At 47.5% G+C, this 119768-nt stretch overlaps 5 protein-coding genes across 8 annotated transcripts; 3 read left to right on the top strand and 2 right to left on the bottom strand.

Annotated features, from left to right (window-relative positions):
- The first annotated feature begins 53978 nt into the window (after positions 1-53978).
- Positions 53979-56604, top strand: SYF2 (SYF2 pre-mRNA splicing factor). The gene is made up of 7 exons (XM_050909854.1): positions 53979-54035; positions 54121-54228; positions 54625-54750; positions 55018-55135; positions 55248-55338; positions 55952-56050; positions 56161-56604. The coding sequence occupies exons 1-7, from the start codon at positions 53979-53981 to the stop codon at positions 56324-56326; spliced, it is 765 nt and encodes a 254-aa protein (XP_050765811.1). The 3' UTR covers positions 56327-56604.
- Positions 56605-57550: 946 nt separating this feature from the next.
- Positions 57551-63352, bottom strand: RSRP1 (arginine and serine rich protein 1). 2 transcript variants are annotated; one of them, XM_050909820.1, is made up of 6 exons: positions 63168-63349; positions 62876-62931; positions 60939-61562; positions 60426-60580; positions 59124-59207; positions 57551-58077 (listed from the first exon to the last, which is right to left on the bottom strand). In XM_050909820.1, the coding sequence occupies exons 1-6, from the start codon at positions 63254-63256 to the stop codon at positions 57892-57894; spliced, it is 1194 nt and encodes a 397-aa protein (XP_050765777.1). In that variant the 5' UTR covers positions 63257-63349; the 3' UTR covers positions 57551-57891. The 2 variants fall into 2 exon arrangements, 1 of the variants encoding a protein (XP_050765777.1); XR_007767617.1 differs by lacking the exon at positions 57551-58077 and having other exon boundaries at positions 59146-59207; positions 59862-60580; positions 63168-63352.
- Positions 63353-63621: 269 nt separating this feature from the next.
- Positions 63622-67631, top strand: TMEM50A (transmembrane protein 50A). 2 transcript variants are annotated; one of them, XM_050909831.1, is made up of 7 exons: positions 63622-63684; positions 64096-64207; positions 64616-64728; positions 65113-65180; positions 65388-65480; positions 66805-66865; positions 67159-67631. In XM_050909831.1, exons 2-7 carry the CDS (start codon positions 64115-64117, stop codon positions 67202-67204), a joined length of 474 nt encoding a protein of 157 aa, XP_050765788.1. In that variant the 5' UTR covers positions 63622-63684; positions 64096-64114; the 3' UTR covers positions 67205-67631. The 2 variants fall into 2 exon arrangements, with proteins under 2 accessions (XP_050765788.1, XP_050765789.1); XM_050909832.1 differs by lacking the exon at positions 63622-63684 and adding an exon at positions 63936-63985.
- Positions 67632-69527: 1896 nt separating this feature from the next.
- LOC127025168 (RH-like protein) lies at positions 69528-79172 on the bottom strand. Its single transcript, XM_050910017.1, has 11 exons — positions 79067-79172; positions 78747-78890; positions 77312-77498; positions 76941-77091; positions 76121-76262; positions 73252-73412; positions 72799-72936; positions 72440-72570; positions 71454-71533; positions 70252-70325; positions 69528-69615 (listed from the first exon to the last, which is right to left on the bottom strand). Exons 2-11 carry the CDS (start codon positions 78877-78879, stop codon positions 69589-69591), a joined length of 1224 nt encoding a protein of 407 aa, XP_050765974.1. The 5' UTR covers positions 78880-78890; positions 79067-79172; the 3' UTR covers positions 69528-69588.
- A 3249-nt stretch (positions 79173-82421) lies between these two features.
- MACO1 (macoilin 1) lies at positions 82422-112467 on the top strand. 2 transcript variants are annotated; one of them, XM_050909961.1, is made up of 11 exons: positions 82422-82635; positions 91763-91904; positions 92608-92734; positions 95400-95523; positions 97755-97933; positions 98424-98922; positions 106977-107135; positions 107323-107505; positions 108336-108456; positions 109961-110135; positions 111286-112467. In XM_050909961.1, the coding sequence occupies exons 1-11, from the start codon at positions 82556-82558 to the stop codon at positions 111486-111488; spliced, it is 1992 nt and encodes a 663-aa protein (XP_050765918.1). In that variant the 5' UTR covers positions 82422-82555; the 3' UTR covers positions 111489-112467. The 2 variants fall into 2 exon arrangements, with proteins under 2 accessions (XP_050765918.1, XP_050765919.1); XM_050909962.1 differs by lacking the exons at positions 97755-97933; positions 98424-98922.
- Positions 112468-119768: the final 7301 nt, after the last annotated feature.

Genomic DNA, 119768 nt, shown 5'->3' with positions numbered 1-119768 from the left:
TGCCAGGGTCTCTGGGATGAAGGGGCTGGGAGTACGGATCCAGTCCCAGCCTTTGTGCCGGCTCTGTCCCCGGCATGTCAGGGATGAAGCACTGGAGCCAAGGAAAAGGAAAGTGTGATGGCAAGCCCTGGGGGAGAGCTCAGCCCTCTGGATCCCGCATCACTTGCACAGCTAATGGACGTCACCCTCACAGCGACATTTTCTTCCCACCCTGGACATACCCAGGAGAAAAATTGGGTGCAAATGCACCCTGCAGCAGGAGGGAGAGGGGATGTGCATCCTTGGGGCTGAGCCCCGAGCCCCCCTCGCCAGCACCCCCATGCCACCGGAGACCTCCTGGCAGGTTTTTCAATGTTCTCCCCTCCGTTGCTTAGCTTCGTTCAGGGAGTATTTACGCCGTGGCCCGTGGCTCAGGCTCGTCGCTTCGGATGGGAAGTCACATTCTTGCTCCTAATGCCAACCATGTGTGGATCTGAGCCTGCAAACATACAGTTCATTCTTTGTTTCCCAAACCATACGCGGCCAAAACAGTGGACCGCAAACACTGACGACATATCGGAGGAGATCAAGTCTAAGAAATCATCATGAATTAAAGTGCTCAGCAAAGGGGAACGCCACTGTCTCTCTACCCCTATTAGATCATAACAAGGTGATGAGAGACAATGGATTTATACTCGTTCCCACACACACACGCACAAATATATTAAAAAAAAAAAAAAAAAGAAAAAAAAAGACATGCCACCAGTCAGCGGGGTGCCCTTGGAAAAGGCAAAGCCACTGACAGTCAATCAGGAGCCGGCGAGCTCCAAGCGCACAAGCCTTCCCCGAGAGGGAAGGATGAATGGAGGCAAACCAGATTTCGTGGCCACGTGGTGCCGCGCACCAGGCCCCCAGCACGTGGGCGAGCATGTGTGCGCAGGGCCCGGGCGGCATTGGGGGTCCCCGTGCCCTCCACCCCTGGGGAGTTGGGGGGGCAGAGGGAGAGTTTGTGCAGGGATAGGGGGGCTGAGGGACTTGGGGTGCTGGGTGAGAGCAGGCTCTGGCTGAGCCGTGACTGTAGGAGAGCTCCTGGGTGTGCAATGCTCACAGGCGTGCAAACATCCGTGAGTATTGCAATGCTCACGGGTGTGCAAACATCCGTGGGTATTGCAGTGCTCATGGGCGTGCAAATGCCTGCAGGGATTGCAGTGTTGATGGGCATGCAAACATCTGTGGGCATCGCAATGCTCATGGGTGTGCAAATGTTCACAGGTGTTGCAAAGCTCATAGGTGTGCAAACGTTCGCGGAGATTACAATGCTCGTGGGCGTGCAGACATCATCTCCAGTGGCGTCCCTCCTCTCCCCAGCACGCAGGCTCTGGGCCTTGCTTCTCCCACCTGCCGACACAGATAACGTATCCGGCTGCGGGCAGGGAGGGTCCACGTGCTCGTGTCTCCCACCCCAGCGCCCGATCACCGCAAACCCCCGGTGCGATGCACTGCCGTCATGCTGGCGGGGAGCTTAGTTGCCCGTATGTTAAAAAAAAGAAAAAAAAAATCACCTTGGGTGGTAGAGGAGGAGACAAAAGACCTGCCTTTAGGGAAACACAACAGCAAAGCTCAGTGGCACCATTACACGTGCAGGGTGTTACCCAGTGCCCGCTCACCCAGCCTCCGCCGGAGGCATTGCCCAGAGCACGGCGTGGCAGGAGGAGGAAAAAACGACTTGAAATACTGTCGGGGTTACAGTTTTCTGTGGTTAGGAAGAAACACAGAAATCCATTAAAAGGAAGTTTGCCGAGCGGGAATCCTGCGGTGGAAAGAGAAACCTCTGCTTGGGGTGAGCTGGGACCATCAACCTGTGCCTAGGCAGATGAGGAAAGCTGCTGGTGACCTGGGGGTGCAGCGAGGAGAGGCATCGTGCCGGGGCACGGCCGGAGCACTGGGGCGGCTTCCCCACGCCCCGGCACGGGCCAGCCCTGGCACACGGCGGCAGCCGGAGACCACAGCCCCCAACGCAGCAATTGCGAAGCTCTGACTAATCCGTGCTCGTGGCAAATGGGGGAAAGGTGTGGATGCAGCGACCTTCCAGAGAAGAAATGACGCCTGCCTGCCGCACCAGGGCAGTTGGCATCGCCCACTTTCAGAAGCCAAAGGCGACCGGCACTGGCTCCGCCGCCGCAGGGTTTCCTCCTGCTCTTCCTCCAGCATCTGCTGGGGCAGGTCCAGGCCCAGGGGAAGTCAGTTTGTCCATCCAAGCTGCCATGTTTTGGGGATGAGGTGGGTCCCCCCATGGGATCATGGCTCATTTCTTCCCTACGGGACAGACAATGTTCTCGGGGGGATTTCAGACCCCACCAGCAAGGCTGCCCTGCACGGGGCCACAGCCCTGCTGCCTTCCCTGGGGGCAGAGCAGCTCTGCAGGGACCCTCCGAGCCCCCACGCTCCCCGCTTTAGGCAGAACCCCGGCTGTTCGTTAGGCTAACGAGGCCGTGAAGGGCCAGCAGGGACCCTCAGGCTCCCCACGCCTGCATGGACCGCCCGCTCCCTTCAGCAAAGCAGAGAAGAAGGTGCAGAGACAGGAGGAAATTTGCCATGATCAGCTGGAGGCGAGGACCCGGAGAGCCAGGAGAAGCAGCAAAGCAGGGACTAAACCCCAAGATCAGTCCCAGTTCCTTCAGAGCAGCACTGAGCACTGCATCATGGCCAAACAGGGCTGAGAACATGCCTACATTCATGCATTTGCAAAATAAACAGTAAAATTCCCTCCTTGGATGGCAGGACCGAGGCTCGGTGCCCTTTGCCTCCCATGCAAGGGCATGAAGCCACCTGGGGAAGGCGGCGGGGCGAGGGCAGCTGCCCACGAGGACACCAACATGATGGAGAAAGAGGCAAAAAAAGTGACGCAAAACCGTTTCGTTTTCACTGGGGAGCATGCGCGGACGGTGACAGTTTACAAGCTGTTCCCATGTGCTTTTAGATTTATGAAAACCAAGGAAAAAATGTCAAACATCGTCGACCTGAGCTAGGAAGAGGTGAACAAGCCCAGCATGGACACCCTGAGCAGAAGAGCCAACCCGTGCCACCAGCAAGCCTTCTCAGGGCTCACCCCGAGGCAAAATAACTCCCAACCCTCAGCCGAAAGGTCTGAGGGCATCCGAGCCGCCGGCACCTTGCTCCTCCCTTGGTGGCCCCAGGGAGCATCACACCCCACGGAGCATCACACCCCACGGCTGTCCCCACAGAACATCGCACCCCGCGGCCGTCCCTGCAGGTTTCCACTGAAGACGCAGCGGTGGCTGTTGAGAAACCAGCCCCTGTGGCTGAGGCCTCCCCATCCCGGTAGCCATCGGTAACAAAGAACTGACTCATGGATGTGACATTTGTGGTTTGATGACTTAGAGGCAACCGGCTGCCACCGGGACGGCAGCTCCGGAGGTCCCAGGAAGGCACGGCCGGACCCAGGAGCCGAGCCACGGGGTGCTCGGATGGAGAAGAAAAAGACTCAGTTATTTTTTCCTTGCAAAAAGGGATAGAAAGTGTTTGCCAGCCCTGCAGAGGAGCGCCGGCCGTGGCTTGGTCCGGTCCCACGTGCTGTGCCGGGAACTCCGGCCGGCACCAACCACCGGGTTCGGCCGTTGGGAACGGCAAGGGAGAGTCTCCCCTAGTTCAGCCTAGTTTATCTTACAACTTCTGGTTAGTCTCCAAGAGAAGCGAGGAGATGCAAAGGCAGCTCCCAGGCCAAGCCGGTGCTGGCCACCAAAAATGGGGTTTATATTCCCAAACCTGTTGACTGGAGGCAAATTTATTTCAGTGCCCACCAGATATTTCACTCGGTTGTGAACCCGGCGTGTGCGAGCGGGGATTGGTGCCGCTCTCCCACGTGGGGCTCCTTCGCCCGCCCCATTGGAAAGCCGAAAAATCCCTTTTCTCTAAAAAAAAAAAAAAGCGTTTCCAGACTAACTAGTGAATACCTTCGGGATTTTTCGTTTCATTCCTTAAATATTTGCGCAAACAAACACTCATTTTCATGGATGTGCCCAGAAAAACAAACAAGAACTATGAATGCGGTTGAATCCCCCAAAGCCATGAGGAATTTAAATGAACATTCGCGAATGTTTTGCAGTACTCACCCAAATCTAGCCGGGCAGGAGAAGACACACTGAGCTCCTTAAAGAAAACAAGGATTTCTTGTCCTAATACTAAACAAATGTTTCACCATTTGGCCATATTCCATCCTTGGTGCAATCATTTAATTCTCCCCCATTTAATAAAAAATTATGTCTGAAACAAAGATGTTTATTGCTTTTATGAGTTCCTATTTGTATGGAAATTGCATACAAGACGTGATATTTCTGTTGCTTGCTCTCTTTTTATTTTTAAATGAGCAAGCCCAGTTAAACCCCGGCATTTCTTCATCTGGCTTGTGGAGGGAGAAGTATAGATTAAAAAGAACCGTGCAAATGTTTTTTATAAACTTCTCTTATTTCCTTGCCATGGAACTGCCTTTAATTAGCTGCACGGAGTACAAAGGACACATTTATAATGCCACCATCTCCAAGTGGAGGGTATTAAGATGAACTGGCTACTCTGTCTATTTGCCCTGTGCTCCGGCATGGTGTATCCATGCTGGGGAAGCCGGTCTGGATTTACCCTCCCTATCCCATCCCCATTCCCGGCTCTTTCTGCTGCCTCTCCAACGCCCTCTGCTTAGAAGAAAACTCAAAGCCACGGAGGTGTCGTGATGCAGACTGACACCACCGATCCACCTCAAAAGGACACGTAACCTTTTGGGTTCTCAAAAGCAGGCGAAAATCTGGTCTGCAGCGACGCGTTTCTGGATGACCTGCTGCATTTTGCTCGTTGGGTAGGGGTTTATGATTACCCTCCCCTGATCTGCTCGAGTTCAGTGTGACGTGCCGAGCCATCGCACAGGACCTGGGTCCTCACGGCCGTGACCAGCTCAAGCTTTTGCTCCTGAACTGCATCAGGAAGGGAAAAGGCAGGGCTCTGCAGAGCTCTTCCCGATGCCTTAGCAAGCGCCCGGCTCCTTCCCAAAAAGGTCTCGGCACACGCTTGGGAGCCACGGTCCCAGCAGCTCCAGCCCACGCCAGCCCACCCACTTCACCCCGAGCAGCCCGGCTGCAGAGGAGTTACGACAAGAGGACGGCAGTTGTGAAATGAAGGCGGGTTCAGTTCTGGGGACGTGAGATCTTGCTGGGAGCTGGGACCGAGCGGAGGAGAAATCTGGGGAGAAGCGACCCCCTCTGACGGGCAGTTTGCCCGTGCCGAGGCAGCCGGGAGGGACGAGAGCATCGTGTCCCGGGGCGTGCAGAGAGGCTGGGAAGAGCAGGTTGAACAAATTCATCGCCCAACGGAATTATATATTTAGCAAAGCACTATATACAGTTGCTGTGTGTTTTCATATTTAGAGCATTATATATAAGTAAACATATAAAGTTGTAAGCTTGAAAGCAGCCCAAATCTCCCCCAGCTCTTCTCCCCTTGCAAACCGGTTTCTCTTTAGAAGCAATTTACGTTTCTGCAGATTTTTGCTCCCCCCACGCAGCACCTTGGGCTGCACCCACCCAGCACCCAGCTAACGACTCGGACAAACACATCAAATCAATCCCCGCACCACTCAGCCCCGACCTTTCCCAGCACTGCAACCACGCGGGAAAAGGGAAAAAATAAACGGGAGCAAACCACCCACCAAACCCGGACATACACAGCGGCGGCCCGAGCATCGCAGAGCCGGCAGAAAACCCCGGCGGGCAGCGGCAAGGAGCGAGGTGCCAGCGAAGCCGCCTCAGAGCCCGCTGCCGGTTTGCTGCTTTGCAGAAAAATAAATAAAATAAATACAAAACTTGACAACGTTTCCTGCCGCCGAGGAACGAAAGAGCCCGGTCTGTACTCACCGCGCAGGAAAGCAGAGGAGTAGGTGGCAAAGGAGTCAAAGATGCTGTTGGATGCCATCCCTCTCGTCCTGTATCCCGTCTCCCCTGAAGGAGCCGCTGGCAGGCGGAGGAGGAAGAGGAGGGATGGGAGAGGCAGCAGCGAGGGGGAGGAAGAGGAAAACCCCGCCAGCGGCACAGGTAGCCTCCGGCTGGCTGGTGGTTCTGTGGTCGGCACGGCAGAGCCGCCGGCTCGGCATCCGCTGGGTGGGAGAGCGGCGTCACCTGATCCGTGGCGTCAACGGGCCGGCGATATCGCTGCGGCTTCGGGGTGCTGGGGTTGGGTTTTTTTTTTCTATATATTTTTTTTACTAATAATTTTATGGTTTGCAGTTGGTTGTTCATGGGAGGCTCGCTTGGACTCACGGCTGAGTGACAGACGGGAGCAGAGGAGACATTTCTCTTTAATTAATTATATTGTTGCCTTAGAAGAAACGAAGAAGAGAGCCCGTAGATTCCTAATTGGGTGATTGAAGTAATAACCCATTTACATGCCGTGGTTTTCTCCTTTTAACTGCCTTTTCTCCCACATTCACCACTTGTCTGTATCCTAATTTTGAGCTGTACACGGCTTTCCGACTCCCAGCCGGGTATGGGGACTGCGTGCCGAGACTGTTTCCATATGTGTAGATGGGTGGTTCTTCTTCACAAGGATTTTATGTGAATTAGTATTAAGCAAAAATATGAAGCACATGCGGCAGAATAAACAGTGCTGGCTGTGGAGGGGGGACTGGGAAAGGTGGAAAGGGCTGGGGAGGAGAAGGAGGAAGGCAGCGGGTACAGCCGACCTCCTGCTTTGCCCAAATGACAGGAGATAATTTTTATGCTTTTTTTTTTTAAGTAATAAAGCCAATCCAGTAATACAGGCACAGAAAATTGCCAGGAGCACCTAAAGGTGCCGTTTCTGCTGGACCGCAGAAACACCGCACCCAACGGGTGCTCACGCCTGGAATAGGAGCTGCCATCGGACGCTGCCTCGCCTGGGGCTGATGGGTTTTCACATAGAAAATTGCCATTATCACCCCAGAGACAAATTTTCCCTAAATGGGAAGAAATGTAGAATTGAAACATGAGATGATATTTGTCCTTTTCTTTTTTCTCCTCATAAGAAAAAGCAAAGGGAGCTCTCTGATGGAGTAAAACAAATGCAAACTAAGCCTAAGCGACCGAAATCCGCAGGCGAATAGGACCCAAGGCAGAAGACCCTGGCCATTGGGGCACACAAGTACGATTTCAAGGTATTTAGAGAGCTTGGTGTTCATCACGCCTTGCCGCTCACCGCTGTCATTATCGGTTGAGTTTTTCATCCTATGGATGTTGGCGGTCAGACCTATCAAGATGTTATCAACTGAGACACTACGGATTCCTGCAGCGTTACTAGAGGCTGGGGAAAAAAAAAAAAAAGAGCTGCTTGTATTTACTGCGGCTCAAAACTGCTTGTTTGCTGCTTTTAAGCAAAGAGGGGGGAAAAAGCAGTTTCAGAGCAGTGAAGGGGACAGAGGTTGTGCAAATGCTGGCACAAAAGGAAAGGGAAAAGCAACCCAGCCTGGAAAACACCCGCTGCTGCATGGAGCAGGGTCTGTGCCACTGAACAGCATTGCCTTGGCTCGCTTGTCAGACACCCACCGCAATCACAGCTCCAACCCCGGGATGTGAGGCTACGGGCAGCAAAGTCATTTCTACCGGAGCGGTGGCATCGCTCCCCTCCGGCTCCCCAGCAGCGGGGGAACACGGTCCCCTGGCCCCCACCGTGGTCCGGAGGGGAGCAGGGTGGCTCAGCCCAGCAGCATCCCGCTTGCCACCCCTGCCTGCTTCCACCTTACAAGCCTCTTGGACAATATTCAGGTTTTTCAGGCTATTTTTGAATTTCGTAGCTGCTTCCCTGCAGAAAAGGGATGGGAGTCTCAGCCCTCACCTGGTTTAGGTCCCACTGGGGGTGACGAGGAGAAAAGTCAGGATGAAGAGGAGGAGGAAGAGAAGGGGAAGGTGCTTTTAAGGTATCTTCCCACTCCCCACATCGTTAGGTGCCAGATGGGAGCTCTGATTCAGCTGTACTGATTTTTGCTAACCAAACATGCTAACCAAACATCCTTCAGCAGCACTAATTGGGGGAGGCCCTGGATGGGGCTTTTCTTCTCCATCACCCTCCCACCACTCCCTTTTCCCTAAATCATGGCTGTACCACCCCACCGACGTGGTTCTGAGCCCCTTCGGCACAGCCAGGGCTTCTGGTCCTGGTCATCATCCTCATGTGATCCACAAAATCCACCTTTATCATAAAATTTCTCCTCCTGGCCTTCAAATTGTGTTTTTTTCCTCATGTGGGGTTTTAATTCAAAATGCTCCCAATTGCTCCCGCAGTCAGATGTGAGGGCCCTTATGGGGCTACAACCTGCTGGGTATTCCATACGTTATCTAGGCACGGTACCTACGCGGCACTGGCAGCGCGCGTCAGGGAAATTAATGACTAGCCCAGGCAACGCACTTAATTACACACGTTTATTTGCATCTAGATAAGAGTCACGGACATCCCCAATGATTTAGTGTTCACCGGTACTTGTGGAGATCCAAAATTCTTCCCCAAAGCCCCAAGAGGCTCCAGAGTGATTTGAGGACCAAACCCACGTTAAATTCTTGCCCTTTTCCATCTGTTTACAAAAACACGTCCTTTTTCATTAGCAGTGCCACCACAGGAGCTGTGAAATGGAGTCAGGATGAGGTGAAACACCTACCCCATAGAAAGTACAAGGGAATAGAAACTGATCGAGGGAGCTTCTGGGATTAAAGACGCTGTTCTATTTGTACTTGCAAAACACGGCTCGGGAATGGGCATGTTTTAAAAATAACTGATTAACAGCTCTCGTGCAATTAATCCACCTCTGGGATGGTCCCCCCTGTTCAGAGCCTGGTGCACAGCTCTCCCACGCAGCCACACCGTGGGGTCGGCTTTCAGGTGGGTTTGTTCCCTGCGTGTCCGGGGAGAGCTCCGTGCCGGCTAGAGGCAAGCGGGCACGTTGCAGAGGGTGAATATTTCCTGCCAATAATAATATTGATAGAAAAAAAAAAATGTCAGAGACTGCAGCCCCAAACCTTTCCCTTTGCTTTCACCACCCCGAAGCTCTGGATTCACTTTGTGGGCATTGCTGCGAGCGAAGGGCAAACCCAAAAAGGCGCCGAGCCTTAATGCTCCCTTGCAAACACAGCCCCAGCCTCGCGCCAGCCCGCCTGCAGCTGCACGCTCCCAACCAAAGCGCAGGTACAGCAACCACCACTTGCACCCTCGCTGCCTGCACCCCGCTGCCTGCACCCCGCTGCCTGCAAGCCGCAGAACCACCCAGGCATTTCTGGTTTAGCAAACCCACCGGTTTTACCCCGCAGCAAAGAGCCGCTTCTAAGAAAGACGTGACGGTCCCTGCAGCAAGCGGGTGGCTGTATGTGCAGCCGGCGCCGCGCGCTGGCGTGGCAGAGGGGCTTCGCACCTCAGCCACTTCCTCCACGGTTCAGCCAAAACCACGGCGGGGTGCAGCCTCCCGGCTCGCCCCGCGCTGCCAGCTCTCTTCTCTGGGAACGGGGCGGCCAAACTCAGCTCCCAAAGGTGCAGGCAGCGGGTCCGGCAGTGCCGTACACACACACACACGCACACACACACACACACACACACCCTGCGCAGCCCAAGCGCCGGCACCCAGACACCAGGGAAATGCAAGGATTAAGGGCTTTAGCACCCACGGGTCTGCTCCGTAGGGAAAGCCACCGCAGTGCTTCCCAAACAGCATCACTATGTGCGAGGCAGGGAGGCGGAACAGGGCTTTCACTTTATAGATGGGAAACTCAGGCACGGGGCGATGGGGACTAAAACCTCCATTCATTTGGGGAGATGATTAAAAGCAGATAAGTCGTGCCCTTAACAGCGCCCAGCCCGGCATGTCTGCGATGCGCTGTGTCATTTTGGCACGCAGCATTTTAGCCAACCCAGCCGCCAGCGTCTCACCCAGCCGTCCCAAAACAGAGGGGCCGCTCATGACCCTCTCCAACACCCCGGGCTGATGGCGGTGCGCCGCCGAGTCTGGCCAGGGCAGGACTCCCTCGCTTGAGCCGTGAGGCCATGACAGCACATCCCTGCTCCATCGCCAATCCCGGCACCCAGCCCCACGCTGGCTCTGCCCGAAGTCATGGGAAAGGAGGCATGTGATCGGCTCCATAAAAACTGTCACAACCCAGGAACAACTCATGGTTGTGTCCAGGCTTCACCCCGGCCCTTCCTCGCCGGCGCCAGGGCACTCTGGGAATGCCCATGGCTGGTGCACAGCGCCCGGCTGCGCGGAGCCGCATGGGCACGTGTGTGCGGCAAGCGGCACAATGCCGGTGTTGTAACCCCGATGCTGGTGGAGCGATGCCTTCTGATCCCGGAGCAGGGACCGGCCACGGGATCTCTCCCATCACGGCTGCCTTGTTTTCCCCGTGCATCCTAGGGGGTGCAAAGGAAAGCACGTGAGCCTGGGAGCCGCGGGTGCTGCTGCCATGGTCCAGGACCCTGGTGCTGAGCTGCTGGTGGTGCTGGAGCCGGGGAGCAGTCAAAGCCAGTGCGGTGGAGCCGATGGTCTGGCGGAGCTGCTGTCCAGTGCCTGCAGGAGCAGCCAGGGAGGTACAGGCGGAGGGACTCAGCAGCGCGTCCGGGGGATTGTCCACAGAGGTGACCACAGCCCTGGGATGAGGGGGAAAAAAAAAGAGAGAAACTAAAAAAGCAAATTTAGGAGGGGACCAAGCATCTGAGGCAGCTCGATGGTGCCTTTGGGCACAGACCCGGCGCCTGCTGGGACATCTCCAGAGCCTGGAGGGGCTTTGGGGACAGAGGTGTTGGCAGGGCAAGAGGGACAGGACAGGCTGGCTGTGCTCCTTCCCGCTCCCGCGGGACCCCGAGGCTGCCAGGGAGGGGGTGCAATGCCAGCAGACCCGTGGGACGATGAGCAGCTCCTTGGAGCGGTTTGCAACCCCCATTCACGCCGTGCACTGGCTGCGCCGTTGGCAGCCCTCTGCCATCACACCGTGGGCACCCCGGGGGGTCTCAGGGCGTTCGACGGGGCGAGGGGAACACAGCACCCCGGAGGTAACAGCCAAGCAGAGACGTTTCAGCCAAGAGCACAGGCGAATCCGAAGGGAAAACCCCGCACAGGCCGGGGTTGCGCCATCGCCGGGTCACGCTGCAGTCACACGCCGGCAGAGCCCGGTCACGCCAGCACCCTTCACTTGACCTTGGGGATCACAGGCAGGCACCGGGGAGGGCTGGCGGTGTCCAGGGGGGTGACAGCCCCGTCCCACCATACGCCCCGTCCTGGCGAGCGCCGGCGCCCGTCCGTCACCGGCATTAAGGGGGTTTGTTGCATTTCCAAGCGGGATGAGCAAAAAAGGAGTGGGGCCAGCAGGTCCCCGCAGGTGCAGCGTGGGGCCGAAGCCACTTCACATCCAGCCCCACAGAGGGAGAGAAAGTCTAAAAATCCCCCAAACTCCAATTCATCCACGGAGCATGAGGAAATTCTCTTTCCTTTTTGGGTTTAAATACATCTGCCTGTTCTGACATACCCAGGGGATCATACAGCAATCGCCCACCCATTTTAACTGCCGCTCTCGCAAACGGCAACGCAAAAACAAACAACAATTTATGGCAAAGAACGTGAATTTTTGTGTCTGGTCTGTGGTCTCGGAGCGTACGTTCTCCAAGAAGAGTTTCCTGCAGAAGCCAAGGAAGCTGAGGCGGTCGCTGGTGGGTTCTCACTTGACATGTCTCCCGTCAGGGATAACCATGCCAGAAGTTAATCCAAGTTTACCAGCACGGAGGAGACCAGGAGCAACCTGAGGTCCATTCCCCACCATGCTCAGTGCTATGGTCCCACCATGACTTGCACCAAGAGCAGGGGGGTCCTGCAGCAGAGGCCATGGAGGGAGGCTCCAGGCATTTGGTTTTAGGAGTGTATTTTGCAAGACTGGGCATTAATAAGGAAAAACTATCATCTGGAGAGCTTGGGGGAAACTGCTGTCACCCTCCAGCTTCCTTGTTTCCCTCCCCAGGAGACAGGGTTGGATTGACTTCATTAAACAGAAGCAATAATTCACATTTCAAGGGGCACCTGCGGAGCAGGAGCGATCGGGCTGTGAGCAGGCAGGGAGGCTGGGGCTCAGCCAGGGCACGTTTTGGGGCAGCGATGAAGATGAAGGGTCAGGATCCTGGCTTTGCCCCCCGTGAAGGACCCGCTGCCCTTGGTAGGACACGCCGGGTTTGCGTTTCGCAGCCGGCTGCTGCTTCTCTCTACGAGAGCACGCGTGGGCTGCAGCTCGTTATCGGGGAGCTTTTGAAGTGGTTAGAAAAATGAGTATTATCCCCACAGCCTGCGGGCAGAGGTGGATTCGGAGACATTTTCCACCTTGAAGAAACAAAAAAGGAAAGAAAAAGCAAACCGAGACGTGGAGGTGTCGCCACCCGTGGAGGAGCCCAGCAGAGCTGTTGGTCTGGTGCGGCCTCGGTGGGTACCGAGCATCCATCCACGGGTGATGGAAACCCTCCCGCACACCCCGCGCTGCTTGGAGAGAGGAGGATTCATGTAAAATATGAAAATAATTAGTCTGGAGTTCAGAGGAAAGGTGGAAATTGCAACCCCTGAACACTCAGTAAATCATATATATATATTATATATATATATATATATGTAAGTTTGTCCCGGTGCCCCCCACGCTCCTGCTTTAAGGATCCGATCTATCGGGCTCATCGTTCTTTCCAATGTTAAAATCCACGACCAAATCAAAAGGCAAAGATGTGCTGGGAAATTTTTTGATATATGTTCACAAAATAGTAGAAAATACCGATATATTAATATAGTAATGGAATTGTGGAAGAGAGACCTTGAGGAGTCACCCAGCCCCTTCTTATAGTGCAAATATATACACACACATGCATGCATATATATATATGTATTTGAATTTCCACAGACTCTGTAAGTGATCCAGTTGGAATTATTGCCTGGCATTTACCGAGTGTTTCACAATCAAGGTGTCTCCATAAATAAGATTCACATCTTTTTTCATGAAAAACTTTTAGCTGAAAAAGGCTCATGTGAAAAAAAAAAGAAGCACAGGCTGTAGTTTGGCTGAGATTTGGTTTTTTCCACAAAAACCTCATTTTTCTCCCCCATTTCTTTCACTTTTAAGTAGAAAGTTTCACCTTTGTTTTTAAACTGAAAACTGAAGTTATTTTGGTCGGTCTGTTCAAGAAAGCCAATTAGCTATTGCTCAAGTCATTAAAAAAAATGAAGTGTCCCCCCCCTTGAAGGAGGAGCCCCCTCGCCGGCTGCGGATGCCATCCCTCGGCCCGGGGGCCGCTGCCTTCTCCATTTGCAACCTCAGTTCAAGACGTTGCAGATCCCACGGCTCTCCACGCTGGGAGGGGGGGGGGGTGTGGTGTGTGCAGATACAAATCTGGTTATTGGAGTAAACCCAACAAATAAACCTGCCCGCGAACAAGGTGCTTTGGAGGGGAGGGCAGAGCTCTCTCCCTGCGACTGCCCGGGGAAATCTCTCCTTCCTACAGGCGCCTGCGTGACCCCCCCCCCCCCAGTTTTCAGACAAAAAACTGCTCCTGAGCGTTTTTTGTGATGGGAACGACCTGGGAGCAGAAGCATCCGAGCGCATGAAAGAGGCACAGCCGGGAGAAGATGTTGTCCAGTGGAAGATGCCTCCCTGGGTGAGAAGGTGCAGAAGGCATCGGAAAAGCCGGACTTCGGCTCCTCACTTCAACAAGCATCGTATTCAGACTGGTTTTCCACCCCAAATCCAGGCACGCCACAAGTACCGGTACACCACAGCGGTGAGAATATCCACCTGAAAGGGGGCTTGTAGCCCTCCGAGATACCCAACACGATGGATTTGGCATTGCCTTAGTTTAACTTGTCTCAGGGTTTCTCTTCTAAGGCCAGTAAAACCAGTACAGGACGCAGGCGTGCTGGGAGAGCTGCCTGGGCTAAGCCACCGTGACTGTTTTGGCACCTACTTGCACATCACACTTTTGGCTCACCAAAGGTGCTGTTAGCCAGATATTGCCAGTATTTTGCCTTCCAAAATAATGCTCAACCCAGTGATGCCAAGGGAGGAAAGCACAGCCATGGCTGGCGCAAAGAGCCGTGGGCAAGGAAAGTCCTTGCAGCTGCCCTGCACCAGTGGGGTGAGGTGGTCTCTGCTTTAAGGTTAAATCTGGGGGTTTTGGAGGTTTTCCCCTGTCCTGCTTCAAAAAGTCCAGCAGTGCAGCAAACTAGGGTGAACTTTTATTAGGGTGGTGGGTTGGGATTCAAGAAACTGGGGTCTGACACCCAGCCCAGCCATGACCTTGGGCATCTGCTCTCAGAAACAAGATCCTCTTCAAATCCACCCTGCAGAAAGCATCCCTGAAAGCAACGTTGGAGGGGGACCGGGATGGGGTCAGAGCCCTGTGTCCCGGGAGGGTTTGACCATGACCAGCTCCGAAATCCCAACGTGAGCCTCCAACACAGCAACTGGCTCTGCCGGGTGTAGGAAAGGACCCTGATCCCTCCTGGGTGGGGTAAAAGCAACTGTAATGCCAATAACACACATAATTTATTACCAGCCGGTCACCGATTCTCTCCTGCCATCCATATTGCAAGTACTATGTTTTATTTCAGAGACAAAAATCTTTATTAGGTTTACTACTGAGTTACTTGCTTTCCTCCAGAGAGAAGAGATTCAAACCAGAAGAGCTAATGGCTTAAAGACCGGGGAAGAATTTAAAAGGATTCAACCCGTGGTGTTCTGTTCCCATTCACACAACACCCCTTTTGCTAAACAAAATAACATTGCCTCTGTTTCTTACTTTTTTTCCTTTTCTTGTCCTTTTTTTTTCCCCTCCTGGGCAGCTGTTTCTCTTGATCACATCTGTAGCGAATCTACACTTAATCCCCCACTGACAGTGCAGAAGAGGATGGAAAAATGGAAGGGCTGATCCCTGTGCCCAGGATGTGGCAGGGAGGGAGGGAAGGGCTGTAATGGGAGCGGGAGGCTCCGGCTGGGGCGAGTTCTTGGGAGCGATCCCCGCTCCAGATCCCCATCTCCTCCTACCCCATCTCGCCGTGACTCCGAATCTGCAGAGCCGCAGGATCCAGCTCCACTTGTCTTGGGGAGCCCCGGGGCCTCGGTCGCAAGCACAGAGAGATGTAGCTCGAGGTTTTGACTCATTGCTTTCATTTTATTTTCCTTTATCCCGCCTATGGTGGTCTGAGCCCTTGGGCACTTTGCTGCAGAGCAGGGCTGTGCCGAAAGCAGGTCGGCAAGAAGTTCCCCTGCATCGCTTCACCCCATGCGAGGTGGGAGCTTGACGTTTCGGAGAGGATGGAGAGCTACCGCTGCGTGGGAAAGGCATCCCTGGGGTGACCCACATTGCACCCCAGCCCGCAGCCCTTCTGGGAGGGAAGCACGGGGTGGCCTCGCATCCCACCGCTTCGAGGTTATCGCTGTGTCACCTCGGGCAGGTTTTGGTTTGAATGCGGCGCTTCGGGCGCTTCAGGCGCTTCCCCGCCTGGCAGCGGTCAGGGGCGAGCAGGCAGCGGCAGGCAGGGGTTCCTGGGGGCTTTTTGATGGGTGGCTTCTGCAGAGACTCGTTTGCTTGGCACCAGGAAAGCAACGGTCAAACCCGCCTTTCCCTTGTCCTGGTGCAAACCAGCAATAATCCTGCTGAAGGCGACGGAGACCCACCGACACAGGCAACGGCGGCTCAAACCCAAAACCCACCTTTTGACCGCAGAAAAAACAATTGAGGACCAAATCTGGCTGCTTGGGGGATGCCAAAGCCGTGCGCGGCCGGGGTGAGGAGCTGCAGCGGGAGCAGCTCCCGGTGGGTGCTGGGGCAGTGGGATTTCAGCCAGCTCCTGCCAGCCCCCAGGGATCTGCCCGGAGCAAGGAGCATCCCTGCCAGGGAGCAGCCAGGACGCGGCGATGCCCGGACCGGACGGGGGCACTTTGCCACTGGCTGCCAAATTCCGCAAAATTTCACCCTCTGTAAACATACATAAAGTAATTTGTGGCCTAAATTGTGATGATTATTATTATTATTGTTGGCATCTCACTGCAGCCAGCGTGGGGAAGGTTTAGCACTTAAGCTGCAGCATCCCAAAACGCGAGCTCAGGTGATAATGCCCGAGACCCCCAGCCCTTCCCTGCACCCACCCGGCCCCGTGAGACGTGGGGTTTCGCATCCGTGCCACAGCGCGTGGGGCAAAGGGCCCTGCAAGGGGCCGGGGTACCCGGGGAGGGCCGGGGGTCCCTGGGAAGGGCTGGGGATCCCTGCAAAGGGCTGGACGTCCCAGGAAGGGCTGGGGATCCCTGCAAAAGGCTGGGGGTCCCCAGCATCCACTGGAGGATGGCGCTGGGGGCACGTCCAAATTTTACCTTTCATGCCCAAAGCGCTTCCACAAGAAGAAACGGCGATGCAGGGGAGGCTCATGTGCAGGAGGGGGCACGTCCACCCCCACCTCCCGTCACTTCGTTTCTCCACCGCCAGCTGCTTTCACAGAAACCCTCCAGCCCCCGGGTGCCCCCTCCGCCTCCCCCAGCACCACGGGCTTCTCAGAAGGGCCCGTCGCCCCCCCCCCCCCCCCCCCCACGCTCGCCGCTCTCGCTTACTGGAAAGAGGTGCGGAGAGGGCCCCTGGCACGCTTTTTCCTTTCTCACCGCTTTTTTTTTTTCTTGCTTGCCTTTTTTTTTCTTGCTTGCCTTTTTTTTTTTCTTCTTTTTTTTTTTTTTTTTTGAAACTTTTCGAGCAAGAGCTCAGCGGCGTCACAAGTGAGCCCCGGGCGGAAGCAGCACCGCGGGGCGCTTGTCACGAAGGTGGTGGCAGGTGATGGGGACGGAGGCAGAGCTGCAGGCAGGATTTGGCAGGGGATGGCTGCGAAGCGCCGGGGCTTGGCTGCTAGCCTGGGCAGGAAACCACTGGGCAGCACCGCACGGTCCCCGGGGGGCTTCAGGGTACCCCTGAGGGTTTTGGGGTGAAGCGGTGGTGGGTTCACGCTGGGAAAAATTCCCCCCGTGGAGTGTTTTGGGGGTGATGGGGGGAAAGGGGAAGGTGTGCGGGAGAGGAAGAGGATGGAGGAAGCGATGCTCGAGCACCGGCGTGGTCCAGCCACGGCTCGCGGCAGCTATTTAAAGAGCAGACCGTGGGAAACTTCTTCAGACGTGCGGTTTCTCTAAACGGAGGGACTTGTGTCTTCGCTGCCGCCGGGTGAGTCACAGTCAGAGCAAGAGAGAAGGGGGGGGGGGGCAGAAACCAAAAAAAAAAAGAAAAAAAAAAAGACCAACCCCAGCCCCCAGCAGCAGCAATTAGTGCCTCTGCCTCAGAGGACCCGCAGCACAATTATCTCCCGCGCAGCAGATCAAGGTCAGATCTTTTAAGAGGAGGAAGCTCCAAAGAGGGTTTTTTTTTCCCTCTTCAAACAGGAAAACTGTCCCCTGCCTCAAAAAACCAAAGAAAGAAACTCCAAACCTCTTATCTGAAATTGTATCGCAAGGTGGGGGGGGGGGGGACAGGAGAGATGCTAAGGGCTCCTCTGACCTGGAGGGGACCCTCGAGGAGACCCTGGGCGGCTCTGGGACCTCAGGCAGCTGCAGAGGTCGAGCATCCCCAGCCCCGTCCCCAAGGAGGGACCCTGGAGGTCCCGGCCCCCCGCGCGGGGCTGGCTCACCTCCCCGAGCCAGGAGGGCCCTAGGCGTCCCTGGAGAAGCCCAGCTCTGCCCCTGACCCCGCGGGGAGCCAAGCAGGGTCCGGGTCGGGGGGGGGAGATGCGCATCCAGGATTTCTAAAGGCCTTTTTCTCTTTCCTTCGGAAGTCTTACGCTTCCCTGCAGAGGGTTTCAGCTGCTGTCTTAGCAACAAGGGAAACTGAGGCACAACCCAACGTGCGTTCCCAGTTCATCGTGGGTTAGCAGCATCTTTATAAACCTGGGGTGGCTCTAAGCTGGAGTGACTCAGGCTGTTGAAGTGGCATTTTTCTGGGTGAAAACTACACATTTCTGGCTCTCTCATTGCCATCGTGTGCGACGTGAGATCCTTCGAGCTCTGGAGCAGGATCAAGCAGGTGGCTTCGACCAGCGAGAAGCCGCAGCGGGAGCCAGGAGGTGGCTTTCCCTGGGGACAACGTCAGCAAAGAGACACCCGTGGGGTCACAGGGGCTTCAGCGGATGCTGCTGACGCACATGGGGGGCACAGGCAGTGCTGGGGGGGCTCACACCTCCCTGCAGGCATCGCCGAGTCTCCTCCTGAAACGAAACCGCTCTGAGATTGAAGTTTTGAATTCTTGTAATTTGCTCTGAATCATTTTGGAACGGCCTCTGCAGGTGACTCAACCTGGGGGAAAAAACTAAAAATAAATCGCAAAGCCACATTTCATTCACGTTTGGGAGGTACCGGAGGGGAAGGTCAGGGCACGCGTGGCATCGTGCTGCGGATGGCAGCGATGGGTGACAGGCAGCTCCAGCACCGAGCCGGGGCAGCAAACAGGCGCTGGCTTTTCCCCAGCTGCTCTGGGTGCAAGAATCCACCCAAAATACAGTTTTTCCCAGTTCCTGAGCAATTTTGAGAAGTGCAGGAGAAAATATCGAGGGTCCAAACCCAACAAAGCAGAGCAGAAACGGAGAAAAAACATACAGCAAGGCTTGCATTTGGCTTGGGAGGAAATGCTTCATTTCAGGCACTAATTTTTCTAAGGTTTTAATTTAGAAAGTAACAACTTTTAGTGTTGAAGCTACTTCCCCCAGGCCGTTCCACAAGGCTAAAGAGAAATCCAAACTCCTCGCTGTAAGCCCGCAGGGCTTGACCTGCACATCCTCCCCGGCGCGGGCAGCCGAGCCACCCGGGGTGCCGTGGAGTGCTCTGTGGGGACACTGGGGACAGTGGCAGAGCGAGGAGTGGACGCCATGTGGGGACAGGGATGGCGGCTCCGGCTCTGTGCCGCTCAGAAGGATTCGAAACCTGGTGGCCGCAGACGCTGCTGAACTTCGCAGGAACCCTGCGGTGACACAAAGACACGGGCCAAGAGTCACCTTATCTGTGACCCAGATAACTGATGTGAAACCAGCCCGGCGCAGGGGCCGGCTGGGACCCGGCTCACGCCGAACGCCGACCCAGCCCCTCCGGCTACAGACATGGTCCCTGCAATAGAAAAGGGCTGCGGGAAGCTTCAGCCCTCGGTTGGGGTGTCCTTCCGGGGTGACATCGGTGTCAGAGAACCAGACCAGTGTGGAGATGGCTTTGCACCATTTCTACCCCAAAACCGCTGGGGGTTTTGCTCTGGAGACCACAGAGAGGGGGTGAAGGGGATGGGGGAGCACCCCTAGAACAGGGCCAGGCTGCATGCAGGACCCCAGGGCTGAGCACCCCACCACCACCACCAAGTGCCCCCCGCTTTGTCACCCGCCGTCCCTGCGGCCGGGAGGAAGCGGAGGAGGGCGTTTCCCCGCCACCCACCTCCAGCAGACAGAGCCGCTGCATGAAATCATGAAATCGCCTTTTTTCTCAGCGATGCAGCAGACACAACACGCAGCGGCTTCCGGCGCCGGGGCCGGGGGGGGGGGGGGGGGCCACAGCGCAGCGCCTCACGCACCCCCGGCTGCCGGCCGCGCTCCCCAAGCAGAAGTCTGGGCTGCGCTGGGGAAGTCGCCGGTGGCCGATGGCCCCGGGGTGGTTTGCAGCCCCCAACGCGCGCCGGGGGCGGCTGCGTGGGAGAGGATGCTGCTGGGGGCCGGGGGGGGGCTGGCGAGAGGGAAGGAGACGTGGCTTCCAGTGACACCCCCACCTGCAGCTCTCTGGGGCTTGAAGAAAAAGCCAGTGTTGCAAACCCCAGTGGGGATTTTTCTTTCTAGCGAGGATTTATGCTGAATTACTGTCTCTCAGCGCTTTGCTTCTTTCTTCCCCAGCGCACGGTGGGGGCCAGTGGTCGGAAGGAGGGGGATGCCAGGCCACTGCTTTGCCCTTGCCGGCCAGGTGGATGCGGTGCCGGACCCCCGTGGCACTTGGGGTGGCTCTTCCCGACCATCGCAGAGCCCCACGACCGCAGGTCCAGGGTGTTGGACTGGCCTAGATGCAGAGAGGGAGGAACAAACCCCAAACCAGCACTGGCTTTGCAGGGAAAAGCAAAAAGGAAAAAAAATCACAAAATAAAAAAAAGCACCCAAAACAACAACAACAAAAAACCCCAAACAAAGCAAAATAATAGTTTTTGATGGTTTTTAAAACCAAGAGGCATGCCAAGCCTGGGCTCTCCGCTCCTCCCGTGCTACCCACGAGCATCCCGGTGCTGCATCCCCATCCCTGGAGATCGCGGGGGACGGGGCCCTCGGGGTGGGTGCTGGGGCTGCCTCTGCTGCCAGCCCCCCCAGCCTCACTGGGGCTGGCCACGCTGCGGCAGCGCGGACAAAACCACGGCTTTCTTAGCCCAAAGCACGACAGATCCTGGCCGGCCCCGGTCCCCGTCTCCTCTCTTGGGATGGATCCCCAGTTGGGTGATGCGGATCGCGAGGCGAGGACGTTTTTCCCCTCGGCACAAGCGGGCAGCCAGCCCGACCCGACCCCGAGCGACGGCTGCAGCCGCAGCAGCACACAAACACCGTAGGAATAATTCACCAAGAATCTCATAAACACTTGCAACCGCGGCCAGTGCATTTCCTTGATTACCAGCCCAAAACTTTTCATTAGAAATTACTTATTAAACAGGGATCTAACCTTTCTCCCGGCTGGCAGTGGATAACGAGTGTTTTATTAAGTTGTCAGGAGCGAGTGGCAGCTAATGCAAGCTGCATCCGCTGCATCCGCAGGGCTCTGTACTTCATTAGCCATGGATTATTATGCCATTTATAATTAAACGTTCAATGCTTTAAAATACGGCGCAGCAAACAGTAGCGGTAGTCACCGATCAGGCAGAATGGATCAGGGAAGGCTCCTGTAAACGGTGTGTGCCGTGCTGCCAAAAACACCTTCCCATGGTTTTGGCTACCGGGCAATTTGACCAATTCTCCAGTTTTTCCAGCTCTTCCTCAGTGGCCAGGGGGTCTCCAGGCAGGGAAGCTCCAATGCAACGCCCACGGGATTCTCCAAAGTCCACGGCCATGAACTCAGCGGCAAAATCCCTGCTGGGCGCTGAGGCAGCAAGCGGTGAGACAGCACGGAGCAAAACCCGCCTTCCTCGCCCGCCGTGCCCGGGGTCTTCATGGACAAACCCCACAGAGCAGCCGCTCTCCGGCAGCAGCCGTCTCCATAACGCGGCCGTTTCACAGCAGCACCACAGTCCGGAGCAGCCTGATGGTTTTGCTTGATCCTAATCCAAAAGAAATGTCTCATTTCTGATCGAATTGGAAGCATTTTTTCCAGGGAAAGACCAGCCTTCTCTGCCCCACCACAAAAAGACAAACTTTATGGATGAGCCGATGGCTCATCCCCTCCGCTCCAGATTTTGCCAAGCCCTACACTGTTATTTTGACCTAGAAGTAACTCGGTGCTTGTGCCTGTCCCGGGATGCTGCCAAGGGTGAAGACAGCCCTACACGAAACACAACATTTCCCTTGAGGTGGGTCCGTACTGTCCTGGAAAGGACCGAGGCCGGCTCAGATTTTGGGCTGAAAGTTGCATCTGGACCAGCATTTGCAAACCCAAGACCCTTCCCGAGCAGCAGGCAGAGCAGCAACGGCCACACGGACAGTCCCAGCATGTTCGAGAGCAGCAGCAGCTTAAGAAGAAACAATTCGGAAAGGGAATTTGGATAGGCAACAGGCTGAGCTTTTCTCTTGCCCGGGAATAATCCCATAAATTTCAACTGAGTGAATTAAGTGCAAATTGATGCTCAACTTGTTACGCGGCTCCGATATTTCGGTCTTGTCAAGAAAGAGGATATAGGAGAACAGAGGGGGTTTCGTGTCGCGTTTTAAGGCGGGGAAGGGAACGAATGCTTCCCTGATGGAAACCGAGCCGCAGCACGTGAGCACTCGCCGTGGCGTGGAAACAAACTGAGATCAAACCCAAACTTGTCCCAGTGCATCCCGCACTGGGGCAAAACCTCCCAAAGCAGCCGCTCACGCCGAAGGAAGAAACCTCTAACGAAAAGACTAATTAACAGAAGACTTTATCCCTACACCAGTAATTTAAACCTGACGAGCAAGGAAAGAAAAACCACACTCCCATTATTTCAGCCTCGCTAAGTTTGGTCAGTTGGGTTGTGCTTTTTCATTAGGCGCTCTCTTGCAATAAGTAATTTTCCTTAATGCCTCGAATCACTCTTGATACCGCTGTGGTGTGCCTGTGGCCAACGTGAAGTATGAGGAGGTCACAGCTGATGTGTCTTCGTTGGGATGGGGTTTCATTAAATGTGAGTGACCACAGAATTTAACGGTGGAGCCCGGCAACACTGCCCACTAATTGCTTTAGTGTGCTTCTGGTACCACCACAATTTCCCCTCCTCGGTATTGGGATTTGTCTACTTAATCCAATGCCCTTCGTCAGGATTGTACGGAGATGTGGCCTCATTATGTAAATACGGCTTTTCCTGAGTCTTTGGTATTTCTTCAGCGTTGAGAAGAGGGAGACAGCCCTGCGCAGGAAACATCTCGGTGCCAGAGGAGCATCAGTGCCTGGAGGACCTCCAGCTCCGTTCACCAGTGCTGTGAAGCGACCTCCTGGTGACACCGCTCAACAGCATAACCCATCGCAAAGCATCACTGAGCCCATTTCACAGATGGGGAAACTGAGGCGCTGGCAGGGAATTGCCCAAGGTCACCCCACAGCCCGATGCGCAGCTGGGAAAAGGCAAAAGCCGTGAAAGCACGCCAAAAATTGGGGCATCTCCTGGGTGCTCACAGCACTTGCAGAAAAGCAAATGCCTTTAAGGCAAGCAGAGCTGAACACCCCGCGACGTCACTCCGAAGCAGCAGGTAAACCAAGCAAAGCCCCATCGCAGCCAGGAAAGGGACGACCAAATTGGGGACCGAACCCGAACCCCTGCCCTGCATCCTCAGTGGCTTCGGCCCCGCTAGAGGCTGCTTGGAGTCGTCTCTATCGAGCGGCATTATGGCTTGTTTTGCTTTAACCAAGTAAAATCCATCTGCTCTATTGTGCTATTTCTATTCCTAAATCTTGCATTACATTGAAAGTCTTTTAAACCGTCTGCACAAGAGGACTCGATGCGGTTTCTAGGGCATTTTCTGTTTAACTTGCATTAAAGTGTACCAAAGAGTTACAAGTGCATTAGCGGTCCTGCTCCCAAATTGCTGTTATAACCTTTGCCCCCGGCCAATCAATCTTGCTGACACCCATTAAAATGAGCTCATGGTGCCGTTTTTATGGCCGGATTAAGTGGTATATCTGTAGCTCAGGCGGTTCGGTAAGGGCGTCACACTGCTAATGATTTCTTTATTGATCTTTAATGATTTCCTACATTAGTACAAGCAACATTAGCCTCAACAACATGCTCCAGGACAGATTGACTAAATAATTCACTGCAGCAAACTGTGATCACATAACTGCACATTCCTCCTTTGTGTTAAGAAACAGGGGTGGAAAGTGCATAATTATATTCTCTGATATAAGACAGAAAGCCGTTGCCTCCCCCCAGATTTCTCCTGGCCGTCCCCCCCCAGCGCCAACCCACCGTGAGAAGAAACTTTCCCATCAGGGGCCGGTGATCTGCCCCAAATCACTCACTGGGAGAAGAAATGCATCGGCGTGGTCGAGGCTTCGCTCCGCTTCTGCCCGAGGAAATGCAGTGCCTGGAGGGCCAAGGGGGTCGGGAGGAGTCGGGCTCTGGCGGGTCTCGGCATCGGGGTGCTGCCCAGGGACTGTTGGCTCAGAGGGGACATCACTCACGGAGGATTTAAGGAGCTGCCACTTCCCTGCCGTACCCCCCCCCCACGCATCTCCCCACAGGACACCCCACGGCTGGTGTTTAGTGGGCAACTGGTGTTTAATCTTAAATGTTAAGATCCCGAACCCCAGGGCTCGGTTTGCATCCTATGTGGGTACCCAGAGGTTTGGGGGAATGTCACGCCACGGCTGCCTGCGAGGGCAGGACCTGCCGGACCCCGCGGAGGCAGACCTGTCCCAGCTTGCTCCGCTTCACCTCCAAGCATGCCCAAAACAGCAACTGAGATGAGAGGTGCAGAGGTCCTCAGCGGACTGAAATGAAGCTTTAACATTTCTGGGACGAGTCTGACATCCATCACTACCTAGAGGATGGATGGATGGATGGATGGATGGATGGATGGATGGAGGTCTCCCCGTGCCACCAGCGCACACAGGGTGGATGGGATGGTTTAAAGGAAACTTCTTGCTGAGCCCAGCTCTAGGGAAACACCCGGGCCATGGCCAGCACGGGCATCCCTGCAGGCAGAGTGCTCTGCCGCACGGGCGGTAGCAAGAGCAGTGCCAGGGCCGCGGCAGAGCCCTGGCACCGGGGGATGAGCGGAGCTGCTGCGGGGCCGGGAGCTGCGCAGCACCAGCCGCGCTCCTCTCCATCCACCTCCCAGCCGCCAAACCCCGGGGAAGCCCTTCAAAAGCTGATTTTGCAGCATCACTTCACTATTTCCTTGGTTCAACCTACCCGGGAGCTCCTTCCATTGACGGCACGCCAAGGACCGAGGCCAGGATGGGGACGGCTGCTCCCTGCCAGCCACCGGCCACGAAACCATCCCACCCAGCCACGTGGCTCAGGATGCATCAGGGGTCTCAGGCGCCGCGAGAAACCTGGCTGCGACCTACAGCCTTCCTGCTGGGAGGTAACGGGGAAGCGCCGGTCCCGCCGCCGCGCCGTTTAATTGGGGAAAGCACTCAGTGGCGTGGGTCAAATTCTCCACGGGTGCTGGCGCGGAGCCAGATGAGGCTGGGCATGCCACAGGCTTCATTAGCATAACTGGTTGCAAACCACAGCTCTTGACCTGCAAATAGAAATGATTTCTTCATTAATGGAGATGTCAACAGCGGGGAACCTGTGGTTTCTAATGACACAGCCATTTTGATCAAGTGTACAAACAAACTATTAAGAAAACAGCAAACCGGAGCCTTCTCCCCTCTCCCCCAACTCAGCGTGGGGATTTTTTCCTTGAAATGCAAGGTGATGCTTCCGAGGTCCTGCAGCGAAGGTCCCTCTCCTGCAGAGAGGCCGAGTTAAGCGTCACCATGACTTACTCGAGTTGGCTGGAAAACCCCTCCCTGATGTTACCAGCAGCACATCAGCGATGGGAAAGGCTTCAGGATGGCACCTGTGGATGTCACGGCTTGGCGGTCCCGTAGAACAAGGCTAGAGGGGCACAAGGATGCGGGGTGGTCGATAGGGGCTGCTTCGGGGACCTTGGCTGTGACTAACGAGGTGTCTTAATGATGCTCTTATCCCCACTGCCGCAGGTAGGTGCTGGGGGGGAACTGCCTGCGTGTGCCACAGCCTGTGCCCTCCCTGGCCGGCACTCGCCTGGCATCGAGCCCGCAGGAGCTGACGGCTTCACTACGTCATCTCAGTGCCTAGGAAAAAAGTCCCAGAAAAAGATTTTTTTCAAGCTTTGGTACAGATGGGCCGTCTAAACAAATGAGGCTGCTCAGATGAGTCCAAATTAGAAGCCAGAAAAAGACAGACCATGGCTCTAAACAAATAAACAAACTAAAGCAAGAGCTCGTTTGCATCCCTCAGCCCTCAAACAAACCGCAGAGGATATTCTTGGCTGAAACGCAGAAACAGTGTCTAACACCTGGACCAAACCCTGCTGTCAGGGTGCCCCACGCTCCAAGCACCAGCCCGGCTGCCGCTTCAGAACCCTCCCCAAAAGACTTGCCGAGGGCCATTTCCACCTCTCCCGCCTGGATGCCACAGCACGGAGGACGTGCTCGTTGCTCTAATTATTATTTGCAGGAGCGAAGCACTGCCAGCAGCGTTCGGTTTGCATCGTGCCAAGCAGAGCCGCTGCAACCCGGTGCTGCAGTCGGTGGAGCGGGATTTTGCCGTGGCCCCGTAGCAGAGCATCACCTGAGCATCTTAACAGTGGTTCAGAAATGAGAGCCGGTTTCTGGCCTTGCGGTCATTGGCAAAGAGTGGAAAAAGGAAGGGAAAAGCCTCAGCCGTGTGAAGGAGAACAGTCTCTGCTTATTTTATTTATTTTATTTTTCTGGGTGATTTTTTTTCTTTAAGGCCACCCTAGGTGGCTGAGTGTGCAGGGTGGCAACGCTGTGGCCTCAGGAAGAGAAAGCGGGTTTTCTACGGAGCAGAAATAGAGCAAAAGGCAAGAAAACAAACAAACAAACCCCACTGAAACGGAGTACTCAGGCATGGGACAGGCTCCGATCGAATCCAGCACTGCCAGCGGGAAGACAGCCCTCAACCCCAAAGAGATTCACATGGAGAGCTCGGAGCAGAGATGTGATCCCTGTTTCATGGGGTGCAGCTCCAGCCCTCCCCGTGCAGACGTCCCTTGTCCCTCTGGGAGCCTTTTCCCGATGGTGAAAACCCCCAAGGATCAGAGAAAGCGGCTCCTCGGAGCTGGCTCTGCTGCTTTCCAGCCCGAAACACGTGCACAGCCGAGCCCCTGCCCATGGTTTCTCGCAGTGGACGTGCCCACAGACACGATTCACACCTTGGAGATGCCATAAAACGGGCTGCTGACGAACACCGCCCCGGTGAACTCATCAGCAGGAAGATGTAAAGGATCTCGTTAAAGGATCTTGTTAAAGGATCCAGCCCTCAGCCAAGGCCTCCGCTGGGAGGAATCAGCCTCACACCCCTTCAAGTCAAAGAAAGCAACGTCCAATGTTACTCGCTGAAGCTCTTGAATTTACACGCGTGTTTGGGGGGGGCCAGGAGTGCTGCAGTGGGAAACGCCACCTCCTTGAGTAACTTCTAGATTAGGGGTTTTTTTTGGGGGGGGGAGGCATAAAGAATAAATAAATAAATAAATAAACAAACTTGCATTTAATTGCGGGATATACACGCAAGCAAACCAAGCACTGGGTAGGTGGGCAGCCTCGCTGTGCCGGAGGGAGGTGTCGGGTAGAGATGGATTAAAGTGAAAAATCAAATACTTTTGTTCCCACCCATACCCATTACATTTATTCGGAATAAAACACTTATACTACAGACAAAGAGTGTCCCCTTGGCAGAGCAGTCATTAACCGTCACTTGGGGATGACCTCCTGCCAAGGGACTGCCTCTCTCGTGGGCCGAGCAGAAACCCAATCCCACGGGTTTTCAGCCCTTTAGACCCCAGGAAAACCTCACTGGTGTGCAGGCAGGGCAGGCAGGATGGGCAGGCAGGATGGGCAGGCAGGGATCCGTGCCGTGGCGGGGAGAGGACGGTGCTGGCGGCTGCGGGAGCCCCAACCGCTCTTCCCATGTGGCTTCAGAGCCTCGAGCCACTGCCGGCCGTGGCCAGCGGCTCCGACGGTGAAGCCACAAACGGCCCCGTCTCCTGGCCCCTAATGCCTATCGACCGGGGGCCCCGCGGGGTGCCGCCGCGGTTGGGGACATCGATTGCCGTTGCAGCGGAGCGGCAGCCAAGGCCGCGTGGGGTGGCACAGGGAGGCAGCCTGGGCACCAGTGCTGCCCAGGAAAGTCGTGTGCCATGGCATGTCCTGCCCAGGGACCGCGGCGGTGGGTGCCATGCCATCCACAGTCCCCGAGGGTGTGAAGGGACCGGGCTCAGTCCACCTGCAAATCCAGACCTGAGCCCTCGAAGAGCTCCCGGCCCCACGCAGGAGCATCCTCGGTGCATCCGGCAGGATCCTGTTCTGGGAAAAGCCCCAGCAGCGCTCGCCATGTGTCTGCGGCAGCAGGATTGGAGTCTCCATCCCATGGGGCACCCAGTCCCACCGTGCACCCAGTCCCACCGTGTACCCTGCACCCACCAGCGGAGCGTGGGGCTTTGTCTCCCTCTAGTGCACATCACTCCAGAGCAGCTCGGCGATGGGACGCACTGGCCGCAGCACCCCTGGATGCGGCCGGAGCCCCAAGGCCGGGGGCTTGCCCGCCGGCTGGCCACTGCACCCCGCGCTGGCTGCACCCCATGGTGCCGGCCAGCAACGCCGCTTCCCCGGAGCAAAGCTTGCAGCAGCGTAACGGCAGCACTCACGGGCCATCCAGCGTATCCGGCTGGTCCTGACGCAGGGGAACGCATCCGAGCAGAGGCTGCCATCCTCTTTGGGCACAGTTTGGACACAGGACCCCAAGAAACCGCCCACCTGAAGCGGCACCCGGAGTTTGTCTCCTACAGTGACGCGACCGGGAGAGTTTTATCATGTCCCCACGCACCTTTTGTATTGACTTTCCCAGTTTGTCCTGTTAAACAAATATTCTGGCAGGGATACAGGGTGACTTATTATCCTTGCATTGCAATATCTAATCCACCAATATATCTATTATTCATTTATTTTTCTATTATTCATTTATTCACTGGGAATTTAGAGGCAATCAAAAAGGCACTCTTGGTCATTTTGCTATAAAAGCATTTTTGATCCTCCTCTCTGCCAACGCAAACTTGTCTCTCTCGCTTAAAATACATTAATGACCCATTACAGGGACGGGATCTGGTGCCCTGCTTATATATAGGAGCGTCTTTGGAGATTTTGAAATTGATATAAATAAACGGGGGCTTGTTGTTAATGCGCTCATTAAGCAAGGGGTGGGCTGGGATGAAGAACACAATATTTTCCACTCCGAGCTCCCCGGGGGCTCTGCGATAGTAGACGTTAATGCCTAAAAACAAGCGACAAGCCAGGCTCTGCTGCCCTGCACCAGCAGCCAGGAGGACCCGAACAGTGCCAGGGAATGCCACGGTCCCTTCAAACCACCCCAAATCACCAGGAATCACTCACCAGGTGGTGGGGGCCATATCCAGCGCGTTCGGAGGATGAGGTGATCACCCAAGGGAGTGGGAAGGTCCAATCCTGCCGCTGTCCTGTCCTTCCAGGACCGGGAGGCCGTGGTGGTGCTGCGGCTCAACTTTCAGGTGCATAATTGCAATTTTAACACAGGCACACGGATAACCTTGCAAGGGATTCTCGCCAGAGAGGCAAAACTTTACTTACCAAAAAAAAAAAAAGCCAAAATTCACTAGGTAAAATTAACGACCACGGATGATTTAGCCACTGCGGCGGTGCATTGGGTGCTGAGCTCTGCTCCATGCTGGAACCCGCCTTGGTTTTACTGGGGCCAGTACCTTATGCTGGGTTCTCTGACAGGGGAGATGTCACGGCTTCGCCGGGTGCAGATGGGCACCGGTGCCTCTGTCCCGCTGCCTCGAAGCCGTTAGCGAGCGGGGTTGAAGTCACACTCGCGACGGGGGAACCTGTCTTCAGCACCCGGGGAAGCAGGCTGCGGCCACGTGGGAAGGTAGAGGAGCACCTAATGAAGAACCAGCTGCAATATCATTCTAATAACAGGGTGATATCGTATGGAACACGATGGGGTACGTGTGTCAGCCTGTTGGTACTGGCTGAGGCTTGCCTTTATTCACCAGCAAGGAGAGCGGGCAGAGCCCATCCTGTTCTGCAAGACATGGCGCAGCCTGGGCCACCACCTTCTGCCTCATCTTCAAGGATCACGCGTCCCTCCAGGGTCCACGTCGTACCCTTTTCCTGGGAGCTAGAGACCCTTTCTGTTAATTAGGGGTTGGATGTGAAATGGCATCGCCTGCCACCGTGCCGATGCCCGTCCGCAGAGGACAGGGCTGGGTGCACATCGTCACCTCCGCTTGGCACCAGGTTTGGAGTCACAGGGACTTGCAGGGGAAAAGTCACCCAAGAAAAGCCAGTGGGAATGGGAGAGCGAAGAGGAAGAACAGAATTAGACAACGACTGTCTCTGCCTCTGTGCCACTGCTCCCATTGCCTGTCCCCAACGGTGCGGGGACAGGAAGGTCCCTTCCCCAGGGCCAGGAGAGGTCACCGGGATCACCGAGCTGGACCAAAGGCTGCCCTCAGCCCTGGAAAACCCCGGGAAAGCAAGTCAGTGCCCACCGAGCACTGGCCCAGCCCTCGCCACCACGCTGCTCCCAGGATGGGCTGGCCACAGCCACGGCCACCGGGCCGTCCCAAACCCTGCACCCCGTTTGCTGGAGCAGGGAAAGCGCCGGCGCAGGGACCGGGTCCCGGCAGCCCTCACATCTGTGCGATGGCCCCTCGCTTCTGTTTTCCTGTTCCCAGCAGCGGTCACCCCGCGGGGTGGCCTTTCCCCGCTTCCCCCTTTGCTCCTGGCCCGAGATGACGCCGGACCCCGGCTCCGCAGGCACCACAACCCGATGGCTTCCCAGCTCCCAGCAGCTTCTTTTGCACGGGCGAAGGGTGAGCGCAGATGGCAGGGCACCCTCTGCAAAGGGCTTCTCTTCTCCCTTGCCCAGGGGAACCGGCCCCAAGCATCACCCAAGGCCACTCAACAGGACAATGGCACAACAGGGCCACCGTGAACCCAAAACCTGTCCTCGACCACCAACATGACTCCCCTCGGCTCCGCCGGCTGAGCACGCAGTGTACGGGGTCACCATCGCCCACCGCACAGCCGCCTCTTGGGGTTGCGCTTTGACACAAAGCCAGACGAGGTGGTTTGCCGACGTCCTACTTCTTCTTTAGCGTCTCGGCTCTTCTCCCACTTCCATAAGCAGCATCCTCTCTGCTCACGGCGGGGACCGGGCTCAGCCAGCACCTCAACCCACCATCTGATCCATCTTCCAGGAGAGCAGGTCACCTCTGAGCATCCCCCTTGTCTGGAAGGAGTCCCCCACTCAGGAGGAAAAATGAAAGCAGGGAACGGGCTGGAAATGAGGGCAGTGGCTGAGAGCGCTGTGCCGGGGGACAGCCCAAGTTGCACGCCCTCCCCTGAACCCACGGGCTTTTGAGATGAAAAGAAGCAAGAAAATCCCAACGAGAGAAGCAGCGGCCAGGTGAGAGCCAGGACGTGCGCTCCCTCTCATCCCGGCTGTTAAATGGTTGTGGAGCCCTTGCAAAGGGCAAGTCCTTCGCAGCAGAAAGGGCCCAATATGGATCAGGGATGGGTCTCGGAGCAGCCGCTTGACCCAAAAGGCTTCCCAGGGACACCGAGCTCTCCCCAGGCGCTGCATGCCGACCCCAGCCCAGCCCAAACCTGCTCTGCCCTGGCTGCATGCAGAGCCGTGCCGCGGCACAGGCGATGCTGCTGCAGAGCATCCCCGTGGGGTTATCCATGGCGTAGCCGGTGGCACAACTGGCCCCCCCCGGCACTTCGATGGCAGCTCCCAGCAGTTGCAAACCCCAAAACACCCAATGTCTTTTCTTTACCCTATCCTCCAAATACCCATTTATCATCCTCCTCCGAGGCCGCTGAAGGGCACAAAGGCTACCGCAGCGAACCCCCACAGTGGGCACAAAGCCTCTGGGCCACAGTCAGGGCCAGGCAGAAGATGTTAATTATTACATTAGTGAAACACATTTAAAACAAAACCAACAACAAAAAAAAACCCACCCAAAAAAACCCTCAACCAAAAATGAAAACAACCCCAAACCCCCGCCAAACAAATGGCACCAGCATTATGGAAAAAATAAAGTTATTACTGGCTGCAAACGTTCAGGCTCCTGAGCAAGGTCTTTCATAGGTAATTTCTGTTGTAATTAACATCTCTGGGGTTAATGGATCCGAGTTTCAGGGGATAAAGAGTCGCATTGTTAACGGCCCGTGCTCCTGGCTGCGTCCATCCAGGCTGGGGCTGGACCGACCGGGAAATCTTCGCTTTCATCTGCCATTAGTGTCAACCCAGCTGTTATACCCAGGAAATTAAAACTATTCACTGCAGTAAAGTTTTAACGTCCGCAGTTTTATTTGACGTCCCGTGACTTATGGGCTGGACTGGATCCCCCTGCTCTGATCTCTTGGATTTATGAGTTCGAAAAAAGGCACCGAGCGACGGCCCCCGGCACCTAGCCGCTGGGCAGGGAGGGACACACGGCCCCGAGGTGCCCGTTTCCCTCCGCTGGCTCCCGGCTCTGCAAACACAGGGCCGGAGGCAGCTCGGTTTGCAGCTCGGCAGCTCTGTGCTGCCTCTGTCCTCAGGAAACCTCCCCGCTGCCGGCTGCGTGCTGGCCTGAGCGATGCTCGGGCTGTGATCGTTTTTCACATCCATCAGTGCTTCTGTGCAGGGCAGCCGGCGTGGAGCAGAGCATCACAGGGATGCCCCGGAGAAGGGATGGGGATGCCTGGGGAGAAGGGATGGGGACGCCTGGGGAGAAGGGATGGGTCCTCCAGCACCGGCTGGCACCGGAGGTGGGGACAGCCCGCTGCAGGAGAGAGGAAAACCTGTTGTGTAGCTCATCCCTGTCTCAAAGCGTCCCATGTGTTTTATAGCCTCCCGGCCACAGGTACCTCCCTGCAAATTTCCGTGCTGGTCCGTCCATCAGCAATTTGTGCATTTGGGAATAGAGGAGGCAGGACCCTGCACCAGCCTCCACCGACCAGAGTTTTCACTGTGGGCAAAGCAAGTAAAGCAATACTGCATTCGAAACCTTAGGGAGAATTACACTCGGTACCCGATCTCCCCCCACAGGGACAGGGAGCTTCGAGCTGTCGGAGGGGAACACGCGGTTCGGGAGAGCCGAAGCGGCTGCTCGGTGCCCCCGGCCGTGCTGGGAGAGCGGCTGTGGTGGGAGGCTGGAGCTACTGCAGTAGCATCCTGGATTTCAGCAGGCAAAGAAATGCTTAACGGATGGATTTTTGCATCCATCCTTGTGGCTCCTAGAATATCTTCATAAGCCACAATGTGCCCTTAATCCCACAACAAAATCAAGTCAAAGAGCAATTAATATTCTGATACCTGTGGCTAGCTGAAGTGATATAGAGCTGAAGATTTCTTTTTCCATTTCACTCCAACTGTGGTTTTGTTTTTTTCCAGCCATTCTCTGGTCAGTGGTTTTAGGGGCACCAAGGTTCACTTTTGTGGGTAACCTCCACTGTTAGCTGTTGATTTAATTAACTCAGGCTCCTCTGCCTTCTTGACCATACCAACCCCAGCAGGGCTGGATTTCGAACACAAGCCCTGAGTATTTCTCAGGGCTTAAAAAAAAGCCCTGAGAAATTAAAAAAGACAACTCTGAACGACTGGGCTCTGCAATTCCAGGGTAGCAACATTGGTTGCTTAGTCCTAAACTCGATTAGCAACAAGCATTTGTGTCTTGTTCAGCCTAAACTTGAACCGAGTGTTAATGAGCGTGTTCAACGGCTCAAAGTCAAGGCACGACCATGGGGATGCTCGCGGCATCTCCCGGAGGCAGCACTGAACAGCAGCTCCCGCTGCTTTGCAGAGACCTCTGATTGCACCCCCCAAAAAGAAGGGAAGGTAAGAGTTTCTGGGCAGGTCAGGCAGAGAGACAACCCCGGAGCCCGGGGAAGGGACCCGTGTTGCCCCAGCACAGCCCCACAACTGCACCCTCCACGGGCAGCATCTGCAGGTCCCAGTCCAGGTGGGATTTGGAGGAAGAGAAGCTTCCGAGTCCTCTGGGTTAGGAGCAATGGGAAAACAACTGTTACCTACAACAGCGTTTATCAACAAAGTCACCAATCTGCACCCCAGTGAGAAACATGGTCCCCAGCCTCCAGGGAGGGGTTGGCACCAAGAAACCCCCAGCAAGACCCGAGGACATCCTCCATCCCCTGCTGAGCCTCCTTGACCTTCGCCGGCAGCCGAAACCCCGGCCGAGCGATTGGCCCAGGCAGGTGCTGCCTTGTTTTTAGCAACCTCGTTGAAATTTAAATTGATTTGTTATTTATCCAACTGACAACAAAGAGAGAAAAAAAAGTCCTAACTCTGTGCACTGGGGAGATTGGATTCCTGTATCACTGTCAGCTGCATTAACTTACTTCCTGGACCTAAATTCAATTAGGGCAGCATTCCCTAGCATTAATAAATCAATACCAATGCCATTTTGATATATTTTGAATGTCTTTCATTATATATTTCAGGGCAGGGATTAGTGCTGAATTCGAAGTTAATGGGACGTGACAAGGCAAATCAAGTTGGGGAGGTAAAGCCTTAGAGCCGTTAGCTGTAATTGCTTTCTGTTGCAAAAGATTGTGGCGGCGAAACAAAGAGCTGCTGAACTTTTCTTGTTGGGGAGTAATCCCAGCCAGGGACTGTCTCTCTTTGCAAAGGAGAAGAAGAGTTAAACACCAACAGAAAGTCTCCGGCGGGGTTTGTGCCTGCATTGCGATAGGGGTACGGCATCGAGTCCCTCCTGCAGCAGCTTTCGGGATGGATTCGCACCTCGTGTCTCTCCCCGGGGCTGCCAAGAGCTCTGGCTACACCAGCTGCAGTGTCCCCGGCTACCCGCACCCTAGGCTGGTTTTTAAATTAAAGGGTTGTGGGCAAATTGAACTGGTTGTGAGGCTCAGTTAAAAAGGGCGAGACAAAGCATTGGTGCTGCGTTAGGGAATTTGTCCCCCAGCCCCTCTGAAGCCATCTTCTGAAAATCAGCGTGAAAATCCAGCAGCTCAGGCATGAGCCCAGCCGTCGGGTCTGTACGTGCGCCCCGGCCCGCTCGTCTCAGCCCAGGCATTTTTCACAGCAACAGGGCAGTCAAAATGCACATAATTTCTACCACAAAGACTCGTTGCAAAGCAAGGGGGAGTTTGCAGAGGTAATGGAAAAGCCTTTACCTGGGGCGAGGAGAGTTTATGGGCGTCAGGAAGAGCACAAGCAACAGGTAAGAAGAGCGGTGCTGCTGGCACATCTAAAGACCTAGTAGAGCATCCTTGATATTGCCATCCTTAAGTCTAAATATAAAAGACAAAAATCCAGACCCTCAGCTGGGATTAACCCCACCAACTCCTGCAGACAACCCAGCCCCGGTTTTGCCTGCTCTGGGCAATAATCCCTCGATAGCCGCCGCAGCAAAAGTAAATCTCTGCATCTCCTCCTCGCTGCGCACGAACCCGCTGCCTCTCAAATTGATCAGGACAGTCCTGATTGCAGATTAAGTGACCGGCTATCAGTGACTTGAATCCTGTCCATCAATCACTCAGTTTGGTCCCTTGCAAAACATTAGTGAAGTAATTTCTCAGAGCGACTCTTTCAGACAATAAACCAGGCACCTTGCAAAATGGAGCATGCGACTGTTAAAGGTCTTAAAAGCATTTGCCAATTATGAATGGCCTGAAGGGAGCCATTCTTGCTGCATCTGGGGATGAATAAAGATGGAAAATAATAGTATATCAATGGTATTGCAACTTTGCTGTATTAATCTTTTAAGAATTAAAGTTGCTCGGCCCTTCAAAACAGGAATGGCACGAGATACCTCTGGATTTTGGTGCATTAAAAGTGGAAAAATGTATAGTCTGAGACTTGTTCTGACCTGTCCCCACTGAGTTTGTTGCGGCCGTGTCCCTGAAAAGCTGATGCAGCCTGTACAGGGGACAGAGACACATGCGAAAGGGCCCTGACTGCTGACAAGCTGCCAACATTTTGGGGCCAAGAGCCAAACTTTGGGGGATCCTCCATCTCCCTCCCGGGCGGCAGCTGAGGGGATGCCCGCAGAAGGCAGCGGCGGACTCTGAATCCTGCGCTTGGCCAAGCTCACCGGCACTTCTGTGGAGAGGAAGATGTTTCACTGAATCTGGGATCAGCCAGGACCCCTCTCAAAAACAGCACAATCAGCTCAAAAATTAGAGGTTAAAAAAAAAAACCCTACACACCCTCCAAGTTACTCCCCTGCCCTCCTCCAGCTCACTTGGGAAAGCCAGGCAGACATGGACACACTGGCCCGATCCTCCACCAAAAACCCTCCTCCTCCACCAAAAACCCTCCTCCTCCACCAAAAACCTTCCTCCTCTACCAAAAACCCTCCTGAACTCAAACTTCAAAGCGTCAGAAAAGCCCAGTGTTTCCTTTGCCAAGCAAGCAAGCCCCCAAGTTGCATTATCCTGTCCATAAAATCAAAATATGCTATTAAGAGCAATTAAGAGTCAGGATTGCCCTTTGAAACCAGGTGTTTTCACTTTCAGGGGCACCATAAGCTGCAAGAATAGGGGATTTATATAGATTTTCCATAGCTGACTTGGAAAAAAAAAAAAATAAATGGAAGGAGGCCACTAAAGCGTAGCCCCGAGAAGGCAGGTACGGTCGCATCCTTTTGCAATTCATTAGATCCTTCCTGCTCCGGAGGCAGGTGCTGAGCTCACCCGCGGGTCGGGCAAGGGAAGGAGTGATAAAAAAAATGCCGCGTTGCTGATCAAAACCATTTAGCCCCGACAAAAACCAAATAGCTCTTTTTCCAAGTGAACTCCAAAGCCTCGTAAAAAGGCACCAAAAGCGGAACGACCTTATAAATCTCTGCCCCGAGTGCCTTTGGGGGCAGTTCAGCTCGGACCGCGCCATCCCATGAGGTACCTGAAACAGCTTTGCCCCTAAAAGACAGCGATTGCCACCCTCCAGGTGATGCAAAAAGCCAAAGCAGGCTTAAACCCAGCAGGGGATCCGGGTCCGGAGGCAGGATCCGGCCCTCCCAGCCAGCATGGTTTCCCAAATGCCTCCCTTGGGGCTGGGGTTCCCTGAGGTCCTTTTGGTCGGTGGGGGTCTGGCTCGGCGAAAAGTCGAACGGAGACGTTTTGGCCACATCCGCGGCTTGCCAAATTAAACAGGGCATTTTCTGCCCACTTCTGAGCGACTATAATGCGGGTTTATAACTCCTGGAGGGTGTGGAAAGTCGGCTATCGCGGGTTTTTATTTAACTTGGCCGTGGAGACTAGAAAAACTAAAATAGATGTTCAATTAACACAAGGATCAGTGAGGTTTTTTTCCGCCTCGGTCACAGGCAGCACACCCTCCTGGACAGGCTCCGCTCATCGATTTGATGGTAGTAACTAAATATGGACAAAACATATCCAAAATAAGATCCAGGCATTTCTAGCATCGCATCCCAGGCTCCCCAACGAGGAGAGTGGAGCGGGCGGTGGGTGACGTGCCACCCTCAGCCACCCTCGCCCGTCCTGCAAGGGCCACCCAACGGTGCCCGTGCGTCGATGGGTTTTCCTCGCCTGTCCACGATCTCCCTAAAGCGCTTCCCTCGCAGCCTGCCCACACGCTTTCGGCCGTGCCCTCCTTTTAACAGGCAGCTGAACTCCATCCCGCACAGGGCGACAGCCAAATCCCAGCCAGCAGCTCCAGGCAGCCGCCCCCCAACGCAAAAAAGGGATTTATTGCCCCCCAACCCCCAGCCTTCAACTTTTATTTTTCAGGCTCAAAACCTTTCACATCCCCCAAACAAGCAGCCCCCGGCACTCGGCAGCCGGCGCTGCCTCTCTCTGTGCAGCCCCGTCCCGGCTTGACCTGCCTCCCCCACATTCGTGCCAGGTGAGACCCCAAAAGCAACCACCATCTGGGCTGGTTTCCCCCGACTTCCTCGTCTCACCCGAGCGCTTAACCCGCTCCAGGGAGAAGAAGAAGAAGAATCAAGAATGGCTTTGCCCAGATGCATTGCACAACCTTTAAAAAAGCAGAAGCCTCACTTGCGAAGAAACCTGCTTCAGGCAGCCCAGGCGAGCCCCAAACCTCTCTGCCCACAATCTTGAGCAATAATTTATCCCAGCCACGATGGGGATCTTCTCCCCCCACGCCGCAGCGAGCCCGGCGCAGTCCGGCCCCCGGGAAGGCTCGAGGTTTGCTCGTGCATCCAGCTGCTATGGTCTTATTAAGGGGGGGTCTTCATCCCGCAACCAGGCGCGGCTCGCTCCTAACCCAGGGGAACGAGGGAGGAGATGAAGAACAGGGGTTGGAAAGATGGAAGACCCCACATCTGCCTAAGGGATGTTTGATTTTTTCCTATTTTTAATTAATTACAGATGTAAAGCGAATGGCAAAGAAAGCCGGAGCTGCCGAGACCCAGCGCGGGTGCAAAAACCCACGTACGAATGTGAAAATGAGACAAGGTGTTCGATGACCCGGGGAGGGGGGGGGGGGGGCAGGGAATAAAAAAAATGAAAATATTTCAAACATTCCAGAAATAACAGGCAGTTCCTGAATTACCGCCGCGTTAATGGAGACTGCTCCGCTGGCAAGCCACCGAAATCTGCCGTAATCCCACAAAAATCAATGCGGTGATAGTGCTGCCAGCCTGCCATAAACGTCGGCATCTTCTCGGACTCCTGAGCAGCGTTTCTTCGAGGATGCACCGATGCAGCAGCGATGGGGGCTGCATTGCCAGCAAGCACACGCTCACCTCTCAGCCCAGCCCTACGGCCATCGCCGCCAGCAGATGCTTAAAATCAAGATAAGAGCGTTACTGCATCAGGAACCATCAGATCCAGGACCAAATACAGCAGGAAAAATCCTGCAACCTGCAGTTTGACCACTAACTCTCCTTTTCTACCCCAAACAAAGCTCTTATTTCCCTCCCTGGAGAAATTTTTGAGCCTCCCTTTCAGCAGGGTTAGAGCCGGTCAGAACGACGGCAGGACTCATTTCACGGATAAGCCCATCTCCCCCTACTTCTTGCCTTTACTTCAGACATGACCTTTTGATTTCTCGGGTAGAGTGTAAATTACATGTCGCCAGCATAAAATATTAAATCCAATTTATATTTAATTATTGATGTTATTATGTATTCCATAGTAATGGCAGCAGGAAAAAAAAAAAAATCCACCCCACCATTAAATAGCTCGGTTGCATTAGCAGCTTCTTGAGGTTAGATATCTTCCTCCGTTCCTTCTTAACGGTAAGATTGATGGGTAGGGGGAAGTTTGTAAATAGTCTTCCAGAAATATTTTATCTGATTATTGTACCTATAAAAGGGAGCAGGGAGAGGGAGAAAGGGCCTTTTTAAACCGCTACTAATTATTTGTTCAGCTAAAGGGCAAACAGCTCGGCGAGCTGCGTGCGTCTAATGCTCTCCAGCAACCCCACTGGAGGTCGGCAGCTCCAATAGCCCCCGTAGGCAGAGACGGGGCCATGGAAACCAGCCTGGGTTTAAGAAAAAAAAAGACGGTGGAGAACCACAGTAGTTTTTTCCAGCTGAGAATTAACCAGTGTGTTAAACACGAGCTTGACATTTTTACTAAAATATTAATCAATTCTGTTTCGACTTGATTAAGTTAATTTTCTCCCCATATATATTTAATGCCAAAGCCACCCAAGGTGCGCAGGGCTTCGTTGCGTTGGTTTTGCTCCCGTGGTCTTCACGTGGGATGAAAGGGATTTACGGATATCCAGCGTGGACCAGGCTCCCGGCGGGGAAAAGCTCATCCCACCACCCCGAAGCGCTGCATGGCTGAACCACCCAAATCGCCTTCACCCCCCACCACGGCAGCTTCACGTTCACCATAACGCACTAATAATTCGATTTATTTCTGCAGTGCCCGCGCCCCCCGCCAGCGTCCTCAGCTCCCCGCTCAGCACAATAAAAACAACATTATCCCCCTCACTTTAAAATTCAAATCAATAGACCAAATGGAGAGAATCCGACTCAAGAAAAGTAAAGAGAAATAATTCATCTGGGGACTGACAGCAGGCCACTAAGTGCTCGCGTGTCACCGCGCTGGGTGACAACCTTTGGGACCGGCCAAGCTTCGGAGGCGAGGGGGAAAGTTTCTCCAGCCCCAGTACGTCACAGAGCTGCTCCCGTAAAAGAACCTTGTTCAAACAAATAAGCGGGCTCCTTGATATTCCCCCCTCCTCCTCGTTCGGAGGTTTGGCAGAGCCACGGAGCGGCCCGGCGTGGCCCCACGTGCCGGCTGCAGATGATGCTCCAGTGGGAGCTGCTGGGCTGAACCTGCACGTTTAGTGACCTCCAAATAACTCCGCAAGTTTCCCTCCGTTTCCTGAGCTATCGTCTTAAAAGTCAAAACCGTCAAGCACGTTATGTCAGCGTTTCAAAATAAAGCGCTCCCACTTTTTGATGGGAACGGCTTTTTTTTTTTCTTTGCTTAGAAACACTCCTTAGCAGCCTTGTAAAGCGGCCCAGAAGCCTTCTCCTCCCAAACACTTTGATTTTTTTTCTTTTGGTTAGCTGAAAAGCTTTGCAGGTATTTCCCGGGAGCCAAATACAAGGTTAGCTGCTGGCCACCCCATCCCAGCACTGTGCAGAGACCCCCTCAAGCTGCTGGGGGGATGACCCGATTCCTCCTCTGCTCCCCAGCACCAGCCCCAGGCCAGGGCAGCCCAAATTTGACCCTTTTGCTGCCTGCCAGCCCTTGCTTTTCCCAGAGCTCCGACACACGGAGACCTTGAGTGTATCGTGAGATATTTCAGCATCGCGACAGCTCCGAGGAGCAGCAACAGCTTTTTAAGACTCACGTTTGCCAAAGCAGCCCCCGTGGTTTGCAGCATGGGAGCAGCCAAAAAAGCCCCTCCACCAGCTCTCCGGAGAGCTGCTGGCGTGCGGCACAGCCGGGATCCCGAGCAGCCATCGCCTCCCCTCCCTCCCACCCACGGCAGCTGATGAATCCCTAATTGCCTCCATGCCATCCCGCCGGAGCTGCCTTGCGGGGCAGCTCAGGTGCCAGGCCTTTGACCCTGCCTCTTGTCACCCCCCGCCCCGAATCGTGCCAGCTCCAAACTGCGGGATCTGGGCTTCATTTCTGAATCCGCAGGACCCCAAAGGAGTTTAAGAAGAGGCCAGACTGCAGCACACCGCTGGCTTTGCACCTTTCCTACCCTGCCATGATGCATGAGAAAGGAAAATTTGTCCCAAAGGGACCAAGGGGCTGAAGCCGCCTTGTGCAAGCCCCGGGGATGTGCTGGCTCCCAGAGCACAGGAGCGTGCCAGGTGGCTCTGCAAGGGCTGCAGGGTCCCAGCGCCGTGGTGGGACTGGAACCAAGGGGGAAAACAAGAATATTGGGTCTTTACATTTATTTAAATGCTCAGGTCTGGGCTTTTCCCAGGTTTTCATCAGGACGGAGCAGCTGGGAATTTCAACGCTGTGTGTCCCAGCACCCAGACACTCGTGGCAACAGCCCCTTCCCTTTCGGCAGCTCCTTGTTTCGAACACAAATTATCCTCCTCTCCCGGGGAGCTCAGCCGAGCCACCCCGTGTGGGGAGGCAGCTCTGCCTGCCCTGGGCCAGGCTGCGAGCGTCGGCGATCGATAAGCGTGGCCGGCCACGGGAAGGCGAGCGATCAAGCATCGTCCTCCTGCCGCACACCGTCGGCAGTGTCTGCCCAGCTCCTTGCACAGCGCAGCCTGGATCCGACCCCTTCACGCTTCTCATCACAAGTGTCCACTCGTTGCTCTTTTACTTCTTTCCTTTTTTTTTTTTTTTTTGCTTTAGCTATTTTTTTCCTGCCTTGGGGCTCAGCAGCAGGGCTGGCAAACCCTCTGCTACCCCATCGCCCAGCCCCACTTTGGTACCTCCAGTGCCGAAACCCTCCCATCCCGCTCGGCCAAGCGGTTGGTTGTTATTAATTAAAGCAAGCTGTCACACCCGGGAGATTTATTTTCTTTGCCGTATCTTTAGCAGTAAACGTCACTTGGAGAGCTCAGAAGACCATGTCAGATCGAATCAGCTTCTGAACAGGCTTATTTTGTTCTTTGTCCCCCTTGATTTCAACCGATCCCTCTTTTCCATTCCCAGGAAGGCAGCAAGTGCTGTGCTATGCCCGCGCCGCTCCCACCGCCACCCCTGCACCCTCAGCACCATGGTGTCACCTGCGCACCAGCCCGGGCACCCATGTGTCTTAATTACCATCCCCCTGCTAACAAGCATGGGCTTTTCATCCTATTCAATTACCCTCTGTGATGCCTAAATCGGTTCCAGTCGAGTCCTCTGCCCGGACCTCTGATCTGGCAGCATCGATTCCCTAATCGCGTTTGTCCACCTCCTAATCTCTACATTTACTTTAATGGACATTTATATATGTGAATAATAGCGCAGGCCATGATGTTTCTCAGAAATACTCCGAGAGCCCCCAGCAAGCACCGCACACAGGCGTCAGGGCCCGGCACAGCCCCACGTTGGGGACCCGGAGGGATTTCTACACCTAAAAATATACAGCCCGGATTAGTTTTTCATTTCATTTTTGTCCCGAAGACCCAAATCCAAGCTGCATCCGTACATTTTACAGGCACGCACAGACAAACCCCCTGCTCGCTTGTTGCCCGAGGACGGCGAGCCGCCTGCGGGGACACAGAGGGACGGCCACCGCCGACGGCACCGCGGAGCAGTGGGCGCGAGCGCGGCGACAAACGCTGGCAGAGCCGCCGCGCCGAGCTGACGCCTCCTGCCAAGACGCTGCTTGTAAACAACAAGTGAAATAACTGCCCCGGGGAAGGCGGGGAAGACTCGGCGTCCCTGCTCCCCTACACGGGCTCCCCTCGGCCCCGGGCGGACAGGGATCTGGGAGAAGCGGCCCCGGTTCCTTCCAGGAGCTCTGCTTTGTGCAACCATCAAGGAAGGTCTCGAGCCGCCCAGGTTGGGGGAGCAGGCAGGGAAACGCCGCCGCTCAGAGGGAAGCAAAAGACAACGGGCCCCGGCTTGGGTTTCGAAGGGAGGAGAGCTGGCAAAGGGAGATGGATGGGGAGGCTTTAACGAGCAGAGCTAAACGCTCAGAGGGGACGGTCAGGCTCGGCTCGGCCCCGCTGCAAGGGGCGAGCGCAGTCCGCATCCCGCTCGCTCCGTACAAACCCATCTGGGCTCCGGAGGCTTCCCGGGATGAAGACGTTTCCCCCTCTCCCGCCTCCTCGGCTAATTTTACTCCGTCTGGCCGGAGCTCGCAGCCCCTGGTTCTCGTTACGCCCCCCGCCGCGCACCAGCACAGGCACGCAGCATTTTTGCAAAGTTACAGGGTAGCAGAAATATCCTTGTTTTGTTTTTCCTTTGGCCACTCTGTCGCGCTTCCAAAGTTGGGAAAAAATTACGAAGTAGCAAGAGGGGGGGGGAAAAAAAAAACCCAACAAACCCAACCAACACAGATTAGACGAATGCATAAATAACCTCTGTTCTTTGGGGGTTGATCGTGCTCCAGAGCGGAAGAAGGGGGAGGACAGAAGGAGGGAAGAAATTCAAAATCTAAAAAATTGGAGTTTGTTTATTAACAAAAAAAACCCAAAATCCGCACACGCAGTGACGCCAGCCCCAGCCAGCCTGTCGTGCTCCATCCCTGCGGAGACGACCCATCAGCTGCGGCTCCCCATCACCAGCCCCAACCCGGGGTCCCTGCCCCGCAGTGGGAGCCTGCTTGGGGGGAAAAAAAAATCCATATTTCCTTCTTCTTGCCATTCCTGGCAGATCCGTCCCGGCACTCGCTTGGACGGGGCACGAAAGCACGTCCCCACCTCATGCCACCGCGCTGAGCCCTGGATGGGGCAGCACAAGGGAGGGAGACGAGGACAAGCTGAGGGTGATTAAGGGCATCTGAGAGAGACGTAAAACACCAGCAAGAGGGAGAGCAGTGAGGTGAAAGAAAAGGGAAGGCGCTGGCATGGGAAGGAGGGGGCCTGGCCCCGAAAGGAGGGCAAATCGCGCTGGTCAGAATGGCTAAATACGTGCTTGGAGCTCTACACAGTGCAGGGGGTGAGCTGGCGGCGGCAGGGAGCAGGACCAGGAGCCGTTGCCGGCCCCCCCCTAAGAAGGTGGGCTCTGCGGAGCCGCTGGGGCCGTGGCAGCCCAAATTTCTGCACAGAGCACGTTTGAAAAGCCATGGCCCCAAGGGCCGAGCGGGAACCTGAAACTGAGCTGCAGCGGAGGGAACCGGGGCAACGCTCGAACCCTCGAGGTTTTCATCGCAGCCCTTCCTCGAAGGGAAAAACACGTGGAAGGGAGGGTATAGAGCACAAAAGACCATGTTTTCCCCCAAAACCTACGAGTTGAAGCCGTCACCCCCCTGGCCGCCGGGTGGACGGGCGCAAGGTGGGCGCCGGGAGGAAACCGTCCCAGCGGCGGGTGAGGAAGCTGCGGGGCCGGGTCTGGATCCGGCACACAGTCCTGGTTAACACATGTCGCAAAACTGAAAGCCAAATGGAGAAGGAAACAGAAGGTGACAGTAAAGATACCGTGACTAACGGGATCTTCCAGGGCCGGTTAGAGGAACTGGCTTTGCCTTGAGGTGGTTGGGGATGTGCTCGAGAGCTACGCGCGGCCCCGCAGATACCATCGAAATGCCACCCAGGTGGTTAGGAGAATGACAGATAAAGGCGGCCGAGCAGGAACAGATTTGCAGAAGTGACACCCGCCGGGGCTCGGCACCAGTTCTCGGCCAGGCCTGGTGATTTCTCTGTTTAGCCTTGCAGCGAACAGCTACACCCCAGCTCCCACACAGCCAGAGAAGCCTTCCCAAATCCAGCCCTGGACTAGCACCCTCTGAGGGTTTCCTAACCCCGGCCGAGGTTTCGAGGCAGGCAGAGCGTTGGTGCAGAGGTGCATGGCATACGCACGCCTCTAAAGTCTCCCGTTGCCAAAAAAATCACCTTTCGGTCCTGCGGTTAGATGCCTTTTTACCACGCTTGAACACCCAAACACTGTTGTATCGGCGCATTTTTTGCTTTGGGGCACAAAGGAGGAGGCGACTGCTCAAGTTGCCTCCCAAAACAAGGGGAAGGCAGTCACAGCCCCCCAGCAAAGACCAGCATCACCGAGCCCTCCCAGCACCCATGGGCGTCCCTGGGCAAAGGATGCTCTGGGCAGCTCTTGCAGGAGCATCTCCCGTGGGACGTCTGCAGAGGACGGAGACGGGCCATGGCTCAGGGGAACTCACAGCGCCGGAGGGGATCGGACCTCAGCTTGCATTTCCCTATGGGACTGAACATCCCCATGCAGGAGCATCAGCTCCCGGGTTTGATCCTCTCCAAGAGCTGAGCAAACCCAGCTTGCTCGCAGCCCCTCTCTGCTCCTTTCACCAAAGTTTCACCATATTAAGCAGCTGAACTGCATCATCCAAAGAGTGTCAAATTGGTTTTAAATGGTTCTAATTATAACCAGGAAGTTTTAAAGTGTGTGGGTGGAAAGGAATGCAGCAGATTAATTTAATAGCAGTTACCACGGCACAATAGTCCTTCAATTAAGAGTTCTTTCTGGCTGGGTGTTTTTTTTTTTTTCTTTTCCCTCTTAATAATAAATGTCACAAATGAGAATAGACATATTACTTCATCAGATGCTTTGGCATATCTTGTCGCCGAAAGCCTTTTGTGCAGAAATAGTAGCTGAAAGGGTAATTTTATAGGGCTTAGCACTCACTTAACACTTTAGGGGCCAAAATCGGGCCTCAGAAGAAACCCAGTAAGCTGCACCTGTTTACATCCCGGCAGAATCCGACTCCGCAACCACAAAAAAAACCCCACCCTTGTGTAGTAGCAGGGCTTTGCTATGGTGTGTCAGACACAAGCCTGGCTGGGGAGCATCCTGCTGCCGGTGGCTGGAGAGAGCGTGGGACCGGGGAGCGCGGGGAGCTCAGCTTTGCACCCCCAAAATGCTCCCACTCGGCTCCTTTTGGTTTTCCAGCCCTGCGAACCCGAATCCTGCGCCAGCTGTGGGGCGGCTTCGCGGGGCACGGAGGGAGCAGGACCCTGCTCCGGCTCCCCGTGGTCAGGGAAGGGGCCGGCTTCCTCCCCTCTCCAGCTTTGAACAGCGTGGGGGTTCCTGAAATCCAGGTGTCGAGACGGGAAACGACACGTTTCCCAGCACTGCTCTGCAAAAAGAGAGGCCGTGTGCGGGGCTCAGGGGCTGCGGGGCTCGGGTGTCCCGTGGGGAGCAGCCTGCACCCCGGCTCCTTCCCGGTGCTCGTTAGCAGACACGACGTGCAGCGATGCCGGTGCAGTGATGTGCCCCAATGCACCGCATCGCTGACCGCTCCCTGCTCCGTGGTGAGCAGCGAAACGCATCTCACATCTCCCTGGCAAAGAGACATCGTGGCCCCGTCTCTCTTCTTTGAACTCCTCTTGTTAAAGCCATCAAACCCCAACCCTAATTGCTTCACACCTGAAACGCAGGCTGGGTTTCCAGCACCCCTCCCCAGAGCCGTGCAGCGTGCCAGGGCGAGCTCCCACGTCCCTGGCCATCCTCCCCTGCCTTTGCCATCCGCTTTTTCCTCCCACGTCTCGGCTGCGGCCAGGCACAGGGTTTCTCTTTGCAGCTGGAAGTTTTCCCCAGATCCGGCTCCCAGCACCGCGGAAGGGAACCTGCCGGCCCTGGCCTTGCCTGAAATAGCCTTTACCGTTCTTTTTTTCTTCTTTGAAAGGTTTATTCTGGTGGGTAATGAGGGGGGAGACCGCTGGGATAGGGGAAAACCACGGAGCAACCCAACCTAGGCAGTTAATGATGAGAGAGGATGCAGCGGCCGTGGCCAGGAGACAAAAATACTGGGAAGAGCGACCAGAAGCATCTTTAAAAAGAAAACCTGTGGCTGGCGGGAGGGGCAGGGAGGCTGGGGGGGTCAGGAGACACCCCGACACCTCCGGGCTCCCTGGGGCACTGGGCAGAGGATGAGGGTGAGGGAGGCACAGCCCCTCTGCTGGCATGGATGCCCCACGGACCCCCAGCACCTCTGGGTTTGCACCCAGGTGCGATGTACTGGGAGCACTGGGAGCCCTGGCGGGAGCTGGCCCCTGTCCCCCCGGCATTGCCGATGAATCGCAGTTTGGGGGTGAGGTGCCTGCTGCTTACCAGCACCGGCTGTCCTTTAATATTTAATGACAGCTAAAGTGTGCTTCCCACGCAGGGGGGCTCGCCGTGGGGTTACAAGAAAGCGAGGATCAGACTGGGAGAGCTCGATCTCTGCAGCGGCAAAAATGCATGGGCGGGGGGTGGAAACGGCAAGGCAGGGGCGAGAGGCATCCAAAATGTTCGATGGGGCCCTCATGGGACAGGGACACGTCCCCCGGAGCTGCAGCAGCATCGCCCTCGCCCAGCGCTTCCCCGGCCCCGCTCAGCCCCAGCCCTCCTGCGCTCACCACGAGGTCGGCACTTGCTCGCGGTGCCCAGCAAGCCCACGGGAGCTTCCCTGCACACCGCCAAGTGCTGGAAAACAGCAAAGACTGACTAATATTCCCCAAAATCCGGCTTCGTCTTTGTGATTTGTGTTCGCGTTTGGCCGATGCAATATTGAACAGATGCCTGGAGGGACTTTGGTACTTAAAAACAACGCACAGGAGGTAAACAGGGAGATTTATTATTTTACTTTTGTGGTTTTGAGATAGTTTATGACACCAGGCTAATAACTCACAAACCAAAATCTTCATTGATCGGGGGAAACGTTACGTTATCCTCCCTCCGCGCCCGGAGAGGCTGCTCCTCTGCAGCCACCCCCTGCCCCGCTGCCCGCCGGGGACGGCTCCATCCTGGCACATCCCTGGGGTGCACCCAGTGGGATGGCGATGCCGGAGCCCTGTGTCCCACAGCAGGGAGGGAAGCAAATCCCCAGTGTCCAGGGCAGCCTCTCGGATGCCTGTGGTGCTGTGGACTCAATATTACTCATGCCGGGACCGACAGCAGGAGTGTCCCCCGCCACGCTGCCCAGCTTGCAGCATCCCTCCCTCCGGCCTCCTTCTCCTCCTAATTGCAACAGCGGGACCACAGGTCCCATCCTTCCCCATTATTGACAGCTAATTAATTGCCACTTGTCACATTCCCCTGGGGAAGTGTCCACCCCCAGCGATCGATCCCTGCTGCTGCTGGGTTTTGGGAGCCTCGAAGGCATCCCCATCCCACAGGGGCCGGTGAAGAACCAGCCTGGCACCTCCCGAAATGGCTGGGCACAGAGTGCAGCCCTGCGCCGTGGCACCGGGGCGGCTGTGCCGGCGGGTGATGCTCGAGGGTGGCACATCAGCTGGGTCGTTTCCCAGCCAGAGCCTGGCAAGGGGAGAAACGCAGAGGCGAGTGCCCTGGGCCGCTCTCCCGCTATCTCACACCGGCGTATTTCTGTGATATATACTGTAAATCTGCTTCATTTGAAATTCACGGTTAATGACTGAGGTGCTCTCATCCAGGAAACTCCGCGAGGTTCCGGCTTTTAAGGGAAAAGATGTAACCGGGCAGGAGTTGACAAGCGCTGCGGAGAGCTGCCCCGCTCTCCAGGCACTTAAGAAGTCTCCAAAAGAAACATCACCCCCCCCGGGGAAGGCTGTGATTTATCGGCCCTTAGGGCTGCGAGTCCCAAACCATCCCACCCCACGTCCCCCAGCCCATCGTCCCAATTCAAGCGACGATCCCGGACTGATGGGCTGTAACATGGACAGCGAAGGCTTGGGCAAAGCTTGCCCGCAGCCCCTCGTTCGGCCGGCACCGGGGACACCCAGTGGGACCCTCCGTGTGATCCCAAGGGGAAAATGGGGTGGATTTTCCATTTTGCCCACCCGCTCGCTGCTAGCATTAAAGGCAAATCGTTGCCATCATTTGAACTATATGATCAGGAGCCTAATTCAATACAGTCAGGCTCATTGTTTGAGGGTTGAGCATTTAGCTGAAACCCTAAGCCAGCCCTGCAGTAATTTGGCTGGGGAGGAATTGATTTTGACCATCAGCACTTTCTCATTTTCAATAGAGTACGAACGTAACCAGGTTAATTTCTGTTAAGCACATTACCCAGGTACTTTTTGCTCTCCAGCCCAATGATTATGTGTCTGATCTGAAAGATTATAATTGCAACCCAACAGGACACAAACAGTAGTCTGTGATTGAAAGGAACCGGACTGAAAGAAAAGCAGCTTCTCTTCTACCTAAAAACCAAACAATCTTCACATTTCCCCTCTCTCCAAATTTCTTCATGGTTAATGACTACACGCAATAAAGCAGTATATTAGATCTGTTCCAATATATGCTCTGATTAATCTTATCTTCCAATACACTCGTATGTCGCCCATCTCGCTGGATTAATGCAGTTATTCCAAGTTTGATTTGGCCCTACGCAAGTTTTAGGTCTGGTTTTCTTCTTCTTTACCCAAACCAGCGCTTCTGCTCGCGAAGGGCTTCCCAGCATGGTCGATCCCAGCACCCTGCCGGTCCCGGCCCCGGGGTTCCCGGCCATGCGGGCATCCCGGGCGCTGCCTTTTTTCCTGCCCCCAGTTTTCATCCCGGTGACAAAGGAGATTTGGCCACGGGTCTGAGATTCCCAGATGTCGGCACGGCACCGGGATGGCACTGCTGCAAGCCGACCCAGCGGGAGCACGGCAAACCAACCCCGTATGTGCCACCCACGCTCACCCCTGTGGTTTCCCCCAAAACCAGAGGTGGGGAAGGGTCCCTGCGCTGCTGCCTGGCTGAGGATGTCCATCCCCCTGCCACCACCACCCATCCCAAGGGCTGGGACCGGGATGAGCGCAGGCTTGCCTTGTCTCCAGCCCTGCCTGTACATTATTTCTCCTGATCATCATAACTTTCTTCCGCTTCTAAAGCACCTTTCATCACGAAACAGGATGGAGCGCGGCAGCTGTTGAACAGCATGGAGCTGCGCTGCACAGGCAGGGACGGGCAGGAAGTGGAAGCGGCTCCTGCAGCTGCTGGGACCATGCAGGAGAGCTGTACTCACGCCACCGCATGCCGGGGCCTTATCACATCCCCCAGCACACTCACGGCTCCCTTCTGACACGCAAGAAGCCCATGTGGCAGGTTGCACGTGACAGCACCGATGTGACACGCGGCGGCTGGGGAGGGGCGAGCTCCCCTGCGGGACCAAGGGGAGAAGAGCTGTCCTTGGCCGCAGCGGAGCATCGCGCCTTCCTGCCCTCTCCTGCAGCGCCTGCGCCCAGCGCAAGGACCCGCCGCGCTGCAGGTCCGACCCGCGGCAGCGCAGGTCCAAGTTGTGGCACTGCGGGTCTGGATTGTGGCATTGCACGCTCAAGCCATGGCATTGCACGTCCAGACCACAGCACTGCACACCCAAACCACAGCATTGCCACACCCAAGCCATGGCACTGCATGTTCAAACCACGGCACTGCACACTCAAACCACGGCATTGCACATCCAAGCCATGGCACTGCATGTTCAAACCACGGCATTGCACACTCAAACCACGGCATTGCACACCCAAGCCATGGCACTGCAGGTTCAAACCACAGCATTGCACACTCAAACCACGGCATTGCACACCCAAGCCATGGCATTGCACACCCAAGCCATGGCACTGCAGGTTCAAACCACAGCATTGCACACTCAAACCATGGCATTGCACACTCAAACCACGGCATTGCACACCCAAGCCATGGCACGGCATTGCACACCCAAGCCATGGCACTGCATGTTCAAACCATGGCATCGCACACTCAAACCATGGCATCGCACACTCAAACCATGGCATTGCACACCCAAGCCATGGCACGGCATTGCACACCCAAGCCATGGCACTGCAGGTTCAAACCATGGCATTGCACACTCAAACCACGGCATTGCACACTCAAACCACGGCATTGCACACCCACACTTTGGTATCTCGGGTCCGGCCACAGCCCCGCACGCCCAGCTCAAGCCGCTGCTGTCCCCGAGCCAGGCGCTGCAGCAGATCAGCCCCGGCGGGTGGAAGATGGAGGCTGCACCATGGGGAGAGGCAGCAAGGGCGGACATTTAGGGAACAGACGCTGATGGATGCCCCGGCTCCGGGCAAGGGACCGGCCATCCCGGTATCCCAGCTGCTGTGTTTAAGCGCTACCCGTGCAGAGAGAGCTGGGCACGCCGCAGCACCTCGCTTCGGCTCCAGCTTGGGGTTGTCCTCCCTATCCACCCTCCCTCACGGCTGGGAAATGTCCCCAGGGCTGGGGTTCGCTACCTGCGGGGGCTTGGCTCGCGTCCTGGGGAGCGCGTTGTGGCCTCTGTCACGCTGGAGCCACAATTATTTTTCTGAGAAACGACACAAACCCCTCCCTTCCCCGCTGCCCCGACTGTCTGAGCAGCCCGAGGAGCTTCACGCTGCGAGGACGCCCGCCTGCCTTCACAGGGGCACTCGGCCATGCACCCTGCAGACCCCTGATAAAAGCGTCACGTTTGCTGCGGTGGATGGGAGATAACCGACGCTGCTCCCCCACCACCCCTCGACCAGGATCTTCCCCTTTGAAAAGGACAAATATAACCGAGATGAGTCAGTTCCTCCGAGCTCCCATCCCCTGTACAATATGTAACTGGAATTTTTCATTTCGGCACTGCAGGGGAGGCGTAACTGGAGAAGACAATGGAGTCAGCTACGACCCAAAAAAGCAGTGCCAATTCTGTGTGCATGAGAAATAAAAACATTTTTTAATCTAAAAATAAATTAACTGTAGTGACAGCAAGAGCAGATCTGCATGTACTCACTGTCAGCCCGCGCAGGACCAGTCCCTGTTCCCTGGCACAAGGCGGGTTTGGGTGAATTCCCCGCTCTTTCAGGCCAGGTTGGGATTCGCAGCCGTACCACCGAGCCGGGGAGGCACTCAGCACCTGCACCAGGAACTGGGCTCCCTGAGTTGGCATCGGACCCAGAAGCAAATCCACAGAAGCCAGGGAAACCTCTTGGGTTTATTTTCTAACTGCATTACGGCAGCGAGAAGGGAAAAGAGGCTCCACCGAGCTCAGGGCTTGGCTGGGCCAAGGCACTGCACAAACCCATAAAAACCATCCGGCTTCCCGTGATTAAATAAAGGGTAGCGAGTACGCAAGCGGCTGATGGCCCCACTCTGCAGCTGAGCTGTGGCCACCCCCATGTCACGGAGCAGAGCAGCTATCTGGGGCAGCCTTTGCCCAGAGCCCACCTTCCTCCCGCTGCCGCTCGCCCCTCTGCTCGCTCCTCGCTTGTCTTCGGAGGAGACACGGAGCGACCCAGTGCTCAGGTGTCACAGGAGATTGTCTGGAGGCTCCAGAAAATAAAAGGCCGGTCAAGGGACCGCAGGTGGGAGCTGCAGAGGGGCGCAGCTGATGCAGCGTTTCATGCAGCCGAGAGCCAGGCCAGCATCCCTCCCTGCTCCCAAAACTTCTCTGATCCCAAGCGTGGCGACCAGTTCCCACACGAGGGACGTGGAGACAGCCCCTGAAGCAAAGCACCATCTTAGGGCACACGAGCAGGGCCGGATCCTGCTACTTTTCTTTACAAGCACCAAGACTTGCCAGGACATGGCCAGGGTTGCTGCTGCAGCGGCAGCAAGATGTTTCTCAGCTTTCCTTTGCTCCTGTCATGCACTGATCACCTTCGCTAAAAACCCTTTCCATGGGGCCACCTACACAGGCGGTGGGACACCCCTCACTGCAAAGGGCTCAGAGCCGGCGAGGACAGGACCTAAGGGACAACCTCATGGCAGAGGGGCCAGGAGTTCCAGATGAAGCAGAGAGATATTGGTAAAGCCGTGGCCCAAGCACGTAACTCAGATTTTGACAGCGCACTGCCCAGTTTACTGCGCAACAACATCACCACTTTGCTGGCTGCTTCTTTCAGAAATCCCCTCTCTTCCAGCACCAGCGGTCCCTGTCCCCAGGGTGGTGGCAGCTCGCTCCGTGTGCATGGAAATCCGACAACTCCCAGCCAAGCAGCGAGGATGTGGAGAAGGCAGGTGAGGGGAGATACCCAAAAACCAAACCACGTCGGGACAATCCTCTCCTTTAAGATGTTGTCAGCAGGGCTACATAAAAGCTTTCTGCCTCCCATTCTTTGCCCCAGTCTGCTCTGTTTTACAGCACTGGCTTCACTAGGTTGGGTTTCTTTTTTTTCCTCTGACTTGATTCCTTGCCGGGTAACACTGTATTTGATATTTTTAATCACTCAGCATGCATCAGAGTTTGGCAGCGGAAGAAAGTGAAGTTAAAAGAGAACAGAGATAGTTTGCATTTGCCAGGGCTGCCTGCCATTGCCACAACCCCTCATCGCTTGTGCTGCGTTTCCCTCTGCTGGAAAGTCACGAGCCGCAGCTGACAAGGTCAATTTAAAAACATATCGTCGGCCAGCAGTTATTAACCTTACAGGGTTTGGATCGTTTCTTCAAAGAAAAACGAAAAGTCCTGAACCCTTCTACCTTTACTGTACAAATATAAAGACATTACACAGGCATACACATAGATGCATTTGTATGTGCATATCAATATCACTGATAAACCCTTATAATAAAACTCCATTTGGCTTTGTAAGGCTGGAAGATCCTGGCCACTGCAGCAATATTATGGAAATTTTGACTTTCTTTGCTCAGAAGTTGCAGCAAAACTTTACGTTTTCTGTGAGAGCTGCAACCTTCTCCCTGAGCCAACCCATTGTGGGTAACCTGAGTGATTCCCGGAGGGGCCGGGCGGACGGACAGCGCAGACAGAGGGATGCTGTTGCTCGGTTTCTCATCCTACGCCAGGCTCTACCCTGGATCTCGCCGGTGCTTCCAGGTGAGCTGAGGCACAGCAGAGTTCATCTGGTTCACGTGCTGCTTCCTTACTTTGACTATAAAGTTTGCATCACCCCATTGATTCCTTGGAAGAAGAAAAAAAGGTTGATTAACAGTGTTTACTAAACCATGGAGTCACTTCAAGCCCGCAGTAGGTTGCCTGCCCGGACATTAGTGTCTGGAATACAGGGGTAATTTAAAGATTGCTTTCCAGACGGCTCCGAGATGCAGCGACAAGGCTTTAAATCTGCCTCCAAAGACAAAAAAGGAGAGTCGCCGCTTCTCATCTGCTTCTCCTCGGCACACAGAAATTAAGCCCGTAAAAGCCCAAACCACACGTGCAGAACGCTGACTCCAGGGCGCCGGAGAGCAACGGCAACCGGGGCTCCCGGCGAGGCCGGGGCCGCCTCACGCCAGCCCCTTGCGACCCCGGGCTCGTTTTAAATCAGGCGGGGGAAAGGAGAGACGACGACCGGAGGCCGTCGCGGCAAACCCAGCTACCAGATGCTGGCGGGGAGCAGAGCCTGAACCCTCTCCAGCTTCGAGGGGGGGGAAAAGCCCCGCAGGCATCGAGGCGAGGAGCACCGAGGGCCGCTTTAATGGCGGCGAGGCCTCGGCTGCGGGGAGCCCCGGGCCCCGCTCCGGCCGCCGCCGCCTCCCGAGGTGAAGAGATGGCAACGGAAAGGGGCAGCCGCACCTCCCGCCCGCTGGGGGGCGCCCGAGCGCCGCGGCACCTCTCCGGCAGGAAGTGCGCGAAGCCGGAAGCGGACGTGTTTATCGTGCGCGATGGCGGCGGCGGTGTCGGCGCTAGGCGGTTTGGGGGCTCCCGATCCCGATGGCGGGGTGAGGCGCGGCGGCGGGGTGGGGAGGGAGGAGGAGGTTTCTCGACTCCTTCCCAGTGCCGGTGGCTGAGTGTGGGTTGTTTCAGGGCTCCTCGGGCTCGGAGGACGAGGCGAGGCCTGGCACGGCGGCGGCGGCGGCAGCGCAGAAGCGGGAGGAGCGGCTGCGCAAGTTCCGCGAGCTGCACATGAAGCGGGTACGGCGGCGGCGGCGGCCGGAGCGGGAGCGGGAGCGGGACCGGTACCTGCCAGCGGTGCCGCTGATTCGTGGGGAAGCAAAGCAAAAGGGGCGGCGGGGGTTGCCCGGCCAGCTCGGGCGCAGGCCGGTCGCGGCCCGGTGGTCCCGGGGAGGTTGTGCCACCGGTTCGCTGCTCCCATCGCAGCGGCGATTCCCCGTCCTATCTAACCGCCATCCGGCACACGCGGGCGATGGTTTTGTTAGCCCTTCGCCAAATGCGGCGTTTTACGTGGCACGATGAGTGGCCAGCAGCCTGGCCCCCTCCCGGGACGGGCTCCTGCCGTCCTCGGGGGTTCCATTTTTCTCGTTTCCGTGACCGAGCGTTGCCATGTTTAACAAACTGTTTGGTTCCTAGAACGAGGCTCGCAAGCTGAATCACCAAGAAGTGGTGGAAGAAGATAAAAGACTTAAATTGCCAGCAAACTGGGAAGCCAAAAAAGCTCGGCTGGAGTGGGAGCTGAAGGTGGAGGAAAAGAAGAAGGTAAACAGGCGATTACAGCTTCCCCTAACCCTGCTGAGCCTCAGTGCGAGTGCCCGCAGCAACGCTGAACCCCCTTCGTGGTGCCTAGACAGTCTTGGGAGCTTAGACAGATGTTACCCCCCCAAAATCCATCTCCTAATTAGACTCCTGATTATCTAAATTATTGTCCTGCACTAGAGGTTGACTGGACTGATCTAGGTAGTTCTAAGTTTGATGCTTGGCCACCATCTTATTGTTAAGACTGAAGTGTTCTTTGTGCTGCCGCAGGAATGTGCAGCGAGAGGAGAAGACTACGAGCGCGTTAAACTGCTAGAGATCAGTGCCGAGGATGCCGAGAGATGGGAAAGGAAAAAGAAGAGGAAAAACCCAGATCTAGGATTTTCAGGTAACAGCTTCACTACATAATTGTGTTCATAATGAACCCCTTTGTTAGTATTTCAGCTGCAAACTGAACCATGAAATAAAAACCTTCACCTTGACACCATTTTCTTCCCAAGATTACGCGGCTGCTCAGCTGCGCCAGTACCAGAGGTTAACCCGGCAGATTAAACCTGACCTGGAGCAGTACGAGCAGCTGAAAGAGCAGTAGTAAGTTTGACTCGTCATCTGACCTTGTCTGTGGTATTTCTAAATTATTAGCAAACACTGAAGACTTTAACTAGTCCTTTCAGTGCACGCATGTTCTCATATGCTGTAATATCAATTAGCCTTTTAACAGGATCTTAAAACGCATGGCCTGATAACCTGCTCTGCAGTCCCTGCCTCAGTAGGTACGAGGGGCCGTGGTGTAACTGATGAGGTTCACTTCTTCAAACTTGGCGTTACTGAGTTTGAGGAATATTTTGTCAGTGAAATTATATTTAAATGCGCGAGTAGATTACTCGTGTTTCTCAGAGTAGGTTTTGGGTTTTTTAAGCAGCAACAGACTGACTGACAGAGGAGAGCTTGCCAAGTTTGCATTCAGACAGGTTTAGAATTTCAGTGGGTTTCTGCATCTTTCGTAGGCATGTGCTAGCGTCTCAAAATAATTGAGAGCTTGTTTTTAGTATCAACAAGTTCTCACCTGAATCTTGGACTCCCACAGTTCAATACGAGTTAAGTGCCTTGCAGTGTTAACGTTAAGAATCAAACAGCAGCAGTGAAATCTCAAAGCGATCAATACAGCTCTGTAAACTGCTGCCCGTCTGTTACTCTTGTCCAGTGGTGAAGCGCTTTATCCCACATCTGACAGTCTTCTCCATGGAACTCACGTGCCATCCAAGGAAGGGGTTGATAGAATGGTTGCAGACCTTGAAAAACAGTAAGTAAATACTACGGTAAAATGAAGAAGTGTGTGACGTAGAGCAGCTTTGTGTAATCCCATCCACAGGATTCACCCACAGGTCTTGAAACACTGCGTCTGTCTTACAGAATTGAAAAGCGTGAGAAATACAGTCGAAGACGTCCTTACAATGACGACGCAGACATCGACTACATTAACGAGAGAAACGCCAAGTTCAATAAGAAGGCAGAGAGGTTCTACGGGAAGTACACAGCCGAGATTAAACAGAACTTGGAGAGAGGAACAGCCGTCTGAACTCTCAGCTCAGGCAAGGCACATACGACAGCCCTACTACGTCTATAAGTTTGGTGTAGAGATTTTGCAGGCAATTTTAAGTTGTATCAAAAAAATGCTTTGTAGACCTCATTAACCAATTTGTAAAATCAATAGTGTATTTAATGTAATAGAAGTAATTTCCGTAACAACTTCAGCTGTATATAGCTTTTACTTGCAGAAGTAACCAGCTTGTGCAATTTCATGTTCTAAATAAACACCAACTCTTATCAACTTAGAAGACAGCTTGTCTTCATTCTTCAGTGGCTGAAGACTGCTGAAGTCCCTGAAAACACTTGCTTAGCAAGATGAAAGAACACTTGAGGAACACGTGTGACCTCTCTGTGAAAGAGAAGCCACCCCCAGCTGTCACGTGCCAGAGTTCGGAGTTCTTCTACGGCAGCGCTCTGCAGCACGGCTGTCCCACTGCCCAGGCAGCAACCCGCCTGTCCTCCTCTGCAGGAGGGCAGGGAACAGGGGCCAGCTTAAGCACTCACTTTCATTGCCACAAAACACATAACCCTTAGTACGTTTGCCAGCCTTGTCTTGGCAATTTAATAGTTTCTTACAGAAGCTTCCAGACTGGAGGAGTCAGTTTATTTTACCAGCCATTTAATTTTTACCAAAAAAAAAAGTTTAACAGATTGCTCTAAAACCTGCAGAGCCTGTTGACTTGCTTCCATACTTTTCTTCAGAGGTAGGTCTGTGTGAGCCACGCAGCTAAGTGCACTGTGCTGCTGAACTCTGGAGCCCCAACAGTTACAGCCCCCTCCACTAACTTCACGATTTGCTTACTGCCTTACACAGCGAGCCTTTAAAGGCTCTTTTTAAAGCAACCTAAATCAAAACACAAGCCAGCACCAAGCCAAGTTCAGAAGTCAGCAGAAGTGACAGTTGCTCAGGTGCAACGCTTTCAACAGGGGAATGGGAGCGGCTTCGCATACAGCAGTCAGGTATACATCCAACACGAGCTTTCCACTTGCAGAGGTGTATCTGGGGAAGTTACTCTGGAGGCCCTGAACGAGGCACAGCCTGGACAGGAACGATTCCAGTGTAAAGGTGCACTTTCAAAATGATGCAGAAGTTACCTCCTGCTGCACTTTGTGGTAACACTAGGGTAAGAGAAAGCTAAACCTGGAAATAACCACTTACGGGACACAGTCAACTTAGTACCGAACACAGGTCTAGTATTTGACACATTGAGAAGCCAGTGCAAAACTAAAGTTTATTTACTTGAAGTAAACAGTTACACCATGTAAATCAAGTGTTCAAAATAACAGCTACTGAACTATTGTTTAGAAAAAGTTACCCACCTGTAAGTTCTAGTCCATTAAAGCAATACAAAATATTTACAAATATACACAAGATTCCCATCTGTGGCTTCTGGATCCCTGTGCTCTAGATCTGAAAGAGAAACCTAAGATTCCAAAATTAAGATCTCAAAATAAATACTCAGTATTAACAAGTCTTCAACCCGATCAGAAAATTTCAGATCTCACTACTGAAGTATGCATAATGCCGCAGTCAGAGACAGCGAGAAAAATACGCTAGCGTGCCCGGAACGGTGCGCTTTTAGGTGAGAAGTTTAAAAATGTTTTCTTCTCCTCCTTCTTGACAGGAACCCACTGCCCATAGGGACTTCCCTTTCTGTCATCTTCTCTTCCCGGAGAAACTGCCAGTTCTTTAACAACCTGGCTTGCTGGCTTCTGTAGTACTGGTTTTGCCATTGTATTCTGGAAAAAGAAATTACCTTTAAAAATGCTAGAGCAAGAAGGAATGTACTAAGACCTGTCAACTTCAAGGCATTTATCTGTACTGGTAACACAAACATTTTCATACACTTAACTGACACAGGATTCAGGGAAGTTGCTTGTTCCTTAGTTGTGCATTATTAAAATATATCCAAACATGTAACTTGAACAAGTTCTGGCATAAACCAGTTCTGGCATACACTTCTGAGTCTATACTACAGTATAGGTATTCAACATTATTAAGCATTGAAAGGTAAACATCTATTTTAAACACACTGCTGTAGTGTGTTTACAGTGCTCTACTGCTGAAGTACTGATCTAACTCCTCCAGGAAAGTAATTATCAAACCATTAAATTCAACTTGTTACTAAGATCTTTAATCTGGCAACCAATGCCAGGGAAAGCCTGACAGTGTCCTGGTTTCGGCTGGGATAAGAGTTAATTTTCTTCCTAGTAGCTGGTACGGTGCTGTGTTTTGGATTTAGGGTGAGAATAACGTTGGTAACACACTGATGTTTTTAGCTGTTGCTAAGTAGTGCTTATACTATTAATTCTTCTCAGGCCCAGCCAGCGAGAAGGCTGGAGGGGCACAAGAAGTTGGGAGGGGACACAGCCAGGACAGCTGACCCCAACTGGCCAAAGGGGTATTCCAGACCATATGACATCATGCCCAGTGTATAAACTGGGGGGAGTTGTCCGGGAGAGGCAGATCACTGCTTGGGAACTCGCTTGGCACTGGTCAGCGAGTGGTGAGCAACTGCATTGGGCATCACTTGTTTTGTATATTCTAATTCCTTTATTGTCATTTCATTATTATGATCATTATTTTCTTCTTTTCTGTCCTATTAAACTGTCTTTATCTCAACCCATGAGTTTTGGGGTTTTTTTCCCCTCGATTCTCTCCCCCCTCCCACTGGGTGGGGGCAGTGAGCAAGCGGCTGCGTGGTGCTGAGTTGCTGGCTGGGGTTAAACCACAACACACAGAAGGGACGAAGTACTGGAATTCCATCTTGGGAAATCACACTTACATTAGGACTGAAAGAAATGCTTCTCTGTATGGTCGCTCTCTCCATTCCACTCTTGGTCATGTCTTCTGCTAGTCTTCTGGGTTGCTAGAGAAGAGCACACACAGCTTAAGTGGGAGGATACATTATTCCGTGCAAGTCAAGGCAGTTACTACAGAGTATGAACTTTCTGGTAGAGTTGTTTCAGATATTTACATCAAAAGTAGCTGTAAGCTACTAAATACGCAAACAGATCAATGCTGAACTCAATTCGAAAAGCATTCAATATTTTTACCAATATCATTGTGCCAATTCACATGTGACCTGATATCCATGCCCCAGTTAAAGTTTTAAAAAGGATTCAAACGATTCAAAGCATGGACTGCCATACAACGAAGTGTAGTGGTAGAGCGAGTTGCATTAAGTTCTGCATATCCATCCTGCAGAGCTTTGGATAATGACAATAAACTTATCTGCAAGTGATGCAGGCCTCTTCTTCTGTACTCTCTCAACATCTGGAATATATTGCATATATTATGAAAGGGATGCCTGTACCATTTGTCTAAAACCCTTAGTAAATTTACTTCCATTTGAAACAGCAGTATCTGATCAATGTAACAGTTATTGCAGTTTTGTATTTACCATGAATCAGGTTAACACACCATAACAGAGCCAAACTGAAATTCAAGTTCAGTTTAAGCTGCTCAAGTTTCTCCCTCCCTTAAATGCACAGCAGCTAGAGCCCACAAGTCCCTTAATTACCAACAGATTTTCTTCATCATGTCTGGAACCATAGTCATGATTTCTATAAGACAGAAATAAAGTATGTAAAATGCATTGTGTGCTTGGGTATGTAATTTCTGGGAAACAGTTTGTTGCACATGAAAAGCTTTTAACAGTTAAAAAGGGTAGAAAGATTTAACCTTAAAAAAACCCACACTATTCACTAGATTTGGTAAGGAGACTCCTTGTTTTAGGTCAGTAACACAAACTAGTCTAATTAATGGGCAATATTCTATTAGAAGAACAACTCCAAAGAACAAACTACATTCACCTCTCCTTCCCAGCCTATCACTACTGGAAAGCCTGCATGTACTCAGCAGATCAACCACCTCTTTAAGATTCCACAGTACTTTCAGCTTAACACAAAGTCTACAGTGGTTTCTGTAGTAGTTTTTAGCGTTCTGGTAAATCTGAAGTTTATGTTCAAGGGTTTGAATTCATAATCACAAAGTCCACAGTTAAAAAACTATAACACATCTATGCAGATGGCAAGTTTTAAGAAGTGTTTACCTTTTCACTGAGAATACTCCAGTTCATACTTACCTCAGCTGACTCTCCAGGATCTTCATGCTCTTGTTTTTCATTTTTTATCTCTTTGGTAGGAGTAAGGATCTTCAAGCTTGCTGGCAAGACTATGTTATCTGTTCCCAGAGCTTTTGCAGCATTAGCTTTCGCAATTTCCAGGAGTTCCCTCTTGTCTACAAGGGGAAAAAAAAGTGTCACTCTCTTATGTTTAAATCAATGTGTACCTACCCATGCAAGCTTAAAAACTGCAGGTTTACTATCACTACACCTATGTAAGCATCAACTGTGATGAATTTTCATCAGAACGTGGGAGATTTAGCTTCAGTTGAAGTGCAAAGAATACGCCCTGAACTACTTTAATGCATTTTTATAACCATGCAGAGATTTTCTTCCACATTACCATTATCAGTTATGCTCTACAAAGCAAGCATACAGATGAGAATTTCACTGGTTAAAATAAATTGTATGTTTTGAAACATACATTTCAAATATATTTCTCACACAATGAACGTCTCAAAAAAAAAAAAGTACCTTTTTCACTCAAATGGAGAGGTGACCTACTCCGAGATCTTGTTCGTGACCTGCTTCTCCAGCTCCTGTAAGCCTCAGGATATATTGTTCGCCCAAATCCATAGTATCTTCGGCCTCTTGATCGTGATCTGCTTCTCGAATAGGACCTCCTATAGTATGATCTTCCACGAGACCATGACCTACTGCGTGATCTGTATCTTGGAGGAGAGCGGTGGTACCTCCTGTAGTGTCTGGCATGGTACCTTCCTCGGTACCTCATGTAGCCACGTGATCTCGACCGGCTTCTGGAATACGAACGAGAGTATCTTCTGTACCTTCGGGAACCATTTCTTCTAGCCCATGACCTTGATCTGGACCGGCTCCAACTCCTGGAGGAAGCTGAAGAGGAACTACTTGAACTGGACTGTGAACTGCAAGAGGATCTGCTAGATGACCTTGTCGATGACCTATCACAACTCCTCTTGGATCTCAAAGACGACTCTCTTTTCTTTGGTGAGCTGAGGGTTAAGTCATCCATGAAGTCTGTCATATCTTCAGTTTTCCTAACCACCATTTTCTCCATGCAGCTACTTTCAGAAGCTGGTTCCGTTTTTATTGTTGTTCTGTAATACCCAGTCTCTGTTCCTGTTGTGGATGGGGAAGGGGAAGCTAATTGTTTATGTGCATCAAGTCATTTATACAGCAACAACAAACATTATGACACACAGGCAAAAAGTTCAAGGATAATTAAACACACCAACAATGCTCATCCAGTTTATCAGCATGTTTTGCACATGACAATTTTAAGTTTCATCATTTCCTCTCCTGTAGTCAGTTTTCTATATGAAACAAAAAAGGCTTCAGTTTAAACCATGAGTAGTTCTGCATGGAATTTTGAAGAAAGGTTTGTTTGTGTGGGTTTTAAGTTTAATACCCTTTGTTTGCTAGGTAAGCACGCTTCTTTTGTCAAAAGGATACGAGTTAATACATTTTTTCCCCTCCAAACAGAATTTTCAAGGTATTTTATCTTCAATCTATTCTAAATGCAGCCTATTGCATCTACAACGCAAAATAACCACCTGCCTTCCAGATCAGTACAAATTGAACAGTTTTCTTCTGCAGTTCCATGGAGGCTCAGTTTTACTGTTTTCCTCCAACTGGGGGGAAGTACCTTCAAGGTACAAAGCAGCCACTTCAAGATCTTGACCAGATCACATTACAAAACTATGTGCACAAAGCTCCACACATCCCAGCAGCTATGTAACAAGCTGCTATTGAAAACATTCTACATAACTAGTGAAAAATACAGCTAATGATTCACTGGATATGACTTGTAAAGGATGTAACACTTGTTAAGGTTATATATTAATAATTAAAATGGCTGTCCCTCTCGTGGCAGCCATTTTATATCTACAAAGGTTACTGTGTTCTAGGCTGTAACTATCTTATCACCAGTACTTAAACCCTGAGTTACGTCACCAATTTACTGTTTAAGGAAGCTTGCTTTATCACAAAATTTCTATGCAGTGCTCATTGTAAACCAAAGTTACCAAATAAATCTTCAAACCTTACTGAAATCGATCAACGGTACTAAGTTCTACACGAGTTTGTAAGAAGCATTCTCCTTGCTGCTACTAAAGCTGAAGTTTCACTACGGCACCTCTAAACAAGGGTCAAGGTCACAAGCACTATACAGGGCACAGCTAAGACGAAACAACCGATTAATTCTCGTCTCAAACACCGCCCCCGCCTCCCACCGCTCAGCTACCTAGACATCACTGTTTCCAACAAGGTACATATTGGGTACATCTCACATATCCTCACACAACCGGCCTTCACCTGGCAGACGGCGCAGGGGCACTGACCGCGCAGAAAGCACGGTGTGTCCCCCCCACGCGTTAGCGGGCTGAATTCACAGGGACGGGATTTCGCCTCAGAAACTGTTTACGGGCACTTACCGCTGGGAGCCGCCGGACACCCCCGGTGCTGGTTCCCGTGAGACACCAGGGCGCTTCTGTAATTGACAAAAACGTGAATAATGGGTGTCCCCCACCCCGCGAACAGCCCGCAACGGCGACCCCCCCCAAACACGTTCAACGAAAGACGAGTAACGGCCTCTCCCCTCCCACTGCCCCGAGGTGGGCCACTGCTCCCCACCTTTTGCGAGCACACCCCAGCCCCCTCCCCGCTCCGCCAGCGCCTCCGAGGAGCTGCCCCCGCGGTGCCCGGCCAACCGCCCCGCCGACTCACCGGCTCCAGCCAGCCGGGCTTCCCCCGCATGGATCCTGCTCCACTGGCGACGCCTGAGGAGACAGCCCCGCTTCGTGAGTCACCCCCATAGCCACCAGCCAGGCTCCTCCACCCAGGAAACAAGCCGCAATACAGTCCCAGCAGGACACAGCCCTCAGAGCAGCCGCCCGCTCCCGCCACCCAACAGCGACTAAGGGAACCCCAGAACCTTCCAGAACCTCCGCCCCTCCCCTTACGCAACGGGGAACCAGGGCGCATGCGCAGAGGGGGGCGAGCACGTCCCCGCGCATGCCCATTGGCTGCCACTCACCCACCCACCCCCTCACTACAGCCCATGCGCAGAAGGGTCTGTTTGGGACCGCGCGCGCGCGCCGGCCCGTCTCAGGCCGCTGCCGGAGCGCATCAGCTGAGCGCCGCGCATGCGCAGTGCGCGCGCCTCGGCGGCTGGCTGGCGGCGGTTGGGGCTGCTGCGCGCGCGCCGGTGAGCCGCCGGCCAACGGTCGTTCCCCGCCCTCAGGTAAGCGGAGAGGCGGCGTGAGGCGCCGGTTCGGGGCGTGAGCGCTCCCCGGGCAGGGCGGGACGCTTGGCTGGCGCCTTCTCCTTCTCCCGGATGGCCGGAGCCCCGCCGGATGTCCCCGGCCTCGGGCGCAGGAGGGCGGCGGGCCCCCCCTCCGAGGGCTGGGTGCGGTGACCGGCGGTGTCTTCGCCTCCGCTCTGAGGCCATCGGCTCTCCAGCGGTGTCCCGGGTGGGTGTTGGCTCTGTCAGCTGCTCTGCGCGGTCGTCCCTCGGGAAGGGGCCTTGGCTGTGGGATTTTCAGGTAGCGTGTAGCAGTTTTAACCTGCCTTGCACGGTGCGCATTGCTGCATGCCAGCTCTTGATGTGTGACGGGTTTCCTCTTGGAAAGAAATGTCCCTTTTACTTCTCCAGTTCTTCAGAGCGCTGAAAAATGTCAGGGTTTCTTGAGAGCTTGAGGTGCTCAGAGTGTGTTGACTGGGGAGAGAAACGAAACACGATCGCTTCTGTTGCTGCAGGAGTGCTGGTACGTACAACTTCTCTTATGCTGCTTCCGGGCTTTTTAGATGTAGTCAGCTGTCGATGAGCTAAAAATTATTAGCCGTTTGGAAGTAAAAGGAAGAACAGGGATATATTGTTCTTGTATGTAGCAGCAAAGTTAACGACAAAATCTGTTCTGGGTGCTTGCAATCCTCGTGGTACTTAAGTTTCACAGCTTCTACCCATGTAATAACTATTGGGAGTAGATAAATCTCTGGCTTTGCATTTAACCTTGTTGATAGCAAAACTAGTTATGCTCTCAGTTGACTTTGGGTTGGAGACTGTAAGAATGATTTTATATATTAATGTTACTTTTTCTAGAGTAATCTTATGTATTGTTAAAAGGCTTGTGTCTGTATTTTAAGCTATTGTGCTTTTTCTTCTTTTTTAATAGTTTTTTACGGGTTGGTGGATAATCATAGATGCAGCTGTAAAATACCCTAAAGTGGAAGACTTCAACCATTCATACCATGCTTGTGGGGTTATAGCCACTATTGCATTCCTCATGTAAGTGTAATTTCTTGATCAGAGCTACACACTCCTAGAACTTGTTTTATGCAATTAATAAAAGAATGCAGTCTTTAAATGGAGAGGTAACTAATAATAAATCAAGCTACTATCTGAGCAGCTTTAATATCTTTCTTATATTTGTTGATGTTTATAGTAAGGAACCATTTAAAAAAAACTATGTAGTACAGGTCCAAGTCTTAGTAGGTCTTTGGAGAAATGCTTTTTAAGTTTTAGCCTTGTCCTTCTTTTAAAAAAAAAAACCAAACCCCACACATCATCTGTTTTATATAGGTTTCAGAGAAGTTTCTCCTATTGTTTTGTGAACACTTACTTCTTGCTTTACCTATGTTTACCCAGTTTTATCCTGTTTTGCTCATACAGGATCAATGCGGTGTCTAATGGACAAGTGCGGGGAGACAGTTACAGTGAAGGCTGTCTAGGACAAACAGGTACAGTGGCGTAGGCTATTGTATAGCGATAGATCCGTGAAGACTTTAAGTCTTGGAAGAGTTGTAAGAGCTGTACCAGTGTGCACGTTGTGTAGCTGTGCATAGCTCTGGTGTGTGACAGAAGGTGCTCTGAAACAAAAGCATGCTGAAAGTCACAAGTGTCTGTACTCGGACACAGGCACAAAACATCCCTACCTCTTTTTCAAGGTGCTCGGATCTGGCTGTTCATTGGTTTTATGATGGCTTTTGGATCTCTGATTGCTTCCATGTGGATCCTTTTTGGAGGCTACGTTGTTAAAGGTAAAATATAGCATGGAATGCGACCTGATCCGTTTTTGAAAGTTTAAAGTATTTTAAATGACTATTGAATTTTAGAACTTATTTTTAGATAGTTTCTAGGCAGGCCCAGTTTTAATATTTTGGTTCCCTACGCACCACTATTCCATACTATCTACTACTATTGGGATGGATTTTATCTACTTCTAAGTCACAAACTTCCAACTAGCCTCACTAGAAACACAGCTCTTGGTCAACTGGGAACTGTACTGATATAATTAAGCTGCTGCAGTTATATGGGAACAATTCCCTGGGTGAACACTTATTCCCAGAATAAAAATTACTGATTTCATGCAAATTGCTCCCAAAGCCTATATGCTAAATTAGCAACAGGGAAAAAATGAATTCAAATTCCCTGTTTAAATTCATACCTTAACATGTACCACAGTAACTTTTTGTGAAGGCAAGTCTTGAGAAAGACATGAAAACTGCAGTGTATTAGTCTTTGTTTTTCAAAAGGAAGTTAGGTCACTTAAGTAAATGTAAAGATACGACTTGTACCTGGAGCTGAAGTGAATTTCAGACTAGTCAGGGCACATCAGTGGTTTTGTTTAATTTACATTCTCGTCAGCTTTGGCCTTACTGAATTCACAGGGGATTTTCAAGGAAACCTAGGTGCGTTAGTTGCATAGTAGTGCTAACGTGCACTCCCATTTTGTATGTTGTCATTATATATGAATATTATCGTATATATTCTTACACACATTCCAAACGGGATGTGCAATCCCATGTGATAATTACAGTCTTCATGAGCATTGCATTTGAGACACACATTTTTGGTTAGAGAACAGGAGAGGCTTCTTTTACTTGGAAAGCTAAATGATTTTGGGGGGGCACAAAAGCCATTGAATTAACTTCCAGTGGGTAATGCTTATGCTTGTCTTCTGTGTCACACAACTGAGCAACAGAGGTTGGAGGGGACTGTCTTGTTAGAGAAAGAAAGGGGTCTATGAGCTGCACAGTGCTGTCTTAATTCCATGGGAGAACAATCTGGCTTCGGCAGATTTGTTATGTAGTTGCAAGAGCACTAAGAGTTTGTTGTCACTTCACCCCTGTATCTCGTCGGGAATCCTATATTGTAATGGAATTCTATCTTGTAATGGACCCCTCTGTCAAACTCAGCTCTTTACCACTGCTTCACAGGGTATAGACTCCAAATGTTCATATTTAAATGAAACTGGTTATCTTTGCTAACATGGTGCAATTTAGTGTTCCTGAAATGTCAGAGATGGGATATGCTTGAAAATGACTTCCAAAAAATTTATGGAAATTTTTTTTCTTTTGTTAGAAAAACCAGTAGTATACCCAGGAATAGCTGTGTTTTTCCAGAATGCGTTCATCTTTTTTGGGTAAGACTATCTTCCTTTGTTCGTTTCTTATTTAATTTGCTTTTAAGGATAAAAACTGAAACTTGCTGTAATCTGGTTTTTTTTCTTAAGCCCTGTTTTGTCGCTAGACATGTGTGAATAAACTGCTGGTACAGCCAGTAGATCTCTGGGATCTGTCTGCAAAGGTGTCGTTGCAGGACCAGGAATTGGATTTACAAATACTACAACTTGCTCCCTGAAATCATGTATTTAAAATACTAGGTATTTGATTTGCTCCATTGTGTACTCATGTCCCTTTGTTCTGTTTTAAACAGAGGACTGGTCTTCAAATTTGGTCGCACGGAAGATTTGTGGCAATGAACACGCCTGTGGAAGTGCATTGGCCATGCTGGTTTTTTAACTGCACAATCCTAAAATTTTGTAAAATCATTTTGTAAACAGTGATCTTCAATTGTGTCTAAAGATAAAACAAGGAAAACTTAAATCATAGCACTAAAAATGCTGGTTCTGTTCTGTTTAATTTTTTTACTCTTGTATGTTGATTTAAATGTTGTCATGGTTTTGACAAATGTAAAATTGCTACAAGTAACAACAGCAGTCACTTTTATGATACCATGTTTGCTGCAAGTAAATAGTATAGTGGAAAATGGATGTATTTAACCAGCTGTTTCTATGACGTTATTTACAATCCAAGACTTACTAAAAATGCTTTAAAACAACTTTTTAACATGTATTTATTAAATATTTCCTATATCTGGACAATATAACCATTTCTTCAATTTCAAAACTTACTGGTGTGTGTCTTTTTTTGCGTAATATAGAACTATGCTGCTTTGGGATTTTTTTTTTTCCCCTTCTCTGAATATTTAATTTATCCTGTGGCGATAATGAGGAAGTCTCTGGTGAGTAACAACTTACTGTTGCTGTGGATGACACTGTAGAGGCACAAGTACAGATTACGTAGTGGCTCTAGATGGAAGTAGCTCATCCACAAAGCTTGCTGTCAACTATTTTCTAACCACTGTTTAAAAAAAAAAAAAAAGGAAGAGTACTCTTCAGATCAGAGTTCTCTCTTTGGCAAAGAGTACGCCTCAGACCAGGGACAGTCACTACCAGGGAGAATTCTGATCCTGTATCTGCATTCACCTAGGCTAGTTGCTCAAGAAATCAGTGATAAAAGAGATGTGGGGAAAAGGGAGGGAATAAAATACTATTCCTTAAAATCACTCCTGCTAGAAAACAGCCGTTTGTGTTGCAGAAGTTATGTTTGGTTGGTTGCTGGAAAGTTGAGAAAGTGAAGAACTCGAGTTGAGCCTGGATTACGCCATGACACAGGTAGTAAGCAGCGTGTTAACTGTGAGATAATGCGACTATAGAAGTGTGCGTCCAGGCTGAATGTCCCCGTCAGCTGGCGGAAGCTGTGGGCAGCTGATGATAAACTCAGCAGATCACTGGCTATTTTGTGACCTGGAAATAAGAAAAACTGGCCCTTCCTCCGCAAGTAATTTTTCATTACTTGAAACCTGTCTCACGCTTCTTTAACTGTAGTGATCTACTTTGCGTAATCCCTAATGAATGAATGGAGGTCAGCATGTGTTACTGCAGTCAGCATCAAAGAACTTGCGCCTTGTCTTTAATGCTACATTTTTCCTCACTGCTTCATTTTTAAGCAAGTGTGCTGAGTAAATAAAAACAATCAAATTTTGACTTTTTTATTAGGTAAGCATTTTTGAAAGAGTTTTTCTAGGTCGACTAGTTTGAAACAAAGAAGAAACACTGAGGATCACAATCCATTGAAAAACAAGGGTTCACTTGCACAGAATCCTCTGCCCGATCCGGCCCTAGCTCGCGCACCAAAGTCCCCTGCTTGTCTCCGAGTAACACAGCTCAACGTAAGACACCTCAGAAATGAGGTCTCAGCCTTGGTACCAAGCGGAACCAAGGACTGCTCCCCCAGTCTCCCCAGTTGCCCACACTTTTAGGGCAGCCAGAGCCTTTCGGGCAGTTGACCCCGTGGTGGTGCAAGACTGTCACCATGCAGACAGGCTGTTCTGAGGTTTGCTGCCAAATCTTAAATACGAGTAAATACCATTGATTTCAGGGACGCCGTCCACAAGCAGAACAATTCTTGCCATTTGAACTTCCAAATAGCTAGCCTGAGCCAAGTAATTACAGAATTTTCTTTAAGCAGTCAGATAACTCAAAGAGTTCAGTCTGGCAAGATGCAGAGTTCTGGCCCTGATCCAGCTCACTCATCAAATCCTTGCTTAACAAGGCCTTCAACAGAATTAATTTAGCTTAAAAACAAGTACTTGAATGCTTTGCTAGATAAGAATGAGTATGTGCTCCTTGAAAAATTATACTTTAAAATGCATATTTTGGCTTTTAAACTTGGGAGCTAAAAATAGTTTAAAGTTTCCAAGCATTTTGATTGATAAGCCATTACAGCAATGAATGCAGCCAACTTTTTTGTATATATCCTACAAAAAAATACTTAAGGTAAGACCAAAAAAGCAGAAAAGCTAAATGTGTTTTAAGTTTGCATCTGTAAATTTACACTCTGTATCTTTCAAGAATAACTTGAACAGTTTATTACTAATTTTTTGTGTGTCCATTGGGATGGCTTTTTTGAGCCTGAGAATTGATACTTATGTGCTCTTTCAACCCATCACAGCTATTCATTTTCTCTAGTGACAAATAGGAAAAGCTTATCTTGGTCAAATCTGTCATCTGCGTTCCTCCATTCAAAATCCAACAGCCAAATGGGGAAACTGTGAAGACAAACATTCTTGCATCAGAACATTTTATGCATCAAGTCATCATACAAAAAAAGGCAATGGAAAACCTTATTAGAAGCTTATTTTCATCCGTTTCTTTTTTCGGTAATTCAGATACAGCATCACATTCAGCACCTAAAGGTGCCCAAGGCCTGTGTTTGTGCATCAGACTGAATAGCCACTCTGCACCCATGAAGGCCAGGAGGCTTGGTCTGTTTTCATAAAAAGCACCTTTCATTCCATTCACTGGCTTCTAAAAATCCCTCTCTTAGATGCTGCTCAAGTCTCCTCAGGGACTGTGTATGAAGCACGGCGGCCAGGGCCGTCAATCCCAGAGGATGTCTGAGCCCCTAAGATTACGTGTTACAACAAAGAAGGTTATTTCAGATTTAGCCCTGTGCCCACCAACGGCTCGGACAATCCTAGCTGAAGACTACATGCATTTATAACGTTCAGGCCCTGAATCAACTGTGGGAACAGCTCATCCATTTCAAACAGGGCATCCAAAAGGTACTGTGAAATGGAATTATCCCTTTTTTTTGTTTTTAATTCAAATACCTAGAGTTCTTCATCAAGGTCAACAAGGTGCTATATATACTCCCACACAGTTAATTTTACATTGAAACTTACCTCCCAATAAAACTGGTCTTCAAAGTACTTTGATACAGGGATGGTCTTAAACAGTTTGAGGTTTAAGATTAAACCTATTTGTAAAAACACATATATCCAATATAAATACATACAACAGGGAAAGGGGAAGATCGTGTGTGACTGGAGGTTTCTTAGTAACACGCATGCAAATGTAACATAGATCAAAATACAAATTCAGAACTAAATGCTTCAGCAGAGCCCCTTGACTCAAGTTGACCTTAAATACAAAGAGAGAAGCTTGCCAGGATCAAGGCTTGTGTGATTAAAAATTAATTACTCTAGGTAAAACCCCATTAAACATCCTGCCAGATTCTAAAAATGCATCAAAAATTAACTTCTTGCATGAAAAAAGCCTGTGTATTTAAAGCAATTGGGCTTATCAGCACTGTTAGCTTGGGATTTCAGATGGAAACATCTGGATTTTTAAACAATTGGTTAAACACTGAATGTTTGATTATTTTAGTTGAATGTTTTTTAAAAATCTGCTTGATTAGCTCAACTTCTTAATTACACTTAAGGTAATGCAAAGGTTTGAGATCAATTAAAGCACAAAAAAATCATTTTGGAGTGTATGTCACAGCAATTTTCATCTGCCATTTCTCTTTTATTCAAGACAGAATTAACAGCTATAGAAAAACAGCAGCTGCCGTAAAACAGAATGTCACATGGGAAACACATGAGCCCTGATGATCCCAAACCACTAGTGATCAAAGGCCTAGTGCTTGGCTCATGCAAGCGAGCTGACATTCGTGAAACTTTGCAGATTTATACCAACTGGCCTAAAAAGTGACAAGCTCTAGATAGCGTTTTTCTGTCACTAAGACAATACTCAAATGTAAAAATATTTTCATCCTCACACATCTCCTGTCTGAAATGTGAAGGCAGCTGTTAAGCACCTCTTAAAATAAACTTCACCAATGAAAGAATGATGCTACTGGGTTATTTATGTTGAACAGATCTCTTCTTCAAAAGACTGGCTTTGAAGAGTCCCTGGCATTCATGTTTCCCATGGCTTCTACAAATAATTTACCCATAGAAACACACTTCAGAGCCCCAGTTAAACTGGCCTCTTTCTGCAAAGGGTTGCACTGACATGACAGCAGGTGCAGTAAGATGACATACCCCTTGCCCTGAGGAAACGAGGAAGATGATAGTACTGAAACACGTTTTTCAATACTGACCTGTAATAAAACCTACTAGCAAGGCGATACTGATGGTCAGGGAGAAGGCACCAACGGAAATCATGACCAAATAACCCAGTCTGAAAAGCAAAACAAGTGTTTCACTTTTTACAGTTGTGAATTTAGCATTAAGACTGAATGAATCTGTATCTACACAGCATTTTACATCAAAACCTCTCATCAAAATTCTGTTATTCTCAAATCTCTCTGCAGCTGCAGTTAGATGTTTTAAGAGATCCTATCAGAAGCCTAATACAGACTTCAGAGGACATATTTTGCCCTTAGAAACCATCATTGTGGCACTAACACTTCATGAAATTTGTTTGTTTCAGTAAGAACATGACAAGAAGTGTAAGGCCCTTATGCTGCACTGTGATTCATTCCTGCATAAACGGAGAAAATCAGAGAACTTCTTGTATGACACGACATGAGCTTGATTTGCAAAAATGAGATGCCAGTGCCAGATCAAAACAACCTATGGAGAATATTCTTAACTGAGCCCTTCAGCTTTTGCAGGGTATCTCCCCAAGTATATTTTCCAGTTCAGTGTCCAGACTGGCTTTAGTCCAAACTGGCATTCTTGCCCCTGACTCAGAGTTAAAGCCTCATTCGAAGAGAAATGCTGATTTCTGCCCCCCTTGTATTAGCATACAAAGCTCCCCAAAACACATCACGAAAGCCAAAATGAGTCTTGGAAGGATGGACATCCCCAGCCTTCATCTCCTACGCCTGCTGTATTTAATATCAAATAAAAAGGGAGACAGAAAACAGGACCAAAAGCTAATACTGAAGTTTTGATCCAAAGTCTGCTCAACTCTGAAAGTCTTATTCACTGACTTTTTTGGACTTCAGAGATTATCTTATCTGGTATAAAATGATTTATCTGTGATGACGTTCAGGCTTTCTGTATGTATGAAAACTCTTCTCAAGGCATACTACAATAATGATTAGCTAAGCTTACTACTTAAGAGCAAGAATTTATGTACCTTGGTAAATCAGTCCATCTTTTTATTACTAAGAGAACAACATGGGCAAGAGCCCCGAGCACACCAGGCAAGCCAAAAGTGAAATGAACTCCAGAGGTATCATGAATCTTGAGAGCAGGATTGAAGCATCTCTGGGAAGAAGAAAAGGTTTAAGTGATACACCGAAACACAAGTTGATAATAGCATGTTGTCTACCGCAGACCTAGAAAATGAACTTTGGTCTTGCAAGTTGCAATCCTGCACTCTGCTCAAAAGACTTCAGGCTTCCTAGCTTTAATCTCTTTTCCTTGAGGTATCCTACATTGGAAAAGAAGTTTATACAGCTTATACAAAAACCAATTTCAGGTTTCGAGTATTACCTGTAAACAGTAAGATCCCAATATGGTTATCACACTGGCAAGCAGACCCAAAATCATTGCAATCCAAGGATACTCAATACTGTGTGCTGCATAACCAACAGTGACCCCACCAGCTAGCACTGCACTGTGGATATGAGTCTGTAAAATAAAACAACAAAAACATGGAGTGAGAATTTCAAGTCATCACTTATAGCAGCCCAATATCATAGATTGCTATTCTCATGCAAGTGCAATCTCTTTAGGGTGAATTTGGGCCTCTGTATACTGTAAATTACAATCTGAGAACATAATTTCTAAGTTACAGCTTCAGTGTTCTGCTTGGGAGGCTAATGATGACTGTCAGGCTGAAAACCTGGACTTGTTTTTACTTAATAGCTGTTATACTTTCAGTGTATTACTGAGAGTAACAGAAAAATATCTTCTTCCATGCAGTGATTTTCTCTCATGTCTTACCATTCTTAATTTTCCATCCTTTGTGGTCAGAACAGACAACACGAAGGCAGTTACAGCACTCACTGCAAGGGCAAAGTAGGTGTTGTAGATTGCTTTGCTCTTGTTGTTCCCAGCTAGTACAGAATTGAAGCTTGGCCAGAATACCCAGAGAAAGAGAGTACCTTGGAGACAAAGACAAGCAACTATCATTACCTGCTCTAAAACACAGTGAATCCATCACCGGCTGTCTCTGGAGGGCTCCAGCCCACATTTTACATTCACTATAATTCCCACATTGTAAACAAAGGATAACAATTCACAATGCAGACAGCCCGGAGAGTTCCCTGCTATCCCAACACCTTCCCAGAAACATACCACTGTAATGTCAAGCATACAGCCAAAGCACAGCTCTACTGGCATCTGGCTGGTCCTTCGCAGAGTTGAAGGTAGGATTCTCTCTTCAAGAAAACCTTTAACATTAGCTTTGTCCTATCTATCGTCCCCTTAAATGCAGGTTCAGATACAAGTGGGAACACTTGCACTGTTGATTTCCAAACAATCAGCATCCTGCCTGTTCTGCACAGGCACCAGGGGCTTGCTCCAATGTCCTTGGCCAAAATTTCTGCTCTTTTTCATGGAACTGTGGAATAACTGTTCAAAACCAGCTGCAAGAGAGAATGGAAGAAAGCCAAGGAGGAAGAGAAAACAGCTTACATGGTACAAATCACTATAAAGAAACCCAAAGTGCCTTTGGAATGTCTTTTACCTTGGCTGCCAGTACAACTGGTACTGGTTGTCTTGCCCTCTGGCAGGGTTTGAAGAGAAAAAAAGAGGATGAAATAGATCATAAGAACAGAATCCTCTCTACCTCTACTAGATTACTCCAGGGGAGGGCTAAAGACCAATAGCTTGAGCTAAGGTGATCATGCTTCACCAACTCAGCTATACACAGCTTAACTTTCTTGTTATTTGTCAAAGAGTTATCTACCGAATAGCTACTCCCTAGTATATAAGTCCAAAAGAACAATTCATTTTCCTCCTGTAAGATCACTGCACAGTGTCACACTTTCATGACCACATAGGCTTCGCTAACAACAGGAATGAAAAACAGGTTCTTCTGCTTCTATGACCTGGGCCCTAACTGTCAGCATTGAGGAATCTCAGCCTCTACAGAACAAGTTCACTGCTTGGCAGGATACATGTTTTTGTATGTGCATATGGATACACACGGACAGATCAAATTCCAACCAGCAGAGGGAAGTAGGTGGCCTCACACTAAGGCAAGTTGGACCACACATGGCAATCTGTGCCTCTGCTCCCCGTGTTGCACGTAGCTCTAAGTGCACAGAGGACAATACAAACAAGCAACATTCTTTTGCCTTGTCCAGTCATTATTTTCTGCTGCCCAGTCAACTTCCATAGCTAATGTTCTGTTCTCCACACCACAGAGGTACCAGACCCCTGTGCAATTCACCTGACAGTAAAATTTGAAGTGTTCTTGTTCAAGTCAGTTAAGATGTGACACAGACATTGTCACCATAAAGCACAATGGTTAATTCCAGCTTCTAGCAACCCTGGCAGCTACTGCTTTTGTACCAGCTTATCTTGGCTTCTTGAAATCCAATTTCCATTGCTAATTTTCACCCTTTCAGTGCACCAAGGTGGCGATAACCACGCCTCTCCGACAGGAGAGGCCATTTTGACAATTCAAAACCTATGGTAGCCGTGAGGATTGGTGGAATGATCTGTACTAGGACAATCTTATTCCCATTGATTAGGTAGTTAGTCAGTCACAAAAAAAAAAAAGAATCTACTAATGCCACTGAAGCATTCTTATGAGTATCTGCTGACCTATGGAAATAAAAGTCACAATTTGAGCCCAAATATGGGTGAAGACCTCAGCACCCTTCACACAGCCCTCAGAAGCAGGATGCAAAAAGGAGCTACAAGGAACTTGCCTGTTCAGTTGCTCCTTTCTACCCACGTTACCTCAGAAATTATTCAAGACATGGCAATATAATTACTCCAAATAGCAAGCACTTGGCTGTAGCAAGCTGCGTTAAAATTATAATGAAGGCGTAACAGTGTCTTGATGAGTTAGATTAAAATACTGATCTCCGCAAGTTCTCCAGCAAAGCAAGAACTCCAGGGACTCAAAAGAGCAGCATTTAAATTTCTCCTTCCCTCAGCTGGGCGAAGACTGACCGAGGATTAGACTCTGTGGGCCTTTGCAGAAAGATCTCATTTCAGCTGGTGGCAGTTACATAACAGAAGTCACAAGAATAAAGAAACCAAATTGCTTCTTGAAGAAAAAGAATGGAACTCTCATACATTCATCCTATCATCACTCAGATCCTTTCTTGTGTGCCTGGCTGTATCATATTCCCCACCCTTCATCAGGCTTTTATCTTTTCATTTACATGACTAGGCAGGGACTGCCTTTTTATATCTCTGTGCAGCACCTTGCAAAACAAAACTGAGCCTTGGCCCCAGCTGGGAACTGTAAGCACTACTGAAATACAAGTAATGACCTCAACTTTGGCACATAGGTCCCTTACCAATGTGCCTATACAAGCCCAAAGGGGACAACTTAGCTGGGAGAGGGAATGGTTAACCTGGTATAGCCTTTATGCTGAGACTGACAAAAGCAAACTAAGCCACAGCCGTTGCAGGAGTGGCTTATATGCCTGGTAGGAAACATGCTGAGACTCACCAACTCATTGTCAGAAACCACGAACCACAGCAGCAGCAGTTTTCTATGCTTGGCTGCATTCAGACCTGCACTTTGGATGCAAAAGCTTCAGTGTGCTGTGGCCAGCCCCCAGAAACATTCCTTATGTTCTCACTGCAATCTCTTCTTCCAACTGAGACGTTAAAGCAAATGCCTTACCCAACATGGACAATAAATCTGACTTCGGGGTACTCGCATTCTTCTCAGACTTTGGTGGTGGTTCAGAGAAGCGTGAGGAGACCGCCAGACCAAAGTAGGCTCCAAACAGGTGAACATACATCATGCTGATATTGTCTGGAACCTGTATCAATAGAACAACCAAATTTGTGGTTTATTTCATCCCACAGGAAGCCTTTGGTGCAGTTCCTGATATAGTTGCTCATGTAACCTCCCTATAAGCAATTTCTTTTCACAGTCTCTCAGTTTATGTATGAGTTATTTATGCGAGATTAACTTAGCTGAATTCAATGCGGCTCATAAACACACAATTTATATATTGGGGTATGTTTACATTGTATGTTAAATGCAGGTCCAATTCTGCTGTCCAGACTGGGCTGGTATACCATTCACACTGGAAATCTTCCAGAAAGAACTGACATAGGGAGGGAGTAAAGTTTAAAGGCAGTTAGTGCCTTAGCATAGGTCAAGGCTTTCATTCATGTGTTGGGGATGCTCAGGGCATGGGCAAGGCCAAACGCACTACAACCCAATCCATCAGATCAGCTCACCCTTTAAGGCCAAGAATACAGATATAGCCAATTATATAGATATAGAGTATGCAGGGTTTGGAGTTCAATGTCCTTAAGTATAGTCCCAAAGTCAGACTTCATCTCTTAATGAAAACATAGTCACAATCTAACTGAGAAGAGATAAAACACACTGATATTGCTGTCAGCAGAGCACTAAAACCACCAAAAGGCAACATCCCAAAGTCCCAGTGAAATTTTCCCTCATGTGCCTGGAAATCATACTACAGTACCTGCAGGACTGTGTTGTTGATCCATCTGCTCATACGGAAAACTATTATCTCCACAACTGTCATCAGAATTAATTGCACAGGATTAGCCTTCCCAAGAACAGCTCCAGTGGAGATGACCACAGCAGTCATACTCATAGCAGCCTTTGTTATTCTGCAGTAAAAGAAAGGAAAGAAAAAAATATTCTGTATCAGGACCACACCAGGGCCAATAAGGAAAGAATGACAGTAAAACATACTTAAAAACCTAAAGCCTTCTAAAATGTCTGCAAATATGACTATGCTAATTTGCAAATAGGTCCATATAACAAGGCATTATCCTCCACAAAGAGCAATCAGCAGTTCTAGATTATTCCAATTCTAACACGAATTACCTTTTCAGACCATCTTCGTTTTCCCTTTGAAGAAGGAAAACTAATAAACCTTCTGTCAGCACAGAGCACTGGACACCAAGTACAATGATCAGGAGGTTGAATCCAGTGCTGCTAAACCCATATCTTTTCAGAAACGTCAGGAAAAAGCCAAATCCAAAAATCACCATGTGGTTGACATCTTGAAAAGCTGCATGACAGAAAAGGCCAAGACAGCAGCAAAGTTATTAATGCGGACTGGATTTCTGCTTAAATAAATGAATAAATAAATAATCACAATTAACTAAGAAGCCTTCAGATAAAAATTCAGGTGCCATTATTATTTAGTACTTGTAAAGAATTCCAGACCTTTCTTTCCAATCCATAGGTAATCAGAAAAACAATACCCTTGACCCTGAATTTATTTTTACAAAGTGATCAGAATGGATGCCATAGGATGGCGGTTGAGGGGTCAAAAAGCACGACAGAAACGAAGCATGTTTAGCAATGAAATCTGGACATTCATTTTTCTTGAGACGAATTTAAAGAGCTTAAGTTGGACTTTTCAGGGAGAGTTACTGTGAATTAGTGCTGATTCATTCCTTGAGGGCATTAGGGAAGAAACGAGTTACAAAGAGAAACCTGTATGATGTCCTCATCTGGGCAGAAGGAACAGAAACAGCAGTAGAAAGAGTTTAATATGGAAACCAGCACCATTGCATAAAAGGTAGAGGCTGTCCAAGATATAAGCTCTTGGATCTGTAGGCCTGGAAGTGTCCCCTGGGACATGCTAACAGTCATATTCTCATATGGTTGTGCCGGCCAGTACCTACAGCAAAATATCAAACTGCTAGTACGTAGATCTCATTTTTCGAGCTATAAAACAGGCAGGGTAACGCAAGAATGTCATGAGGATTAACCAGCTCATATTTGCACAACACTGTAAATACGTTACACACTATGGCCATAGCACAATCTGCTAATACATTCCTTTGATCAATGCAGAAAATACATCTCCAGAATATATTTAAACCCTTAATTCCACTGTATTAACTTCATTTATTTACATCAAGCATTCAAATGGAAAACACTGCCATCCTGAATTCTTACTTTGTAGCACAACAAAGCCTTCACATGCCAAGACCTCACAGAGGTAGCCACTTAACAAAGAGCAGTGCCTGCCCTCAGAAGTTTGTTACGTTCATAGGAGTCAAGATTACCACAAACAGGCAGCAGAAAACAGACCAACAATGCAATTTAGTATCATTTATGTCTTTGTTCACTGTCATTGCTTTGATATAAATAAATACACACCATACATGGCAAGGTAGGGTACCTAAAGGGCAGCAGAAACATTCTACTTCTCACTAACACAAACCTGCTGAATCCCATCTCTATTGCACTGCAAAATAAAAGCAATCATTAACCTTTCCTTTCACAGCAAGACTGCCAATCTTACCTGGGTAGGAGGTGCTTGATCTGGATGTACCATCATCTGAGACCAAAAAGTAAAAGAGGACAATGAAAACAGCTTCGAGAAAAAGGATTAGCCACGGCACGCTGTTTCGGAAGTTGCGGTAATCAGAAGACATCGTGCACTAGACTACAAGAAGCACAAACACATTAATATTTTTTTCTATAAAAATGTTCCAGTAACCTCAAACCAATAGAAAAGGAGGTGTGGGGGGGCAGGAATAAAAACTCAGAGAGATAAAAAGCCCAAGAGGCGTCAGCAAGGAACAGTTCCTTATCTGTGGCATGTCAGGAGCCCAAACTTACCACAACTGACATGGACTGAACTCAGAAAGTACTCATGAACACAGACATATCAAGCCGTCAATATTGTAATGCTCCAGGATACCATCCATACAGCACTTCGGCTGCTGTTGAGCCTTATGTATCAGCTAAATGGCAAGTAAAGAAGAACATGGACTCATGAGAGCAGGATGTTGAAGTTCATGCAAAAATATTATTTATTGACATTGCTCATATCCATCCTAGACCCAAGTCCCTTCATATAAAGGTTGGGGAAGGTCCTGTTGAGATTCTCCATGTGATTTTGGGTTGGTTAGGATATAGCTCTACACCCATGTTCCACAACAAACCTTCTCATACATGATTAATCCAACCCAACGCCAGAGAATCAAGAATCTCTGGACACATAGAGGTGATGTAGCATTTCCTATGCTGCTTGTAAGATTGGTCTATTGTTTATAGTATGGCTATGGAAACAGCTACAGCAAACACTCTGGAAGACCTTGGTAATCCGCAGGCCGGGAAGTCGCACGCAGGCAAAACCATTCAGAGTGCTGCAGGCTTTTAATTGAGAACCAAACCACAGACGCACACCTTTCTGATTCTTTAATTCAGACCTCGCCTTCATCCAGAAGTGTATCAACTTCTATTACGACACTGTGGCTACAAGGTACCCGTTGCCTTCTGGGTTCTGAGCCTTTTGGTAGGGCAAAGGGTTTTTTTAGTTGTTGTTGCTGTTGTTTTTTTAAACCAGGAGCCACCAGAGTGAGCACTGTGGGCACATGAGCAGGGCTATATGGTGGAAGCTAACTATGTTCAGTATACCCCTATGCGCAGACGGCATAATCTGTTAAATAAGATTATTTGGTTGTTGAAGACAATTTATGAACCCATAATATGAACATTACTATCTTCTCAGTATTGACTGTGCTTTTGGTAGACTGAACACTTCTTTGTTCAGGTAGTCCAGCAGAATAAAGTACTGTAATTATGCCTCAGACTTTCTGCTTCGAGGCGATTTCAAACTGTGTGCTGTGCTTGCATGCTGGGGCTTGAGACAGTAACAATGCACACAGATGGGCAGAAAGCCACCTACTGGTGACAGAAATAATGCATCAGACACATCGGCAGAAAAACTCCAGTTCACTTATATTTTAGGACATTCCTCCTGCAAACGCAGGCTATATGGCACAATAGTAGTTTTCAAGCCATCTGTCAAAGGTTTGCCTTTGTGGTGATTCCTCACAAGCAGGATCAAATCGCTTTACCAGCTTTTACTTAGGCCTAATAAAACCATAAGTTAAGTATCCTTACCCCCATTTCAGAAACTCCTAAACAACATTCGAAGGACTTTCCCAGACGTGCAGAGTGCTGCCCTGACTTCAAAAAATCCCAATGCAGAAAGATCTATGTTCAGCTCCTTTTTATGGGAATTCTGTGATCACGTGGGTAACTCAGAACCAGAACGCCTGGTGAACCTTCTCTAGACAAGGAAAATATAACAGCTGAAGCAACAATTTAGAAATTGATTTAGCTAACTGATGCAGTGTCTTTGTGTGGTTTATAAATGCAATGTATCTAACTAGCTTTCATCTGTTTCCTGCAAGACAAACCCTTAGGACTCATACCCAGGTTAAGAACAACCCAGAACTCCTTCCACCATTTTGCCATGGTCAAATGAACACAATTAGCTCTTTTGACACTTGTTACTGAAGCCCGTCAGCACTAAGACTCAGGGAAAATACACCAAAGGCTAGGAACTTACCCATGTTTTTCCCTCAGGATGACATGCCACACTGTAAATGCTGATGCTCGGATTTCCAGCTTAAACTCCCTCCCAAACATAAAGACCTAAGCTCAGTGATCTCAGACAGGGTGAAGCACAAAATAACTTTCAAATTAGAGCTCCACTACCAGTAACATGTCCCCATCGACCGAGCCAAGGGGGCCAGCAGCCTCACGTGCACCCCTCTGTGCCAGTTTTAACGCCATATGGGGACCCACGCTCCTCAGACTCAGCCCAGCATCGCATGACTCTTGTTCTGGGAGGCCCGTTATCCCCCAGAGAGGCCTGGCAGGCCCATGGCACCCAGCCCAGCTCCGGGCAAGGCCGGACAAGACAGGGCAGCAAGGAGAGGCGCGGGGTGCCCCGGGCACCACCACTCTCCAGTCAGCCAAAGGGCGGGCGGGGGGCCGAGGCGGGCCTGGCCGTGTTGGCGGCCTCCCTCAGGCTCGGGGGCCGCCATCGGTTTCCTCACGGTTTCCACGGACCAAAGGGGGCCACAGGCCTTGGGGTGGGGGCTCTGCCCAGCGGCCTCCGGGGTGAGGAGGCCCAAAGCCCGGGGCCCGGGCCCTGAACCGGCGGCGACGGCACGGGGAGGGGGCGGGGCCCGGCCGTGACTCGGCAGGCCCGTGCGGCAGCAGCGCCAGCGGGACCACCCCGCCCCTCACCTCCCATTGGCTGAACACCCTCCCCTCCCGACAGGCCTCCCCTAGGGACTAGCCTCCCATTGGCCGAAGGCTGGCTTCCCTCATGGCCTCTGATTGGCCCATCTCCAGCCACCGTCCGTCTTTGGGCCGATCGGGGAAAGAGAGGCCGAGTCGCCCCGCCCCCCCCGCTTCCTGCCTCGCGATTGGGCCGATAGCTTGTCACTCTGTTTTATGCGTCCTTTATTGGCTGGAGGAGTCCGTCAGTCACTCTGAGGGGGTTTTTTTTACCCTCCTGTGAGCCGTCAGCACAGGGTCGCGCTGTGGGGGAAGCACAGGGCGCGACAAGCTGCCTCCACTTACTCTTGCACCCTGAGACTTAGCTTTCCCTTTCCCAACAGCCTGTTTGCCAGAGAGGTTGTCAATCAAGTGTGAGGGGCGGTACTTCAGCCCTACGATGACAGAGGAAATTGAGCCCTCCTTCTTCCGTTTCCGAATGGACAGCTGAGCTGTCCTTTTATTTTTATTTGTCTCTTCCATTGGGCAGTCTTGCTGTCGATCACAACACGGGGCGGCAACCAGCTCAAAAGGACAGTAGGCGGGAGGAGAACAAAACGTACTCCGGGATTGGCCCACAAGCCATCAATTCACGAATCCTTCTCTTTGACGGGCTCTCGCGGCCGTCAATCAACGGCGTGGGCGGGCCACCCGCCCGGGTGGGCGGGACCAACTTTCTGATGCCGCGATGGGCCCTCTCGGCTGTCCGTCTGCCTTTCCCCGCTGCCGGTTGGCCGAACACAACGTCATTCCGGCGGGATCAGCTGCTTGATTGGGCAGCGCCAGGAGAGGCGGGGCGCTGCGCGGCGGCTGCGCGGGGGGACGCCGCGGGGAGGGACGGACCAGGAATTATTTTTATTTCTTTGTTTCCCGGGGAAAAAAAAAAAATAAAAAAAAAAAAGCCCCGCGCGAGGGAACCCCCCGCGGGGGCGGATGGTGCTGCCGTGACCGGGGCGGGCCGGGGCAGCGCGGGGCCGGGGCGCGCGGCGGGGCCGGCCGGGCCGGGCCGGGCCGGAGGCGGCCGGGAGGATGAAGCGGCGGAGCGCGGACTGCAGCAAGCTGCGGCGGCCGCTCAAGCGGAACCGCATCACCGAGGGCATCTACGGCAGGTACCGAGCGGCCCCCGGGGGGGGGGGGTTGTGGTGGTGGTGGTTGGGGTCCGCCGCCCCGGTCCCCTCGCACCCCCGGCCCCTCAGCGGCTCCCCGCTGCCCCGCCTCCCCCGCCCCTGTCAGCGGGGGCCGCGCGCGACATGGCGCCCCGTCTCCCCTCAGGCGCTGCCCCGCCCCGCGGCCTGGTCGCGCCGCCGCTAGGCCGCGCCGGTCCCTCCGCCGCCCCCCTCGTCCGCTCCCGGCTCCGGCGAGGCGTCGGGGCCGGGGGAGAGCGCGGGGTGTGGGGGGAGCTGCTGGCCAAGGTCCTGTCGGCGCTGCCTGGAGGAAGCAGCGAGGAGCCGGTGTGGGAGCCTCCCCCCCGGCTTGGCACCGTGCGGTGGGGTGGGGGGGCCCTCGCCGCCCTGTCTCCCGGGGGAGGTTTCCTGAGTGGGTCCTCACGGTTGGGCTTTCCCAGAGGTGCTAAACCTGTGAACCGCATGCTGCGGTGGTTCGACAGCGGCAGCGTGGCAGAGCAGGCTAGCATCTGGGCTGCTGGCTTTCGGCGGGCGGCAGCCTCTCGCGCTAAGGTTAAGAAACTTGGTTTTCACGTGGTGGTGAAGATACCTGTGCTGTGGCCTCTGCAGTGGAAGCACGCGAGAGCGATAGGCGTAGCAGCGAGGGATGCGAGCAAGAACTTGTGTGGGTAATGCCCGGAACGGGGATGGATGGCATTGTGGTGGTGAAAATGCAGTGGGTATCTGACTCGCTTCTGACCTCCGAAATGAGAAAGGAAACTGTAGTGAAATGAGATCCATGTTCTTAGGGACAGGAGGGTACTTCATCGGTGTCTGGGAATAAGGGCATGCTTTCCAGGTGTTTACATGCAGAATGCACCAAAACACAGATTCCTAAGTGTTTGCTTGTTGTGAGCATATTTTAAAGAGTATTTTAGAGCTCTGCCCTCCTGAGTATCTAAGTATGTCAAATTTTATATGAAATATAATAATTATGTATTTCTGAATAAAGAGGAGTTTGTTTTAGTAGAGGCTGGAAAGCTGGCTTTTGAAAGTTCTAGTGAGCATAATGTCCCGTTTCTGCTTCTAGTTCAGTTGAGGTTTATATATGCAGTGGCTGGAAACTTGAGTAAACTCATACAATGCAGATGTTAGCTTTGTATAAGGGAAACAGCTGATAGTGAGCTCTGACTGTAACAATTTTGTCACAATATGCTGCTTATCCTAGTTGTAGTGAATCTCTACGTGAGAGCAGAGACTATCTTGTTACTTTAGACTCTCAGGTGTTGAGAAAACAGTGCCTGGAATGTTAAGTATTAACTTCTAAGAAATGGATGTTTTTTTTCTTTAAGATGACTAGTCTTAGGAAAATAATTCAAATATAAGCAATTCCTTATATAATTACTTAGTTTTCAAAAGTCATTCAAAATCATGTGCTCTCCATTACCTTTGAGGTGACTGGCTGGAAAAGTGGGGTGAGCGAAGGAGGGAAAACCAGAAAAAGATAAGAACACCAGATGATGAGTGTGTTCAGCATGTAGAGCTGTTGTAGTTGTGTGAACAGCTGAGAGAGACATCTGGCTTCTTGTACTAACTTCTCCTGGAAAGCTTTAGTTCAGAAATCAGATTTTTAGACTTTGTTTCACATGGCATTTTGATAAACAGAAGTAGTCAGTGACTTCAAAGTATTGTCCCACAGAAAGAAAAGAGAAACTAGTGTGAAAGCTTGCCTCTTTGGAAATCTAACCAGAGAGGGGTACTTCTACATGGATTGTGGCTCTTTCTCTTGTTTCTTTTGCTCTCCTTCTTCTCCTCCCTGCCCTTTTTTTCCCACCATAATTCAGAGAGATTACATACAGGTAGCTTCTCATATAACTATAGATTTCTAAATTCTTGTAATTACTACAGTTATTTACTCAACTTATCTTAATTGTCACCATCAGCTTACACAAACCCAATAAATACAGTTATCAGTAGGTAGCATCGTAGTGTTATATGCCAAGCAGCTGGGCTGAACAAACAGCATGGTTGAGATACTTAACTCTTGTAGGATTTTTGTTTGCTTTTTAAATTAAGACCAATCTTCCCATCCTGGTTCCCTCTTCAATCTTTCACTGCAGAGCTAGGCACACTGTCACTAATAGACACATGTGAGTGTAGTTGAGAGCTGCAAAGCTGAAGAGTTTTGGAGCAGGTGAAGCAGTGAAGGAATTGTCCTGCAGTAAAACTCTGGTAGCAGGGTTCTCTACATGTGTAAATCTGAAGCAAATGATAAGAAGTGATAGAAAAATAATTTCTAGTCACAGAACAGAGTTAGGAATGTAAAATCCTGGATTGCCGTGACAAATGTGAATATCTGTCTCCCTGAATGTTAATTTTTTTGCCAACTTCTGCAGAATCCTTTTGAACAAGTTGATCTGAGGGTTCACAGCCTTTCTTATTTGAAATTTTACAGCTGTAGTTCTTTAAAGTACTTTCCCCAACATTCACTACCTAAATTAAACCAACTGTTTGGCCTCAGCCCTTCATAAGCACTTTCAAAGTTATTCCTGACCAATCTCCCCCCCGTGCCCCTTCCCCACCAAATTTTCAACAGCTGCCCTCCCTATTCTGCTTTAGACTGCTTTTTCATTCTGCTGTTTTTCCTTCCTTCTGCTTTCTGCCTTTTTTACCCCTTTTTTCCCTTTCAGTTTAGTTTTACTCCCCATCTACAGCTCTAAGGTACTTCAGGCTGCGTACAAGTGCTGCGTAACATGGCACGCCAGCACTGCCATTAGCAGCTTTGCTCCTGTGTGCTGCGACTGAAGCCTTGGATGTCGATGGTGCAGTGTCACAGCTTCGAGTGAATATTGCTACCTGTACTCTGAAAAACCTGATGAATCCCAATCTAGTATTATGTGCAAGCATGATAAAGACTTGTGCTATTTAGAAGTATTACAGTATCTGTGGAAGGAACATTATTATAATTAAAACATAACTGTGCTTTCAGTAGCTCTCCAAAACCAACAAACTAATGGTAGGAATTGTGAGTTCTCGTGTTGTTTCCACAGTGTACGTTCAAAACTTTGCCTTTTCACTTTTTAAGCTATCCGTTGCCGTTGTTTTACAATGCTTGAGTGATTAACATCTGATACCTTTGACACTATGCATACATTAAAACCTTAATTGTTAATTAAAGTATTCATTGCAGCTTGTCATCAGTTAAGCAATTAAAGTTTACTTGTTCCTGCTTGTTTCTAAGTCTTCCCAGTATTCATCCTTGATCTATTTAAAATCCTTCAGCTTTATTGCTGTTACTGCTTGTTTTACTGAGTCATATTGGCACTTGATACCAATTTTGTAGCTGTTTAAGTTTCAAGATGAATTCCACATGTTACCGGCTTAACTTACGCTGTCACATGAGCTGACTTATGCTATGTATCATGGATTTCCTGACAATAGTCCTTAAACACTGTATGTTCCTTTAGAATTAGGATTTTTTTAGCCCTATATATATATATATATATATATATTGTCCTTTATCACAGGCATTACCTGGGCTGGCAGCCAAGTGAATGCCTGGGAGGATGTGTATGTGTCTGTAATCTCCAAGTGGTTACTGAGATACCTACTGATGGAATAAAGGCAGTCTGTGCCCCTGGGCATCTCATACTGGGCAGCATTTCTTGATACCATGATCCCTTTGCTAAGATACTCGTGTGGTTCTGTGTGCCACCTAACTTCTGATATGGCTTATTTCCAAGGACCTGATTTTTGACTCTGCTGACAGCCAAATAAACTGTAAGGAAAAACAGTTCATTACTAACTCCAGGAATGTGGCCTTTTTTTAGGCTTTTTCTTTTTTTTTTAAATCCATAATGATTCTTCCTACTGATTTATTCTGGCACTTTTTTTATAAGCTTCCTATACGGGGAAAAACATTTTCTTCTCAACCTGCCCTGGAGGTCTGTAACAAACCAGCAGTGCTACCTTTTATGATTTTAACTTAAACTCAGGTCTCAAATCTAATTTAGCTTACATTTAAATGTGTTCTACTGTGTCAACCCCAATGGTACATGTAATATTGTTTCCCTCTGCCAGTGACTTTCATTCCCTGCACACTGCAATTCCTCTAGCTTTATTTTATGTGTTCTGGACTCTGGTGTTTTCAGCTGAGTTACCACAGTGGGCTAACAGTTTCTCTTGTTTCAGTACTACAATACTGATTGCTGATTATATGCCTGTGGTTCAGCAGTCTATTACACTTGCTTCCAGAATTACTATAAGAGTTTTCTATTTTGTCTTCCTTTACTTACATATCCATAGTTCAGTGATTGATATATTCTATGCTGTATCAAGACACTGAATAAGTAGTCAGGGAGGTTTCCTGGGATTCTTTACATTTCTGTTCCTTTTCAAAAATTTAGTTGGCAAGTATTTCACATAATAGTTTCTGATATGCATACCGCATCCCAGCAGTCATGTTTTCTCTCTTGCATACTTGCTGTGCTCATTCTGTACTACTTTTTTTGTCCACTAGTAATAATCTTACATATATATATTTGTGTGTTTACATATATAAAGCTTTTTTATTTGAAAATCTCCAGTGATATTCAGTCAGCATCCCCAATGTTCTGTCTGGCATTGGATGGGTAACCTTGAGGTGGTGGTGGTGGTTTACTCCTTGGTAATTTTACACGCATGCTAAACTTCACCTTTCTAAAGCCTACCTCTGCATTTGGTGCCCTGCCAGCCTCAAGCTGCCTTCCACTCCGTTGACATGTGTGAGTCAGGCTGCAAAATGAAACATGCCATCAATTCTGCTAAGATTCACTTTCCAGCCTTTGGGACTTGCTGGTAATAGTGGGATAGAATAGAGGCTTAATTTGCTACCAGTTTGGATTTGGGGTGCATAATTGTTTTTTTTTCCAGTGATTTTTTTTTTCTATATTTTTACCTTACAGCAAGCACAATATCTGTTTCTGTGGGGCAGTAAAAAGAGAACAAAGAACAAGAGGGAAAAAAAAAAGGAAAAGAAAAAAGGAAATGGCATCTGGCGCTTGGTGGGGGGAAGAATAAGGAGGAAAAATATTTGTTTGAAAATTCTAAGGGGGAGCACAGCCACTGTTGGGTTATGAATAAATATTTATATTCAGTATACATTAGCAATCAATTGACCTTTCACAGAATTTGCAGCACTGTAATCACTGCTCCTTCCCGTTCGGTACCCTGTTCTTCTCATGAATGTGTCCATCCTTCCCCCTTATCTTGTATTATCCTACAAGATTAGATACCATATGCTAGTTTTATAGGGAAAGCCCTGTCCGCCTTAAACCTCTGTCAGATCACTGAAGTCGGATTTTTTAACATGTGTCAGAAAATTGCATAACCCAGATTTTTAGGTATTTATCTGCAACAATCTTCCCCTGTATTGAGAACAAACTCGGAATTGTAATTGGCATCATGGAATATATTTGAGCCTTTCTAATATAAGGGCTACAGAGGTTAGAAAGCACTTCTGTCTAGTGAATATTATCTCTAAGTGAGGATACTGACGCAGCAGCTATCAAAATTGGAGAAATGTGTGGATGTGCCCAGAAAGATCAATGACTAGCAGAGGTTCACAGACACCAAATGGCTGGTGCTGGATTCCGAAGGAGCGCCGGCTGTCTCGGCTGTAGGATGAACGTGTTGGAGGGAAGGCGCAGTGGGGACGGAGGCTAGATAACAATAGAAATGCACTGAAGGGAAGAACGGTGTCTGGAAGGAATCAAGGGGTTGAAGAGCAAAGATGAAGTAAACATGGCTAGTACAAAGCAGAGAAAGGGAGGAGAGCTATTGCTAAATTTTGTTAGTCATTTCATTCATGTGATCTTATTTGAATGGCCTGTCATATGAAACAAAACAGCAGAAGAGTGATTAGCCTGTCGAAATGAGAGGCCCGTTAGCCTGTTTTTCTTTGGGGTTTAATTCTTGCTGGGCATTTTTCAGCTATCGCTAATTTAAGTGTTCACTGAAGAGGTGTCTGTTCACTAAGCACTTGTAAATTAACTGATGAACTGTGGCTTGCCAGGAACAGCAAATCTTGGTGTGCTGCATACCTTTATGGAAGAAGGGAAGCTGAGATTTGTGTTCCTTTCTTCCTCCTACAAAGACTCATTGCCATCTGCAGACTGCAGTGTGCAGCAAAGACACCCGAGCTGGTTGTAACGCAGCAGCGTATGTAACTGTGGCAGCGTGGAAGCTCAGCACAGTGTGTAAAACCAGCCCATTTCGAGGAGGGAGCTGATGTCTTTAGGCTGCTACCCATATCGATTTTAAAGCTGGGGTGGAGTGTTTAGTTATGGACTGCAGTCTCTGACTCTGCAGTCCTGCATGCTTTAATTGGAAGGGGGGCACAGGGTCCTGATGTAAAAAAAAAAACAAAACACCAACTGATGGAATATAGTACTTTTAAAATGTTTTCCATGAGTGCATGTATGCATGTGGACTCATGCAGTTGAATACGTATGTAGAATATATTACACAACGGTGAACTTTGTTGCTGAGGCCAATGTAAGTGGATGAAGTCTTTTATAAAAGGAAATAACTTTCTTGTGTCTTAGTCTTGTACTCATTAAATTCTTAATTGCTTTTGAGTCCTTCAGATGACTGAGAAGTAGGCTCTTTAATATTGTTGGGAAAACCTTATTACAAATGTTGTATTGGTACAATTCCACTTTAAAAGGTGGTAAATGTCACCACGGCCTTCGGATTGATATGAATTTAATATTAGAAATCATTTTAATGGCTGTATTACAGAACTCTTATTCAGCAAATGCTTTAACTTAGAGTGGCACTTAACAGTTGAAAAGCATTAGTTCTGACAACCCTAATTTGCTAGGAAAAATGTAGTCTCTTTATGGATTTTAGTGGCAGAAAAATAAACAATAGCCATAACTTTAACCCAGGAAAAAGTGCCTACACAACACAACTGCTTTTCCAGCTAAACAGACAGAATAATGATTGCCTGGGTGTGATGCCTTTATGTATTTTCTCAAATCTTAAGAACTGCACATGTACAATTTAACAGCATGGTCAAAAAGAACAGTGGTGACTGCGTACCCAAATGTCTCACTTTTTTTGTCTTGGTATTCTCTGAATGCAGCTGCTTTTTACAGCTTTCTGTTGACAATCTAAACTTTAAATAAACAGAGAACAGCAGCATATGCAAGTATAATCAACCAGGGCAAATGTGACCATTTAATGTTTTTTGGTGGGGTTTGTTTGTTTGTTTTTGGGTTTTTTTTAATACTTACACTGTGGTTTCATTCTTCTCAAAGAGTAATTTTTGACTAAGTGGCTGAGGATGATTCTGTAAAAACTGAAAAAAGCAGTACCTTAACTTTTCGAAGTGTGTGTGTCATTAATTTTGTTTCCATTGAATTAAAGTGCTTCCTGTAGCCTCTTTATTTGCATTTATTTTCCAGTCCCATTATGTTAAACTCCAGATACAGAATATTCAGAAAAAGTGGATGGGGGGAGGCCGAGGTGGGATAAATGTAGGAATAGTTGCTTATTTGTCTCAGACTTCAAAAATGTATTTTCTATGAAGTCTTTCTTTAGTTTGTGTTGATTTAAAGCGTGTACTCCTGTCAGTACATTTGAGAGCATTTATGTAAGTAGTTCCACTGAAGCAAGTCCTTTCAGAGGGTCTAGTCACAGTGAAAACCTTGGCATTGGACTTTTAGGGGAGAGCCTGATCACATACAGTAAGTGAGAAAGCTGAGCAAAAACTCTTTCATTGGGGGAAGCTATAGGGCCAGGACAGTTGATAAGGGTCACTTTGAGGCACATGCAATTAATCTGTGATTCACAAGAAATCAAAGTGTTTTCCCAGTCGTGTGGTTTGGAAGCTGACCTTGTGTTACAAGTAACATGAGCGATAATTGGATGAGTGGTTCCGTTACTTCTAAACCTCTGCTGGTAGGTAACGCTTTTCATAGAAGTTTTCTATTTTGTATCTTCTCTGAAGCTCTGAACAACTTCCTAAAAAAGCCACATGTCCATGAACAGTGCAGAAACTTGACCCTACCTGGCACTGTGCATGCAAACTCTTGGCAACTTATCAGTAAACATTCCAGGGCAAAGTTCTACTGGTTTTGTTGGCAGTATGATAGAGGAGGAAAAATAAGTTACTAAAAGGAAAAACTGTCCTTGATTTAAAAAATAAAAAAATATTTTAAAAAACCCACCTTTGTTATAACCCAATACAGTGCAACAAGGTAGTTGTGTTCTGGGGAACTGGAGTAACATACTAGATCTCTGGGTGCTGAGTTTTGAGGGAAAAGGGTTTTTGCTTCTTCCTTTTTAGCAGAATGGATTGGGCTGATCCCTCAAGTGCCTCTGAGTTAGGTATGATCTCAAAATATTTTGAGCTCTGTAGCCAAGAAGGATCATCAATGGTTCAAAATGCAGGACTAAGAATAAGGGAATGTGGCTTTGAAATAATTAAAAAACCAGAAGTTAGACTGTCTGGTCTCAAGTCTCATGTACCTCCATTTTTCTGTTGTGGTTTTTTCTTTTTAATGGATGCATTTACTTTAATATGGATGTTTTCAAATATAACTCTGACAACTCAGTATCAAAACAGTCTTCCTAATTGCTATAGTTATAGGCTTAAAATATATCTCAATTTATTGGTGTTGTAGTTTGTGTTAAATGTGGAAAATGAGTGAACATCTGCAGTCTGTTGAGGAAAGGGAACACAGAAATTTCTAAGCTCCAAGTACAAGAGTGCAAACCAGAAGAGAAACATTTTGGCTGTGACAGCGTACCTGCTGGCAAGACTTCACTTTGTAAAAATATGCTGCGAAGCTAAAGGGAGATTGTTGCTGAATGTCTTGTAAGAGCAGCGAGCCTTCTGTTTCTTTGCTACTTTAAAAACAGATGCAGTTGAATATAATTAACTTCATTAGACCAGGCCTGATTTTAATGTAATAATAAAACTACCTATTTTGTAAAATTATTTTGGATTAAGTTTTCTTGTCTGTATTATAGTTGTCTATAGTTTTTATTCCTGAACTTTTAATTTAAAAAAAAAAAAAGTAAGTCAGTCTCTCTATTGGAAATACTGACCTGAAATTACCTTTTTTTTTTTTTTTTTTTTAAACAGTACTTTTCTGTATCTGAAGTTCCTGGTAGTGTGGGCTCTAGTACTGTTGGCAGATTTTGTCCTGGAGTTCAGATTTGAGTATCTGTGGCCATTCTGGCTCTTCATCAGGAGTGTTTACGATTCCTTCAGATACCAGGGTTTGGTAAGTATAACACAAAATTACTGTCCCTTTTTAGGGAAATGCTGCAAAGTTTCAGGGCATATTCCATGTTATACAACTAACTTAATGGCGCTGATGATCGTTTTCACAAGAGGAGGAATTTTCAAGTGACTGGGTGACCTGGGCTCAAGTCTCTTCTCTCTGACTGCCTATTTTATCTGTGGCAAGTGGAAGTGAAATGTATAGCTATCACATTTTCACCATAGGAAAATATTGCTTGAATTCCTGAGATTAGTGAATTGGTTTAGATCCCTATATAACAGGGTTTTCTTTAAAATAAAATGGAAGCCCTTGCCTGTTTAGATATTTACTACTCTTTCAGAGAGTAAATGACACTGCTGGTTGTTTGGGTTTTTTTTTTTCTAGAAGGAGAATATAGTAATGATAATACTGTATCAACAGTGTAAATGAAAGTCTTCGAACAAAATAATAAGGAATAAATACAGCTGTTTAGAGACTTGTTGGAAGAATGGATGGGCACAAATTCTCAAGTTGCATCTGTTCTCTCTTAATTGGCTAAGTTTCTACTTTCATTGGCTGGACTGCTCCATTTCTTTGCCCTGATTATAAAGAACACTAGTGTTTCTATGTTGAAATCATTGTGGTGTCACCATTAATAAACTGGTAATATTTGCTGGAATAAACCAAAACACTCTTCTTTCCCCCCACCCCTCCTTTCTTTTAGGCCTTTTCAGTATTTTTTGTTTGTGTAGCATTCACATCAAATATAATATGTCTGCTCTTCATACCAATACAATGGCTGTTTTTTGCTGCCAGCACGTATGTTTGGGTACAGTATGTCTGGCACACAGGTAGGTCACTATTCTTTATTTACAACTTACTGATTTGAATATATATGTTACAGCTTTTAGTAAACCCTCTTCTATTTGTTACCACATTTGTTTTAATGCAGTTTTGTTACAGTTAAAAAATGTTCTTTTGCTTTTGTTAGTATGCTGATTTGCTCTTGATACCTGTCTGGGTGCATCTTGTAGTAATCATTAAAGCCTGACCAATGGAACTGAAGGTGTATAAACAGGAATTCCAGAGCAGTGTAAAAAAAAAAAAGAATATTTTCCTGACTTCAAAACACTTTTGCAGCAATTCAACAAATACAGAGCACATACGAAAAGTTTGTGAAGGTGTTACATTCTTCCTACTACTCAATTAGTGTGCTGTTAATTTTGGATATTATCATAGTTTAAATTTGTATTAGTCAAACCTTTGTGTCAACTGGATTCAGTTTCTGAGCAAAAAGACTGGTAATAGCAGTGGCTGCCCCAACAGTTTGAGACGTGTATCTCACATCAAGAAATCTTCTCCCCCTCCTGCCCTTTATTTTATCCTTCATTGTTTGGGTTTGTTTTAATATATCCTTGGGTTCTGGGGCAGCAGCTGGAGTGGAGGGAGGTGGTTTAGTTTGCGTAAGCACTAATACTTAACATGGGTGTCGTGGTTTAACCCCAGCCAGCAGCTAAGCACCACGCAGCCGCTCGCTCACTGCCCCCCCACCCCTGGGATGGGGGAGAGAATCAGGAAAAAAAAACTCGTGAGTTGAGATAAAGACAGTTTAATAGGACAGAAAGGAATGAAAAACAATGATAATGATAATAATAATAATATGACAATAGCAATACTAAAAGAATTAAACTATACAAAGCAAGTGGTGCACAATGCAATTGCTCACCACTCGTTGACCAATGCCCAGTTAGTTCCCGAGCCGCGATCCGCCCCGCTCGGCCAACTCCCCCCTGTTTATATACTGGGCATGACGTTCCATGGTATGGAATACCCCTTTGGCTAGTTCAAGTCAGCTGCCCCGGCTCTGCTCCCTCCCAGCTTCTTGCACACCTGCTTACTGGCAGAGCACGGGAAACTGGAAAGTCCTTGGCTGAAGATAAGTGCTACTTAGCAACAACTAAAACATCAGAGTGTTATCAACATCATTCTCACACTAAATCCAAAACACAGCACTGTAGCAGCTACTAAGAAGAAAATTAACTCTGTCCCAGCCGAAACCAGGACAATGGGTTATGTATATGTCTTTCCCTCAATCAAAAAATTTTAGGAATAAAATTTTTTTTTAGAGGTAACTTTTCACTACCCAAGTCCTTCGGATTTGGGGCTTTTGTAATATTTCATGTTAGACTTGCCATCAGAAGAATTTGCAGGATAGCATGGATCGTTTCTCAGCTTACTGGTGAAAGCAGTCATCTTTCTGACAAGTTAGTCATTTATAATAATGACAATGTGGGAGCTAATGAAAGATACTGTGAACCAGTTGCTGCCCAATTTAAAATACGTAGAAAATCTGGAGTTATTTTTAGGATTGTATTAATACGTTAAAGTGTTATCTGAAGTTGTTCTCAGGGCTGATGTTTAGAAACCCTAAAGGAAAAACCTGGTGGGCCAGTTTTAACTGTAGCTATTGAGCTTGTTTAATATTTTAATTCACTGCAACCTTAGGGATTCTTCTTTTTAAATGCTCATCTAAGTTGATGGGAACTTGTTCTTTTTTTTTTTTTTTTTTTTTGGAAGTTATGATCTTTCTAGGTGGTATGTCTACCTAGCTGAAATGTTGAGTCCGTTTAAGCTGACAGTTTCTGCTATAGGTTTCTCATTTATGCAGAGCGCAGCTATTCAAGGGAGGCCAAAGTAGAGACCACAGTAAATAACATCAGGGCCTCAGAGTAATGTTCTTTTTAGTTTCAAATTTGAGACCTGTTTCCAAATCAGCACACAATATGTTGATGCCAGTATGTAATCAAGAACTTTGTTTATTTTTATGAAGCTTGTGGCATGTAACTGGAATTAATTTGTGGAAATTTACAGTGGCTATATTGCAAGCAACAGTGGCATTTTCCATTGGCCAAGAGGTTTAAGACCTGAGTTTTGCTTGGCTACTAGTTTACATTCTCACCAGTAGTGCTGGAGAGAGAAATCAATAGAGCGTCCTAAATGTTCCCCTGATGTAGAGTTTTGAGTCGCAGACTGTTGTCTGCATTACTGTATATGGAGTAACCAGTACTGTGCTTACTCACTCCTGTTTTCTCAGCTGATTTGCTCACTGCTGCTACTAAGATATACCTAACTTGGAGCGAAAAAGTAGTCCAAGCTTACCACTTCTGACTCAAAGATCATAAGCTGTAACATTACCTCATCTTCTGCAGTTTCTTCCATTTGTGTTCCTTCTCTTTATAGGGTTTTGTGCCAAGCTATTTCATTAGCTGTGCATCTGTTATTTTTCACTGGTGCCTTATAAAAGTAATAAAACAAGATAAGGAGACAAAAGTTTATAGCTGGTTTAAAATAAAGACATCCTAGATACTTTATTCTGAAAAAACCCTTTTACAATTCCCTATATGTCTGTCTGAAAATTTCCCTTGACTTTTGGAATGTTTTAAAAATAATTTTAAAATATTTGTTGCTTGTAATATATTACTAAGGTGTTTCTCTCTTTTTCTCTTCTCTCAATAGAGAGGGGTGTGTGCTTACCAACAGTATCACTGTGGATACTTTTCGTTTATATTGAAGCAGCCATTAGATTTAAAGATTTAAAAAACTTCCATGTAGACCTTTGTCGTCCATTTGCAGCACACTGGTAAGTGGGGTTTTTTTTCTCCTTTTCTTATTAACCTTTATTCCACCAGGGAAATGAATATTCAGGACTTCTTATTTTGGTTCAGGGTTTGTCTGGTCAGTTCTCCCCTCGCACATCTCTCATTAAATATTCCATGAGAAATGTATGCTAAACATTAACCAAGTGCAGCCTTTCTGAAGATACAGTGCTTGTGAGCTGTAGGGAATTTGTAGCATGGATATTCCTAGCATTTCTTGAAAGTTCTTGTCATCAGTTTACAAATTTTGTATTCACATCATGAACAGATGGTAAAAGTAGCAAAAAAATAGTTTCACTGGTAATATATGTATCCCGTTACGAAAATTTTCTTCTTTTTCTCTAACAAAGCACTCCTCTTTTTCCCGTCCAATGGGAAGGGTTCTCATGAGCATCTGATTTCATAATTCACCAAAGGAAGTGAATAAGCTTCAGGTTGAAAATCATGACAGAAGATAAAAACCTACCACTACTTATTACACGACTTCTTTGGAAGCGATAAGAGTGACTTCAGGCAAAACACTTAACTGCAGAGTATCCATATCTGGAAGAAATGCACTTCTATTCCACAAGTTTTTGGTGTGGTATGCATTGATTGGGCTACGTTTAAAATGTGTCCTGTTTTTCCTGGAGTCATTTGGTCCAGTTCCCTGTGATACAGTCTCCAATAAATTAGACATCTGTCGTTTTAATTTATATTGTCTACATTGTGCAATAAATCCCTTAAACACTAATTAAATTCTATAATAGGTTACAAAAGCACTTTAGGAGCTGTGAAGAAAGGTCTTTCTGCTGCTGAATTGGATGCAAACATTTCAGCTTGTCATCGGAGTTTTAGAACTGTAGCTACAGCTGGCTTTACACAGTATTACAAAAGAAGCATTGGCAGAGATAATGTCAGATGCATATGCAAATGATTCTTGCATTCTGGCAGCTTACTTAGAAATGCAATTTGCACAGTGCTATTACTGAGCAAAGAATGAGAAGATTTTAGTTGTTAATAGTCGTCTGCATCTGAGTTTTCCCCTGATCTAGGATACCTTCAGTGTTTAAAACGCAACTTCACTGTGCTCTGTTAAAATACTTGTCAAAAATATGGGTTTTTTTATACAGGGATGCTTGCTCATTGATCGAGTGTCCTTGGTAATAAATACAGAATGCTAACAAATCATGATAGTGTATTGGTGCAGTTGTCACAAGCTAATAAGAATACTTAAATTCTGTGTGATGAAGCTGATACGCAAAAAAATAATTCCAAAGTTCTGTTATGCTTCTGTCATCCCCGTCAACAAATGGAACAGCAGAATCTGGCTGGAAGTGAAATTCTTCATATCTTATCTGTCAGTAAGATAAGTGGAAGAACTTAGTTTAGAGATTAGATGTTTTTCACTTACAGCTTCAAGGTCAGTCTCCTAAACGAGGAATTTCCAAAGGCCATTTCTTACCCACAAAAGATGTCTTAATTGTGGCCATCCTTAACAGAGGCAGATGGTTATTGAGGCTTTACCTCCAGAGTCACTGCTGGCTGTACCAGGTGTGGGTGGTGGCACTCTGGCTCACAGCCTTGGTGTGTCCCCCCAAATGCAGTAGCCTCAAAGCTGTGTGTTCCAGCGGCTTCTCCAGCTCTTGTTTCTCAGCCTGTGCTGCAGTGAGAAGGTATCGCAGGGCCTGTTGCAGAGGCGGTATTTTGGAGAACCATTGTTTTGTCTCAGCTTTAGAGTGGTGGAAAAGGGATCTGCTCTTAATTTCTGAGTGTGAAAGGATGGAGCTAAGGATCAGTTTCCCCTTTCTCTGTTCTGGGTGAATGTTGTTAACACATGTCCCAGTTTAATGTCTTATATATTACATGGCCCTTTAGGAACAAAACTGGGGAACTTCTGCTGCATTTGGCTGTTATCTCCTTGAAAGATGCATAATTCCTGGTCTGGTGCTTCTCTAAAAGCTGTCTTTGCTATGCGTAGTGCAATTGCATTGTCGTAATCCTTTAATCTATGCTACAGTTAATTGCTGTCTGTAATGAACTGTAATTTTATCTTGATAAAGGAGTGCCTATGTTTTTGAACTGTAGCTTTATTGTAGTACAGCAAAAAACATTTTATATCATTTTCTATGAAAAGTTGTAATCCAGGTGTATTTGCAGCGATATAATTTATTACAGTTTATTAATTTGCTATTATGGTTACATTTTGAATAATTATGTTGCTTTTTTTCCTTAGTATTGGCTACCCTGTTGTGACTTTGGGCTTTGGCTTTAAAAGTTACGTCAGCTACAAAATGCGTTTAAGAAAACAAAAAGAAGTGCAGAAAGAGAATGAGTTCTACATGCAGCTTCTCCAGCAAGCTCTGCCCCCAGAACAGCAGATGCTACAAAGGCAAGAGAGGGAGGCAGAGGAAGGCAAGTTATACTTATTACTTAATGTCTTTGCTATTATGTGCTACTTTAAAAAAAAAAAACAAAAACAAAAAACAAGAAACAAAAACTTCTAAGGAAGAGCTTCTTTAGTCCATGTTGCTTTGATGAAGGTACAGTGAACTTAGAAACAGAGGAGCCAGAAATAAAATTATTTTGGCAGTGGTTAGTATGACAGTAGAAATGAATTATGTCCTCTCTCTGGTTCTTTATTAGCAACTGCATCAATCTAGTCAGTCAGTGCTCTATGAAGCACTAGTATTTATTATTAAATCCCTTGGTTACTGTTTCCTGCCTGTAATGAGAAAAAAGTCTTAATGTCATGTGACTTCTGATTTTCTTTTCTATATAGACTCCAATAATGATTGTTTTCTGCAGAAATGATTGATGCGTGCTTAATGATTTTTCTTTGTATGTCACAGTATTGATTGATTTAATGAACTAAGTATTTTTTTTTTTTATTTTGGTATTGCAGCAGCCAAAGGATTATCTGATATGGATTCCTCAATACTTTTGCAGCACAATGGAGGCATTCCAGCCAATAAAAAATTATCTGCAACGTTGCCAGAGCTAGAATATAGAGAAAAAGGGAAAGAAAAGGACAAGGATGCTAAGAAACACAACCTTGGAATAAATAACAATATTTTGCAACCTGTAGACTCTAAAATACAAGAAATTGAATATATGGAAAACCATATCAATAGTAAAAGATTAAATAATGATCTTGTAGGAAGTACAGAAAACCTCTTAAAAGAGGACTCATGCACTGCCTCGTCCAAAAATTACAAAAATGTCAGCGGAGTTGTGAACTCCTCGCCTCGCAGTCACAGTGCAACTAATGGGAGCATCCCTTCCTCATCTACTAAAAATGAGAAAAAACAGAAATGTGCTAGCAAGAGCCCAAGCACACATAAGGACTTAATGGAAAATTGTATTCCTAATAACCAGCTAAGCAAACCAGATGCACTGGTAAGGTAAGTTTGATCTGAGCATTGTGTAACAGTCTGTCTTATCCTCCCTTCGTTCCAGTACATCAGATCTTTTTTTTTCCTTAGGAAAATGTAACTTATGATCCCATAAAGAAGACAGAATTGTCTAGTAATGGAATAAAATAACTGGGGACTGGGCCTTTTGGGTTCTGTTCCTGATTTTTGCCTCTGGTTTGCTATGCAGCCTTGAGCAAATTGCTTCCTTTCTACCTCAGTATATGATACTTACCTACCTCACAGGGGTGTTGTGAGGCATAATAAATAGCTTTGACAATCATTTGATAGAAAGCATGAGAGAAATGTGGAGAATCACTGTTACAGAGCTCAGTGGATGTGTTCTTGGCAAACTTTTCATGGGGTGACCTTTACATCTCCAGGGAATTCAGTGGGGTTTGATGGTGCCTGAACAGGTGTTTTGTCTTAGGTTTTTGTTTTGGTTTTTTTCCCTTGAAATGTTTGGCTTTTGTTTTAATCTTCAATTCACAAGTATAGACATACGGTGTTGTCATATGTTACCAGAACAAGTACTTGTAAGAAAGAGGTAGTGTGTAACTGTTCAGAACGGGGATAGAGATACTTCTAGAACAAAACCATTGGACAATTATGCACTTTCCTACCATTCCTGGCTTATGTCTCTCTTTTTCCTTTTCTCTGTGCTGAACACTCTTTGCCCAACAAATCCTTGTTGGCGAACTTAATTGGCAGATCAGGTTCGCTTTCCCTGCAGGTACCTTTTGATAATTGGACTTCTGACTCTGGTCTGTCTCTGAGGATTTGTGCTATGTGAATACAATTACTTCAATGAAAATATTATTTTCTCCTCTGATAATCACTCTGCCACTGATTGGCATACATCTACCAATTAAATATCCAGACTAATTGATACCTAATGTCTGTAGAGAACTTGTATGAAGCAAATAAGAAACCAGCTAATCAATCTAATCTGTGAATCAAATTCAGCAAAGATTAATGGGATGCAGATGGCTCTGTCTTCAGCAAAGCTGCATCTAAATAAATATATACAGGACTGCTGTATTTGTAAGTTGCCAGTTTCAGATGGGCATCTCTATACTCTTTATATGGCGTATTTGCTCACAGAAGAGAACAGGTCAGTTCAGCTTTGCTGCAGTTTGAAGTATCATTTGTAAGTCTTGAGAAAAGAGAAGTGCTTTATAGAATGACCTGCCAGACTAAGAATTCTGTCCCATGTAGCTATGACAAGGAATGAGATTTAAACCTTGTATTTTTTCAGGTTTAAATTACACATTGAAATTTTTATATGCTGTGATGTAAGCTTAGACCCAGGTGGTCATTGTAATTGTCCAAAGCGGGTTTTCTAATGCAGAAGTGAGTATACAATAAACTAGACTGTGTCCTTACAGAATTCTAGCTCCTCTAATTCACTGGGTAGGGGTGGAGTACACAATTAGTCTCTGAAAGTGCCTTTGTGCAATGTAGCCTTACTCTGCCCTGAAAGTGAATTAAGCTACTTCAGTCTTTTGTTTGTCAAGTGTTTCTATGGGATGCGTGGGTGTGATGTGGCTGTTGTGCTACAAATTTGTGTAGCTGCTTATTGTACACTGATTTCCCTGTGCAGGCAAGCCAGGAGCACTTAAAACACCAACGTCCTGTGTGTTGCTGCTCACAGTTTCCTACAAACGTAGATGACTGAAATCATTCATGAAATCTTGTTTCTATTCAGATTGAGTATGTAACTCCTACACCAATGGAAGCACAAACTTACCTGACAAATTGGATGGGATGGAGTGCACTTAAATTTAAAAATTCATGTTTGGTTTTTTTTTTTAACTTGTCAGTTATCCTGTCCCTGGAGTGTAAGGCATTTGTTCATCATCTTTTCCACTTCCAGTAGTATTACTCATTGCTGTTGTTAAACTTTTGGTCTGCATCAATGCTGTACCCTGAAAAGGGCTATGTGAAGTCCTGCGTTTGTGTCTGACTTTCAGATCAGATCTGCTCAGCTTCCAAATAGAGATGCTTTTTATAACTTCTTGTCCAGCAGACTCACAGCAGGATGTCAAAACCAAGCTGCTTTCCTTTTGTGCTCACAAATGATTTCCCTGAGCTGACTAACCAGTATTAAATGTAAAGTATGCCTTATGGCTGCTAGGGACTCAGGATTAACAGGAGTTATTTGAGACAGTAAAGATTGGGATTTTTTGAGAATGAGACAGTCTTGCATGCTTCTTAACTTTTTCTTTTAAATACTTGATGTGACATATCTGAAAGGGTACTGCTAATTAATTTAAGTTTGTATTTTATATATACAATATTACTTTTATTTGAAACAGTAATTTTTAATTTTTGTTCTGTCTGGTAAATGGTTAGCGCATGTGTGTTTAGTTTTCTGGAGAGGACGTTACTGATCCCCATCTCTAGGTATTTCAGTGAATATTACGTTATGTTATTGTCATCTTGATAGCTAGAGCAGAGGGGTTCAAAAGGCTCTGTCCCTGCTGATCAGGCTTGAAAGTAACCTCTTAGTTTTTGGGGTTTTTTTGTTCCTGTAATTGAAATGAATATCTGCTTCTGATGGATGCTGAAATCTGCTGTTTGTTTGTCAAGCACTTAATAACTGAATCTCTGTGATCTGAACTGCTTATTTCCCAACGCTATGGTAATTGGGCCAATGGAGGGATACATTTGGTATCCAGTGGAGGGATAAACGGCGTATCCCTTTACACTTAATATTGTTTGTCAGTAGGTACAGAGCAAGTTGACTTCTTGTTACTGTTCCACTGTCACTTCTGAGGTGCAGCAGGTTTTGTTCATGTTGTAGGGGCTCGATGTATGGAACAAGTCCAAGCTGTAATTGCTGCAGAATTTTTGTGTGTGTGTTGTATATTACACGGTAATAATCATGTCCTGCCTCTAGCTATTTGCACCCTTAAAAAAAAAAAGAACCACCACCAAAAAACACACACAAAAAACTGGCAGTGAAGCTTGGCAAAACTGTTTGTATCCGTAGAGGTCTTGCCTTTGGCACATGAGGTGTTGAAACAAGCTGTCTTCTGTACTAATTATTCTCAGGGATAACGATGACATCTTCTGGCAATTGGACTAAGAAAAATATTTGTGAAGCAAGGGCTGGTCTACCACATCTTATTTTCCTTTCCTAAAATTTGATATTACCTGCAGAGAGAGACTTGAAGGTTTTAATGTGAATTTCTGTCCATTTGATGCTAATTACTGTATATCTTCTGTGGCACTATTGTCCTAAAAGCGATTGCTGTTTCTTCCTTATCCCCCCTGCCTGAAATGGCATTAGTACACCAGAAGGCTTTCTGCTGTCAGCTGCAGTGGGGGAGATGGTCAGTGTCTCATGCAATATGATGGGAGCGAAGGAAAGTATAGAATAGAAAAGCAAAAGAATTTGGAATGTAAATTAGAAATCTGGGAGACGATCCTTCTAGCAGACCATTTTCAAGCTATTGTCAACATAGTGCTTGGACTGTTCAGCAACAGAATAACCTTTTGAAATGCCAGCTACTTAGATCAATTCTGTGTAGGAAAAAAATAAGTAACTCGGCTTTCTCTCTGTGGATTACTGTCTTTTTGGTAACGAAAAAAATGCTCTGAGGAACTGCTAGTAACAGTATATTAGTTACAGCAGGAGAACCTCAATGCTGCGTGATCACTTTGGGTACTTCAAAGAAGTAGGTTCACTGCGGCGGATGCTTATGCCAACAGATTAGGCTGGAACAGAACAAAGGAAAAAATGGGTCTCTTAGAAGAGCGTCTGAGTGCCTTCTGGGTCTTTCAAAACTTTAATTTTTATATAAATTGCATTTAATTTGTGTGCAATTGCCAGATGATTATGGAATTGCATTAACCGAGTAAACTAAGCAACGAGGATATGTTATTCACCAGTTATCAATACTGAGGAGGATTAAGCTGAGTTGAGTTGTCTTTAAGTTGATCCATCAATCTTCCCTGAAGCATTTGGAAAAATACTCAGTCTTGGAGGTGATTACTGATTAATCCTCTTAATCAGTGAGATCAGGAATGATATGTGGTAGTGCTGAGAAAAGAAAATGGGTAAATCTGCATTTATAGTAATGAAAAACCGAAAGAAATTGGCCTTGGCTGTATAAACAGCACAATGTAATAATCTGCAACTAAACCCTCGTTTTAAAAATAGTTATGTGTCAAAATGACTTGTAGTTTGTGCAGCAATAGGGAAAAGTATCTTCTAGAACTCAAGTTTTCTTCACTTCCCTTTGTAAATAACTTTTTTCCAATAAGCCTGGAAATAAGAGACTTAAGCAGAAAATGAAATGCTAGAAAGAATAATAATTTTAAAAAAGTGCTGTCTTATTGGGTCATTTATCATTGTAACAGTAGTGCAGACTATTAGGAGGGGAGGAGGGAAAACTCCACACACTAGTCTGTGCTCATAGCAGCGAAGCTTTCTTTTATGACATTGTATTGGTTTACCTTGATGATGTGCTTTCATTTTAGAAAGGGGGCAACAGAAGGGGTGGTTTTAATCCCCTTATGTTTCTGTGAGTTAGCTTCCTAACTCATTTTAGATAGTAAGGAGCATTTATTTGCTCTATAAATTGCAGAAAACTTCTGCTCTAGTATTTAAAGCTATAGCAAAAACTACAGCATAATGAAAAGGATTAATTAAAATCTGGTAAAGTCTTAATTTAAAACTTATGTCTAAAAGTTTTAAATTAATTTAAATTAATTTAAAACTTATTTCTAAACAAGTCCATCGATAGATGGACTTGTTTAGAAATGGTTTTGTCTGCCATTGACTTGAAAGATATTGGTTTTCTCCATATTAATTCTCTTCTGCCTCTTTGGAATTGCACTACAATAGTTGATCACTCACTGTATGTAAGTTGATGATGTTTTACATAGTTATTCTGTCTTTCGACTGTTTAAGTTAGGTCATCTGTACTGATAGGAGTGATTGTTTCACAACAGAATAAAAACTCTTAACTGCATGGTCGTCTGAAAAATTCAGATGTGTGGAAGTACTGGAATCCTTCGATTAGAGTAAGTCGAACCGGTTAAGTTGGCACTCTTTTGCTCTTGAGCCTACTGTGAGCTCATTGGTGATGGCTAGTCGGAGAGTCTTTGTGTTTTAATGGATGCGCAAGGTATATAGTTCCCACTTTACACCTGCTAGCAGTTTCTAAGAAAAAGAAACTCCTCTCTGCAGCGTTCAGTGAATGAAGGGTTGCAGGTGAACAGCGCCAACTGCTCAGAGCAGTAATATTCTATCGGTACGTGGTCTGCCTGGATGTGTTTTAGCGGTGTGGCTACTGGTTTTTCATAAACAATGAAAGCACCCAGAGTTTGATCAGTTCTTGTTGAGTTTAATCCTGACTTCTTTGCGATTTACAGTGAAAGTCATAATGAATGGCAGGTTGGTCTCATTTTCCTGTAAAAGTTACCCAAAGTCCCCTGTGGTCCTTCAGAGTAAAAGGATGAGTATTTGATGCTTGGAGCACGCTTGAAAAGTTAAGGCGGAAAGGACATCCATGAGGCTTTGGCTCTGTGTTCAGGCAGGATTTGAGCGATGTATAATGAGTGTGGCAACACTTCCTGATCCTGATTCTCACAAATTTAATGTACACAGCTCTGGTTGGACACTTTTACCTATGCTGAGTAAAAAGGAAGGCTGTGGCTTGTGGCCTCATATATTTCCTCCTGGTTTGGAAAGTAGGCATCCTTTCTGCTCCTGTTTGCGCGCACTGTATGGATCATGCAGGTTTCAGCTTTCTTTACAGCACAGTCTGGACCAGCCCCATGAGCACTGCAGGTACAGAGCCCTCATTGAAACCGGTGGGAATGCCTTGAACCAGATGGCTTAAGAAGTTTGAACTAACGTCAATACTCTATTGCCAAAAATACAAATTCAGCTTGTCCTGTGCCAGCACCTCTGATTTATTCGGGCTTTACCTGATCAGTGCTGCTTTTCCTGGAATACTAAATACCCAAAATAAATCCTGGTATACCTTATTTGAGCAAGTTTGACATAGTCTTAGTTGTAGGGAAAAGGCTATTTACAGCTGTCTTATTTTCACAGTTATCACTTTATTGTAGACATGTATGTTGATGTTATTTATGGATACTTGTCCATGTAAAGTGTGTGTGATTTATGTGTATTCTTTTACATTGTCCTACCAACCATTTTTTCACCTATTTATGAAAACCTATATTAAAACCAATCAGCTGTTGGCAGACGAGTCTGTTAATGCTTCCTACAGCATTTTACTCTCTTCGGTTAATAAGTTTTGCTCTTTCTAAAACACTTAGTTACTGCTTATTGGAAGATTAAATTGAACTGTTATATCATCACCCAATGACTGTCCAGCTCTATCAATTAACATACTGAACATGGGCAAAATACATACTTAATAACGTCTGCTGATGGGTTTTCCATTTTTGGTTTGTGTGCTATGATTACATGGTTGAATGAATTTTTGGTTAGGTTTGCAAATTCTTTTCCTCCTACAACGGAGTACAAGGTGTTGAAATGATTTGTGGTCTTCAGTATGAAATGTCTATTTGCTTTGTACTATTACTATTTGCCTACTAAGTATAAGTTAGGGTTTTTTTCTTTTTAAAGGTACATTTGACCACAATTTATACTATATTAAAAGGAATTCATCTTACCAGTAGGGCAGTTTGAGTATAACTAGGAAGACAGCTTAGCACAGCTGTAGAAAGTGATATCTGAGCATTAGAGTTATATGAGTGTATTATAGACCGTGCTCCTTTATAGGCTGTTTCTTGCTGTTAATTTACCCAGTAGACCTCTTCGGTGCAGTTTTAGCCTATTACAGACGTACTGTTATGAATTTCCGTAAGTTTGATGATTCCACATTTAACCTCTTGATTCATTCACACAGGATGTTCTTATGCCTCATATCGTTACATCTCTCACTAGCATTTTAGGTTGAGATTTTCCTGCACTGAAGCCCAAAAGAGCTAAGAGTTTTCATTATGAGGACAAAAAGCTATAACCGTTCATCTGCGCTAGTGAATGTCAATAAGGGCAGTTCGTTTTGGCTTTTGTGACTATTTTCCCCAAGTCTTAATGTTCGACTACCATTAATTCTGTATGGAACTTTAGGAAGTAGAAACATCTTTATCTTATTTATGAACATTTAAAAACTTTTAAGTCATAACTGATGGAGCAAATGAGGATTATGTGTGAATGACTGAGAGGCATATTTGCTTTAAATAAGTATGTAACACAGTGCTTATAAAAAAATGGTTGATTATTCACCTACGATGTGTTTTTATTCTAAGAATCAATAATTTATTTTGAAAATGTGGGGAAAAAATTTAGGTGAGCTGGGGGCCTCTCTTTAGAAATTTGTGTTTTATTTAACCAATTTTGGTTGAAAATATTTTAATTAATAAGCTTGCATGAGCCTTCAAGAACTTTCTAAAGCTACAATTAAGTGTGTAGCAGATGGTCTCTGTTCAGGAGCAATTAAAACTAAATTTACTGACTCCTGAACTGTGGATGACTTAACATGTACTCTTTATTCAACGTGCACATCATGTACTTCAAGAAAAAAAAAAAAAAAACGTTTAGGTGAGAATTCAGCAGTATGCTCCATAGCTCAGCTATAACTAACAAATGAAACTCATAATTTGTTGAGAAAAGTAAAATCGGTTCATATGTGCACCTGTCCTTGTTTACAACTTCTCAGACTTACCCATTTCACTTCTGCTTGAAGAGGAAAAATATAATTCCATAGGATTTGTTTTACAACTCTGCAGTGCATGGAGGAAAACAAAATTCCTGTGGGAGGTTATGAAGTGTGTGAATAGCTATACGTAGAGCTATATATCTATAGTTATATAAAACATTATTCTTTAGCAAGGATAGACATAATTTCTGAGAGTTGATTATTTTAAGTATGAAGGGTTTGGGGGGGTTGGCAGATGGTAAGATGTTTACTCTGCTTGTTTTTGTATAACGTGCTTGAACCTTTGGGTAACTGTGAAATGAAGTTGAAATTATCTTTTAAAATTGTCTTTCTTAGGTTGGAACAAGATATTAAAAAGTTAAAGGCTGACCTGCAAGCAAGCAGGCAGATTGAACAGGAGCTACGTAGTCAGATCAGTTCTCTGACTAACACAGAACGGGGAATTCGATCTGAAATCGGACAGCTCCGGCAAGAAAATGAACTGCTTCAGAACAAGTATGTGCTTCTACACAGCTATGTAAATTAGTTGCTGACGACTGTAGTCTGGTAAAGTATTATGTTAAGACTACAAAATTTGAGGCACTTGTCTGCAAATCCAGCAAGACTCATTTGGGACCATTGACAGCAATTTGTTTTTAGTAAGTAAAATCCTCCGTTAAATCCCATACCTGTTACCTTCCAGATTACACAATGCTGTACAAATGAAACAAAAAGACAAACAAATGATCAGCCAGTTGGAGAAGAAACTAAAGGCAGAGCAGGAGGCACGAGCCTTTGTAGAAAAACAATTAATGGAAGAAAAGAAAAGAAAGAAGTTGGAAGAAGCAACTGCTGCACGTGCTGTCGCCTTTGCTGCTGCTACAAGGTACTCTGTTCTATCCCAGAAGCAAGCTCAGCTCCAGAAAATTACTGAAATGTAGCTGTTGCTACTGAAATGTGTTTTGGGGGGATTTGGGGAGGCATTTTTCACTCTTCTGTACATAAAGGAGTAGTATGTATTTGATTTTAACAACAACAAAAAAGCTTTATTTGTGTTAAGGCAGTGGGAGGACTGGGAGATCTCCTTCCATGAAGCTGAGTCTCAGTACTCATATACATTACATTTACAGGATGTAAAGGATGAACATGCTCTAAATTGTCTGCTGTACCTTGATTGCGCTAACAGAGAGATGTTGTACCCTGCATGGGTCAGTCTGCTTTAAAAAAAGGAACATCACCTTTCACGTGGGGACTGTGAATCAAGAAAGCAGGCAACGGCGTTGGCCAAAATACTGTCTTGATCTCACATCTTGAAAGTTTTCTGCTCTAGCCAATGACTACAAGTGCTCAGCACAGTGGTGTTTCAGTAGTAACATAGGTGTATAGATGGGAAGTTTTTCAAGATGAAAGCATGGCACAAGTGTGGATGACTTTAATCTGCAGTGCTCCAAATGTCTAAAAAGAATTATTTCTGCTTTTCTGTTCTCCATGTTTCATAAATATTCCAAATTTCCTAATACTTGAGGCATAACATTGAGTAACTTTCTGCAGCTTTTTGCATTGTTGCCATAAGGGAAATTCTCTTGCTGAAAAGAACAAAATTAGCTTCCTCTTTTTATCCTTCAGTATTTATATTAGTTTTCATGTTATAAACAGTTCAGGAATGACAGCCTCATTCTTATTTCATCTTCTTCTCTTTTAATGTTTTTTCTGCAGAGGAGAATGTACTGAAACTTTACGAAATCGTATCCGAGAGCTGGAGACAGAGTGCAAGAAGCTAACAATTGACATAAAGCTGAAAGAAGATCAGATACGAGAACTGGAAATGAAAGTTCAGGTAATGAGAAAGCACCAGGGGCTTAGATCAGCATCACAATGAGTGCTTTCAGCCCTCTGAAATTGGTGGATCTACATAAGAGGCAATCAACACCTTCAAGAATTATACTCTTCAGATGTCTGTCTTGCATGTCTTGCATCAGGCTTTGTAAGAACGTGGGCATGAGAAAGGTTAATAGTCTCAGCTCCGCACCATTCAATTGTTTAAATTATTAGAATTTTTTCCCTGAACCAGTGGTCTGGGTAGACTGAGAATATAATCCTCTCAACAACATTTTTTGTCTAATGTGGGGAGCTTGTTGCCAGTCTGTATCGTTATAAATTTCACTGCTAGCAAGTAAGATTGCTTACTCAATGCAGTCTTAATCACCGGCCAGACTTTTTTTTTTTTTAATGAAAGTGCTTGAATATTGAAAGTACATTGTGGTAGACTTGTAGCAGACACATTGTCTGGCATGTTAGAGTTTAAGAGCTCAAATGTGTGAGTTGAAGTTGACCTTATTCCTTTAAAATATCTGTTCCTAAAGATGTACTCGGACTGTCAACTGACAACTTGCATGAATATGTATTTTTAATGTCTTGTGGTTTTTTAGATGCTCTTCAAAATCCACCTGGTGTTATTTTGAACTTGTTTCCAAATAACATATGCAGCCTTGTTGTTCCTGGGTTTACCAAACCCTTGAAAACAAGTGTGGTTTATCCATCGAGAGTATGAGCATGGCTTTCAAATAATTAAAACCAGCTATAATCAAGCTTTTTAATTTTATTAGTGTCTTCAAACTGTTAGAGAAGCTTTTTGTTACAGGCATTAATATTTCCCCCGTTGTATTAGCATTTCTTCATTTAAAAGTATAGAACCTTTTTTTTGTGTGTATAGTATTTCTTTTTTTCTTAGTCAAAATATTAATGCATACTTCCCAGCCACAAAGTGTCTGTCTCATGTGCAGAATACTTGCTCCCTCCTTGTCTCTTTTCTAAATTTCTGGGTTTGCAGCACAGTTAGGTTGAACGTGGGAAGTATTCTGAGATAAAGAAATGCCTCTCATCAGCCAATTGAAATAGCTTAAAATGCTTATTTAGTATCACTTTAAACTGTCTAGCAAGAGATCAGTCCCCATTCTAGCCATTTAGCTTCTGGGAAGTGTTTTCATATTCCACAGCTTGGCTAAGAGTACTGTGTGGCTGCTTAGCCGGCACTTGGAAGTGCTGAGGAGGGTTTCTGGGTGGAGGGTCTCGATACGGATGATAGAGGGCTGAGAAGCAGAGGAAATGGTACTTGCTCACCGCACTGTAATTATGCATTGTACAATATGGCTTTAATCACTTGTATGATGGTCGTGTATAATTACTGGAGGTAATATTACAGTCTCCTTAATTAACCATCATTTTAATTTTACAGTATTAATACCAGGCCCAGTGGTGTGCTGTGGGGAAGAGAAAGACTTCTCAGTGTATCTCATGTGTAAAGTCGATGAGAATAACATTTGTCCTAATTACTCCTACAGGAACTGCGGAAGTACAAGGAAAATGAGAAGGATACGGAGGTGTTAATGTCAGCACTTTCAGCCATGCAGGATAAAACACAGCACTTAGAGAACAGCCTGAGTGCAGAGACAAGAATCAAGCTGGATCTGTTCTCTGCATTAGGAGATGCAAAACGGCAGCTTGAGATTGCCCAAGGTAATGTGGGATAGTTTAATTTAATATGTAGTACTGACTGAAATAGTGAAAATATGACAGAAAGAATATCCTACCTTTTTATTTAGGGGTGGGCTATGGCCCCCACTCAGCATTTCAGCTTTCAGTGGGTTTTTGTCTTTTACAGCTTTGTGAATGTGAGCCTAAGCAATCCAGCTGATCAGCTGACCTAATTTCCCCAAGCTATTGAACTGAAGACAATAAACGTCAAGATGGGCATTTAAGTTAATTTATGATGATTTTCTACGTTTTTATAAACCATTACCTTAAAGCTGGAGAACTTCTTTTAAAGAGCTAGAAGATAAAATAATAGTTGCCATCTATTAAGCCCCTGTCCTTGAATACTAATAATATTTTGATAATCCTGAAGTAAATACAACCTAAATGTGGGGGAAAAAAATAACCCAACCTGTTTTAAACTTCACACTGGTGAGGTAAGCGTGGACACTGGTGTCCGCGTTGGGCTGGTGTTGCAGCCACCAGAGGGAGCATGAAGCCAGTATAAAACCCTGCCCAGACTGTCCTTTGTTCAGCTGTGCAAACCATGAAGCAAAATTAAATAACCTTTTGATTTCGTACCTGTTTAATTTCCTTGCAGAAGTTTGCTTGGTTGCAGGAAAATTTGATTAGAGTGAGAAACTTTTTTGTTTCATTTCATTGGTGTTTCTCTTTACGTAGTTTCATAAATTGCTGTAGTGATGTTGTCAGTGTGCACAAAGGGGGGTTAGAAAAATGGTGAGAATAGGACAGTTTTGAAAATAAAGTAAATAACACATTTAATAAGCAAACACTTGTGCTCCTGTGAGGTGCTTGTAAAATGTGAACAGAAAAGTGCAGAAAAAAGTTGAGCCATAGAAATAATCTTTTGGTATGGTGCAGCTGTGAATCCAAACAATGCAAAACCTAATGGAAGTGCTATGTCTAGCTGTGTTACATGGTAACTAGAGGTAATTAAACATAGTTGATCCACACGAACCAGGAGTTGCTTTGAGTTGTGCTTATACTGACCGATACCATGTTAGAGCGCTGAGTGTCTTCTGGGTGTTTTGCTTCAACAGCTCTTATCATTGAACAGTTGGTGGAGGGTGAAAACATGCTGCTGGTTCTAAGTGATGTTATTTGCTGTTTTCAGGGCAAATCATTCAAAAAGATCAGGAAATCAAGGACCTAAAACAGAAGATTGCAGAAGTTATGGCAGTAATGCCCAGCATAACATACACTGCAGCCACCAGCACTCTGAGTCCTGTTTCCCCACATTACTCTTCCAAATTTGTGGAGACCAGCCCTTCTGGACTTGATCCCAATGCCTCTGTTTATCAGCCCTTGAAGAAATGAATGCCAATTTTCTTTTTGCCCAGTAATTTTGTCATGCTGAAGGCATCACACAGGAGTGTCTCTTGCAGTCAAGATGAAATTGTATTGTGTGAGACTGTATTTGTTGTCATTTAAAACAGGATAAAAGAACATCTGGATTGACCTGAACTGCCCATCAGTTTTTCTTGTAAATTTTTAGAAAACCTCACAGAACTTTGCAATTTATTTTCCTTGGCCAATGCATTAAAAACAATTCTTGGTTTTCAAGTAGCCAATTTTGCCTTTTTATGTACTCTTGCATGGTTTCCTCTTGAAAAATACAGGGCTTTGCTTGATTTTGAACCCTTTCTTCTTTTTTTTTTTTAATAATCAAGTTGAATTTGCAGATTCATTCAGAAATTGTGAGGAAAAACCTTTAGTTTTTACAGTGAAAGGGTTAAATAATCTAACAAAGCTTTGATTTATAGATGTATTAAATACAAATATGTGATGTTGCAGAAGATAATTTGATTACCCCTCAAAGGACCAAACAAATTTCAGGGGCGTTGTTTAAGGGAAAGAATAAGAGAATAGATGATGATGTGACGGTGGTTGTTGTGTGAAATATTTATATTCCCATTGGTGTTTTTAGTCATTGAGAATTGCTAACAGTCTTGTTCACAGTGCCTTGGGAAAAGACATTTCAAGAGGAAACTTGATAGTTTAAACTATTTTTTCCCCCCTTCACTGTCATCTAGCTTATATATCAAGCTCATTACAGAGTCTACTGCAAATTGTACATGGTAATTTGGATGTTCATTATAAACCAAGGTTACATCTTCTGTTTATTTTGATATAAACTCAGCAGTGTTCTGTAACTTGCCTTGATTATACTGCATCGTGGAAGGCACAATATTAATACAGGAAGCGTTATTGTGAAGGCGGAACTGTGCAATGTACTGTATACAAGAGACTGTAAAGCTGGCTAATAAAAGCTGCAGTTCTGGGTTTTTTTATTTTATTCAACTGTGATTTACACTTTATATCACCTTGTGTTTGACAATTTAAATGGAGCTGAATATTTTTCAGCTGTTGTGCCAAGGAGTTTTTAAGGAGTTTTAAAGGAAACTCATAAATTGCACAAAGGTTTAAGTTAAAATGTATATTATACATTGATAGAAAGTGTTTGCACTGGCAACTTCTGAAGTGTTTCAGATTTTTTGAGGGTGGGGATTGGAGGGGTGGGAAGCAAAATTGTATTGGAAACTAGCAGAATTACAAACCCAACATTATGATTTTGCAAACATGCAGTGGATTCTGGAAGGACAAAGTTCTTAAAAGAATTTTTTTTAAAAAGTTTCATGTTAGTTGGCATGTATGCCTCATTAAAAAAAGAAATGAAGTAGGACACACAAGTCAATAGAAGTATTAAATTTTCATCATTTTAATCACAGGTATTCTTTTGGGATAAAACTTCTAGCTTTAGCCAGGTGTGCATGTTGCTGTCATTTGCATTTTTGAATCATCTTGTGTAATTGTCACCATAAAAGTGTTACTCAGAAATGTCATAGGTTTTTCATCTTTGTGCAAAACATGAAATATTGTCACTGACTTTTTGTGTTGAGGTTCCCCCATTTTGCTGCCTACTTTGGCACAATTTTCGTTCAATACTTGGTCTTGGCTGCATTCTTTTTTTTCTGTGGGGTTTACAAAGAATAAACATTTTCTTGCAGATAAAAAAAAAAATAATTTTTTTTTGCCTTTTTAACTGACCTGATTTAGCCTGGTATAAAGAACGCATTTTGTTTAAAGAGCACTCTGTTATTCCAGGTAAGTCTTCTCTTTTGCAACAGAGCTTCACTTCTGTGAAACAGAAAGAAGAACAGATATTTTTTGTATTCGATGTATAAACTGAGCAAGTTACCCTGTCTGTGGGCTCAAAAAAAAAAAAAAAAAAGTAAATTTCTTGAGAATTGCAAAAGTATGTCTGTAAGTTTAGCCTTTGTTCCTTTCCAGCCGTTCTCCTTACTGCAAAAGCAAAGCTGAGATGGATGATTTGGAGGTTTAAGCATTGTCCTTGTGTAGACCAAAAGATGTCCCTGGTTTTCAGTATTTCTGCTTAATTCTCTTAGCAGCCACGGTTCCTGTTGTAAAATTCTTTTTTATTTAGAATCCTGCAGTTGTATTCAGGGTAAATGAGCTGTCTCTTACATCTTTGCTTTGGCTGCTGCCGTAGCTGGTCCTGACATGGGTGTTCTCTGACTGCATTAGGCCTCCAGGTAAAATTTTTCAGGTACTGAGAAATTCCAGCCTCCACTATTCTGTGATTCTGCAGCAAGCACTGCCAGAACCTCCCAGTTCCCTGAGGAAACCTTCTTTTTTTTTTTTTTTTTTTCACCTTCTTCTCAAACCACCACCAGTGTGACATACACATAGATCATTTCCTAATCAAAATACATTATAGATAAGTTTGCAATTTTAACAGATCACGTTGCAGTGTAGCAGAAGTTGCATTCTCTAGTACTCTCCTCAGTTCAAATGGAAATGTTCCTTTAGGAAAGGTGAAAGTATTTGCAGGCACCAGTCTGCTATGCAGGATAAGTGGAGTGAGTGGAAGGAAATAATTTAAGCACTCAAATCTTATACCAGCCAACCTCTGGATCTTTAAATATTTAAATGTCTGAAATGGAAAATATCTTAATGACTCATCATAAATTGTACTTGAAAGATTAATATATGGGGAATTTAAGAATGTAAGACTGCAGAAGGGTCACCTAGGATATTTTGGTTTTTCTACAGTCAATTTTGAAATATTACTGCGGAATAAATACTCTAGAGAGATCTGCCAAAGAAAAACTTGAAGTATCCAGAACTTTTTCCAGCCAGCGTGAGTCTAGGAAGAAAAAGGTAATGGAAAGACAAGACTTCTGTGTAATGGTTTTGAGCACCTCGGGGTTTATCCTCACTAAAATTTAAGTAGAGTGGAAAGCAGTATGTAATTTTATTTTTAATATTTAACAAAAAGCTCCTTTTTTCATAGAATCTATTCCATAACTGTGCTAAGATGAACTAGCTCCCTTTTTCTTAGCGTATTTCATGGTGATGAGGAAGGGAGGGCTTAAATGCATGTATTGAACTCAGTCTTGCTTCATCAAATAACTTCCAGAAAGTAAAAAAAATTGTTGCTTTGGCTGAAATGTCCTCTATGGCCAGCTGGAAATAAAGCTGGAGGTACCACCTTCAGTGCAGGAGAGCAGGTGAACTTCCATCTACCTTGAAGTAACTATTTCTTCTGAAGTGTTTAAGCAGAACAAACTTGTGGTTTGTTTTTCCTTTTTCCTTCTTAATTGTTAGATCAGATTTGGAAGTTGTTTGCTTACCCCAGCGTTGCCTTAAGCACACTGGAATTGCACACTAGAGTAACTGACTCCAAGACAGTTCCTTAGACCAAAAGAAACGTGCCTTTCGGCATTTCCTGATCCTGCTGATATTGTGCCCAGGAGCTGGCTGCTCCGAATATGTTGTTATTGATGACATTTGTATGCAACAGATGGATTTTTTGCACTTCAAAATAAAAATCAGACTCCTTCCAAGAGCATTTGATAGAAAACGCTCTATTAAAAAGTTTAACCCTTTTCCTTTACCGGTAGTGCCTGCTACTGAGAATAAGACTGTTCCCAAGATTAGCATCCGAGAGTGGAAAGAGAGCCTAACCCAAAGTCTGCATTTGACCTCGTCCAAACAGGTTTATGTACTACGGGCACCGAGCACCGCTGTGGTGCAGCAACTTGAGCATCATCAGCAGTAAGTTGTTGGGTTTTGGGGGGGTTGGGTTTTGGTTTTGGTTTGTTTTTTTTTTTTAACTCGCAAGTTTTAGTCGTAAGCTCAGTGGTTATTAAATACTGACATAGGAGTTAGTGTGCAGTGGGGGGTGTGTTTCTTTACTACCGGACACTTCCTTTTCTTGTGTTGCAATTTGGAAGTCAAGGTCAGAAATAGACCTTCAGCAAGTTAATACATAATAGATTATAAAAATGAAATCTGAGATGCCACAATATCTTAACTGAATCAGCTTCTATTATGCACTAAAATAATACACAACCATTTGAGTAAAGCATTTCTAATAAAGGAGAATAGGCAGAAAAAAAGGGCAAGGATCCATTTCAATCAAGTTCAAATGTAAGTGGCTCATTTACCTATAATGTCTCTGAGTGGTAATTATGCTGTTCTAAAGCATGTTGTCAGGTTCAGAAAATACTGGTTTTTACTGCTTACAATGAAAATCTTTAAACTATATGTCTTACATAATTAACAAGAAATTATTTCCCATCAAAATTTAGCTGGTATGAACAATAATGGTTTGATAAATAAAATAATAGTGGCAGTTAGTGAAAGTGTAGCCTGCTCTCTTTACGTTTCTGGAAATGCTCCAGGAGTAGTACATTTTTTGTGGGGAAATGCAGCTTTTTCTTGCTCTACTCCAAAGCGTTTAGCTTAACAATTTCCTTTTCCGAACAAACACAGCTGTAATGCAGTACCCTGATCATAAACCAAGTGTCAGCTTCAGGTGAATTTTCTTATCCTTTGCTTTCAAGCCATTCCATTCAAAGTCTGATTGAAACATTCCTTATGCAAAATGCATGACAAGCATTTTAAAGACAATTTAAGACGGTGCTAAAACCAAGGGATTCTTACAAGATTGAAATAACCAGCATTTTACAATCTTTATCTCCGTAATTGCTCACTTAATCCGATCTGTTTCCTCATGCGTTTGCCACTATATCCTAACTTTCATTAACCTTGACTAAACAATTTGGTCTCTTGATGATCTTTTTAGGCAGTCTCTCTATTTTTTGTAACCTTTTCAGGAGTATTGTCACTTAAAACCATCTGTTTATCTGTAATTTCTTTTTTTTAAAAAGGCTTAGTTTTTTTTTCTTAGACCTCTCTATGAATTAACTGCCATATAGAATAATTGCAAGCAATTTTTATCATGAGAAGATTTATGCTTCATCTGCTTTTAGTGCCATGTATCAAAAAGCAAACCGAAGCGATGATATAGGGTGCATCCATTACCCATGGGAATGCGTTTCTCTCTGCAAAGCCGCTGGGGCTCTTTGGAGGGCAGCAGGGCCCTGCATCTGTAAAGAAACATGTGCCATCCTTAGAGACTTAAGTTTTAAAATATTGAACTGCTTTGATGGGAAAAAAGATTAGAAGTGAAGTAGTCTTTTATTGGTGATTAGCTTGAGGCAAAAAAAAAAAAAAATTCCAAATACCCCTAAATCCCAAGTAAATTTGGATCTGAAACTAAATGTTGTGGTTCATAGCAGTTTTCAATGAAAATCTTTGAGATCTGGAGGGCCCGAAGAGAACATGTCTTGGAGTTTTCTGAAAGTGAGAACTTACTGGAAGGAAAAGTACTTTATGTCCTCTCTGGAACAGCCACGAGAGGGCTCAGGAAGCCTGGAGTGAGCCTGGCCCTGCTTAGAGAGCAAATCATGAACATTACTCAGTCACCAACATACTGGAAAAAATTCCATTTCTTTTTAAACAGACATCTGAATGTTATTTCACAGTCTTTCTGTTATGTGACAGAATAGGAAATTCATCTTCAGAAGCCCAGAGGGCTCAGAAATACATGGATTTGTGTGATCATAAAAGTATAATCAATATGCAAACATTCTCTGCATGTGAGACTATATACAGATTCAAAGAAAGGGAATAAAGAAGGCTTTGCTTTATTCTCCATGTCCAGAAGCCTTTCTGTTGCAGAAACCAAAGCAATATAGATCCTTGGTTGAAGTTTGATGCAAATACAGGAAACTTTCCAGAGTGTATGCACCTATAGTATTTCACCCATCTGCTGTCCGTGGTGATGGTACTTATCTGCTGAACTGCCTTTACTGGGTGTCTGCCTGCTTCAGCTGCAGCTTGCCAGTAACTCTTTTCCCTCGGGAATACTAATATTACAGCTTAAATACCTTTCAAAGATCCATGGCTATTCATGATATCCTACAAGCCATTACGGCTTTGCTCTCCAAAAGTGTAGAATTGTCACCTCCCATGAAAGAAAGGTATTATTTAGAAATGCAGGTGGAAAACATTTGTTCCTGGACCAAAGTCTAGTTTATGATCCAGTATCTGACTTCTTAGGGCTAAAAAGAGGTTGCTGAAACTCTCCTCTATTTGCACAGGGGTACAGCATGTATCTTGGCTTGTGTGGAGGAGCTGGTTTAGATTTCTGTTGAGAATAATTCTTCTCATTAAAGTTCAATTTATAGTAAAAGATGCCCAGCATCAAAAGTCACTACATTAAAAATACTCTCTGTTTACAAATACTCTTTTTTAACCTTAGAAAAATCAACACTTTATGCCAAATTTTAACATGGGGCAGGGAGAAACCACACCAGTGCTGTAAGATGTCCTATTAACACCCTGTTGTTGTGGCGTTGACCTTCATTAGCTCATTCCTTTGGCTTCCTAATTTAAATGCAGTTCTCCTCACTGGCTCCTTTAAACTCTGTGCTGTGTCTCATTGTCTGGTGTGTACAGCGTGCATTGCCACGCAGCTGTACAGCAGGACTGAGCGGGCCGGTGGGTGGGAGGTTATTCTTTTAAGCAGATGAGGAGGATTATGGAATGAATTTGCTTTCCCCTTTTTCCCCCTCCCCTTTCCATTTGGTTATTTTTAACTCCGTTTTTATTACTTACATTAATAATCTATAAGTAGCACTTACAAGTCTGGACCAAACTCAGAGCATTTGTGCCTTGTGTTATATGTATACAGACAACGAGGGGGCTTTTTGCCCTGAAGTGCTCAGAGCCTGAGCGGACTTGCAGAAGAAGAGGGAGAAATCAATCAAACAAGCAGCACGGTAGCGTTCCCGTTTTACAACTTGGCTAGCAAGATGCAAGTATGCTGGGTTTGCTTCCCCTCCTCCACCGCCTCGAAGACCGCTCTGCTGGGGCCAGGTTTGCAGAGGAGCTCAGTAGATATTGTGGTGCCCGGATGGAAGCTGAGCTCTTTGCAAAACTCATCGTGCTCTGTGAATTTCAGCAGGTTCAAGCCCTTGGCAGAGCTGGCAACTTGAATAAGACCTAGCAATTCAGGCTTAAACTGCTGCTACATCTAAAGATTCATGTCGGCTGCTCCAAGGAGTCAGTATATCAATGTAAGTGCAGGGTATAAAAATGGACCTGCCCTTTCATAATGGCATTTTTACATATCATTAGCACAACTTTCCAAACCCACTTGCAGCAAAGTGAGAACTTAAGACTCTTTCCATCAGTGGGCAGCTGGCTTACCAGGTACGAATGATCCCTTTAATGTTTCGCAAGGACACATTTTTTCCAGATGCCTGTTTGAATTTGCTGAATTTGGTTGAGTATCATTCACCTATTTTTTGTCACTACATTAGAAAAATTCTATACATTCTAGGTCATCTTTTTAATATATATTTCTGAGTGCCAGTAACTGTGCCTTACAGGTGCAGACTGATAAAGCCTGATACTCTTAATTTTGTGGCTCTAATACAGAAATTTGAAAGTATATTTCCTACTCTCTTTTACTTGGTCTTCATATGGAAATATAAGTAAATGGCTAGGTGTCTGTCTGCTTCAGCTTAATTTTTAAATCCGTTTGCTACTTTCAGTTACAATGGGCAGCAAATCAGTAATGGTAAGGATATACAAGCTCCTACAGCCTTTGAGAAAACAGGCAGTTGAGTAGAGGAGGGGGAGACCGTTAGCTGCTGCAGGAAGAGCTCTGCGTAGAGGTTGAGTCTTCTTAGGCTTTATAGTTAATCAGGAAACCCATATCCACAGGAATGCAGATACTGCAAGTTAGTGTGTTTGTGCAACTACTTTGTGTTAAAGCCTACTTAAAACAAACCAAGTTGTACACGTTAAAACAAAAAGGCTCAGCTGACAACAAATTAACAGTATTCCTTCTCAGACAGTCGTCTTGCCATTTGTGCTTTGCTTTTGAAGCATCTAATCTGCTCTGATTTGCTACAAAAACTTTGTTTTGTATATTGGGCTGTAGAGGGTCAAGGCCAATTTTGAATGATGCCAAGAAACCAGGATCATTGTAACTTTAATACCATCTTCCTCATGATGAGTATGTATCCTGGAGGAAATCGTTTAACTTCTCTCTACTTGCTTACCCATCTGTAAAATGGGATTTTTGTTTCTTGGCTTCTCAGGGAAATATTTTAAAGCTCGCTCCATGTTTATTGCTGCTTTAAAAGTTTAGAACATTATTAAAATGTTCAGTATTTCTGAGGGGGACTTCACTGGGCTCAGACATACAGGAATGCA

The sequence above is a fragment of the Gymnogyps californianus genome, chromosome 22 (assembly GCF_018139145.2).
Source record: "Gymnogyps californianus isolate 813 chromosome 22, ASM1813914v2, whole genome shotgun sequence".
Classification (NCBI taxonomy): domain Eukaryota; kingdom Metazoa; phylum Chordata; class Aves; order Accipitriformes; family Cathartidae; genus Gymnogyps; species Gymnogyps californianus.
This window is presented reverse-complemented; position numbering and strand designations above follow the sequence as displayed.

Bases quoted from the DNA above. Each gene is read 5' to 3' on its own strand.
- SYF2 (XM_050909854.1), top strand. From the start codon at position 53,979: ATGGCGGCGGCGGTGTCGGCGCTAGGCGGTTTGGGGGCTCCCGATCCC. The intron at 54,751-55,017 runs GTAAACAGGCGA...GTGCTGCCGCAG, and splicing joins AGGTGGAGGAAAAGAAGAAG to GAATGTGCAGCGAGAGGAGA. The intron at 55,136-55,247 runs GTAACAGCTTCA...TTTCTTCCCAAG, and splicing joins CCCAGATCTAGGATTTTCAG to ATTACGCGGCTGCTCAGCTG.
- RSRP1 (XM_050909820.1), bottom strand. From the start codon at position 63,256: ATGGGGGTGACTCACGAAGCGGGGCTGTCTCCTCAGGCGTCGCCAGTG. The intron at 60,581-60,938 runs GTACTTTTTTTT...TTCCCCTTGTAG, and splicing joins TCTCCATTTGAGTGAAAAAG to ACAAGAGGGAACTCCTGGAA. The intron at 59,208-60,425 runs GTAAGTATGAAC...GCTCTTCTCTAG, and splicing joins ATCCTGGAGAGTCAGCTGAG to CAACCCAGAAGACTAGCAGA.
- TMEM50A (XM_050909831.1), top strand. From the start codon at position 64,115: ATGTCAGGGTTTCTTGAGAGCTTGAGGTGCTCAGAGTGTGTTGACTGG. The intron at 64,208-64,615 runs GTACGTACAACT...CTTTTTTAATAG, and splicing joins CTGTTGCTGCAGGAGTGCTG to TTTTTTACGGGTTGGTGGAT. The intron at 64,729-65,112 runs GTAAGTGTAATT...TTGCTCATACAG, and splicing joins GCCACTATTGCATTCCTCAT to GATCAATGCGGTGTCTAATG.
- LOC127025168 (XM_050910017.1), bottom strand. From the start codon at position 78,879: ATGTCTTCTGATTACCGCAACTTCCGAAACAGCGTGCCGTGGCTAATC. The intron at 70,326-71,453 runs GTCAGTATTGAA...TTTTACAAATAG, and splicing joins GCTAGTAGGTTTTATTACAG to GTTTAATCTTAAACCTCAAA. The intron at 69,616-70,251 runs GTAAGTTTCAAT...TTGTCTTCACAG, and splicing joins AAGACCAGTTTTATTGGGAG to TTTCCCCATTTGGCTGTTGG.
- MACO1 (XM_050909961.1), top strand. From the start codon at position 82,556: ATGAAGCGGCGGAGCGCGGACTGCAGCAAGCTGCGGCGGCCGCTCAAG. The intron at 82,636-91,762 runs GTACCGAGCGGC...TTTTTTAAACAG, and splicing joins ACCGAGGGCATCTACGGCAG to TACTTTTCTGTATCTGAAGT. The intron at 98,923-106,976 runs GTAAGTTTGATC...TGTCTTTCTTAG, and splicing joins AAACCAGATGCACTGGTAAG to GTTGGAACAAGATATTAAAA.